The following is a 135,891-nucleotide window of genomic DNA, read 5'->3' on the forward strand; positions in this document are numbered from 1 at the left end:
TGTGACAAATATTTGGTTTCGAAATGTAGCTAACCTTCCATACACCGGCGAAAAACTGGAATCATGTGTTTAAGCCTACGACCGACTACGAATCCACAGCAACTCATGTTCTTCTTGGTATCTCTTACACCCTTTTACCATGCCACCACCATTCCTAAATGGCTTTAAAATCGCCCTCGTAGTTTCAGTTTACTACGATAGCGATATTCCTCTATGTTTAACGATTTATGATTAGCAATAAAACGAACGAAAGGCACGAGATGGCTGTGAAAATCACACAGGCTGGACCATTGAGGTCCAATATGTGTGATGTTCATTGCTGTCACGAGAAGCTTAGCTGCGAGCTATCGGGCGCGTCCACAGGTTGCGGATAGTGGAATGCTCCATACGGAGTAGCTGCAACGGCAGTCGCGGACAATCAACGGTATCGAGCGGAGAGTCTCAGTGAGAAGCCGAACGACACCGGCTCCTCCACAAATACTAAGTGCTTATGATGTTCAATATGACAAGGCAAGTTATTGGCGCCTTTAAATAACCAATGGCCAATCTGTTCCCGCGGCGATCGGTCCTAGGGCCGGAACGAGCTTGACGAGGATCGCCACCTCCACATGAAATTGTGGCACAACAGCAATAAAACCAAATTATAGTTTTTATGATTTTGAATCATTTTGTTGTTTTTCTATTTTTTTATTATTTTTCTGCATTATTCTGTTTTATTGGCTATGGAATCAAAATAAAAATAAAAAAAAAAATAAAATATGGATTTTTTTCAAACTTTTGTAAGAATTTAGCTTTCGCACTGATAAATATTATTCTAAATAATAATACGTTTATTTATAGTAGTTCCATATCCTGGTTATCTTATCTCGCCTTTTGGGGGAATTCCAAGTTTGCTATGTTCCTTGTTCTTTTGTTTTCACCTTCCTTTGTTGCTTACTTGCTTGGTATTTATGCTAATTGTCCTTTGTTATGCTTGAATAATTTTTAAGTAATTTAAATTTAGTGTGGGTTTTTTTTTTGTATAGCTTTTCTTGTAGTTATATATAAAAAATAAAACTAAAACTCTTTTTCCAACTGTCTTGTACACATTCACTTTAAGTAAAATTCAACTATTGCGAGTCTTTCATAATCGCCTTAATGTCCTCGGCATCTAAAGTCTCATATTTTAGTAAGGCCTCTGCCAATGCTATATGTTCTTTGGCATGTTTCCGCAATATGGCTTTAGCTCGCTCATAGCTTTCGTTGAGTATACGCTTGATTTCGGCATCGACCGATTCAACTGTGTTGGGCCCCAATGACTCATTGGGAAACATGCCCTTGGAGGTTTCAATGGTGCGCAGGCCCACCTTTTCGGACATGCCCCAGTCTTTAACCATGTGTGTGGCAATGGAAGTGGCTTGTTTCAAATCACTACTGGCCCCCGAAGTTATTTTATCAGTACCGAAAATTAGCTCCTCTGCTGCACGGCCTCCCATCATGGTATCCATCATGGCCAAGAGTTGAGCTTTGGTGACATGATAACGTTCCTTTTCGGGTATGTATGCAGTGTGACCCAGCGATGGCCCTCTGGGCATAATGGTAACTTTGTGTAGAGGATGAGATTCCTGCAAAAAAGTATTCATTATGAAATTTATAACTGTTAGTTTTTATTGGGTTGCCCAAAAAGTAATTGGGGATTTTTTAAAAGAAAGTAAATGCATTTTTAATAAAACTTAGAATGAACTTTAATCAAATATACTTTTTTTACACTTTTTTTCTAAAGCAAGCTAAAAGTAACAGCTGATAACTGACACATATGAAAAATCCGCAATTACTTTTTGGGCAACCCAATAATAAAAACTTTATTACCTTGGTGTAATAAGCAACTATGGCATGGCCACCCTCATGATAGGCTGTTATAAGATTGGCTTCTTCATCGGGCAGACGTGCTTTGCGCTCGGGTCCCATTAGAACTTTGTCTCGTGCTGTTTCCAAGTGTTTCATCGTTACTGTTTCAGCACCATCAATGGCCGCTCTGGGGGGAAAAAGAAGGTAAATGGGTGAAAAGATATACCAAAAAATCTTATAAATAAAAATGTATTTGGGTTTGTTTGTTTCTTCCGTATAGACTCAAAAACGATTACCTTGAAATTTTCAAAGTTTGTGTTGGTTGACCCGGAAGACTATTTAATTTTTTGATAGCCGAAGGGGGCGGACCCTCCCCCTTAACCCAAAAGTACTGCCAAAACATAAAAGTGTACCGATCGCGACAATGTGGGACTCAAATGAAAGGTTTTCAGGTGTAGAGCACGAATTTCATATTAAAAATTGGGTCCAAGTAACCCCAGCAGCAAAACCCCCTAAAATAGGTTTATTGGACGACCATGACAACATGGGACTCAAATGAAAGGTTTTCGGGAGTAGATTACGAATATGGTTGGGGCTCAAATGAAAGGTTTTCAGGAGTAGAGCACGAATTTCATATTAAAAATTGGGTCCAAGTAACTGGACGCCCCAACAGCAAAACCCCCTAAAATTGGTTTATTGGACGACCATAACAAAATGGACTCAAATAAAAGGTTTTCGGGAGTAGATTACGAATATGGTTAGGAAGGAGGAAAAGGCTTTATAATTTGTTGATATCGGAAGGGGATTTTACCCTCCCCCTAATCCCAAAAACATCACCCAAAATCAAAAGTATGGTTAGGAAGGAGGAATAGGCTTTATAATTTGTTGATATCGTAAGGGGAGTTGACCCTCCCCCTAATCCCAAAAACATCACCCAAAATCAAAAGTAGACCGATCGGGACAATATGTATATCAAATGAAATGTATTTAAGAGTAGAATACGAATATGGTATTAAAAATTGGTCCAAGTACCCAAGAAGTCGACTTAACCCTAAAACTCCTCCAAGCTGACAAATTGAAAGTTCATAAATATGGGGCTCAAATGAAAGGTATTTGGGAATAGACTACAAATCTGGCATACAAAATCAGATCGAAGTATAGAGGGTAGCTATATATGCCCCCTATAAACCGATTCTCAGATTTGACTTCTTGAAGCATAATATGCCTTTGATTTTTTTCCATTTGGTTGACATTTTACATGAGGCATTCTTTTAAAACTTCCAAGACCCGTGATATGATCCAAATCAGTCTATAACTTGATAAAGCTCCCGTATAAACCGATCTCCTAATTTGACATCTTCCGAGTTAGGTAAAATTTTACACATAGTGTTTTGTAATGGCCGAAGGCGACCGTAGCACAGAGGTTAGCATGACCGCATATGACACTGAACGCATGGAATAGAATCCTGGCGGGACCATCAGAAACATTTTCTGCGGTGGTTTTCCCCTCCTAGTGCGGGCAACATTTTGAGGTAATATGCCATGTTAAACTTCTCTCCAAAGAGGTGTCGCGGTGCGGCACGCCGTTCGGACTCGGCTATAAAGGGTCCCTTATCATTGAGCTTAAACTTGAATCGGACTGCACTCATTACTATGTGAGAAGTTTGCCCCTGTTCCTTAGTGGAATGTTCATGGACAACTTTTACATATTTGCGTGGTAATTATTGTCCAAAACAGACAATAACCTGATATAGCTCCCATGTCAACCGATCTACCGATTAGTCCTCTAGAAGTTTTAATTTTTTCCTGATTTGACAGTACGTAAAGTACAAAGATTTTTAGCAGAATTCTTCCTTGGAAAATTCCCAAGATTCGTTCCGGCCGAATTAGGCACGTTTTTATTTGTTAGTCATTCACCTTTGTAATCGTCTTACCTTAGGGCAGCTTGATTTATCATGTTCTCTAGATCTGCACCAGTAAAACCTGATGTACCTCTAGCCAACATATCTAAATCGATTTCATCGTGCAAAATCTTAGCAAGATATAAAGTGATAATCTCCTTACGTCCAGTGAAGTCGGGGGTATTAACGACAACCTTTACAAAAAAAATATCAATTAAAAAAAATAAAAAAAAATAAAAACCGTGCATAGATCTTACCTCCACATCAAAACGACCAGGTCTCAGCAAAGCTTGATCTAGGTCATCGCGTCGATTGGTGGCTCCCAGTACAATAACGCCTGCATTTTGATGGAAACCATCCATTTCGGAAAGCAATTGATTAATGGTTTGATTTGCATAAGGATGTAAAACGGAATTGGTACGCTTGGCTCCCACCGAATCAATTTCATCGATGAAGATGACACAGGGAGCACGTTGTTTGGCGGCCTCTGCAATTATAAAGAAAATCAAACATAATCGTAAAATATTTTCATTTTCATATTCTTCAAAAACTTACTAAACAAATCACGCACACGTCTGGCACCTTGACCCACCAAAACTTCATCAAACTCTGGACCAGCCGCATGGAAGAACGGTACATTTGCCTCACCAGCTACAGCGCGAGCCAATAAGGTTTTTCCTGTGCCTGGGGGTCCCACCAATAGAACACCTTTGGGTAGTTTACCACCCAAATTGGAAAACTTTTCAGGATTTTTAAGAAATTCCACCACTTCCTTCAGTTCTTGCTTAGCTTCGTCGCACCCCTTGACATCATCAAATGTGACGTGAATCTCTTCGGGGTCTACCTCAACTTGATTACCCAACTGTATGCTACTTAAAGGAAGAAAACAAACAATTACTCAAAATGTAGCACTGTTGCATAAAAAAATAATAATTGCTACTTACCGAAACATAGAACCATTCGAGGAAGAGAATAGACTTACAAATATTCCAATGAATACGACAATTACTAACAATTGCTGAAAGACCTAAAGGTTTTAATAAAGGTTTGGTTTTTTTGTCTTATTTCATGTAGGCAGAGGGTTGTAGTTATGCTACATACCTTTAAATACTTCATGGTTTTTCCAGACTTGGGATGATCTTCGGAGTTGGCGGCTGCTAGATAACCTTCAGCAAAAGCAATTTTAATGTTATTTTCCTGAAAAAAAAGAAATAGATTTAGATTAATGAAAAAGGAAAGCAAAAATATATGCGCGAAAAATTTTTTCGATTCCATTCAAATTGTAAAAAATTTATCAAAAATCTGGTTTCTACAGGCTTTTTATATTTTATTCAGCTGAATTAAAGTTTTCTTCTCTAGAAACCTTATTAGTCTTGGAAATATTATACAACCAAATGAAAAATACAAATCCGGCGTATGACTTGGAGTTGAGCTTAGTAGGGCGATATCCTTGAAACCGTGGTTGTTGTTGTTGTAGCAGTGTGTTATACACTGAGGCGGCAGCCCTTGCCGATGAAGATCTCCATTGGGTCAATCCGGTACGTACAACTGGCTGCCATGGGATTGGAACTGTGGTCGTTGGCTGACTGTTAACGTTTTTGCAAGTTGCCTATGTGAAAAACTTTCCTAACCGTTTGAAAAAATATGATACGGAGTCTAGCTTCGTATGGCTATATCCCTGAAACCGGGGCCTTTTGGTCTTGACATTCACTACTTTTTCACTACTTGGCTATATAAAGCTTTCCTAACCCAATCCGTGAGATAAAACTGACACCACTTTGTGGCATAAGGAATTGATAAAAGTTTGTAAAAAATTATGTTTTTAAATTACGTAAGATACCTATACTTTCATTGTATGGCCAAGTGGCCCTAAGGAATATTTTTGCCATGCAGTATTGTTGTTCGGGAGCATATCTACTTCAAAGCATCAATTACATATGTATATTCTATATACATTGCCACAGGCTACCTTAAGGCTGAATTATCTTGAAATATATACCTGACTCTTTTCAGGACCTCCCTCGGTAGACTTTTCCAATAATCTCTTTAGCGTCTCCGAACTGCTAGCTAGTTCACCATCCAGTTTTTGAGGATTTCCACTGAAGGCAGTGCGAAGACGTGATGTCATTGATGGATTGCGTCTTAGTTCAGCCGCTATGGAACGATCAGTTTTAAAATTACGTACAAACTTTCTGTAAGGGGAAATAATTAAAAAGAAATCATTAATAACAACTTTAGAAAATCCCCACTAGCCCTTTACTTACAACTGGTGTTGAGGTAATATGGATTGCAAGAGTTTGGAATAGGTTTTGGTCGGCAGACTTTGAGCCCATGCATTGTTCAATGAGAACTCAATCAAGTGGCGGGCACTCTTTCCTTTACCAGCCACATAATGTCTCAGGCCCACTCCTTCCACATCGACTTGCTGTGAGGTCAGCAATGTTTTGGCTGCTTTTTGTAACAATTGATTTAGCCTTGTCGTCTCAAAGAAATTTTGTATCGTGGCATTGTATTGACTGACCATGTGATGCAAGTTTGGTGGTATCCTCAATATATTTTTAGCTGTTGTTGACGTCGTGCTGACAACATCGCGACGTTTTCCAATATTTGTCAGATGATGCCATCGACTTGAGGAATTTCTTCCTGTCACCATTTGATGGCCATGGCCATAATATACTTTATTTTTATTTACCGTGTAATAATGAGGCTTGCGACTGAAGTTACCCTAAAAATGAAATGAAAAACTGTAGAAATCCAATTCATGGCTAATAAACCAACGACATGCCTACCAATGAATTTGTGTAGGCACAAAACATTTCGTATTCGTTCCGGAAATTTGTAAAAATTTGCAATTTTATTACTAAAACTAGGAAAATTAGTTGCGCCGAGCCGTATTGCCTTATTGCGACAGATGACAGCTATTATTATGGGGAGTTTACATGGTACATCATGAAACGTGGTCATTATAGTAATGGTGAGAATAGAAGCCTAAACAGAATGAGAGCGTTGAAAAATTCCACTCTGTGAGCAAATGTCAAAAGTTAAACAATTTCTAACTTTGACGACGAAAAACACAACTCTGAGTGTGGCAACACAGAATAACGCTTGATAAGACTAAAATAAAACACGGCAAAAATACCATACGTTTTTTAAATATCCTTATCGGCCTAGACCACTAACTTTTTTCTTTTTCTTGCTCGATTCGTTAGTAATCTCGGCCGTATAAAAAATATTTGTATACCAACAAAATTTTACTTTCATATTATACTAGGATTAAAACCAAGATATATTCATTTACAGTTAGCGGCAGTAGCCCAACATAAAAATATTGAGTGCACTGTCTGTCAAAATCAGTGATTAGTGCAAATCAGATTTTGTGTATGTTACTGGTTCGCGCCATTGTGTGTTTGTGTGTGTGTGTTTGGTTCTTAATGGTTCTCAAATGTAAAGTACTTACTCGATAGGCATGTGTCTACATGTTTGTTTGGATTCTCTTTGTTGTTATCTTCATTCTCGCATTTTCTCTGCTCAAGTACGCACATGTATGCACACAAGCACATAAATTTCTTTATGTGTGTTGGCAAAACAACGATCAGCTTAATGGCAATATGGCGATATAAATGAGACCACCTTTAAATGTTTCGCGATATGTTTCACACACGATATGTACAACTTTGAGTGCTGTCGCATTTGAAAAAACATATCGTGTAATACCACCTTAAACAAGGTTGTGGACAGCGATCAGCCGATATAAAATTTTTTGTACCTTTTAAAACCCGCCTGTAGAACTCACTAAACGGGAATCTTGTTTGTACCTCATACAAACAATAGCTATTTCGTCAAAGTAATATTTCCACATCTAAAGGACTCATAAAAAAATTGGTTTACACGTCCACGTCCTTTGTTTACGTTTCTATAACTTCGAACAGCTGACACGCCGTTTTGTTAGTATACGTTATCCAATTTCCACTGTATGGGCATTTTGTTTATATTGTTCCGGCAGAAAAAATAAAGATTTTTTCCGAAAACATAGTTCACAATGACAATTCTATACAAAGTTCAAAATTCATTGGGCACCAAGGATGGCTATCTTTTACCCAACTGTGTATTGTGCAAACTATCGGTCAAGAACATCGTAGCCTATTGTGTTCACCAGAATTTGCAGAGTACCCTTTCCGTATGCGATTTGGTTACACCTTGGAAAAGTTTCAAGTTGACGACATCAAAGAACTTGATAACTACTTTGGAATGGAATCAAACGGGAGAACTATTATTGGTTGGCTATAAGCAAGGTGTTTGTGAAATTTGGAAAACACGAAATCATGACATTAATAGCTGGAGACTTTTGTATAAGGCCAATTTGCCATATGAGGAGGTGATACAGGCCAAGTTTTTCCACAACGGCAGGCAAATGTATTTCAATACTCACAAAAAGGACCTGCAGGCATATGCGGATAAATTTGAACGTTCGGATTTTCGTCCATCCCTAACACACTTTGGCAATACCCCCGTTGAAGGATGTTTTGTTTTGTCCTCATCAGGACTAATGGGGGCTTTTGCTATACCAAAACTAATGCCTCCAATGGCAGATGCTGCGGGTAATGCTGCCATACAGCCTGTGGAACTAAATATGCATACCTACAGTTTGGAACTCTCACGTTCCTACATCACCCACAGCTGTGTGGGCTATTGTCCGTCGGGGAATTTGAGTGTGGTCGTCAGCTCATGGGATGAGCCCTTAATTAATTGCTACAAAGTGGCTGTAGAGAAAGAAAATGAAGATTCCCTGGGCCTAAAATGTGGATCTTTGACAAGCGTTTTCCTGCAAAAGGACGATATGGAAGGGAAAAAGGTTTCACACATTCAATGGCGAGCCATCAATGGAGATGAGGTACTATTTGTGGTTTATGATTATATGGAGGGCAGCTTTTTGGAACAATGGATATTAACGAAAAAACACCAGCCTGTACACAAGTTGTTACAAAAGAATAAAAGCGATTTTGTCCAATGGGAACAGTGGGAAATAGCAGCAAAATTATCGCTTACATCTCGAGTGTGTGACGTTTGCTTGACCAAGCTGCCTTCGGAGTCCATTTTGTTGTTTGCCACTCTGAGGGATAACTCTGTGCAAGTTCTTGAAATGGGCCTGAAGAAAGTTGCCTCCACAGTATTTGAAAGAATGGCGGACGACCCGCAAAGGTTTCCTTGCAAATTGATGACAGCCGATGTTACGTTTCTTAACCAGCTCTTGGTTTTGTTTGACAACTTGGGCCAGATGTATGCCATGCAGGTGCCACATTATGATAAGAATTTTAAAATGAATCCCTTATCACTGCCAGCGGCATTACTAGAATACAGTATTGTGACCGGCATTGATGCTAGCGATGTGTTGCTGCTTAACCTGCCCAATTTGGAAGTGCTGGCCGAAAAAATCACCGAAAATTTCACCAGGCAACACAATTTTACACGCCAATTCTACTACTCAAACTTTCTATCGCTGAAAAGCAACCTTTGCCGCATACAAACAAAGCAACAGGACTTTGATAATCTTATAACACTGCATTCCATTTCCATAGCCTTCAAGAGCTTGTTGAGACCCTCGGATTTGAGTTCACAAGATAAAGGGCCAGCTGAAAATCTCTCGATGATATTGTCGGATCCCAACCCACAGTATAATGATGTGGACAAAGTGTTGTGTGTCCTCGATGCCAAGGACTTTACTGTGGAGCCTACCACATTGCAGAGTTTGCAACAACTCATACAATGGGTGGCAGATTTAGCCTTGAGTATTTTAAACAAACTACCCGAGGAAATTATGAAGGCCAAGTTCAACAAGAAGCATGGATATGACATAAGCCGAGATATGATTGCCATAAGCAGCATTAGAGAACTGTTGGTAATGATACGTATTTGGGGCTTGCTTAATCCTCAATGTTTGCCTATTTACACAAAATCTGTGGAAAATTTCGATGTACTTCCTGTGCTCTTTCGTTTGCTCACTCGGCTCTATCAGAATCCCAATGAACCAGATGATGTTTTATTGGACGATTGCAGTGTCCTGTCCACTCAAGTTCTTATACCCAGCCGTCATTCCAATGCTCCAACCACTTTGTTAAATAGTCACGCAACGGCCAAACTATTTCCATTTGTTTTCCAAACGGCTGTAGAGCCTCTGGCTTTGCAAGATCTGCACATTGACGAAGTGGTTTTTGCCAACAGTTGCCGTGATGATGTAAGCAATTTACACTTGGGCTCAAAGGTGAAGAGTGTGCGAAAATGTATACGTTGTGGATTTATTAACAACATCAATAAAACAGCAAAGACAGCAGCTTTGAAGGCATGGTGCCAAAGGTGGCAATACTGTCATTGTGGAGGGTTTTGGCTTACTGTTTAAGAGCGAGTCGAGGGCAGAGCCCCTTTTTACATATGTAAGGCAATGTAATTTAAAAATTATTTTTACAAATATATACTTCTTTCAATTACTACACAAAAAGGGTTTGGTTTCAATTTGAAGGATCGGGAAGGGATTTCCCTTGTTGATGGCCAAGGGAGCTGTCAATTCCATTAGCGGCAAGTTTATCTTTGACATCAATATACTTATTTTGTTCATTCATATCTCACCAATAGTTTGTTGACCAAATTCATTAGGAATCGCAACCCAAAAACAAATAAGAAAGAGAATTTAAAAAAATTAAATAATAGTCCTTAGAAATACCTTTAATTTTATACCGGCATTGCTGGAAATGAAAATTTGCGCATGAACACTCCAATAAAAAACTGTGCCAAAATTCTTACAGATCAATAAAATTTATGGGTCTTATGGATTGCAACTCAACTCCAAGGGCATTGCCAACGGGCAAATTTGTAATCTTTTGAGGAGAAGTTTTTACATGACAAAGTACCTCACAAATGTGGCAGGCATAAGGAAGGTATAAAGCACCGCTTTATCGTCGTAGGCGGACATGCTAGCTTCTACGGTGGGATCTTACTTTAGCTGGCGGGAAGTGGAAATTTTTACATACGTATATGTGTTTGACCCTACGAAAACGTACCTTTTTAGGGAAGAGGACCGACCTTCTAAGGTTCAAAAGCCCCCATTCGAAGTACCATTTCCTTTAAAAAAGGGTAGTTTTAGTACCCTTTCCTTTAAGGATAATTTTTGTACTCTTTAAGGAATTGTAATTTTAGAAATTATGGTTTTAGTACCCTTTCTTTTAAGAAATTTTAGATTTAGTAAACTTTTCATTAAGAGATTTTAGTTTAGTACCCTTTTCCTTAAGAAATTATAGATTCCTTTAAGAAATTATATTTTTGGTAAACTTTCATTTAAGTTATTATAGTTTTAGTACACTATACTTTAAGAAACAAAGGGCATAGTTGTATACTTTTAGTACACTTTCCTTTACGAAGTTATAATTTTAGTACCCTTTCCTTTAAGAAGTTTTAGTTTTAGTACACTTTCCTTTATGAAGTTATATTTTTAGTACCCTTTCCTTTAAGAAATTTAAGTTTTAGTACACTTTCCTTTTCGTACACTTTTTACTTTATTCATCGTAGCGCAGAGTTTAGCATGTCCGCCTATGTTCGAAGAGTTCGAATCCTGGCAACGATCAGAAAAAAAATTAGGTGGTGGTTGTCCTCCCCTAATGTTGGCAACATTTGTGCGACACGATGCCATGTAAAAACTTGTGGTATCTTCCCGCGAGGGGAAGATTGCCAATTGCTTCCGCTCGAGGTGCCTTTTCCTTTAAGAAAGGGTAGTTTTAGTACCTTTTTCTTAAAGGATAGTTTTAATACTCTTTCCTTTACAGAATGTTATTGTACCCTTTTCTTTAAAGATAGTCTTAGTACTCTTTCCTTTAAGGATAGTTTTAATATTCTTTCCTTTATGGCTGCTTTAAATACCCTTTTCTTTATGGGTAATTTTAGTACCCTTTTCTTTATGGGTAGTTTTAGTACCCTTTCCTTTATCGATAGTTTTAGTACCCTTATCTTAGGGGTAGTTTTGGTCACAATAAAAGTAGTTTTGGTCATTTTCCTTTAAGGGTGATCCTAGTATCATTTCCATTAAGAATATATAATTTTGGAATCCTTTGCTTTAAGAGGTTGTAGTTTTAGTACCATTTCCTTTAAAAAATTATAGGTTTAGTACACTTTCCTTTATGAAATTATAGTTTTTGAGCACTTTCTGTTTAGAAATCATTGCTTTAGTAAACTTTTCTTTAAGAAATTATATTTTTAGTACATTTTCCTTTAAGTAATTATGGTTTTAGTACAATACTTTAATAAATTACAGTTTTAGTACACTTTCCTATACGAAATTGTTGGTTTTAGTCCCATGGCAGGGGGTTGTACGTGCTGTAAGGGTTGCCGCCTCGGTGTACAAAACAGTGTTACAACAACAAATTGCAGTTTTAGTAAAGTTTCTTCACGAAATTTTAGTTTTAGTGCACTTTCCTCTAAGAAATGTTATTTTTAGTACACTTTCCTTTAAGAAATTATAGTTTTAATTCAATTTTCTTTAAGAAGCTATAGTTTTAGTACAATTTCTTTAGGAAATTACAGTTTTAGTACACTTTCTTTTAAAACAATAAATATAACTAAATTTTTTTCTGTGTAGATTTTCCTGACATTCAGTCCGTTATACGTCTGTATTTAGGGACAACACTATTTGCTTTGACGTTTCTATTGGGTAAAGTCAGCTGTGCTTTGACAAACATTTATACCGGCCAGTTGTAAATATTTGGGCAATTGTATAATTTCACAATTTATCCAGCAATTTAAATAGATTTTCTTTCCAAAAATGAATCCACAAGAACCACAAAGACCCCAGCATCCATTGGTGAGTATGGGCTAATGTATTGTCTCAAAAAATTTTGGGAAATATTCACTTTATAGGGTGCATCTGAAATTGGTATGTAACTGTGGTTTGGTCCCAGGAACACAAAAATGCTTTTGGGACGAGTGCCCGTGGCAATATTACCTTAAGCAATATGGATATCATTCGAATGAGTAGATTATAAATATGTCAAAATATGCAAAAATTAGACCAGGGAAGGCCCAAGGAATTTTAAGATAGTGTGATAGATAGATCAAGATAAAAAATGTTTATTTTTTTTCATTAGTAATCTACTTACCATATATCTACTCGTCAATCGCTTTCATTTGATATCCATATTGACTAGGTAAAAGAATTCAAAATTGTCAATCTACTCCTTAATACCTTTCGTTTGATATCCATATTGTCCAGTTTGGAGTATTTTCTAACGCATATCCAACAGGTTAGGTAATTGGCCGACGGTTCGCGCTTTAACATGGCTACTATAACTATAATGGGTCATGTTGGAATCCTTAATAATTAAAAACTAAATAAAGGAACTTGCCCTAGTGCATTCGACCATCAAAAGGTGAAGCACTGATGAAATAAGCTTCGCTGCCTAGAAAAACAATTCTTTCTGACCCAAAAAAAAAAACTAGAGATTTGTAGCTTAAAAAATGTGCCAAAATCTTCATTTGTAGAAGGAAGTTCGTTGGTTTTTGGTTCTATGAAGCAGAACGACGTAGCCTACACATGGATCGCGTACTCCACACGCAAGCATCAATAACCACAGACTCGAATACTCAAGCAATCTATAAATAATACTGTTAGTGGAGTCCCCTATCGTCATAACTGATTTACACATATTTTACACTTCCACCTGATTATTTTTACTAAGTGTTGTGAGCTTTCTTAACAAATGTTTTAAAAGTTTTCTTTCTTAACAGGCCAATTATCAATTCACCGCCGATGAGTTGCGCGTTTTTAGAGAATGCAATACGGAATCATTCTTCCAACGATCACTTCCTCTGGGAACAACATTTGGTGTGGCAGCCTTTTTGGGTGTGAAACAGGGTATGCTCTCAGTAAGTTATCATTATTCTTATTTAAAAAGTCTGAGTACCAAAAGCCCCTTAACTCTATTTCAGCCTAATGTTAGATATGGAGCTGCGCCCAAAGTTGTTGTAGGTGTTATTGTGGGCTACTTTTTGGGCAAATTCAGTTATCAGCAAAAGTGTGCTGAAAAGATCATGGCTCTACCCAACTCAAGACTGGGAGAAATTTTGCGCCAAAGACAGCAACAACGAGGAGGTGGATTCTTAAATCCAGATCAAAGTATTGGTATGGGTATGACTTTGGGTCCGTTTACACCCAATGCCAACGATGTTTATAGTGATGAACATTTGCATCCGGATAGTAAGGGCAATGCTCTGAACCTGGACACAGAATCAAGGCCACAATTCGCCGGCCTAGATGATATTTACAGGCCCAACTTGGATAGTAATAATTTAATAAAAACTTATACTTATTTCAAATTTTTTAACGAAATTTTATTTTGTAGGTCCTGTCAACACTCATATTGATGCCGACATACCACTCGAACCTTTAAAGCCGGGTATGACCTATGAAGAATTGCGTAAACGCAATCGTGAGGATTATTTGAAGAAACAACAAAATCCCTATTCTCAGCCTTTACCACCAGAAGCCCCAGTGGTTATGAGGGCTTCACCCCAGCGTCCGCCACCAGCAATGCAAGATGATAGATCTACAAAGAATATGCAAACAAACAAATATGGTGATGCTTGGTCGGAATAAAGAGTTATATGACCTTTACTAAAGGTTGAAACATTATTTTTCGAAATTTTTTTAAAGTGATGTACTTCATTTGTTATATGCTTTTATTATTGTTAAATACAAAAGTATTAAAATTTAAAAAATGGAGTGAAGATATTCTTCTTGAATTGTGATGTTTTTTTTTATAAGGATAACAGTATTCGATGTATTTAAAATACATGTCTTTCTTCACAGCTTTTTACAATTTGCCAACCTCATACAAATAGGCACCCAAAAGTTTGGTCTGAAAATCAAATAAGAAAAAAATATTTTTTTTTTAATAAAAGTCATGTTATATACAAAGCTTAACACTTACGCCTTCAATGTAATTGTATATATCGATCTTTTCATTTTGCGAGTGAGCACCATCATCGCAAGCTCCCACCGGCACCAAGATGACATTTTTGCCAGTAGCTTCCTGCAGTGTCAAAGTCACAGGAATGGAACCTCCCTCGCGTGTCATATCAGGCTCTACCTTAAATACATGCTTGATAGCTGTTTTGGCAGCCTCATAATGGGGATGATTGGGGTCCTCAGTCCATGGTTTACCACCCGATACCAAAGCTACTTTCATCTTGTTGGGTGAACCACGTTCTGCCCACTTCTGATTCAAGTACTTAGTAACACATTCCGTAATATGATCGGGATCTTGATTTGGCACCAAACGAATAGAAAATTTACCAATGACTTTTGCAGGAATGACGGTTTTAGCACCAGGCTCATAGAATGCACCCTCAATGCCATGTATGGAGAGGGAAGGATAACGCCAACGGGCCATTAACAACTTGGTTTTATCCTCATTGTGTGGTAGTTGGGAAGCTCCAATGTCATTTCTGCAATGATAAAAAATATTTCATTAACGAAGAAAGGCAATGGGAGAAATGCACTCACTCTACAGAGCCCACCACCTAGAAAAATCCTACAAAGCATAATTAGAATCCTGTCTTCAAGAGGGACAAAAAAAAAGAGAATATGGCAGCAATATCCATCAAGTCATCAATCCATTTGGGTCATATTTTACATTAACAAAATGTAGATTTTATAGATATGGAAATCCAAAATATGTGTATTTTATACAAATAGGATAAGAATAGGTCTCCAAAGCAAAATTTTCGAAAAATGTTTCAAGTAAAAAAATAAAAGTCGTGGCACATTTAACCAGCACAACTAATAAATCAGTGAAGAGTGAACTGGATAATAAGTGCGGGTGAGGAGAGTGCAAGTAAAATAACCCAAAAAGGGAAAAGGTGCGTGACAAGATATCTTGAGGGACGCGACGTATTTGTCGCGAGTTTTAAGTTGTCCCGTGGCTCCGTGAGAGACGTAAACCGGCCTTCTTCGAACAGTCTGCCGCAGTGCCGAGCTCTGTAGAAGCGTCTTTAACCGGTTCCCCGTCTCAAACATGGGGACGAAACCCACTAATCGCGCAACTCCTGCGAACCGTGTTCGTGGCGCTTTACCTGGTAAGACTAGTCTACGATCGTGTCCTCGACTAAGTGGGGCAGCGTACTCTTTGCCGAACCACGAACCACTAACTGCCGTGTGTAACAGCCGACTCCATACACAAGGTGGCGAACAAATGAATTTCGTAACCAAAGGTTTGTAGCCGACGGGATCTGATCTGTGTGATGTTCATTGCTGTCACGAGAAGCTTAGCTGCGAGCTACCAGGCGCGTCCACAGGTTGCGGATAGTGGAATGATCAATACGGAGTAGCTGTTCCTGCAGTTGCGGACAATCAGAGGTATCAGGAGGAGGGGTGGGGTGGCACCGGCTCTTGCACAAATACTGAGTGCCTATAATGCTCGATATGACAAGGCAAGTTATTGGCGCTTTTAAATAACCAATGGCCAAAAATTTTTCAGCGGTGGTTTTCCCCTTCTAATACTTGTGACATTTGTGGGGTACTATGCCTTGCATAGAAGCCATGTTAAAACTTCTACCCAAAGAGGTGTCGGATGCGGCGCGCCGTTCGGACTTGGCTATAAAAAGTGGGACCCTTATCATTGAACTTGAAGCGGATACCACTCAGTGATATGTGAGAAACTTTGTCATGTATCTTAATGGAATGTTTATGGGCAAATTTGAAGTTGCAATAAAAAAAAATCTCTTATGAACCTTGTTGAGCTTATGCTAAAAATACATTGTCATTCAATGTATTAAACTGCCATTTTAATCTCTTCCTGATAAAGACGTACATCTAGTTTTTTTAGGCCCTCTTATCACTGTCATTTGCGTAGTTACTGCTAGTGTTTACATTAATCTAAAAAAAAAACAGTAATAAAATATTATCTTACTTGTAATCGTCAACCTCATAATCAATTTTCTGATAGATTTCATTTTCGTTATGTAGAAGTGGGGCAATCTAGAAAGAAATATGATGACCAAATAAATAATCATTAATCCCAGTAAATGTGTATTGGCACATAAATAACTGGCAAATCCATAGCAAAAAAAAACTTACGTCTCTTTCGATGCCGGGTACTAAAATTTTTGTATCTTTGTCAACCAAAGTGCTTAGCAACCAGCATAAATCAGGCATAGCTTCATGTACAGTGCCACCAAAGACACCGCTGTGCAAATCTTTGCGGGCACATTCAACTTCGACGGTAAAGTAAACAAGACCACGAAGACCATAAGTTAGGCAAGGACGTTTCTTGCCTAACCAATAGTTATCGGAAATGCAGACATAATCGGTGTTGGCAAGAAAACCATCTTTGCGTTCCATTAAGAGTTCATCCAAATTTTCACTGCCGCTCTCTTCCATGCCTTCCAAGACAAATTTCACATTTACGGGCAATTCAATATTGAGTTTTTGGAAAGCTTCAATGGCATGAATCCAGCAAAGCACAGGTCCCTTATCATCGGATGCACCGCGGCCATATAATTTACCATCTTTTTCGGTCAATACAAAAGGCTCGGTATCCCAGCCATCTTCTTTAAGGGCAGGTTGAACATCTAAATGGCCATAGACTAAAACAGTTTTCTTTTTAGGGTCCTAAGTGTTTAAAGAGATAAAAGAAATAAATTTAACTCTTATTTTTGGTAATTTTTTCCAAATCTTACCTTTCCCAAGTCACCCAGTATTACATTGGGCAAAGGTATTTTCTTGCCATCAGCCAATTGTTGCTCTCCAATATCGGCAAATTCGATTTCGGTGCCCAATGCTTTCAATTTCTCTGCGGTCCATTCAACCATATGTTGGATTTCAGCTCGCTTATCCGGCCATGCGGAAACCGATTGAATAGCTACAGCTGTCTTCAAGACATCAATGTATTTCGATTTGTTTTCATCGATAAAACTGCAAAAAGGGAAATAAATTTTAATCAAAATGAGGCATCTTTAATTTACTCGACCATACATCATTGAATATGTACACATGTACCTTCTGCTAATTTTTTACCTAAGCCAACCAATTAAAAAAAATCCGTTCCAAGAAATTCTTAATAATTGTGGCCTAAAGAGAACAAACATATACTATGGTTCACCAGGTGTGTAAATGCAAATTTGCCCACATACATTCCATGCAGGAATTTCAGTTTTTTTTAATTTATTAAAGGGGTGGATACTAAAAACAAAAAACATTTGGTTCAAGTGCTTTATAACGGTACTTTTTGTTGTTGTTGTTGTAGCCACATACGCACTAAGTATATATATACATTCTGTATACTTACAGTGATTGTTGCTACAACAATAACAACAAAATACCGTTATGCAGCACTTAGACCAAATGTTTGTCATTGATAGCAGTTAGTGTCATCCTTTTAATACATTGGCTGTGTTCGGGAACCAAAAAATTTGTGCAGATTTGCTCAAATTTTTATTGGAAGTCGTTCGCGTATTTATTTGTTAGAAAAAAGAGAACCTGCAAATTTCTACAGGGACTTTTTTGTCAGCAGAAATTTGCAACTTTAAACAGATGTTTTGTAAAGGTCAGCTGTTTTATGAAAATCAGCCGTTACATGAATATACAAAAGCTAACACCAAAATGGATCAAAAGGTAGAGGTAAGTAAAAAATAAAAATATTGTTTTAATGAAGATTCATGGCAGCAGCTAATGTTCGGGTAGAGAAAACTCGCCAAATGAAGTTGTAATTTTACTTCAAGTCGGTTGTTCTACATTAAAAGGTAAGTGCAAAATTTGCGGAATTATTTGGAAAATATTGAAAAATTAGAACATTGTATTCTTCTAGACACCAAGAAAAGAGCAATGATCAGGTTTTTAAGTGTTTTGATCATCATCCTTATCAGAGAGCTACGATAAAACCAACACCGTTCTTTTGAATTTATTAAGAAGGAAAGATGCTGCCATGGGATTGCGTGGGTCAGGCTGGGCAGTTAACCAGATGACACAAAGTGGGATTGGAAAAAATTAGTGCAAATTAGTCTGTCAATTGTTGGATACAGACATCTTCAATGATAACACAGTGCCAGTGTGGAAGAGCCATTGCCAGGAGCTTGACGAGAATCGCTACCTCCACATGCAATGTGGCTACAACAACAACAACAGCGAAATGTGCGTGAGCTGTGTTTCCAAAAAGATAATAGCTAAAAAATCACCCTTTATATACTTTATGGCGTCTTAGACGCATATATCGAGGTGTGTAACACGGGAATGACGAAATTAGTATACCTCCATCCTATGTTGGAGGGTAAAACAAAAACTGAATACTTGCAGTTAAGCCATCCAAATCGATTCATGTTGCTGTGGCTTGCTTTGATTGCTTTACCGATTTACTTATCAAGTCAAGCCAAGTTTTGGTGTTTCTTCTTTTTTGCTTTTACTGTTGCTGCTACTTGTTAATTTTTCCCAGTAAAGCAATCAATAGGAGGCCACCGTAGCGCAGAGGTAAACATGTCCGCCTATTACGCTGAACGCCTGGATTCGAATCCTGGCGAGACCATCAGAAAAAATTTTCAGCAGTGGTTTTCCCCTCCTAATGCTGGCAACATTTGTGAGGTACTATGCTATGTAAAATTTCTTTCCAAAGAGGTGTCGCACTGCGGCACGCCATTCGGACTCGGCTATAAAAAGGAAGCCCCTTATCATTGAGCTTAAACTTCAATTGGACTGCATAGAAAATTCAAACCCTGAGCATAAGCGTTTATGCAACCAACTACATGGTCCAATGGCAGTGACACCCAATATTTACGAAAAGTAATTTAAACGGCTATGTTCTTTCTATTCATATATATATTTAACATTTTGTGAAACGTCCACAGACCACATTTTGTTTTTCAATACTTTGTGCAAATGACCACCCTTTTCAAATTTCATTTGCCAAATGTATGATCTTTTTGTGTTTAAGAACTCCATCCATATAAAAGAAATTGGAGTAAGACATTTTTTTCTGTCAAAGATCAAATATAACATATCAAAAGCCACAAGTCTCGTGCTTAGCGGAATTTGGTTTCATATCGAGGCGCTTATATATACACAAGAGGCTTAATTCTCATATAGCATTTGGACATATTTATTCGCAATTGAGGAAATAAAAACAGGCCATATATTGCTGCTGCGACTTGATATGAACAAATGAATTCCATAGAAATATATGGTTAAATTATAAATCATTGATAAGTGCAATATGTTATTATACCCACCACCGTAAGATACGGGGTATATTCATTTAGTCATTCCATTTGCAACACATCGAAATATCAATTTCCGACCCCTACAAAGCATATATATTTCGGATCGTTGTAAAATTTTAAGACGATTTAACGATGTCCGTGTATCTGGCCGTCTGTCTGTTGGAATCACTCTACAGGCTTTAAAAATTGAGATATTGAGTTGAAATTTGGCACAGATACGTGCATCAAAAGCACGCTGGTCAAGTTCTTGAACGGGCTAAATCGGACCATATTTAGATATAGCTGCTATATAGACCGATTTTTCGATAAAGGGTCTAATGCCCATAAAAACTTAATTTTTTATCCGATTTTGCTGACATTTTAAACAGTGTGTAGTTATAGGCCTCCCGACGTCTTACCCAAATATGTTTCAGATCGGACTATATTTAAATATAGCCGCCATAGAGACCGATCTGCCGATAAAGGGTCTAAGGCCCATAAAAGCTTTATTTATTGCTCAATTTCACTGAAATTTGAAACAGTGGGTTATTTCAAGCCTCCCGACATCTGACCTAAGTATGGTTCAGACCGGACTATATTTATATATAGCTGCCATTAGACTTATTTTTCTGTATTTTTTTTACTTTATAAATATCAGTCTTTAACCTGATATGTAAACTTCTGTCAAACCGAACAAGGATGATACGAGACGATCATCCTTGTTCGGTTGGACAAAAGTTTGGTACGTAGAATAAATTTTTGACCTACAACAAAATTTATTTTGTATAAATTTTTAGCAAAATCCATGGTGGGCAGTCCCAAGATTCGGCCCGGCCGAACTTAGCACGCTTTTACTTGTTTTTTTTTTTATTGCTTGTTACTGTAATTTCATTTATAAAACATACATACGAGTAGTAATCTGATGCGAGTCTATGGCTATATTTAAGAATGGCTTGTTTGGATACAACAAAAGAATCAGGAAACAGAAAAATTGTTCTTCTTTTTTGGAAACTTAAATGGCAAAGTAAACACAAGTACGCCAGCGACATTTATCGACAAACCCTTGTTCTTTGATTTATCAATGCCAATAATGTTATTTACAGAAAATGACTAAGAAATATGGCACATGAAAGATAAAAAGATGTTTTTTCCCAAGAGAAAAAATTGTATTGATTTGGGGAGGCTAAACAATTCCAACTGCTTATCAGTTTTTGGTATGGTATTACGTTTATATCCAAAAAGTTGGGATGTAGTAGGAATAATAACAAGTTGTTTACATGAGCTAATTACTCTGGGCAATTATAACAAAAAACATGTGAAAGCTTGCTAAGCTCGGACGAGCCGAATCATGGACCGCATTTGCAAAGTTCTTTGTCCGGTAACTCTTTATAGGCAAACATAGGATAAAGGATATAAATTGTGCTACATCAGTTTTTAGAGTAATTGGACCATATTGGCCTTTGCGGAATTTAAATTGGTGGCTCGGAATTTAAATTTTATTGGAAATAATTGAATTTAATCTTTAACAAATTATTTTCTCAAATAATTTACCAATTAAGAGTAGTAATAATATAGGCATGTAAGAGCTGGCTTCATTAGGATCCTTATCAAGCTTTGGAATCATTATAACGTTAGCAATCTTCCATATTGTTGAACGGTATTGTAGCCGAATAGCAGAATTAAAATTTTTTTGTTAGCTTTCCCAAAGATTTTATGGGGTTATGAATTGTACCCATAGGGGCCCAAGAAATAAAATCGAAAGATCTGTTTATGTGGGAGCTGTATCAGGTTATGGACCGAGTCTGAACATATTAAGCAAATATGTTGAAGAATTCGTTGTAAAAAACTTCAGCCAATTCGATAAAAATTGCTCCCTCTAGAGGCTCAAATGTATAATTGGGAGAGCGGTTTATTTGAGAGCCTTATCGGGTTACGAACCGATTATCACGAGAAGCATAGCTGTGGAATGCTGCATACGGAGTAGCTACAATTGCAGTCGCGGACAATCAGCGGTATGAGCGGAGAGTCTCAATGAGAGGTCGGGTGGCACCGCCTCTTGCACAAATACTAAGTGCCTATGATGCTCATATGACATGGCGAGTTTTTGGCGCCTTTAAATAACCAATGGCCATGATGTTCCCGCGGCGATCTGTCCTTTGGACCCGAACGAGCTTCCTCACCTATAGAAGCTAGATGAGGATCGCCTCCTCCACATATAGACAACAACATGAACCGATTTATACCATACTTGGCATCGTTGTTGGAAGTCAAAAACATCGCATAAAAAATTTCAAACAAATCGGTTTATATTGCAGCTATATCAGACTATGGACTGATTTAGACAATACTTGGCATTGTTGTTGGAAGTCAAAATGAAACACCGCATACAAATTTTCAGCCAAATCGGATAAGAATTACGCCATCTAGAGGCTCAAGATGTCGAGATCCCAAATCGGTTTATATGGTAGCTACATCAGGGTTTGGGCCGATTTGAACCATAATTAGCATAGTTATTGGAAATTATAACAAAACACCTCACGCAATATTTCAGCCAAATCTGATAAGAATTGAGTCCTCTAGTGGCTCAAGAAGACAAGATCCACTATCGGTTTATATGGCAGCTATTTTAAAACATGGATTGATATGGGCCATTTATAATCCCTACCGACCTATGCTAATACAATCCCATGGCAGCCGGTTGTACGCACCGGATTGACCCGATGGAGATCTCCATCGGCAAGGACTGCCGCTTCAGTGTATAACACACTGTTACAACACCTATGCTAATAAAATGTCTTTGGTGCAAAATTTCAAGGAGTTTCAAGGAGCTTTACTACTTCGAAAGTTAGCGTGCGTTCGACAGATAGACGGACGGACAGACATGACTAAATCGATCTACAATAGAACATATATATACTTTATGGGGTCTTAGACGAATATTTCGAGGAGTTACAAACAGAATGACGAAATTAGTATACCCCCATCCCACGGTGCAGGGCATAAAAAGGATTAGGATAAGAAAACGTATCTGATATCCAATTGACGGACCAAATGTTAGGGGGGCCACCCCAACGCCCAAAACATCCCTAAATCGGGCATATTTACCGACCATGTCTATATGCGGCTCAAATTAGAGGTATGTACGAGAAGAATACGAATCTGATATCCACATACATATGGGACCAAGTTACTGGGGGTCCACCCCTTCTGATATATATTTTCATGGCTAAGCCACTGAACTAAGCCGCCCCATCCCCCAAACCGGTCATGTTTGCCGACTATGGAAATATGGGGTTCAAATGAAAGGTATTTGGGAGTAGACAACAAATCTGATATCAACATTCGGGACCAATCCCCAAATAGACATTACAATTTGGGTCTTAAAGAAGTGGAATTCGATATTGATAGTTTTTGGACATATTTGCTGACTATTGCAATAAGGGACACATTAGCTTTGCAATTGGATAATTTGGTATCCTATTTTGAGGCCAATGACAATATGGGCTTCAAATAAATGATATTCGAGAATAGAGCATAATGCTGATATATTTTCAGGGCTAAATGCTTGGGGGACCACACCACACACCAAAAATCCGTAAATCGAACATTTTTTCCGACCATGTCAATGTGGGGCTCAAATGAAATGTATTGGGGAGTAGAGCACGAAATTGATACCTAATTTCCGAACAAATTTTCGGGGGGTCTACCCCTTCCCCAAAACACCCCACAAACAGCAGTTATTTACTGGTCATCGCAATATGAGGTCAAATAAAGTTATTTGGGAGTAGAATACGAATCTGATATCCAAATGTGGAACCATGAATTTGGGGTACCGGTACTTTCCTAAAACACGGCCGCCTAATCACATAAATTCCCCTTACGCCTCATCCTATAAACTCCCCCTGAAACAATGTCAATATGGGGTTTAAATAAATGTATTTGAGAGAAAAGCACGATGGTGATATTTTTTTAGTGCCAAGTGTCTAGGATATCACCTCATCCCCCGAGAACACCCCTAAATCGGACATTATGGCGATATCGGGCTGAAATAAAGACTTTTAACAATGGAGTATATCTAACACCCAAACGTTAATGACCCTAAACCCTCCAAGCGAATTCATAGACCAACAAATATCTTATGGGATTCAAATAAAGGCATTTATATTGTAATACTGTGTGGTACTATTTTCGTAGCATGGTATTTCCCTAAAAGCTCTTTAATCGTCGAAAATAAATATTCAAAGGATAATTTTGTTCCATATAAAGTATTGGGTTGCCCAAAAAGTAATTGCGTATTTTTCACATGGTCGGCGTTGACAAATTTTTTCACAGCTTGTGGCTCTGTAATTGCATTCTTTTTTCTGTCAGTTATCAGCTGTTACTTTTAGCTTGCTTTAGAAAAAAGTGTAAAAAAAGTATATTTGATTAAAGTTCATTCTAAGTTTTATTAAAAATGCATTTACTTTCTTTTAAAAAATCCGCAATTACTTTTTGGGCAACCCAATAAAAGAAGGCACAGGGGAGTGTGCCCGGTTCAGCTAGTCTTAAATAAAAACTCATCAAAATATGATACAGGGAACTGGGTTGTATAAAAGTCATCACCCTAATATGTATCACAAGGATTCTTGGTTTACACTATATTTTTACCCCGGCAAGTCAATATAGGACATTGTTTAAGGAAATTATGAATTTTTGATATTTTTCTCAAAAGTTATTTCCTATTGCACAAACGAATGAACTTTTGCCTATTAAACACTAAAATTACACTTATTTCATTAAAATGTTAAAAAAGGTCAAACACAAATCACTTTGAAATTAATTTTTTTAATCATTTTTTACGCGAGGTTTTTTTTTATCGAATTAGCCTATATGTAAGATTTTATCTAATCTTAAATAAAAACTTATCAAGATATGACATAGGGAAAGACCGTAATCTATATACCAATGTTGATATACATTTTTTTAATTTTTTTCCATAGAAAATTGATATTGAATTACTTTTATTTAATTAATTGATTTTTAAATATTTTGTTACTCTTTGTAAAATATTGGTTGCCCAAAAAGTAATTGCGGATTTTTCATATAGTCGGCGTTGACAAATTTTTTCACAGCTTGTGACTCTGTAATTGCATTCTTTCTTCTGTCAGTTATCAGCTGTGACTTTTAGATTGCTTTAGAAAAAAAGTGTAAAAAAAGTATATTTGATTAAAGTCCATTCTAAGTTTTATTAAAATTGCATTTACTTTCTTTTAAAAAATTACTCAATTACTTTTTGGGCAACTATGACTTGCGACTATTTGTAATTCTTTCCCTAAAAAAATTTCGGTACGAGGTTAGTTTGCTGCACTATCCGTATCTTAAGTGACACAGAGTAGCTCTGTTTTTTTCTTGATGTATCTTACTCATCATCTACAATTGGTTGTGGGCGTCCAACAAAGCTACATTTATCTGGTATTAAGAAGTTGCATTGTCTACAGTATCCTGGTGAATAGTCCTTAGGCCCGTTCTATGGCGAAACAATTTAAGGTGGTCTCATTTGTACAACAACCACAAATCATAAGGTACAATACGCAATTTTGTCATCAAGCTGATCAAAGTTTTGCCAACACACACAATGAGATTTGTTTGCGTGTGTGTATACGTGTGCGTACATAAGCAGAGAATATGCGAGAAAGAAGATAACAACAAAGAGAATGCAAACAAAAACCTGACACCTGAATACCGTCAAATCTTGCCGGCTGTTAACAGCTGTTCGCGTGTGACCACCTTTTTAATTACGCCTTGGGCCCGTTCTGTTGAGGTTTGAAGAGACACTCCGCCTGTCTGAAATTCGGGTGATCCTCCTGTTGGCAGATTTAAGAATCATGGTCTCCTCGTGTAGATGATCAATGATTGTCATCTGCAGACAGCCCGTAACACTTCGAACCCCACTGTAGTCGGGTTTGCATTACGCAATCGATCCTGAATCATTCCTTGCCGAGTATTGCTCCCTTTTTGCAAATATGCGCCTACAACAACTAATAAGTGACAAATTGTGAGGCATATATTATTCTTGTTCCCACTGCAAACAAAATGTTATCGGACGTATTGGTTCAGAGATTGATATTCAAAGTCAATGAAATAATTACGTACTATCAGTGTGACCGCATGACTTTTCCAAAAAACTTTATTCTTTTGGGAGGTGTTTCGTACAAATTGCAAAACTTTTGTCCAAACGCAGATCCACGGGACTTTGCCCAAGAACGGGCTTCAGTTTCGTATTCAACTACGTCTACATACAAAATTTCTATAAAGTGCATTTTTGCTTAAAAGGCTCCGAATTATTTTCTTTTTTCTTATCCCACTGTGGTGTGCTGCTGCAATATTCAAACACACACCCACACATCCAGCACTAGTCAAACGAAAATATCCAAACGCATTTATATATGCGGATAATTTTGCAAATATATGGCTAGGCTAATGCAAGTCTTCATCATTTCTTATTTGTACAAGAAGCAGTGAATACATGAACTGAATATTGATAAGCAACAGCCACTTTTCCTAGACAGCAGTGCAGGCTAGAATAGTTTATCGCAAAACCATAAAGTAAGTACTACATTGGATGAAATATACCAAGCATATTGTGATAAATAAAACCACAAAAACATAATTAAACTTTAAAATAAAATCCTACAATATAAAGTAAGACAAGCAAGCAAAATGGTTTAAATAACTGTTTCTAGCTGAAGTTCTAACACTTACCTGAATAACTTGTTCAAAACACTGGGAAGATCCGACATTTTACTTTTATTTTTTTGTTGTATGAAAAATTCAATTATTTTCTGCAAGTCTTTCGCACTACTTGTATCACAATAACAACAACAGGACAACAACAACAAGTGGGGGAATGGGAGAATACCGGCCCGGCCTCTGCTATGATACACCACGAATTAAATGCTATTGGGTGTTCAAACTGTTGTGGCCTTTGGGGAAAGTATCCTCAGATATGATAATGCCTAAACAGTAAATCAGTGGCGCCCTTGTCACGTAACGTATTTTCATATAGCCCGAGGTATACTTAACAAGGTAGTGTTATGGGATCAGCTGATTGTAATTTTTAAGGTGGAGCGCAGTATTTATGCGTACATGTCAGAAAAACAAATACACGCACGCAAATGACGAAATAAGTTAACCAACTCTCAATTTTGAACGCGTTTCAGGACGTGAAACATATGATTTGAATACGTTTACTGTTCAAAAATTGTTTTGCAGTTCGTAAATTAAAGAAATTCTTTTATGATTTTAATATTAAACCACATTATTGCCAATTTCCATTGAAATTAACTTTGGAAATGACATAAATAAGCTGATTTTTCGAATTTCGTGCGCATCAAAAGGTGTATAGTATGTAACTAAGAACACACGAGTGCTGCGCGTGATATGCAACTTCAGCTTTCGAAATAAACAAAGAAAATTAAGAGAAGAGAGAGAATTTGAAGAGAACCGTTTATGAACATAGAATATGATTTAGCTTGTTTTCAATCGATTGCAGACATTTTTACTTTTAAACTTAAAAGTAGTTTTACAAAATACTTCTTTTTAGCTTTTCTTTGTTAGTCTACTTGTGCTTTTCTATTGTTTTTATATTCACCCAATTCCCTATTATCCTCTCTAATGAAACAAAAGAAAACGTTGGATTTCTAATTTCGTGGTGGCCATTTTTCATTGAAAATAATGGGCTATCTAGTATATGGAGAGTTTGTGTTGAACGCCAATATCCATTGCGAATGGCGAGATAGGTTTATTTGACGATCATGACAATATGAGATAAAATGTGCACATTAGCCAATCACGGTTATATGGGACTGGGTTTGTTTGTTCCGTATAGACTGAAAAACGGCAGAAATGATTTTCTCAAAATTTTCGCACATTGTGTAGGTTGGTCTGGAAACATAGGCTATATAATTTTTCGGTATCGGAAGGGGGACGAACCCTCCCCCTTATGCCAAAAACACAAACCAAAATCAAAAGTAGACCGATCGGGACAATATAGGTATTAAATACAAGGTATTGGAGAGTAGATTATGAATATGGTATAACAATTTGAGTCTATGTACCCATCGGGCCACACCAAATCCAAAGCTCCCACCAAAAAGACATATTGAACGTTCATTTCAATATGGGGCTCAAATGAAAGGTATTCGGGAGTAGATTTCGAATCTGACATACAAAATCAGATCGAAGTATAGGTGGTCACCCCACCCCTCAAAAGCGCCTTTAGACCCATTATAACTATATGATACTTGAACCGATTTTCTTAAAATTTTTATAGATTGTGTACGTTTGTCTGGAAGGAAACATAGGCTATATAATTTTTAGATATCGGGTGGAGCAGGACCCTCCCCTTACCCAAACAACGCCACTCATATCCGAAAGTGGTCCGATGGGCACAATAAGGGTATCAAATGAAAGGTATTGGAGACCAAAAAACAAATATGATATTAAAATTTGGTTCCAAGTACCCAGCGGGGCCCCCCAAATCCAAAACTCCTCTAAACAGATATATTCGAAATTCATGTCAATATGGGACTCAAATGAAAAGTATTAGGCAGTTGATTACAAATATGGCATAAAACATTAGGTCCAAGTAATGGGAGGTTGCCCACCTCCCCCTATATGGGACTCAAGTGAAATATGACATTAAAATTTGCTTTCAAGCCTAGGTGGCGCTTTTCCTCCTAAAAAATGCAAAATGCAAATTTTGCTCATGTAAATTCCACTAAGGAACTGGGGTAAACTTCTCATATATCAATGAGTGCAGTCCGATTCACGTTTTAAGCTCAATGATAAGGGGCTTCCTTTTTATAGCCGATTCCGAACGGCGTGCCGCAGTGCGACACCTCTTTGGAGAGAAATTTTACATAGCACAGTACCTCACAAATGTTGCAAGCATTAGGAGGGGAAAACCACCGCTGAAAATTTTTTCTGATCGTCTCGCCAGGATTCGAACCGAGGCGTTCAGCGTCATAGGCGGACATGCTAACCTCTGCGCTACGGTGGCCTCCTTTTCCTCCTAAAGATGCGTCAAATGGGTTATTTGACCCATTATGACAATATGGGACTGAAATATAAAGGTATTTGAGAGTAGAAAACGAATTTGATATTCAATTTTGGAGCCAAGTGTTTTGGAGTACGCCCTAAGGCACCCCCTAAACTGAATTTCATTTTCGTTGGGAATAAAGAACGAATTTGATATCTATTTTCAGTGCAAAATGCCGGTGGCCGCCCCAGCCCCAAAACACCCTCCAAGCGGTTCATATTTACCGGCCATGGCAATTTGGGGCTCAAATTAAAGGGATTTGAAAGTGCAGCACGTTTGATATCCATATTTGAGTCGAAATGGCTGAGGTGCCATCCCTCCACTAATGAGAACATTACCACCAGGAACCGAGAAGGGGCAAATTCTCACACATCAATGAGTGCTTTCCGATTCAAGTTTAAACTCAATGATAATAGACCTTTTTTTTATAGCCGAGTCCGAATGGCGTCCCGCAGTGCGACAACTCTTTGGGGAAAATTTTTTAAATTACAATGCATGGCATTTTGCCTCGCAAATGTCGCCAACATTAAGAGGGAATAAATAACACCGCTTTGTCCGATGTTCTCGCCAGGATTCGAACGCGTTCAGCTTCATAGGCTACAATGGCACGAATTCGACATCCGCATTCAAGGCAAAGTGTCTCCACTTTAAAAAGATATGAGAGAGTTAAAAAAGACGCAGTGGAGCGGGCCCGGTTCAGCTAGTCTGAAATAATATATGGAAATAAAATTTTGACAAAATATTCTATGCCAATAAAATAATGAAAGAGTTCGAAATAGGGCATCCTTGCACAATTGCGTTTCTGGTTGGACATAATGAAAACACACACACACACACACATTTTGTTTTGTTGATAATGAATAAAAAATAACTTTATTAATATTAGTTGGTTGTTGTCGTGGGTTTTGTTGTTGTTGTTTTTAATCTTCTTTTGTTGTTTTTTTTTCTTCTCTTTCTCAATAAAATATTATTTTCAACTTAAAGCTATATTTCGTTTTTTTCTGTTTCTTTGCAAATCAAGTTAAAAAATTTTAGTTTGGTGAAAATTTCAAAACAAAGTATAAACGTGAATTGATTTGTATAAATGCAACAAGGCATATTTTATGTATGTATGTTGGTATGATGCTATGTGTAGGGTATATAGAACAAATAGAGAGCAACTATAAGGACTGTCCTTAGGGGTTATCAATTGTATTAATAAAGACACAAGTGTGAAAACGGAAGGCAGAAAGAGGGCGACAAATTACAAACAACAAAAATTAATAAATCATAAAAAATTAAAAAACAAATGTTAGAGAAAGGGAATTCCAGGGAAGGCTTCTTAATTTAGCGTATGAAAAGGGCAATGATTATGATTATGACGATGTTGATGATAATTTTTTTTTATAATAAAACTATTAGACACATGTTAAATAAGTTTGTTTGATTATTATTTTTCTTCTCATTTTTTTGCTTTATCATTAATTAATAAAGGTATGTAAAAAATATATAGGTAGATTATGTGGTAGTAGTGGTATCAAAACAAATAACATTTCCTACATATATAAACGATTAGAAAAAAATGTCTTTTGTTGTCGCCATTAAAAAAAGAATACAAAATCAAAATATTCCCAAATAGACTCTTCAATAAATTACAAAATTTTGTACAATATGCGGGGAGAAAATTAGTTACAACTGGATTGTTTAAGACAACATATTTTTTTTTTCTTATAAAACAAGAACAAAACCGAATCGAGCTGGGATTTCTGCACATTTTGAATTGAATTGGAGAGTGTTTAGGTTTGGGGGCAGAGTTGGAGGAGTTGGCCAAATGAGTCATCTTCTATATATTGTATTTTGTATGGGGATGGGCAAAGCAATACTATCGTTAATACTTGTACTAGAGAATGATTATTACATAAATCGTTTGTTGTTGTTGTTGTTGTTAAATTCTAAATAAACATTTTTTTTAAAAGGCATTTCAATATAAGTTCGTTTTATGTTCTATCTTTATCGTTAGGTGTTTTGTTTCTTTGTTTTTGTCATCATACAACACAATTTTATGGTGATTTGTTTTTTTTTTATTTTTTTGTATATTTTATATTAATTAACAATTGTAACAATTGTTTTGATTTTCCTTTTGCGTTAATTTTTTTGCGAAATATTTTTGTAACAATTAATTTAGCTTCTTAAAAAATTTGATCTTGTTCTCATTACTGGGGTTTAGGGGGGTTTTAGGTTCTACAGCATGCTTGGAAAATGTGTTTATTATGGGTGGGGGACATAAGAGGTTAGCTTTCTAAGCACGACTCTGTTTTGAACCTGCACATAATGTTCTCTTCTTGCGTTTCCTTCGCTTTTAAGACATATAAGGGATTTTTTATTTTCTTAAATTTACTCACAATTATAATATTTTTTTTTTCTTTATCATTTCTCATTAAATAATTTAGATGTTTTTGCATTATTTTCTTAGCGCTTTCCTAGACTAGTTGTATTGGTAGTAGTAGTGGTAGTAGTGGTACAGTATGATATAATTAGCAAGATAGAGTATATTATTAGAGACAAGACAGTTAGTTAGTTCCGTATTAGATTAGTATGTATGGTAAGAGTATTCAACTATTAGTTCCCGTTTATTTTCATGACCCCTATAAAAAGGCCTTGCCAAAGCAGATAATTAGCTTTCCTGCTCCTTAGTATCCACTGCAAGAATTTCAACTCCATCTATTAATGTATCGTTTGTGTGGCCTGCAGCAGCAGCCATAGCTTCCCGATTGCGCCGTTTCATTTCTTGCAATTTTTTACGTTGGGCCTCACGTTTGAGCGCCGCTGCGGAAGGCGTTGATGCTGCACTACTGGAACCACCACCATTTGCCAGTGGGGTGTTTGCACGCGATTTGTTTGTCTTAATGGTTTTGGGTGTTTTTAAGGAATTACTGCTGTTGTTGGCCATAGTGGGCATTAGCATGTCTGCGGGTTTCTAAAAGAAAAATCATAATTTATTAACTATTTGTTTCTTCTCCTTTCTTTTTCTCCACTTACTTTCCATTCATTTGCCTTCAATTGTTCGATTCCTTTAAATATTGAATCTATGTGATCTACTTGTAAATACACCATATCCCAGAATCCTTGCAAATCATCGACTGTGGTTGGAAACTGGTCCTCCGGTGAACTGTTAAGATTATTGTGACACAAACCTATGAAAGAGGCATAAAGAAGGAACATAAATTTCGTATTACATTTTCCCCAATTTTTTCTCCATTATACCTTCAAATTGTTTCATCTTTTGTGAGACTAATAGACGGGCCTTTCCGGCAGCCGAACGTAAAAGACCCAAAGTATCCTCGGTAATATCAGGATTACTCTGAAAATATAAAAAAACAATAAAATTTTAAACAAGTAAAAGTATGCCAAGTTCGGCCGGGCCGAATCTTATACACCCTCCACCATCGATCGCATTTGTCGAGTTCTTTTCCCAATATCTCTTTTTAGGCAAACAAAGGATAAAATAAAAGAATTGATTTAATATTGGAGATATATCAAGTTATGGTCCCCTTCGGACCATAATTGAATTGAATGTTGACGACGTTCAATTTCAGCCAAATCGAGTAAGAACTGCGGGGGCTCAAGAAGTAAAATAGAGAGATCGGTTTACATGAGAGCTGTGTGTAGACCGATTACAATATATGTTGAAGGTCATGACAGAAGCCGTTGAACAAAATTTCAGCCAAATCGGATAATAATTACGCCCTCTGGAGGCTCAAGAAGTCAAGATCCCAGATCGGTTTAAATGGCAGCTATATCAGATTATGGATCGATTTGAATCATATTTGACACAGCTGTTAGAAGTCATAACAAAACACCTTATGCAAAATTTTAGCCAAATGGGATAAAAATTACGCCCTCTGGAGGCTCAAGAAGTCAAGATCCCAGATCAGTTTAAATGGCAGCTATACCAGGTTATAGATCGATTTAAACCATATGTGACAAAACTGGTGGAAATCATAACGCAACACGTCGTGCAAAATTTCAGCCAAATCGGATAGGAATTGCATCCTCTAGACGCTCAAGACCCCAGATAGGTTTATATGACAGCTATATCAGGTTATGGACCGATAACAACCATACTCATCTCAGTTGTTGGAAGTCACAATAAAACACCTCATGCTAAATTTCAGACAAATCGGATAAGAATTGTGCCCTCTAGTGGCTCAAGAAGTCAATATCAAGGAACGGTTTATATGGCAGATCTATCAAAGCATGGACCGATGGGAGAATGGATAGAGGATAGGAGTAGCTCATACCATCGCTGCATAATCGAAGCGATGATAGGAAATATGGAAAAATTGGAAGAGATTTCCAATCGGATACCCGAGACGACAATTGCTGGCGTGTGCGAGGCACTGCTGCCAGCGGCGCAGTCTTGGATTGATGGAACTCTGGTATTGTCATCTGGAAGTTCATGCTACACAGATGGATCAAGGCTTGGGGACAGAGTGAGTCTATATTGAGAACCTAGGGACTGAGATCCGCTTTTGACTAACTCACCATAATACGCTCCTGTGGGCATAGATCCGAGCGATCACGGCAAGTGTGAGGTGGTGTGGTGTTAACGCGAGGACGTCAAGTGTGAACATATTTTAGGGGGCGAAGGTGGAATGAAAGAGGAAACGATTTGGCAGTGAAAGCCAGAGGTCTGCGTTAATAAACTTGGTTACCCCAAGCCGTTCCGGGTCGACCCAGTCCGAGTTAAGGGCGTGGGCGGCGAACGCGTATGTAATACTGTAGAACAGCGAAACTGTCGATAGAACGACGAAAATCCTACGGGGATTTGGTTATTTAAAGGCACCAATAACTCCCCTTGTCATATTGAGCATCATAGGCACTCAGTATTTGTGGAAGAGCCAATGCCGCCCGGTATCTCACAGAGACTCTCCGCTTGATACCGCTGATTGTCCGCGACTGCCCTTCTAGCTACACCGTATGAAGCATTCTTCCACTATTCGCAACCTATGGAAGCGCCCGGTAGATAGCAGCTAAGCTTCTGACAGCGTGACACCAATGTACATAAAACAGATCGACTTCAAAGCTTCAGCCTGTGTGGTGCTTAAAGTGCCGGAAGGTAGTGATACTCATCAAGCTCTATAAGTGAGCAAGCTCGTTCCGGTCCACAAGACCGATCGCAGTGGGAAAGTTATGACCATTGGTTATTGAGTCTTTAGATCTAGCTTCAGACATTTGTCGACTTCAATTGGAGTAGTTCCAAGTGACTCTGCAGTTGGATTAGCTGGTTTTTCCGAGCATTTAACTAGGTGATTTGTGGTCCTGAATTGCTTGCAGGGCAGACATTAGTCTTTTTCGTCATTTGTAACTGGTGGTGAGCGTCTATCAGTGACTTTTTGGATACTGGGATAAAGTCGATTTGGTTACAGAATACTGGAGAATATCCTGCAAGTTCGTTCTAAGTATGACGAGGTTGCGATCGGTGGATTTGTAGAATCACATTTCTAAAAATACAGATAGTCTTTTCGAAATTCGGGTGACTCTCCTGGTTGCTCGGATGATGCTCTTTAGAGAGAAACTGGCTATGACCTTTAACTAGTTGTTGTTGTTGTTGCAATCATATATGCATGTGGAGGTGGCGATCCTTGTCAAGCTCTTATAGGTGAGCAAGCTCGTTCCGGTCCATACAACCCATCGCCACGGGAAAGTGGCCGCCTTTAACTTGCATTGACATGCCGAGCATCATAGGTACTCAGCATTTAAACAAGAGCCAGTGCCTCCCGGCCTCCCACTTAGACTCTCCACTCGATACCGCTGATTGTCCGCGGCTGCACTTTCAGCTACCTCGTATGGAGCATTCCAATATCCGCAACCTAGGACGCGCCTGGTAGCTTCCCATGATAACGAGGAAAACCACACAGATCGGAATTTAAAGTTCCAACCCGTATGATGCTCAGTTATCCCGTGCCGGGTTTTTGGTTGTTGAGTGATGTAACTGAGGACTATAGTGTATTAGCACCAGGGCCTATGTTGTAACTTTGGAGATCCTGTATTCCGCTCATGATCACCGACCAACTTGACAATTTTCCGGTTAAGTTCACTTATCTGCGGGGTACAAGGCTTTGTTTGGCGAAGGTTATCCCGTTCATCTGCTAATTGAACTGCGGAAAATTTGGTCTTCTGACAGTTGCCGTTATGGTTTAGCTGAAAACCTTCCATACGCTGTGAACATCAGAAGCGGGTGGTTGCCGTCGGAATACTGTCTCTATGTGGTCTCTGAAGCATGGCTATTCTGTCTTCTTCTGGTTGACTTACGTTCGGCTGAGACTATTAAGTGGGTGCTGGGTTGTTTCGGTACAAAGAACCGATCGCTGCGGGAACCGATACTATTTTTATACCCACCACCGAAGGATGGGGGTATATTCATTTTGTCATTCCGTTTGCAACACATCGAAATATCCATTTCCGACCCTATAAAGTATATATATTCTTGATCTAAGACAATCTAGACATGTCCGTCTGTCTGTTGAAATCACGCTACAGCCTTTAAAAATAGCGATATTGAGCTGAAACTTTGCACAGATTCTTTTTTTGTCCATAAGCAGGTTAAATTCGAAGATGGGTTATATCGGACTATATCTTGATATAGCCCCCATATAGACCGATCGGCCGATTTAGGGTCTTAGGCTCATAAAAGCCACATTTATTATCCGATTTTGGTGAAATTTTGGACAGTGAATTGTGTTGTTGTGCCCTTCGACATCCTCCGTCAATTTGGCTCAGATCGGTCTAGATTTGGATATAGCTGCCATATAGACCGATCCTCCAATGTAGGGTTTTAAGCCCATAAAAGCCACATTTATTATCCGATTTTGCTGAAATTTGAGACGTGGAGTTGTGTTAAGCCCTTCGATATCCTTCGTCAATTTGGCTCAGATCGGTTCACATTTGGATATAGCTGCCATATAGACCGATCCTCCGATTTAGGGTCATAGGCCCATAAAAGCTATATTTATTATCCGATTTTGCTGAAATTTAGGACAGTGAGTTGTCTTAGGCCCTTCGACATCCTCCGTCAATATGACTCAGATCGGTTCAGATTTGGATATAGCTGCCATATAGACCGATCGGCCGATTTAGGGTCATAGGCCCATAAAAGCTATATTTATTATGCGATTTTGCTGAAATTTGGGACATTGCGTTGTCCTAGGCCCTCCGACGTCCTCCGTGAATTTGGCTCAGATCGGTCCAGATTTGGATATAGCTACCATATAGACCGATCCTCCGATTTGGGGTCTTAGCCCCATAAAGCACGCATTTATGGTCCGGTGTCGCCGAAATTTGGGACAGTGAGTTAAGTTAAGCCCCTTAACATACTTCTGCATTATCGCACTGATCGGTCTAGATTTGGATATAGCTGCCATATAGACCGATCTCTCGGTTTTAGGTTTTGGGGCCATAAAAAGCGAATTTATTGTCCGATGTTGCCGAAATTTGGGACAAAGAGTTAAGTTAAGCCCCTCCACATATTTCTGCTATGGGACATAAGGTATGAGTTTTGCATCGGATTTTGACGGAAGGTGGTTTACATATATACCCGAGGTGGTGGGTATCTAAAGTTCGGCCCGGCCGAACTTAACGCCTTTTTACTTGTTTGATATAGGTTGGTCGATTTGGATATAGTTTCTATGTTTTGTTGTTATTTAGTTTAAGCTCGAGGTCGAGTCGATTCGATTTAAATAAATCTCCTTTATGCACTAGAAGATTCAATTTTTATTTGATTTGGTGGAAATTGGTAACGTAACAGTTTTATATATATAGACTCAAATAGACATGGGCCCCATTTAACCCAATGCCCCGACGTGACTTCTGAAGCCCATGGAAGCCTAAATTTTTATATGAAACGGTACGTAAAGTATACTTATGCCCAACAAATGACTCATAGAATCCGATCCACCGATTTGACTTCTAGTAACCCTATAACCTCAACTATAAGTCGATTTGATTTTCTCAAAACAATCCATATATACCCAAATATTAGACCGGACAAACAAAGAGCGTTGTTTCCTTGCTTGATTTGAATTGAATAACAATAAATTTGTGACACGGAAATGAGTATTAGGTTTTTGTATGTCTACTTACCGCTAGAGCATCTAAATATTTCTCTGCTACCGCTGCCATCTCTAGTAAACGATTTTGTTCACTCTTCAATTGCTGCAGGAAGAAATGGGCATCCTTAATGGGGGCCACAGCACCATTACTGGAAGTAGTGTTTGGTGTTTCAGTGGCGTCGCTAAAAGCAGTCTCTTTAGAAATTTGGGAATTTGGTGTTACAACTACTTCGGCGGCTAATGGTTGGAGGACATGGACTGTCGAGGACGTTGATGACGCTGATGCTGGTAGTGGTGTATGAACTAACTCTGTACTCGTCTCTAAAGGTATCTGGCGATCCACTTCATCGATGGTTTGATCACCTATACCAGATGAGTTGATGATATTTTGTGACTTGGATTCATTATTGTGTGGATGGTGGTAATGATTATTAATTGTTGTAGTTGTCGTTTTGGTGATCGAATTGCTTGTAGTGGTGGTGCCATTACTTGTGCTGTAATTTTGTGTTTCATTTGTTTTTGTTGTGGTGGTGTGGGTGTTTGACACCGTCGTGGTATTGCTGTGGTTCGTTAGTTCCCTGCCAGGGGAACTTCTGGAGAAGTTTCTTTTGGGTGACACAATGGGCAATTGAGCTCTAAATTCTTGTGATAAATGTCTCAAACATGGTAAGTCAATGTTATTATTCTCGGTATTTAAATTGTCCGCTGCCGAGGAGGACAAACTGGCCGGTATGGAGGGTCTACCATTGGTGGTGAGCTTCTCGCGGAACTTATTATAGTCTTTACTGGGCGATAACTCTTGGAATTTTCGAGCCAGCTCCGAGGTGGCACTGCCGCCTCCATTTTCGCAAGTCTGTGAACGGTTGAGACGTTGTGGAGAGGCCTTGGTCTTTTTGGGACTATAAAAGCCTTGGGCTAATGCTCCGGGGCCATATAATCTCTCTACTCGTTGTTGTATAAAGCTACGCGCGGTAGACGAAGACCCTCCGCCACCAACACCACCACCACCACCTCCACCTACCTCATCACCACCCACACTAAGATTGTGCAGACTATCGCTGCCATTCTGTGCATGATTATTATTCTCGATGATGGTGTATTTGGTCCCTATGGTTGTCATAATTCCGCTGCCGCCTCCACCACCATTCGAAGTCATGTGCAGATGATGGTGATGGGGCGAGGTTACATTGACATTAGGCATGGCCAGCAGTACGGGTGGTGCCAAAGAGTTGTTCTTCTTGCAATACTGCAGACTACTCGACGAGGGTCGAATGGGTGAGACTTCGCGTGATTTGTTGATATCTTGTCGTATTTTCGAATCGTATGTAGTTATGTTCGAATAGCCGTTGACACAACAGGCCAAATTTAAATAACTCGGTTTCTTGTCGTACGTATCGACGTCGGGCGTTTGTGGTGATAAGAGATTCACGGTGGCCGCTGTCGTTTTACAGTGAGGCTCCCCAATAGCTATGTTATTGTTCACCGTTCCCACTGTTGCTGATGTCGTGTTGGGCGGTTGTGTTGTCAGTGCTATGCACACTTGTCCTGTGACAGGATCTACATAAGCTGTGGTATTATTTTTTACGGTCTGCAGCGAACAACGTTCTCGGATGTTGGCTGTAAACTCACGTGTAATGTCCTTGATGGAGATGGGTGTGGGAAAATTTAAACTGCCACTGGTATCTAAATATGGAAGAAGTGCAAGAGTAGTGGGTGTGGAAATCAATTACACATTACAAAATACCATCATACAAAAACAATAATCATTGATACTATGTCAAGGATACAAGGAGAGAGAGGCGGCGTGGTAATACTGAAAGCTATTTAAATCTAAAAGAGAAAACCTTGAACCACATTTGTGTATGCATAGAAATAGATTTACCAGAACCTTAGGCTTGCATAGAAATAGTTTAGGCAGAGTTGAAGGTAAATGACAGTTAAAGGGCATATAAAATCTGCTTATATTTATTTTTTTTTAGAAAATTTAAATCAATAACATTTGGTCTCAAAGTAAAAAACCTTAATTTCTATATCCTATCCATTACTAATAATTTTTGTTGCTTTTCATGTTTAATTTGTTGTGGGTGCTTCTGTTTCAATCTGCCGAAGACAAGTGTGACTGGGTCGTCATCTTTTTCGGCATCCACAAATGGATTAGACAAATTATCCTCGAAAGACTTATAGCAATTCTAGCAATGAGACTATTTACAGCTACACCGTGATTGATAGCTCGGACGCAACTGGTGGGTCGATATTACCAGATAGTACCGATGTTGCTCTGACACCACACGGCGCCGGGTCACTTGGTTGATAACGGAGGGGAAGATATTCTGGGCGGTGAATTCATTTGAACTCTACAAGTCAGCGGGACCAGATGGCGAGCTGCCTGCTATGTTGCAAACGGTATGCCATACGACTCTTGATTTGTAAGAGTTGCGATATGCTGGACTATGTTCCGACGGGGGAGCGGTAGGTTAAAGTGATTTTGATCGCAAAAGCCGAAAACTGAGCCACTCTCTATTCCAGGACTTCAGGCCAATTAATCTTTCGTCCTTCATTCTGAACATTCTGAACTAACTGTCCTTGTATTAGGGACCGTCGCGAAATTTCACTGGTATGCTATCAGTAAGATTCAGTCGGTTGACAGTGCATGATTTGCTCGGTTGGATACATTTTGGGTGTGAGCGAATTAACTCTCGAGGTCTTCTTGAACACAGAAGGGACGTTTAACAATCTGAAGTGGAACTTCATACATGGCGCTCTACTGGACATATAGGTCCTCTCTCTTTTGGTGTTCATACGATGAAGATTTTGGCCAGAGGAAGTCCGTCTTTTTTGTGGCTACTGATTGTCCACGACTGCCGTTGCAGCTACTCCTTATGGAGCATTCCACTATCCGCAACCTGTGGATGAGCCCTGTTGCTCGCAGCTAAGCTTATTGTGACAGCAAAGAACACAATACAGATCGGACCTCAAAGATCCAGCTTGTGTGGTGCATACAGCAATCCCACGCCGGGGGGAATCTGAGGTCTTTTCCTACTCTTAGGGTCCTCGAGGTATCTGTTCGGATGGGCTAGGGCTAACTGACTTGTCATAAAACCCTGAAAGACTGAGCACTCATTGATACGGGAGAAGTTTGCCCCTTTTCCTGAGTGGAATGTTCATGGGCAAAATTTGTTGTTGTTGTATTTAGGTTGTTGTTATGGGTTGCATGTTGGCAATAGTCTTGCAAAGTTAGGTCTTTGTTTTGCATCTTAAGATGGTAAAAACGAAGAAAATTTGATAATTTTTTTTCCTTTTTACCTTTCTCTTGGGTGAATATCTTAGGTTGTAGGTAACGGAAGTTGCCCGCCAACCTAACCTTATTTGCTTATGTTTCTATCCGCACATTGGCGATCCGATGGTGAGCAGGGCCTGCTACAAAATCAGCTATAGGTACGTTTAAAGATACATCGAGCTAACGAGAGGCTGCAGCAGAAAAAACTCAACAGATGAGGTCAGTTGATACTTCTTCAGCAACGACAGACCATTTGAAGGAAATTTTGTCAAAAAAGTTCGAAAATAGGTTTTCCAACATCTGCCATAAGCTCACGCCAACACAAATGAATGGCCCAAAGTTTCGACAAAGCGAAGGACATAAAAAATTCAGCTGTTCAAAGTGAATGATTAGAAGTGGCATCCACAAAACTGGTCGTTAATAAAAAATTGTTCCTGCAATTTGACGAACTTGACGAGTTGCCTTAATTTCATTAAATCTGCCGACCGCTAGATGAACTAGAATTGCTTCCTGTTGGAAGTTTTTATTCACTTGCCCAATTGGGAAAAATGGCCGGAAAATATTATTTGGCTGTAGACTTTTTTCTTTAAATAAAATTAAAGTTTATTTTTCTTTTAAGAACAAGAAAACACTTTTTGCTCACAAACACTGCTCAATTGGACTATCCGCTTTGAAATGAAAGAAAAAGGTTCTTAATATCAAGAATGGAACTACAAAACAAAACTTAAAAAATAGCCAATTGCAATTGATAATCTATGTATGTCTACGTATGCATGTGTGCGGGCAATATATATTGGTCTATGTGCTGTATGTGTATAAATATAACATAAAGGACACTTTACTGGGTCAGCGACATGGAAAAAAGTTATCCTTCAAATATTTAATTTCCAACCATTTGTCTGGTGGTGGTGCACACTGCTGGGTGGTACACCTCTATTGTAGACCTAAAAGCAAACTGAAAAATTGAAATATCAGTGCCCTCTAACCACTACAAGTGGCAATGTTGTTCTACTAGGCAATATTTGTTGGCGTTGAACTAAAAAGAAATCTAAAGCATATACAAATATTCTTAAAAGGTAACTTAATCCATTGCCCATAGGGGCCGATGGCAAGAGTAGGACATTGTCCGTCCGTACACCTTTGTACCATTGCTACACAATACCCCACCAATGGGGAGCTAAGGAAGAGAGTAGTGAATGGGATTGGAGCATTACATACAAATAACCCACCCAAACTAATCGGTCATAAAATGTGGGTTGGTGTCTTGAGTGATTGAACGGACACACGCATAATACCGCCGCCTTAATGACCGCAGCAATATTGTCAGTGAGTAGGCACTTTTTTCCTACAATTGTGTTTTGTTGTTGCTGCTGCCTACACAGAAATATGATGTTAAACTTTAAAACCAACAAATAAACATAAAATATGAAACAAGAAATATTTATGCATGTATGTATTTAGGTAACCCCATCATCGTGTGTTAGTAGTAGTGTTACAAATAAAACGGTACACAAATTAAACAAAGAAAAAAAGTTAGACGTGGTGGACGCAAAAACCCCAATGGAATTGCAAAAAAATAGAGGTTGGTCTAGGAAGTTGGATATTGTTGGGAAAAGGGAATAGGAGAAAACACGGCTTGGGAAACCGTAGTAAAGGTGTAAAATGTTTCCTTTTTTAACTTAAAACTACGTCATTATTGGGTGTGCTAACTGCTTCCAATGCAGCAGAGTAAGTTCAATTCCAAGGGAGCAAAGGGGTGTAGGTGAGGTCTTGTAATATTTGCAGTGACACTTCAAACACCATAGAAGAATAAACAAAAAACAACAACAACAAAAAAGAGAATATTGAACATAATTATCCATTAGCAAATATTGTTATTAGTTGGGTAATGGTGTTGTTCTTGTTGTTTTTAGGTGGAAAAAAAATAAAGCTGTGTTGCCGTATACACAAGTAGATATGGCTCTGTACACATTTAGGTGATTTCCGCTGATTATACACACACACACATACATTGGGGTTGGATAGTAGAGTTGCTGGCGACAATAGGTCTAATATTTTATTTTTCTTTCTTTTTAAGTTTTATGACCATTTTGAAATGGCTTCTTCGCTGCAATTCAGTAATTACTAAAGCAGATTAAGTTAAAAATTATAAAAAAAATAACTATTTCGGTAGATTTATCTCCCATAGCAGATCTTAAACTCTAGCCTCGGGCCTGATAGTGACCAAATCATCTAGTATGTTAATATTGCAAATTTGCTTACTAACACCCATATCCATGGAATCGAGGGAGAACTCATGTCCATAAATGTATTTATTAATTTATTAACTAAATATGTAATATAAAGCTAATAAGGCCCATAAGTACTCTCGAGTTAATTTGGATCTTGTTCTCGAGCTAAATATATATGAATCAGCTGATTTTGTAGTGAGAAAACAGATGTTTTTATACAGCAAGCGAATTAAACGGAGCCCGCCGTGGCACAGAGGTTAGCATGCCCGCCTATGACGCCGAATGCCTGGGTTCAAATTCCGGCGTGAACATCAATAACATCTCCAGGTATACTGCCTTGTTAAAACTTCTCTACCAAGTGGTGTCGTTATGCCGCACGCCGTTCGGACCCGACATAAAAAAGGAGACTCCTTATCATTGAGCTTAAACTTTAATCGGACTGCACTTGTAGATATGAAGGAAGTATTCCCCGTTTCTTAATGGAATGTTCATGGGAAATTTAGTATTTAGTAAGCGAATAAAACTCACTCTTTGGGTTTGGCTATGCGTAAAAGGCTTTGTTGTTTTCGTTCCCCTAGCGATGGGGTCCAAACAGCGGAACGGGAACATGCCAAATATCGCTACCCCCGCACACAAGTATGTAGCTAATCCCATAGCAGCCGGTTGTACGTACCGGATTGACCCGATGGAGTTTTTCAACGGCAAGGGCTGTCACCTCAGTGTATAACACACTGCTACAACGACGACGACAAGTATGTAGCTATTACAACAACAAGAATGTTGATATGATGTTTTTATTTTACTTTCAATGTGATTAGAAGATAGGACCAAGTCATATTATCACTTGACAATCGAGGCGACGATAGGAAAGCGAAGAAAGAGGTTCCTGAGACGGCACCCAATATTAGTTCAAGATCTCCTAAGACTGCCAATTTGATTTCTTGAGCAACTGAACATCCCAATTCTTATCTGATTAGGCTTGAATTTTACATTTTTAATTTCCCCTTATATATCGAACACCCACGTGAAGTATGGAAACTTCATGTAGCTGCCACATAAACCTCATAGCCTTATGTAGTTCTCATATCTACTGATCTCGGAGTGTCCATGGTGTTGGTTCATCTAATCACTGGCGCGATAGATAACCCAGAGGATGCCGCTCTCCGCTCGATACCTCCGATAACCTGGGGACGCGTCCGGTAGCACGCAGCTAAGCTTCTCGAGACAGCAATGAACACCACACAGAAAGAGGCGGTCACAATTGGCCACCGAGATCTTGTGATTTAACACCTTGCAATTTCTTCCCTTGGGGACAAGTGAAAGATAAGGTGTACGCCAACAAATCAGCGTCGATTCACGAACTTAAAAGTAGAATTTGTGAGGCTATCGAGTACCTAGAGCTGCTACTTTGCGATTTGGTTATGGGAAATTTTATGCAAAGACCAAGTGGTGGGAGACAACTCGAAACTTATCAGAGATTATAAAACGAGCGCAGAAGATCGAGGCGCTTTGAACGCTAATCTAAGTTCGGCGAGTGGAACAAATGTTTTGTCATAACCAATTACAGTAAAAGTGTTCAGGAGATCTCTCCCAGATGGGGTGAAGCTACCGCACATATAACACATATTGCACGTCGCGCCGGACACATGACGGGCTTACATTTGATTTGTGGGGATGAGGATGAGCTATAGAAGGTTGAGCACCTATTGGGGCATTGCCCAGAAATTGCGGGAGTAGGTGCAGGATCGAACAAAGTTTATATGTCTAAATTATCTTCAGACACATACTCCTTTAGCCATTCTCGGCAACTATAGCTTTAAATGGCAGTGCAGAGGGAACTCTCCAGCCAGCCTGGGCACCGTTTTGTCACGCATGTTGGCTTCTTCATTCTAATGTTTGACATTGTACTGACGTACATTCTATCTGGGTTCTTCTGCGCTTTTTCTATCATATTTGGGGCGACGCAATGGACCTTAGTTTCCTGTGTGAAGCTTACAGAGATTAAGGTTGTTAGACGTGCCATCATATATTCTAAGTTTAAGAATCATAGGAGCAGTAAACAAAACAATCTATTTGAAAAAATATTTATTCTGACGGTTTTTGTTTTTGTAAGACGAATTCAAAAATGAATTGACATATCAAATTCTATCCTTTGTATGTATTATCGAATTAAGAGGAGACATAAAGAATAAAGTTCCCAAATTTTGTTTTGTATTATCTGTTAGTTTGGCAGCTAACCTTTGGTACTTGTGTCTATATGGTTATATTTTTCCTGCATGATAAAATTACGCTCTCATAACATGTAAGAGATAAAGAAAATGTCATGTCTTCTAATATCAATTTGTAGTAATTATCTCTCCATTGTGAGACAAAACCACCTGTTATCCCAATATATATTTATATGTGTGTGTGTGTATGTATGCATTTGTACTTTAGAGCGGCAATAAAGGTTCCATATTTTGTTTTCTTTGTAAACAATTCACACTCTGTACAATATTATTGATGGATGGTTGCTGGTTGTTGGATGGTTGATTGTTTGCAAGGTTGATTGGTTTGGTATTTGATTGTTTAAATTGTTGTTGTTTTGTTGTTGTGGTTGTTATACCTGATATATCAGATGATTCAGCATCGACATCTAAAGAACAGCTGCCTATAGAATCCATACTGCGGTCCATCACGTTCTATTCTTCTCTATGTGGAGCAAACAAAAGTTGGTAACGGAGTGAAACGGTGTTTTTTTTTTGGGGGGGGGTTCTTCTTTTTTGAGTCACTCTCGTAGAAGAAAACAATACATGCGTTGTGTGCTAGATTTTGAAGCTGTGTTTTCTCACTTTCTAGTCGCTCTTCTGCGGCTGCTGCGGTTACTAATGCGGGCTTCACCAAAGTGCTTATCTCACAGTATGTGCTAATAAACGGGGGTCTAGGGGGAGGATGATGGTTGGAGAGAGAGTAAGAGGATTCCTCTATAATGTTAAAACATACGACGAACAATTGGAGAACAGTTTCAGGGTTGTGGTGATGAAGATGATGGTCGTCGTCGTTTGGTCCGTCATTGGAGGAGAATCAAAAACACAAATAAAAACAAAGAAGCTATTATAAAGACTCACATGAACACACAGACGACACAAACGAACAAACAAAACAAATCGAAACGAAAGAAAGAAAAAAAAAAGAGAATTTGAAGTTTCTTTATCTCATTCCGATTGTTTGCTGTTGTTGTTGATATATTGGAGTTTTCTTTTGGTTTTAATTACTAATTAATTAGCAGCAGCCAACTCTATATGTAACTAAGTATACAAAAGCAAGAGAAACTCCCAGCAAAATATCAAAAAGGCAATTAAAATAATTACGAAAACAAAAAGAGATCAAACGATAAGGATAACAAGATGCTTAAAACAAACAAAGAAAAAAACTATTTACAAAAGTGAAAAATTAAAAAAAGAAATATTTTGACAACTTTGTAGTAATAAATAAACAAACTTTCGATTAGTAAGCAACAACAATAAAAAAGGGGCGTGCATTATTTTGCTCCTCTTATCAAACGCACTCTATCAAAACAGCAGGCAGAGAATCGAGCGCGGTAGGGTAGCGAGAGAGAAGCATATTAAACTAAACTTTCAACAATCATCACAACTAAATTGGCTAAAATGAAGGCTTAATTGCCTAAAATCACGATACTAAAATAAACTTTATTTACAGAACGCAGGCAAAATGCCTATACATGTGAAACTATAATGGTTTTATAACTTCCATTATTAATTAAATAAACATAATATAGAAATTTATATCACAAAGAAACCATGTTCCATATAAAATGACAACATAATTTCTAAAGAGCAAGCCAGGATTCACTGAATAAGGTTAAGCCAAGCGATCAGCCGATATACTTTTTTTTTAATATTTGGCAGTACTTGGTATTGAGGATGTCAACTTGTTCTCTTTTTACATTCATTCTTTGTTTACGTTTTCTCCTATATGATGACATTTTCAATCGTAAGATTTGACATCCTTAATGATGTTTATGGGGCCTATCCACTTTGTGTTTTGCATGTGACCTAACCTTCTATTAGTGAATCCTGAGAGCAAGCATATTGGACTTGACTAAATTAACTACATATGTATGTGTGAGTAAAACTATTTATATGAATATAAGCTATGCATGAACATGAAAACCGTTAAAAATCAAAGTACAGTACTCAGATCCAACAACAAGCAACAACAAATCGATTATATTCCTTTATACGCACACACCCTCCAAACATTTTCTATCGCGCGAGTTACTAAATCTGCACTCAAGGAAGTTGAAAACAATCTCAGGCGATATCATTTTTTACACTAATTAGTGTCTCGGTACGGGAGAAAACGTGCCACTTGGCGATATATACCCATGAGTGACTAAATAGGGACTAAAAAAAGTTTAAAATTCGATTATCAACGTCATTAATAAAAATAAATATATTTTTTTTTTTGGCCTGATGTTTTTTTTACCAGTTAGAGTCAGGATTCACTAATAGAAGGTTAGGTCACATGCAAAACACAAAGTGGATAGGCCCCATAAACATCATTAAGGATGTCAAATCTTACGATTGAAAATGTCATCATATAGGAGAAAACGTAAACAAAGAATGAATGTAAAAAGAGAACAAGTTGACATCCTCAATACCAAGTACTGCCAAATATTAAAAAAAAAGTATATCGGCTGATCGCTTGGCTTAACCTTATTCAGTGAATCCTGAGTTAGAGTGAGCCTTATTTTTATTTCTCTTTCTAATTTATGTCTTTTTCAAATCGAGTTTAAAGTCGAAGATTTTATTTGCAATGATTTTCCCTGACTGGGATTTGAACAGCCAACCTTACGATTGTGAGGCGTATGTTATCCCTCTGTGCTACCGGCCTTTTTTCATTACAGAAGCCTAAGTAAACATACATTCTCTTGTGTGAGGTTTTTTAAGGTAGTATCCAAAACAACAACAAAGAATCTATTTTTAAATTTGTACCAATAACAGTTGATTTTGAGAAACTAATTAGCGAAACATGAATGATAGAATTCCGATAGTAATGTATTTTGTTGTTGTAAATTTTGAAATCTCTACAAACTATCATACAAAAGGACCTAAAAAGTGACTATTCTGGGAGGGAGTGAGAAAGTCACTTCCAAATGTTTGAAGGGCAGTGACCTCTTCTTACAGCTTGTATGTGGTATTAGCTTCTTCCCAACTAATCTTACATTTTGGAATGGTTGAAGAAAGCAAATTTGAACCTATACACCTGCAAGTAGGCTTTTCATGGCAATCGATGGTGCTGTTGTTATTTATTTATTTAAAAAAAAGGCTTAAGTTCGACCGGGCCGATCTTTGGATACCCACGAGTAAACCATCTTTCGTCATAATCCGGCGAAAAATGCATAATTTAGCAGCTATATAGAAATATGGTCCGATTTGGACCAAATTCGGCGCGGACATTGACTGGTCTAATAAGTATAAATCATTGTTCAATTTTGTATAACAAAATATTGGTATTTTTGGCAGCTATATCCAAATATACAGCAATTTTAACCATATAGGACACGGACGTCGAAAAGCCTAACATAAGTCACTGTGTCAAATTTCAGCGAAGTCGGACAAAAATGCGCCTTTTATGAGGCCAAGACCTTAAATCGAGAGATCGGTCTATATGGCAGCTATATCCATATATATTGGGCCAAATTAAGAAAGAATATGAAGGGCTTAACACAACGCACTGTCCCAAATTTCAGCGAAATCGGACAATAAAAGCGCCTTTTATGGACCCAACTCCTTATATCGGCAGATCGGTATATATCGCAGCTATATCAAAATGAGGACCGATCTGAATCAAATTGAAAAAAGATGTGGTGCCCAACACAACTCACTGTCCTAAATTTCGACGAAATCGCTCAAAAAATGCGCCTTTTATGGGCCCAAGACTTTAAACGAGAGATCGATGTTTATGGCAGCTATATCCAAATCTGGACCGATTTGGGCCAAATTAAAAAAAGGATGTCGAAGGGCTTAACACAACGTACTGTCCCAAATTTCGGACGATAAATGCGGCTTTTATGGGCCCAATACCTTAAATTGGCAGATCGGTTTATGTCGCAGTTATATCCAAATCTGGACTGATCTGGGCCAAATTGAAGAAGGATGTCGAATAGCCTAACACAACTCAATGTCCCAAATTTCTGGAAAATAAATAGTAGATGTGGCTTTTATGGGTCTAAGACCTTAAATCGGCAGATCGGTCTATAAGGGGGCTATATCAATATATAGTCCGATATAGCCCATCTTCGAACTTTACCTGCTTATGGACAAAAAAGGATCTGTGCAAAGTTTCAGCTCAATATCTTTTTTTAAAGGCTGTAGCGTGATTTGAACAGACAGACGGACGGACATGGCTAGATCATCTTAGATTTTTACGGCGATCAAGATATATATACTTTATATGGTCGGAAATGGATATTTCGATGTGTTGCAAACGCAAAGAAACGTAAAGAAAAACAAGTAAAAGTGTTCTAAGTTCATTCGAGTCGAATCCTATATACCCTCCACTATGGATTGATTTTTCCAAGTTTCTTGCCCGACACCTCTTTATAAGCAAACAAAGGAGAATAGCTAAGAATTGCTATGCTATTGAAGCTATATTAGGTTATGGACCGATTCAAGCCATACTTGGTTTGGAGGATGGAGACCATTGTAGAAATCATTGTGCAAAATTTCAAGGTAGCCTTATTGGGACTCAAGAAGTAAAATCATGAGGTCGGTCTATATGGGAGCTATATAAGGTTATGGTTATGACAGAAAAAGTTGTTGTGCAAAATTTCAGTCAAATCAGAAAAAACTGCGTCCTCTAAGGACCCAAGAATTATAATCGGTTTATATTGAAGCTATATCAGGTTTCTTTCCAATTCAGGCCATTGTGCAAAATTTCAGCCATTCGGATAAAAATTGCGCCCTCTATAGGCTTAAGAAATCAAATCGTGATATCGGTTTATATGGAAACTATATCAGGTTTAGATTGGAATCATACTTGGCGCATCTGTTGAATGTCATAGAAAACGTCATAGCATAAAATGTCAGCGAAATCCGATAATAATTGCGCCCTCTAGAGGCTCAAGCAGTCAAGTCGGGAGATCGGTTCATATGGGAGCTATATCAGGTTCTAGAATGATTCAGACCATACTTAGCACCCGTGTTGGAGATCATAAAAAAGTCATTGTTGAAAATCTTAGCAAAATTGCGCCCTCTAGAGGATCAAGAGGTATGATCGAGAGATCGGTTTATACGGGAACTATATCGGGTTTTGGACCGATTAGGACCATACTTGGCACATCTGTTGTATGCCATAGAAAATGTCCAAGTACAAAATTTCAGACAAATCGGATAATATTGTACTCCCCAGTGGCTCAAGAAGTCAAATCGGGAGATCGGTTTATATGGCACCTTTGTCAAAACATTGACCGATATAGCCCATTTGCAATCTCAACCGACCTGCACCAATAAGAATTATTTGGGAAACATTTCAAGCTTTCTCCTTCGAAAGTTAGGGTGTTTGCGATATACAGACAGAAGGACGGACGGACATGGCTAAATAGACTTTGAATGTCAAGGCGGTCAAGAATACATGTATATACTTTGTTGGATCTCAGACCATTATTTCTATGAGTTATGGCTAAATAGACTTAGAATGTCAAGGCGGTCAAAAGTATATATGTATATACTTTGTTGGATCCCAAACCATTATTTCTATGAGTAACAAATTGAATGACGATGTTAGTTAGAGGGTGCGCCTATAACAGATGGGCGCAAAGACAGCGTTTGACAAGACTAAAGCGGTTTGCACTGTGCCATGCTAACTTCTGGTCGGTCATTCACTTCATAGGTGATTACCAAGGTTTCTTTGTTGTTGTTGGTGGTGTAGCCAAATGTCTATGTTTGGCTCCTATAGATGGGAACATCATGGCCATATTTGGATATAGCTACCAAAAAGGCCAATATTTTGGTCCACAAAATAGAACTATGACTTGTACTTATTAGACGAATCAATGTCCTTGCCATATTTGGTCCATAAATTTCGCATTTTTCACCGGATTATGATGAGAGGTAGTTTACATATATATTGGGTTGCCCAAAAAGTAATTGCGAATTTTTCAAAAGAAAGTAAATGCATTTTTAATAAAACTTAGAATGAACTTTAATCAAATATACTTTTTTTACACTTTTTTCCTAAAGCAAGCTAAAAGTAACAGCTGATAACTGACAGAAGAAAGAATGCAATTACAGAGTCGCAAGCTGTGAAAAAATTTGTCAACGCCGACTATATGAAAAATCCGCAATTACTTTTTTGGCAACGCAATATATACTCGAGGTGGTAGGCATCCAAAGTTCGGCCCGGCCGAACTTGTTTGAATGCTTAAAGAAAATATATTCAAATGTTCATGCCAAAGGTTATTGAAGTAAAAAAAAGTGTCGATAGCAATTTATTGATTGTGACCTTGAAAAAACACAATGCTATTGCTTTCCAATCTATTTTCTTCCAATCTAAAATATTTCTCATATCAAATTTGCTCTTCTGTTTTTCAAATTTATAATTTTCCGCATCAATAACAGAATTTCCAATATGTATTTAATTTACTACCTCCTGTCAGTTCCAGTTATTAGAGAATACATTATAAATTATTAAAACAGTTTCTGCAATCAATAAAGGAACATTGTCACATTGATAATGAATGATTTCAAATTGTTTTGGAAATAAAAATTGTATGGGCAAGAGTTTCCATGTTTCCATAATCTAGAATGGCAATCCACTACAATTGCTAACAGACATTCATGTATTCATATGGATTTAAGACACACAAAAACCCACAACAAATCTTCCACAATGCACAGCAATTATAAGTAATTGCAAAATCATAGCTGGATTTGTTACGTAATGAAACGACCGACCCCCTCTGGCCTCTGGAAAAGAGAAACAAATACCGTCTTACTGTGTGGCCAATTAAAAAGTAGAAATTTGTTTTTAATTTTTATCATTTGTTGCTGACTTTTTATGTTCCTCGCGCTGTTGGCGAAGATCATGGCTTTAGCAGATTTTTCAATGTGTTTTTGTTTATAAATTTTATTAGCACAGTTCACGCACTTTGTGTAATCATCATTAATGCAGCTTTCGTGTTTGAAAAGTGTTAACTTTTCAGAAGCCGCAAGATGGCAGTGACATAATAAAGAAAGAGTTATAAACATAAAAACCACCAAATACATTTAGGTTGCAATTTTAATAAATTTTATTTTAATTATTTCTTAATTTTCGATTGAAAAATCTACGAAATTCTCCTAAAAATAAATCTCGCAAATCTTTGATTATCGAATTACCTGTAAACATTTAATTAAATTTCCCAGCTAAGGTCACCGTAGTGCAGAGGTTAGCATGTCCGCCTATGACGCTGAAAGCCTGGCGAGACGACCATCAGAAAAAATTTTCAGCGGTGGCTTTCCCCTCCTAATGTTGGGTACTATGTCATGTAAAACTTCTCTCTATGTGAGGTACTATGCCATTTAAATTTCTCTCCAAAGAGGTGTAGCACTGCGACACACCGTTCGGACTCGGCTATAAAAGGGAGGCCCTTGTCATTGAGCTTAAACTTGAATCGGACTGCACTCATTGATAGGTGAGAAGTTTGCCCCTGTTCCTTAGTGGAATATTCATAGGCAAAATTTGCATTTGCAAGGTTAGGTTGTAAAACCATTCTTTGGATTCGACTGAGCATGTATTGTAAAGTTTTAATACATTGTCAAATTTATTGGGTTGCCCAAAAAGTAATTGCGGATTTTTCATATAGTCGGCGTTGACAATTTTTTTCACAGCTTGTGACTCTGTAATTCCATTCTTTCTTCTGTCAGTTATCAGCTGTTACTTTTAGCTTGCTTTAGCTTGCTTTTTTTTTTGCTTTATATTATGGAAACCACTTTTTTTTTAGCAACGAAGAAAAACGTTGACGGCATCTGCCAATGATTTGAAGTGTCTGTGTCCGATTGTATGTCTATTGAATTGGAAATTTCTTTTCAGAAACTCATGAATATACAATCTCTCCTATCTAAATCACCTTCTCATGATCGCTTAGCTCGTTGAACCCCTTTGGGGGTAATTAATTTGAAAATAAATATATGCACCTACTCATGTTCGTTTCCTTTTACTTTTCCCCAACTCGTTGTTAAGATTTATTTTCACTTTCATTAAAGATTAATTACAAAATAATATAGCTTCCGAAATTTTGGCATTGCTTTTCATTTCAATGGGAATTTTTTTTTGAATGCTTGAATTTAAAAAATTCTTTAAGCCCAGTATCAATGACTTTGTTTGATGCCTGATGTTTGCCTACCTTAACTTGATTCCAATGAAATTTTTAATATTTTCCTTTACCGATGCCAAGACCGTTCTTCGCCCAGCCCTTGTAATATCTGACAACTTAATGAACGCTTTAACGATTTTAACGCTTTTGCGATAATTACAACCTATGAATAATTGTATCAGCATCTTTAATGCACTGAGTGATCAACGATGATGCAGACGACAATGTGGTATTTACGCTACATACTAAACCACAAAACTATGTGTGAATGATCTGTATAATTTATTAATATCTACCTTGAAGTTTTTAAAAATAAATGACTTTATGTCGCATTAACTTTATTATTTATTATTATAATTAAATATGCAAGTACTTAGGTGATGGTGCCGAAGGCGGAAACGCTTCTTTGTATTCAGTGCATAGAGCGGGCGTACAATGACATCGGGGAATATTTTGGTATTTCCTGTCCTGATATTGAATAGCATTCCAATAAAACAGACAATTGTCCATATATATATTTCGAAAGCAGACGATAAGCGACACAAATATAATGGGTCATACTCCTGAGGAGGAGGTTATTGCGATTATTATGTATCATCACACAATTCGATTGTATTTTTACAGGTTTTGGAATCCCTAGAGATGATTGTACTATAGGTTAGGTTATGTGGAGTTTAAGAAATGTTGTTGTTGTTGTAGTCACATTTTCATGTGGAGGTGGCGATCGTCATCAAGCTCCTGTAGGTGAGCAAGCTCGTTCCGGTCCAAAGGACCGATCACCGCAGGAACAGGGTGGCCATTGGGTATTTAAAGGCGCCAATAACTCGCCTTGTCATATCGAGCATCACAGGCACTCAGTATTTGTGCAAGAGCCAGTGCCGCCCGGCCTCTTACTGAGACTCTCCACTCGATACCGCTGATTGACCGTGACTACAGTTACAGCTGCTCTGTATAAGGAGCATTTTACTATCCGCAACCTGTGGACGCGCCCGGCCGCTATCAGATGAGCTTCTCGTAATGACGATGAACACAAATCCGAACTGAGAGCTGAAAACTGTGTGATGCTCATATTCATCTCGTGCCGGTTGCTCCTCTTAGACAAAACAAGTAAAAGCTTGCTAACTTCGGCTAGGGAACCCACCACCATGGATTCTGCTAAGAATTTATACAAATTTAGTTGAAAGGCATAAATTTATTCTACATGCCAAACTTCTGTCAAACCATCAAAAATAAAAGGTTCTACTAACCGATCAAAGATGAGCGAGAGACCGGTTTATATGGGAGCTATATCAGGTTATAAACCGATTTGGACCGTACTAGGCACAGTTGTTGGAAGTCATAACAGAACACCACATGCAAGATTTCGGCTAAATCGGACAAAAGATGCGGCTTGTATGGGCTCAAGAAGTCAAATCGGCAGTTCGGTATATATGGTAGCCATATCATAGTATAGACCGATTTGGACCGTACTAAGCACAGTTGTTTATAGTCATAACAGAACACCACATGCAAGATTTCGGCCAAATCGGACAAAAATTGCGGCTTGTAAGGGCTCAAGAAGTCAAATCGGGAGATCAGTTTATATGGGAGCTATTGGGTTGCCCAAAAAGTAATTGCGGATTTTTTTAAAAGAAAGTAAATGAATTTTTAATAAAACTTAGAATGAACTTGATGAACTAATCAAATACACTTTTTTTACACTTTTTTTCTAAAGCAAGCTAAAAGTAACAGCTGATAACTGACAGAAGAAAGAATGCAATTACAGAGTCACAAGCTGTGAAAAAATTTGTCAAAGCCGACTATATGAAAAATCCGCAATTACTTTTTGGGCAACCCAATATATTAGGTTATATAACGATTTAAACCGTACTTGGCAGAGTTTAGCAGAGTTGTTAGAAGTCATAACAGAAAACTACATGCAAAATTTCAGCCAAATTGGACAAAAAATGTGGCTTACAGGGGCTCAACAAGTCAAATCGGGAGATCGGTTTATATGGGAGCTATATCTAAATCTGAACCGATATGGCCCATTTACAATCCCCAACGATCTACGTCAATATTAAGTATCGGTGCAAAATTTCAAGCGGCTAGCTCTACGCGTTCGACCACTTTCGTGATTTCGACATATGGTCGGACGGACAAACATGGCTAGATCGACTCAGATGATGATCAAGAATATATATACTTTATGGGATGTTTGACGAATATTTCGAGGTGTTACAAGCGGGTTGATCAAATTAAGATAACCCCATGCCATGGTGGTGGTTATAAAAATTAGAGAATCAGACGGCACGGGAAGAAACTCTTAACGGCGAGAGTGTGGTCCAGTCAGAACTCCAGAATTACGAGAGGAATAAAAGCTTGGAGGGAAGCCAGCAACGCAATTAGATGTTCATCTATTGTCCCCTTGCTATGCTCAACCGTCTGCAAATCCTTCTCGTACACTAGAGCTTGCAAATTTTCGATAATCGCAACATTTGATATTTTCCATATCGATAAATTCCTATCACTTATATTTCAAATGAAAATATCAGGAAATCGATATATACAGAAGCAATAACAATGCATAGGCCGAAAACATCCAATTATCGATAGGAAGAATATAAATAATAAAAAAAACATGTAAAAAGGCATTAAGTTCGGCCGGGCCGCACTTTGTTTACCCACCACCTCGGGTATCTATGTAAACCAACTTTCGTCAAAATTCGGTGAAAAATGCATACTTTATGCCCCATAACAGCTATATCGAAATATGTTATAGCAAAATATTGGTCTTTTTAGTAGATATATCAAAAGATAATCCGATCTAACCCGTATACGACACGAATGTCGAAAAACCTAAGCCTAACATAAGTCACTGTGTCAAATTTTAGTGAAATCGGATTATAAATGCGCATTTTATGGGGCCAAAACTTTAAAACAAGATATCGGTCTATATGGCAGCTATATCTAAATCTGGACCGATATGGAACAAGTTGCAGAGATGTGTAGAAGAGCTTAACACAATTCATTGTCCCAAATTTCGGCTAAATCGGACAATAAATGCGCCTTTTATGGCCCCAAAACTTTAAATCGAGTGATCGGTCTATATGGCAGCTATATTCAAGTCTGGACCGATCTAGACCAAATTGAAGAAGGATGTCGAAGGGCCTAACACAATTCACTGTCCCAAATTTCGGCGACATCGGACATTAAATGCGCCTTTTATGGGTCCAAAATCTTTAATCAAGAAATCGGTCTATATGACAGCTATATCCAAATCTGGACCGATCTGTGCCATATTGCAGAAGTATGTCGAGGGGCTTAACCTAACTCGCTGCCCCAAATTTTGGCGACATCGGACAATAAATGCGCCTTTTATAGGCCCAAAACCTTAAATCGAGAGATCGGCCTAAATGACAGCTATATCCAAAACAGGAATGATCACTTTCCCAATTTTTGGCAAAATCGGACAATAAATGCGTCTTTTATGGGCGCAAGACCTTAAATCGAGAGATCGGTCTATATGGCAGTTATCTCCAAATCTGGACCTATCTGGGCCAAATTGAAGAAAGATATCGAAGAGTCTAACACAACTCACTGTCCCAAATTTCAGCAAAATCGGATAATAAATGTGGCCTATATGGACCTAAGACCCTTAATCGGCGGATCGGTCTATATAGGGGCTATATCAAGATATAGTCCGATAAAGCCCATCTTCGAACTTATCCTGCTTATGGACAAAAAAAGAATGTGTGCAAAGTTTCAGCTCAATGTCTCTATTTTTAAAGACTGTAGCAGACAGACGGACGGACATTGCTAGATCGTCTTAGATTTTTATGCTGATCCAGAATATATATACTCTATAGGGTCGGAAGTGAATATTTCGAAGTGTTGCAAACGGAATGACAAAATGAATATACCCCCATCCTTCGGTGGTGGGTATAAAAATTCACCAAGGTGATGATTAAAGTATATAGATTGGGAACTCAGGAGACGGGTCAGCAGTGTGAAAAGCTATCTTCCACAAGGCTAAGAACAGGATTATCGGTGGAACCGGGAAACCCCCATAAACATTCCGGGGAAAACTTCTCACATATTAATGAGTGCTGTCCGGTTCATGTTTAATCTCAATGATGCGGGGCCTCCTCTTTATAGCCGCATTGCGACCCCTCTTTGGGGAGAAGTTTTTACATGACTGCCATACCATTTTTTCAATTCCATGACAGCTGGTACGCATTGGATTGACACGATTGATTCGGCAAGGGCTGCCGCCTCAGTGTACAACACACTGCTACAGCAACAACGGTAAAATATGTGTCCGTGGACTCAAAAATGTGTGCAAATTTGCACAAATCGTTACTGGAAGCCGTACTTTATTTGCAAGCAAAAGAGAGCGGGAGAGTGAGTGAGAGCGAACAACATTTTGAGAGTTTGATAAATGAGAGCTTGCAAATTTCTACTGGAGGTTTTTTTCCAGCAAAAATTTGCAGGATTCAACAGCTGTTTTAGAAAACCCGTTGTTTAATTTAAATAAATAACACAAGAGCATAAAGACTGTTCTTACTCTCCTGCATATATTTACAGGTCAATTTTTATTCGAAAAGTACAAAAATAAACCTATAGTAAGAAGTTCCGAATAATATGCCATAATATTCTTCGCAAAACTTTCTTGTCTCTTGAATACGAGAAGCAATATTTCACCCTTTTACAATGATGGTTTTGACTAATAAACGATCCAATGAACGTATGATTTGTTTACTGAAGAAAAAAATCATGCCATTGCGTTTAATACGAACTCCTCCTGACATCACAAATCACATGTCAAGCTACCTTTGCTGAGTGCTCTTTGATCTAGATACTAATTAATAAATCCATATCATTATAAAAGTCTGGCCACTAAAATAACAACAATCAGTGGCTGTAAGTCGCTCTCTCCCTCTCTCATATTTTTTTAGCTCATCTTCATACAAAATTTGTTTGTATTGTAATTTATTAATGACTAAACATAATCAAATATTGTAGTTTATTCGTTTGGCTTGACTAGTTTTATTACATTTTATATACAATACCATATTGTAAAACCATATGACATTCATTGTGAGTAGGTTTAAATTATTAACTAAAACTATAAAATTATGCAAATGTTCATTATCAATGATGGCAAGCTGTCTGTTATAATATAGCCTAATTTATCTCTTTACAGTTTTGATGAACGACCGTGGTCAATATACAATATGTTTTGTAATCTAAGCTTTGTTTACCAATTAAGAAGAAGATCTATTATAGTAAAGACTATTACAGTTCGTTTAAATTGTATATTTGTGCCATTTTCCATTCATACAACAAATTGAATGATTAAATAATCATCTTTAGCACAACAAAAATGCAATCTAGCGCCATCAAACCAGTTCAAATTTAAATATGGGTGCTTCCATGAGAAATGCTATTTTTGTCTACAAAGAACATTTCTTTAGAACTTAACCAAAAAGCTGTTGAAAGCCATTATGATGGTCCGCAGAAATTGTTAATAATACCACGTGGAAAACTTGTTAATAATACCACGAAAATATCACAGGGCAGGGAAAATTTCAAGGGCGGGTATCTCGTAGAAAAAATAAAGTTCGTGTTAGCTAACCGGAACAATAATTTATCGTGGAGATAAACCTCTTGTTAAAAAATTTGGTTTTCTCGTACACTTTTAAGGTCACTTAGAAGATATGGCAAGGTCATTTAGAAGATATGGCAGCAATCAGCAATTAGAGTGTAGAAAATTTGCAAAAACTTCTGCGGAAAGTCGTTCGTTTTTTAGTAGAAGAGAGTGTGAGAGCGAAAAACATTTGGAGAGTTTTGTAACTGAAAGGTTGCAAATTTCTTGGCTTATTGTTACTGGATAAATACGCGAACACATCGTTTTATTACGCAGCAATCGGTAAACAGAACACTGTACTGTATTTATCAGGACGATAAGTCAGTAATCGGCACCCATCGCCGGTTAAGGTTTATCGTCAGGATAAGCAATAGGCATATATTCCGAAAACCAAATTCTTTTAACCAGGAGAATTTCGATACGATAAATTCTAAGCGGAGAATGAGAAACCCGAGAATGAGAATTTATTGTAGAGATAAATCTTTGGTTAAAAAATTTGCTTTTCTCATACACTTTTAAGGTCATTTAGAAGATATGGCAACATTACGGAGCAATCAGCAATTAGAGTGTTGCGGTACTTAAAAATTTGCAGAAACTTTTACGGAAAGTCGTTCGTTTTTTAGTAGAAGAGAGTGTGAGAGCGAAAAACATTTTGAGAGTTTTGTAACTGAAAGGTTGCAAATTTCTTCTGGTTGTTTTTTCCCACCACATAAGTTTCTTACTCTTTTGCAAATTTTTATTGGCAAATTGTTACTGGATAAATACGCGAACACTTCGTTTTATTGCGCAGCAATCGGTAAACAGAACACATCTGTATTTTTCGGGACGATAAGTCGGTGACCGGCACCCATCGCCGTTTAAGGTTTATCGTCAGGATAAGCAATAGGCACATATCTTCAGAAAACCACATCTTTTAACCAGGAGAATTTCGATACGATAAATTCTAAGCGGAGAATGAGAAACCCGGCCTAAGGATAAGGTAAACGATATATATCGTTTGAAGATATACATTATATGAAAATGACAAATATTTTGTACTGCCATGATCTAAATAGATATCCATATGTAGTGAATCATCTTTTAGCAATGTTCAGGTAGGTGAGGTTGTAAAGATGGTGCAGATATTAATCCGACCATGCCACTATAGACATACTCCTAAGGGTTGGTACTCTATTCTGCTTTCCGAATAGTCGCCGGAATTTTTAATTGTTCCGCAGGCGAAATTTGACAGCAATCTAAAGTTTTTGTTTCCATAACAAAACACGTTTTTTATCTGCACTTATTGTTTCTTCTACTTAATTTATTTTTTTCGCAAATAAATAAAGAAAAACCAACTAATGAAAGCAATAAAACATACAAAAATGATGCCGGCATTGGTTTCAAATGTTGCCACTTTGATTTTTTGCCATTTTCCTCACTATAAGCAGAGTACTACTTTTCGGCCTATTTTTAGCCGACGGTTTTTAATATGGAGTTTGATAGAATTCCGCTTGAAAATGTGAACAGAATACTCAGCTCAAGCCAGTAATCACTTTGTTGTGCGCTCCAATATCCAGGTAAGTTTTCACAAATTACTGTGACCAATTGCAATTATTATTTTTTGTTCCAGCATTATTTCGACAGTTTGGTAAACGAGTTTGTTTTTAGATCAAAGTTTTGAAATCGAAATTTCAACGAAGTTTTGCCATTAGATAACATTTCATACATACTTGATAATTTCAACTAGAAGTGGAATGCCCCATACATTATTATATTAAACACGTTTATTTAAATTTATTTATATTTTAAATTAGCCAAAGAGCTTATACACCAAGCTTAAGCTTATTATATGCCATATACACACATACATATGTATGTAAATATACTCAAACATTTCTACAAACCGTGATTCATGATGATGATGCTGATCTTGTTTTGTTGATTATTATAATTTTCAATTTTCTTTGGAAGTTTTAATAATTAAAAAGCGAACAAAAATATTTGCAAATTAATGTTATTGATTTTTATAATTAATGGTTTTAATATTTCTTCACTTCTCTACAATCAAACTATTGTTTATCAAAGAAATTATTAAACATTTTATGATTGGATAAAAAAAATTGAAATAACGAAACCGGAAACACTTTGCACTACTAGCCAATCAAGACAAAACAAAAGTCGGCACTGAACTAAACTTGGAATTGTTTTCGTACCTCGATTTGCTAATTTTTTTCAGATTTTGTTCTGTTATGGAAGACAACTTTAAGTTGACAGAGTCAAGTCTTTCTTTATCTACGGTATGGTAATGACATTAGAAGGTGGCTCGGCAGTCTCTTTTCAAGTTGAAAGCAGGAAACTTGTTTCCATTTATATCGGGTTTTATATAACAAAAAAACGTGTGAACACATACAATGAGTTTGATATTTATTATTAGCCCCTGCAAAATGTTCGAGTTCAAATGTTTTGGTTTTCTGCCCAATAAAGTTGATGATTTAGAGAGATCGAAAGAATCAATAAAGACTGGCGTTCAATTGCTTTGGGATTAAGCCACCCAGTTAAAACCCCCTACAATGCAAGATTTTTTTTTGCAAACTAAACACATACCGGTTTATAAATTTTTAAAAGTCATTGGCTATTGGCCAATGGTCTTGGTGTCGTCTACCATCATTCATGTTTAACATTTGGCCATATTAGGTAATAAACAAATATAGAAGATACATTTTTTGGAGAACCTGCAAATATATTATATGGGCCATCCGTGTGACTTTAAATTACATGTATTCAATACAAATCCAAAAAGGCAAGAAAAATCTAGGCCAACTGTGTCTGACATTTTTCTTTTTTATTTTTTCCGTTTTAGCGATATTCATTCTCATGGTCATACTAGATTGACACTCTCCTCTTTGGGAAACATATAATATACAAAAATAAAATTAAGATAGTTTGGATGTTTTGTAAGAAATTCATAGTTCAATTATACAAAATTTTGTCAATTTAATATTTGGTAATAAAAATTTTCGACTAAGTTTTCCTTGTCAATGAGCGCCTGGGAATAACATTACAATTCATAGAAGCTGATGAAACCGCAAAGGACCTAATTCGGCACGGTTGTTGTTGCTGTTGTAGCAGTGTGTTATACATTGAGGCGGCAACCCTTGCCGATGAAGGACTTCATCGGGTCAACCCGGTACGTACAACTGGCTGCCATGGGATTGAATTCGGCACGGGATAATTAAGAGCACCCTTTTGGTTGGAGCTTTAAGCTCCGATCTGTGATACTCAATATGAAGGCACGAGTTATTGGCGTCTTTAAATAACCAATGGCCATCACGTTTCCGCGACGACCGGGCCTAAAGACTTGAACCACCTTACTATGTTGTATCTCTATCTGTTTTTCTTCGTGTTCTTTTTAAGGTAACCGACTGAAACAGCGAGTAAGCGAGTTGGCTAGTCGCATCACCTCTAAGCTAACTTAACATGGAATGTCAAAACAATCGTTACCAGAATTCTCTGTCTAAGAGAAATGTTTTGATTAACAAGTGGTCCAAGAAGTTTATCGAAAGCTAGCGATACAACAATAATGTTGAGATAAAGTAAGAAAAAACAAATATTGGATAGTTTCGAACACTACTTTGACATTGACCACCGTAAAGCAGGGTATTCTATGCAGCTTTTCACGCGGAATGTTGTCAAACTCCATATTAAAAAACGTCGGCTAAACGCTGGCGCTGGAGGGGTTTTTCCAGTAAAAATTTGCAGCATCGAACAGCTGTTTTATGAAAACCAGTTGTTTAATTTTCCGCAAATTTTTTTTTACTGGAAAATTACGCTAACAGATCTATTTTCATCACAAATAAATAAAATAATAAAGAGTAAAAACGAACCACTGAAATCAAAAAACTATAAAAAATTATACCGGCAATGGTAGCCTTAATGGTTTCAAGCGTTATCTATATAATTTTTTGCCATGTTACTCACAATAAGCAGATTACTACTTTTTCACCTATTTTTCTTCAACGTTTTTTCTATGGAGTTTGACAGCATTTCGCGTGAAAAGTTGCAAAGAATACCCAGCTTAAAGGAACATTTAAAGATGGCAACACAATCTGTCTTTTAAATAAAATTATCGATTATATTCAAAATATAATTTATACAAAAGTTGCTGCTGTGTAGGATGCTTATCTGGCTGGCCTTTATAATATCAACTCCCCCAGTTTAAACTTGAGTCAGCTGTTCAGCTTTTGTAATGAGAGTGCTTTTTGTAATATTACTGACATACAAAGATGCCCATTCCTAAGGGATTACAAGAAAATGTCCATTTAATCAACTTGAAAATTCGCAAAAACCAATGAGAAAGCGTCTAATGTTTTATGTAAAAATATGTAAGACGCACAATAGGGTTATGACTTCAGCATTTGTTTCCCGGGAGTGCCAGTTGTTGTTCCCTTCTGACATCACTGCGTTGTTTTACTTTTTTTTTTTGCAAATTAGACGACTTCGACGAGTATGTATTTTATAAAATTAGAACATGCAATGTTTTTCCTCTATCCGCTTTTGTTCATTACATTTTCTGGTTGGGGCTGGGTTTTGGGATTTGCACACAACAGAACGCACGCAAGCATGCAGACAAAACAGAAAAGATGACGGACTGACTGACTACAACAAAGTACAAACGTACATATATGATGCGTATGCCGATTAGCTCGTAGCCGGGCAGGCAGGCGAGCAGTGTATTAAAATTATGCATGGCTGTGTGTGTTTTTTGTTTTTTTGTTTTTGTTTTAAAGTTCCCGCCGATGGCAATGCATGCGTTGGGGACAATGACAACAACAAAAACCAATGATAAAATACTAAGTAATTGTCACTAAACGCAACACGCACAAACACACACATACCTATGTATATGGGAGTGAAATTTACACACAATTACAAACATATACCATCTCCGTTCAGAAAAACAATAAAAAAAAACAGCACAAAAAAACTTAAAAAAGGAACTAAAACAAAAGACATGCATCGCATTAACATAATAATGACGATGATGGAAAAATGGGAAAAGAAATTTTAGTTTTATTTCTTTATACTGTAATTTGTACAAATATAGAACGCCACACACATACATATGTACAAACACTCACATGAGAACATGCACTAGTATATTTAGCTAGGTTTTGGGGGACCAAGTGCCACAAATACTCCGAAGGCGAGGCCAAGGAAGTAAAACAAAGTAAAATATGCCATGCTTTACGGATACGCCAAGAATTGTACAACCATTTGGGTATTGTCGCTCTTTCTTTTTCCCAACTACCAAGCAGCAGCAGACTAAAAATATGCCCATAAGTATAAAAAAACAAACATATATGTGAAAATAGCACGGACGAATGGATGGATGAACGACCAGCAGCAGCAGCTATCAACAGTGGTGGGGCATCATGCTTTGGCCTGATGAGTAATCATCATTCAAAACATGTGTGAAAATTTTTTTTCTTATTTGAACTTCAAACTTAATCGATAAAAAGAAAATAGAAAAATTACGACATTTTCATGGAGTTTTTGTGTGATGGGGCGAAAAATAGGGCCAGGAGGAGCAATATCGATGGCACAACATTATTAACATTTTGGGAATTTCCATTGATGCGGATAAAAACAATTGAGCCGGCAACCTTGAATGTTGGTTTTTGTTTATTTGCTTCGCTCTATTGAGTATTATTTTGGGAAAATGTGACTACCACAAAAAGCAACCAACAATAAAAACCATCGCAATAGCGATGACGCTTCCTCAAAATTTGAAAAAAAAAAAAACGATGCAGAAAAAAAAAATGGTTTCAACTACCTTATTACTGGAAGATTTTCGAACCACTTATGGACTAGGCTATTAAAAATGTTTGAATTATGTCAAGAATTTCGCCAAAATTTCGTATTTTCCATTCATAGGTTGGCCTGCTTTTGATAAACAGAGAGACAACATTGCAAAATTCTATGGCTTTACTCATTTTGCCAACATTTAGGATCTTACGATCACGAGAGCTGTCCGATTCAAGTTAAAGCTCAATGTTAAGTTTATCCCTGTTCCTTAAGAGAATATTCATGGACAAATATGGAATTTGGGAAAAAGTTCTGGCAGGTTTGGTGAAACTAGATCAATGACTCCAGGAGAGTTTTTAGTTGAGGACACGTGCTAGAGATACCAGGGTTGACTTTTATATTTCGTGATTGGACAACCCTGGTGTTGCAATCAAACAATTGGCAGCTCTATCATAAAGCTTGACATTTTAAAGGTTATACATACTCAGAACGTTTTGACATATGAGCGCTATTTGTGTTGTTTACAGTAACTTAAGATTCATCTCGCCCAAAAAATGGAATTAAATCTTGAATCAATTCTGATTGGTACACAACCATTTGGTTGTCTGTTGTCTTTCAAGGAATCAGGAAAACCAACCGACAAAGACGGATCACTCTTCACTACGACAAAGCGAGCTCTCACACATCGGCTCAAACAAGTGCATTTTTGAGCCGTATAGACCTGACTTGAAACCGAATGACTTGTTTTTAATCCCGAACGTAAAAAATAAAATGAGAGTGCAACGTTTTTCGACACCTGAAGAAGCGGTTGCATGTTTTGGAGATACCTTAATCAGAGTGGCCAAAGTGATTCGACAATTGGTTCAAATGCATGCAAAAGTGTATAGGGCATATTTTGAAAAACAATAAAGCGATTTTCGATGATTAATATTTGTTTTTGTTCTCTAATCCCGAAATATAGAAGGCAACCCTCATATGATAACGCTCAGTTTTGCACTGCGGGAATTAGATTTCTTATTCCTAAATTCCAAAAAAAAAAATCGCGCTCCGTTGTTTGCTTGCACTGACTGAGTTCCTTCGATAGAATAAAGTCACCAAAGCAAGGTTTGAATTGGTGCTAACAGTTGTTGTGACTTGCAATTTCCGAAATCATGATGCTGGCTAATTTCACCTACAAGGTTCGAGTATATTTTCCAAATGTTTATTTCACAAAAATAGAAACATTTTATTAACAGCTGATCTCCCATCCACTCATATTTTCAATCTTTTTAGTTAAAAATCACCTATAATATATCATGTATCTGATATGAATATATTAAACGATTATGTTGTAACATCAGGTCAACGCCTCTTGCATGTTTTTTATTCGTTACTCAGTTTAGTTCATCAACGCGCCGATGGTTTTGGCTGCGGCCCCATTTGCTGCCTCCCAATTGATAAATGCAGCGCAGTGCGATTATGACAATTATGTAGGCAGCGCTGCTGAGAGTGCAGTGACAGCCCAACGACAGCTGTGATGTCGTCAATTGACAAATAACAAATTAAGTTTCTTATTTTTCATCATTCGCCTTTAATAGTAATATAAAGAAAAAAATAAGTTGGGCTCAACCTGTGCAGCAGCAGGAAATACTTATAACCAGGTAAGGTAATCTCTTTTGTTTTCGTTTTTTATGGTGGTCTGTAAGATTCTTTTAATGGGACCGACCGGTAGACTGGCTGCGCTTTTTGTAATACAATAACGAAATACAGCGATGTGGTGCTACGTTCGCCGTTACTTGTTGTTGTGTTGTTTGCTGTGTTAGGGAACTTCAGAAATAACTGTACAGAAGTTTTTTTTGCATTTGTTTTATTATATTTAACTAGAACATGAAAACGTAAAGCAGAGAACCAAAAAGAACATCAAACAATCGAAAAAACAAAACAGAAAAAATAACAATAAAAAAATTACAACAAATATGACGAGTAGGTACATATATAAAGTAAATAAAAAAAAAATAGCGACAACAATAAGAACATGACAAAAATAGCAACAACAACCTATTTTAGCATTACCATACTCAATTTCGCTACATACCTTTGGGTGAGAGAATGGGGAATGAGAGTGGGGGCTAGGTAGGCAAGAGCAGACTAATGATTTGATGGCTGGTTGGTTTGTTTGAGGGGAGACCGCGTCACAAATGCCGAGTTTTTTTTCTCCCGTACGTAAGACTTGACTATATTACACGACGATTTGGCAACGACACAACAACAAATGGACAACGTTTTGATTTCTTGGTTGCTGGTGCTGCTGCTGTTGTTGGTACTTTGGCTCTGCCTTCAAAGTTGCTATGTTGCTTACGCCAAAGAAGCATGAGCCACACAACACAATCTCATCTCACAACTTCACTTTGCCATGAAATAAGACAGAAGAAGAAAAATATGACGTTTAAATTAAGTTATGCTTCAATGATTATATTTTTTTAGTAACAAACTTGTAGAAATTTCGACTTTTAGTTGTCTTATGCATATTTTTTGTTATTTGTTTGTTCTTTAAGACTTGCACACAGATTACACACATGATTTTCACAGCCCCACCATTATGTCTCTCTTTTTTTTGCTCATTTGTTTAACAATTTAGCTTTCTTTGAGTGTCTTGCTGTGCCACACCAGCAATAAAAAAACAACATTATAAACAAATTTCCAAATCCGTTCGATGAGTTCATAAATTATTCATACATACACCTTTTGCATTTTTTGCAGTAAATTCTCTGATTTCTGTTTATTTTTTAAGAGGCGTTGATCGGATTGTGGATTTATATTTGCTTTTTTGTGTTGGTGTCCGATCAAGGTTTTTTCTTGTTCGAGACTTTATGGGGGTTTTATAAATATGCACTTTTCTTGGTTGTTTCTTTATGGTTTCTATTACTTGCGACTCTTTATCAGGCACTTTTTAACCTTTTTCATTGCTCTCACATTCACTCTAAGATGCTTTTATTTTTATAATATTATTGGGAATTTCATTCACGTCTTTGTTACATTACCTAATTCGCACAAGATTTTCTAACACTCGTGTTGTCTGTTCCCTGTTTTAATAAAATGCTGAACGAATTAATGTATTTTTTTGGAAGACATCTAATCGTCTCTCCACTAATCGATTAATCGACTTTTTGTGTAAAACAGTCAAAGTCGACTTTTACTGGATAAAAAAATCGAATAATCGACTTTAAAGTCAAAATAATCGAAAAATCAAAAAGGTTGAAAATCAAAATATGTCGTCATGTTACTATAAAGAGGTATTGTCTTTAGCACAATAACAAAAATTTAATTAGCACAACAACAACATTTCAATCAATGTATTATGTAATCATTGAGATATTTGTAGTGTTTCACAACGGTAATCGCGAAAACCATGTGTTTTCAATTGTGATAAATGGACGTAGTACCGGCCATTACAATAAAATAATGATCGATCTCATCTTCAGCCAGCAGCATGGTACAGTTAAGAGGTTGGGTCATTAGCACAACAAAAAAACTATACTCCAACTAAACTAAGCTATCTGCAAAATCAAAACAAAAATAAAAAAATTGTACTCATAAGTGCATCCTGAGCCAGCAGTTTCACATTCCTTAATTCCATCATTACTTAATTTTTTGTGAAATATAAAATAATAATTAATGAATTGATTTTGTGTGGGTGGAATGGAGAGGGAAGTATTGTCTATTAATATTATACAGGCTTGTTCCGATATCAGCAGTTTTGAGAATTAAATTGTTTATAAATTAATACCTATGTTCACAAAACTAAAAGTAGCGTTAAAACAGGCTTGTTTGACTGATTTTCTTTATTGAACTTGCAAATAAACCTACTATAAAACTTTTTTAAGTTTTGTGATTACCGGTGTAAATTTACAACTTTGTAGTGATATTTTATCCAAAACATTGATCTGCACTGGATAGGACTAAATTAAAATACAACTGATGTTTGGGTTGTTTTATATACCAGTCCAGCGGATTTGCTCGCATATGGATAAATAAAACACTCTTCCTGTATACTAATGTGTCTTTAACATTGGTAGAACTGACACATCCAAAATAGTCATAAGTGTGATTTTATTAAAATCTTAAGCAATAATGTATTTACAGAACATGTAATCATTGAATAATCTTTAAATTTTGTCATTCATATTAAATGATGGCATCATATGTTTTATTAAACGGCAATAATATTAAACTCCGTTTGCGCTGCTCTTTAAATTCGGGTTAAGTGGCTCGATCATCTGATTTCCCTTTATAAAATCAGCTGACGAGAGCCTTAACTCCGGATTTAATGAGCAGTGTAAACGGGGATACACCCGCTTAGTTTTTTTCTCCATACAAACTTCATTCGAAGCGAAAATGCCTATTAAATTATTGCAAAATCGGACGGGCTCAATTCTTCGTCAAATGTCAAACAACAACAAACAACATAGACAACATCATTAAAGCAGAGTTGATTGTGTGACAACCTCTTTAATTTGGTTGAGCGGGAACGGTACGACGGTCTTGGCTGCGGCTTAGCTCGCCGGATGGGGAGGTTCTTTTTCCGCTGAGGCTTCACATTTAAATTTAGTTCGTACCAAGATATATTTATAAACCGGAAGATATTATGTTACTAGGAAATGGCAAGTTTGAACAAAAAGGAAACGGAAATCAAAGTTATCAGCTCTTTCGTTTCTCTATGTGTACCCTTGTCACCCATTATTCGAATTCGTTTCCAAATTTCTCGTATCATAAAAGACTTTGGTGTTGTGTCTTCAAAGGCGACCCACCCCTTATGACTTTTCAGTCATCCATGGTATTTTCTATGCTTTTCATTGTAATGAAAATACCCCTTATCGAGCTTTAACCCACTTTTACATTTCCACTACATTCTCAGCCTTTCCGTATATTATCAACACATATTGTTATAATTGATTACATTACAAATTTTTAATTTTTATTATAAAACAAATTAATATATTTATATAGATCTAATTGAAATTCATTATTGCTTAATTTTTAAATTATAAAAAAAATCAGTTGGTTTCTGTCTTATAATAGCTTTGTTCGATGACATATATTAACATATTTTTAATTTGATTTTCTTTCTTTCCTATTCTAATATATATATGCATATATGTATTATTAAATATTCTGCTTTGTATTTTTGTATGTTTTTTTTTTTTTGTCTAACCACTTAAAAGAAAATATAATATAATATAATATATATAATATATAATTTTCATATATTTCCTTTAGAAAGAAGTGGAGTAGGAAACAAATAAAAAAAAAACATCTTTCTAAAGAAGATATATGTGATTTTTTTTTTTTTTTATAGATTATAGATTTTATAGGTATATGTACATAAGTTTATGTGTTTCTGTTTTTAGTTGTTTTACTTTCTCATGATATTTTTTTTTAATAGTTCCTAAAAATAAATCTGTCTTTTTATAACTTTCGTTATCGTTATATTTCTGTATGTTCTTTCATTTCTTTGAATATTAATAATTATTATTATCTTTTTCCTTTTTTTTTTTTTTGTTTAGAATCCAAATTTGGTCGAAGAATGGTAATTTTTTTGGATTTTTTTTTTTTTTTAGTTTTTCTTGATAATGATATAATCGACAAGCCAAAGACAAACACAATTAGGTGTATGAATACTACGTGAATCTTACTGTGCTGTTGCCAACTCTGTCTTATGAATTTATGGGGGCTTCAATGTGGAACTTTTGTGACTTGGGGTGCACCCTCAGGTCAGAAGTACTGTACAAGCGTGAGCACGTTTGTGGCCAGAAATGAAGATGGTGCAGGTATGGGATTCCTTCTAATTCCATAAAAAAAATCAAGAAAAAAAAAGAAATTTATTGCCACCACTAAATAAAAACTATTTCACTGCCGGAGCCAATTTTTTTAATGATGTAGTCAGCACACAAGTTCAAAAGGAAAAAGGATGAACTCAATCAATCATTCTCTCAAATCAGTTGTCAATCTAAGAAAAAAATGGAAATTTTTCATTGGAAAACACGCGTTAACTCTGGCTCTCTCGTCCTATTAATGACATCCCCTCTCTGAAAAGTGATAGTTTGCCAGACCCTGGCCGTTGAGATCCAACTCTGTCTTAGCATCATGTGTTCCCATCTCTGTTCATCTGTCAAATGCGAAATTGGCAGGCCAAACATTAAAATAAAAAAAATAAGTAAAAACCGAAGCAGCTAAAAAATGTCCCTAATAAAATATAAAAAATATTGGGATATTGGCAACAAGATGCAGCCGTCACAAAGCCAGCTCTTTTCATGAAGCCTGCGTCTGAAAAGAGTTGGGAAAAACAATAATACAGTACACCAAAAAGAAATAAATCAACAAATCTATGGCCGAGTTTCTTTTTCCATGGAGGTGTGTGTGTGTGCCGCCTTTATTGCTTGTTGACAAACAAACGAAAACACATCAGGTATTGAAAACAATTAAAAAACATTTCAAGAAAATGATTTGTCCTAAATTCTTTCAGGATGCAATTTGTATGAGTATGGAAAAATTGAAAGCGGTCATCATAAAACAATCGCCTGCTGTGTGTCATTAAAACTGAATAAAGTACGCGAAGCATTTTTCCACACACGAAGTGGGCATGTTAAGCAAAATGTAAAACAGGTAAAACTTTATAATTTCTATGAAAAGATGCTCAAATTTTTATAATCTCCTTCAGTGATGCTCCTGTATGCAAATTCTGCCTCATTATAATTGTCCGGACAGACACAAACAAATACCTGGAATCGACAACAAAAGGGACCAATGACATTTGTGTCCGCAAGAAGCAAAAGGAAATAATGTGTGGCACCAAACAAACCGTGTCCATTATGAGCGGTGGCAAATGTCTCACACAACTGGTATAAGAATTAAGGTGGCACAAATGCAATTTTGACAACATAAGCCGGCAAAACGAATCATCACCCAAGTCGTATTCACGTTATTGGTACCAATTGTGTTCAACATTGATGGCAAGGGAATACAAAAATCATAAAGGAGGAAACTCTAACCAATTGGAAAAATATCTACATGTGTCCATCAACGCGTACAAACAGCACCATAAAATCAGCAAAAAAATTGTTTATGACCGGTAGCCTGCTGTCCAAAATAATGCTCTGTGGAAAAAGGATTCAAATATGTCATATACTTATTTAGCCCAAAGTGGCAACGACAACAACTGATATGGATGGGTTGTGTGAGTCCTGGAAGTCAAGTAGGATGCTAACTAATGAAATGGATATGAACAATAAGGTCAGGAGGATCTACATGGAAATTTAAGATAAGTCTCATGAAATATCATTATAAAATTAATATACTAATGTCTTTTTTCTCTTTACAGGTAAATTATTTAAACTTCATACTAAAGTCCCTTTTCCTCTTTCTAGGTCCTTCAATCGCAACGGTTACTGGCAAAAAAAAATCTCTACAACAATGGAATAATCACAATGAATGACAACTCTAACTCCTCGTACGTCCTGTGGTGAAAATACTAAAATCTTGGTGAGACCTTATTAAAATAAGTCCGATTAGAATTACGTACATAGACCCTAGTGGACAGGTAGTCTTGCACTCTACTGTCGTAAATGTTGCGCGTGCATAACACCAATGCGATTTCCTTTTAAGTCCTCAATTTCATATTGGCTGTTACCAACCCTCGCCCTAATGCGACATTTAAGCCATTGTCTGCATAATTTCGCGTTTATACCTTTGGTAAAGTTGCTTTGCCTAAAACTTTTTCGGAACACCTCTTGTCCTGGTTTAAATACTATCTCTCGACTTCTCCTATTATACGACTTTACATTCCTTTCATAAGCGTCATGCATCTTTTCCTTTAGCCTCTTGTGTAGGATTTGCATCTGGTTAGTCTTAGGTAGAATGAACATATCGCCATCTTCCAATGAGTTCAGTTTTCTAAGAATTTCGTATGCATCCGCATGTGTTACCATGTTGTAGCCAGTTAGAGCAAAGTACGGGGATATTCCCAAAGACGCATGTATGGTTGACCTCAACGTACATTCAATTTTGGAAAGTTTCTCATCCCATTTGGATTGGTCGTCATCCAGGTAGCTCCGTATGCTGCTCAGTATTGTCTGGTTGACCCTTTCGCTAGCGTTGGCCTGTGGTGCATGTATGGCTGTGCGCACGTGTCTTATGCCAAACATTTGCAAAAGGTCTTTGAATGACTCAGAGGTAAACTGCTTACCATTATCGGAGTGAATCACCTCAGGTACTCCGAACTTATGGAAAACCTCATCAATGAGAAACGCATTCACCAGTTTCGTTGTCGCCTTTTGCATGGCCTTTAATAAAACAAATTTGGTCTTGTGGTCTAAAACGATAAAAATATAAGTTTTGCCAGATTTTGTCCTCGGATACGGGCCTAGAAAATCGATATATATGCGTTGAAAGGGCCTTTGTGTTATAAATTCATTCCCCATGGGTGGTCTGAGAATTTGTTTAGGCGGTTTTGTTTCTTTGCATACATCGCAATTTCGGACAAAATCTCTAATTTGTGTTGTCATAGAGGGCCAATAGAAAAACTCTCGTATATTGTGCAAAGTCTTTGCAATGCCGCCGTGGAATGTATTATGTTCATGGGCTTTTCTAATAATCTCTGCAGTCAATCCCTCAGGTAGCCATATCTTCCAGCAATCATCTTCATTTTCTACATCGTTGCGGTTAAATTTCACCCTTTTATACACAATGCCCTCTTTGACCTTCAAATCTGGTAGTCTGTCGCCGTTTTGTTCAATTGTGTCGATAAGAGCTAAATACTGTTGATTCTTAAATTCCTCTGAATCAAAATTGAGAATGCCAGTCTGATCATGTGCTATTTCTTCCATATCCAACCTGGACAACATATCAGGGACTATATTCATAGAACCTTTACGATGTTCAATCGTAAATCGGTACCCCTGGAGTTTCAAACTCCACCTGGCGAGTCGACCATTTAAGTCATGTTGTCTCATCAGCCATTGCAAGCTGGAATGGTCAGTGATCACTGTGAATTCCATTAGCTCTATGTATTGCCTGAATCGTTCAATGGCTAGTATTACGGCAAGACATTCTTTTTCCGTTGTCGAGTAATTCTTTTGTGCGGTGTTAAGCTTCTTCGAGAAGTACTCGATCGGGTGCTCACCTTCTTCATTATCTTTCTGGAAGAGCACGGCACCAATACCAACATCTGAAGCATCACATTGCACATAAAATGGCCTTTCGAAATCTGGACTAGTTAGAACAGGGCTAGAGACTAGACGTAATTTTAGTTCTTCGAAAGATTTCAAAGCATTCGGAGTCAAAACAAATTTAGATGATTTCTTTAGTGTATCAGTAATCGGTGCTGTCAGAGTCGAAAAGTCAGGGATGAACCTGCGGTACCATCCAACTGTTCCAAGGAACTTTCTCACGTCCTTTTGGGTTCTTGGTGGCTTAATGCCCATTATTGCCTCTATCTTGCCAGGATCAGGTTTCAATTTTCCAGCTCCCACGATGTATCCTAGGTATCTTAGTTCCCTGTAACAGAACTTGGACTTTTCCATATTGATAGTCAGGCCAGCAGCCGTCAGTCTGTTTCCCACAATAGCCAGCATCTCTAGGTGAACGTCAAAATTTGGTGATACCACTAAAAGATCATCAAGGTACACAAACACTCGGTCTTTCAACTCTGAAGGAATCACCTTGTCCATCAATCGACACATTCGTTGAGCTGCATTGCACAGTCCGAAAGGCATTACCTTGAATTGATAATGTGGCCTTCCCTGGACTGTGAATGCAGTCAACGGTCGACTTGATTCCTCCAGAGGAATTTGCCAAAATGCGTCCTTGAGATCAATAGCCGAAATATAGTGTGTATCACCCAATCTCGACAATAACCCATCAATGTTGGGCAAGGGATACGCATCTTTTCGTGTGACCTTGTTCAATTCCCTAGCGTCTAGGCATAGCCGGTTCTTGCCAGGCTTCATAACCAATGTCACGCGATTATTCCACTCGGAATTCTGTGCCTCCTCTATCACATCGAGTTCTATCATCCTGTCAAGCTCCTCATACATCAGCCTTTGTACGGCTGGACTAACTGGAAAGTAGCGCATCTTCTTCGGTGCAGCATTGCCCACATCAATTCTGTGTGTCTCTAGCCGCGTCTTTCCTAAACCGAATGTAGTATAACACCTAAATGATAATTTTGCGTTCTCCAAACGCATGGTTTGTCCAATATCCAATTGATGTGTCTTAGTCTCTGTAGGATAGTCAATTTCATTGATGAATTTATTCTCTCTCTGAATCCGAATTCCTAATTTACCCCAAATATCATAACCTAGAATCAGGGATTGTTTCAAATTAGGTACCAAATAGAACAAAACCTCTTGGCGAATATCTCCACACTCAACAGTGAGTTTAACCTTCCCAATAATCTGCTCATCTTGTCCATTTGCTGTCTGTATAAATGATTTGAAATTGAGTATTGAAACATTCATCTTCTTTAGACTCTCCAAACAGTTCTTGCCCAGACAACTTATTGAAGCACCACTATCCATTAGGCCTCTAAACTCAACACCATTCAATTTAACATCCAGGTATGGTCTCACGTCTCCTTCTGTGCCTATGCATGTAGATGCTATCTCCCTTCTTTCCTTTTTTCGTCTAGCATGAGCTGTCCTTGCCTTCGAAACTCTCTTGCTAACAGGTAAAAAATCTTTGAAAATTTGGTCTCGTTTCTGATTGTAAATGTGCAAACGCTGTTCATATGGAATGAGTACTTTCAATCCTCTTGCTGCCGTATCTTGTGTCGTCTTAATTATGTTGTTGGATGAATTCGCAGGTAGATTTGTTGGCTGAAATGGCACAACTACTGGGTCTGGCTTTGTTTCGAACATGTCAGCCCAGTCCTTTGCATGTTCCTTGTGGAGTTTCCCAAGCATTTAGGGCATTTGGGCGATGTAACACCATCGAACCCACATTTGAAACAAAAAATATTCCTCTGTTCGGTAGGGCAATCTATAAACGAATGGCCTAGCATTTTGCAATTCCAACAAGTCAATTGCTTAGTAGTAGTTGGTGTTTGTTGTAGTGCCTCCACCTCCTGGTGATAATGTTCCTGTTCCGTTTCGTAGTAGTCCAGTTCGTGTACACGTCTAAAGTTCTGTTGCTGTTGCCGGAATGGTGCACGTTTCGCTATATTTCTCTCTGCCCTTTTGCACTCTTCTAAAAGTTCCTCAATGGTCTCGATATCCTTAGGATAAACTAACTGCATCAAACCGTCTTTAAGATTGTCCTTAATTATCCTAACTATCTCATACTCGTGGATCTGCACACGCATCTGATTCCTCAACTTAACCACTTCAGTAATAAATGAGTCAGCCGTTTCTGATGGCAATTGCCTTCGCTCCATCATCCTGCGTTGAATTTCGAAGTCGCTCTCGAAATTCCTAAACTTCTTGATTAAATGGTATTTCAGATGATCCCACTGACAATAAGGGTTCTGCTGACGAAACTCCCATATCCAGTCATAAGCACGTCCTGTCAAAAAGTGGTGAAATCCCTTAACAAAAATGTCCCACGGACAATTATAATCTATCCTAAGCGATTCCGCTCTAAATACAAAATCCTCCACACTGACATTCTTCGATGTGCCGTCGAATCTCAACCCCCACTTCTGTAACTGTAAAGGGGTCATAGGTTTATAACCCAATGACAAATTCTGATTCACATATTGTGTGTGCCCACCACGGTAAAAATCAGGGTTAGGTTGTTGCTGGTTAGGTAGTCCTGCATCCTGCTGTTGTCTTGATCGTTGTCCATGAAAACTCGCGTCTTGTTGGTATGACTGTGCATTGAATCGCGGTTGTGAATGGTATTGTCCCTCGTGACCGTTCCTATTGTGGTCATTGTTCAATGTGCTATTAACATGAGAGTCTAATGAATTCCGAATAGCCTGTGGAATCATTACGGCTAAGTTCTGTTCTATCGATCTCATCATGCTAGCCTGAGCGGCCCCTACAGACGCATCTACGTAATCCCGTAAACTCATACCACCTATGTTAGCTCTAACATCAGGGTTTACGTTCTCCTCTACTGTCGGTAATCTTTGATCTTGTCTCGACATCCTCGCAAACTCCCTCCTTATCTCCTGTGCAGTGATACTACTATATTCAGGAGTAGGTATGGTACTCGGTGTCCCTGGTGACGATGTAGTTCGTGGGCCAAGCTCCCAAGGAAACGACAATGACATTAATGGAACTATACGGTTCTGTGACACCACTGTCCTGTCCAGGCCAGATCTAGATGAGCTAGAATTTGGGGTGTAGCCTGTCAAATTATGGTCTGTCGGAACGTCCTGTGTGCCGTTACTATCTACCTGACCAAAAAGATTGTTCCTAGCTGCAATCCGACTCGAGACTCTAGAAGGTGCCTTACTGTTAGGCATGTCCTCTAAATCAAACCTGGCAGCAATCTACTTAAAAGGACGGTGAAGTGCCAAACGTCTCAACATATAGGAAAATTAATTAGCTAACGCCCTTCCCTCTTTGAACGGTTCTTCCTGTATGAGGGGTAGAAACACTAAGCCAAAAACTTTGTATTCCGATGTATGTATCGAACGTTTGATTGTTCGATAAACAAATATGTCTATTATTAGCTTGTAAAACTATATCACGAGTGTTTTTTTTTTTTTTTTTTAAATGGATATCAATTTGCAATATGTATTATTGTTTGTTTTTCTCTTAAATTCGGATTATGATACAACACATATTCTGTTAGTAGGTATAGGTTAGTTATATTGGCATGTATTAGTATATGCAATTTTACAAATATTTTTAGAATTTTAATAGCACAATTGTACTTATTAAATGCTGTCTTATTTGTCTTTTCAGGTTATTATGTGGCTGATATTAGTAGTGGGCTGTCAAAGATGGGTACAGAGAAATTTGGAGCAAATTTATACTAATTCATAAAAATTAAGTTTTTCTAAACAATAATTTAGGAATTTAATATATATGACCATAAAATTGTAATGGAATTTTAACTTTTGCTGTTTTAAACAATAAAACAAGACGAAAATTCCTTCGAATTATTGAGTGTTTTTATTTATGTGATTTTGTGATGGGTTTATATAAAAAAAATATAAAAGCTGATATCTTCGAGTTTATACAAAAATGGACTATTTCTCTTTTTCTTGGATTATCTTTACCAAATTCAAATTGTATTTAAAAATCGACACAAAAACTAATAAATATACTGCTATATAGCGTTATCAATTTATGATTTTTGATACGACAACAAAACAATCAATTTTGATAAATGGCCCAATATTCGATAAGATCTTGAATCGTTGCTACACAGCATGGTACTAAATGATACCTTCTGGGACACCGATCCAAGTCGAATTCTCCTATTAAGGCTTTGGCTATGGGATATAGAATTTTAAAGGCTCGAATGTTGGGCGCCAAAATGTGACAACCTCTTTAATTTGGTTGAGCGGGAACGGTACGACGGTCTTGGCTGCGGCTTAGCTCGCCGGATGGGGAGGTTCTTTTTCCGCTGAGGCTTCACATTTAAATTTAGTTCGTACCAAGATATATTTATAAACCGGAAGATATTATGTTACTAGGAAATGGCAAGTTTGAACAAAAAGGAAACGGAAATCAAAGTTATCAGCTCTTTCGTTTCTCTATGTGTACCCTTGTCACCCATTATTCGAATTCGTTTCCAAATTTCTCGTATCATAAAAGACTTTGGTGTTGTGTCTTCAAAGGCGACCCACCCCTTATGACTTTTCAGTCATCCATGGTATTTTCTATGCTTTTCATTGTAATGAAAATACCCCTTATCGAGCTTTAACCCACTTTTACATTTCCACTACATTCTCAGCCTTTCCGTATATTATCAACACATATTGTTATAATTGATTACATTACAAATTTTTAATTTTTATTATAAAACAAATTAATATATTTATATAGATCTAATTGAAATTCATTATTGCTTAATTTTTAAATTATAAAAAAAATCAGTTGGTTTCTGTCTTATAATAGCTTTGTTCGATGACATATATTAACATATTTTTAATTTAATTTTCTTTCTTTCCTATTCTAATATATATATGCATATATGTATTATTAAATATTCTGCTTTGTATTTTTGTATGTTTTTTTTTTTTTGTCTAACCACTTAAAAGAAAATATAATATAATATAATATATATAATATATAATTTTCATATATTTCCTTTAGAAAGAAGTGGAGTAGGAAACAAATAAAAAAAAAACATCTTTCTAAAGAAGATATATGTGATTTTTTTTTTTTTTTATAGATTATAGATTTTATAGGTATATGTACATAAGTTTATGTGTTTCTGTTTTTAGTTGTTTTACTTTCTCATGATATTTTTTTTTAATAGTTCCTAAAAATAAATCTGTCTTTTTATAACTTTCGTTATCGTTATATTTCTGTATGTTCTTTCATTTCTTTGAATATTAATAATTATTATTATCTTTTTCCTTTTTTTTTTTTTTGTTTAGAATCCAAATTTGGTCGAAGAATGGTAATTTTTTTGGATTTTTTTTTTTTTTTAGTTTTTCTTGATAATGATATAATCGACAAGCCAAAGACAAACACAATTAGGTGTATGAATACTACGTGAATCTTACTGTGCTGTTGCCAACTCTGTCTTATGAATTTATGGGGGCTTCAATGTGGAACTTTTGTGACTTGGGGTGCACCCTCAGGTCAGAAGTACTGTACAAGCGTGAGCACGTTTGTGGCCAGAAATGAAGATGGTGCAGGTATGGGATTCCTTCTAATTCCATAAAAAAAATCAAGAAAAAAAAAGAAATTTATTGCCACCACTAAATAAAAACTATTTCACTGCCGGAGCCAATTTTTTTAATGATGTAGTCAGCACACAAGTTCAAAAGGAAAAAGGATGAACTCAATCAATCATTCTCTCAAATCAGTTGTCAATCTAAGAAAAAAATGGAAATTTTTCATTGGAAAACACGCGTTAACTCTGGCTCTCTCGTCCTATTAATGACATCCCCTCTCTGAAAAGTGATAGTTTGCCAGACCCTGGCCGTTGAGATCCAACTCTGTCTTAGCATCATGTGTTCCCATCTCTGTTCATCTGTCAAATGCGAAATTGGCAGGCCAAACATTAAAATAAAAAAAATAAGTAAAAACCGAAGCAGCTAAAAAATGTCCCTAATAAAATATAAAAAATATTGGGATATTGGCAACAAGATGCAGCCGTCACAATTGGTGTCCATTTTGTAATCATTTAATTACATTCGCAATTAATTAAAGCTAAATTTATACATACGCAGCGACATGTCGCTACACTTTTCCCCATAGAACTTAGTATTACTTCTACGGAATGGGAGAAAATCCGCTAAACATCCCTATTAACATTTTTCATTTTTCCAACAAAACTGAACGATATATCATTAAATATGTCAATTTATACAGCTGCCGTTTTGAATCGACCCCGCCGACAAGACTCCACCGCGAATGATGAAAAGCAACGGCTTCGTTCACTGATCTATAAGTCGACTTGCAACCAATCGATTAATTAACGTTGTATGCAAAAAGTCGAGGCCGACTTTTAGTGGCTAAAATAATCGAATAGTCGACTTTTTCGTTATATCGATATATCGAATAGGCAATATGTGTGTAAGAGAACCAGTTTGACATATATATTTCCTCATATTAAAATTTATTAAACTTAGCCATTTATTTATAAGCCAACTAATCTAATGATTACCAGATGTTTTTTGATGGTGTCACGAATTATGGCACATTTCCCTCTAGGACGCATAGTTTAGGAGATACAGCCAATTTAAAATGATCTTGGCGAAATTTCGATTTTTGATGGATTTTCGATGAAATTTTGCAATTTTTGATGGGTTTACGTATTAAGGCCCATTTCCCTCTAGGACGCATAGTTTAGGAGATACAGCCAACTTAAAATTTTCTTGGCGAAATTTCGATTTTTGATGAAATTTTTCATTTTTTGATGGGTTTACGTATTAAGGCCCAATTTTAAGTTTTCTTGGGAAAATTTAGATTTTTGATGGATTTTCGATGAAAATTTATTATTTTTGATGGGGTTACCATTTCCCTCTAGGACGCATAGTTTAGGAGATACCAATTTCATTTTTTTTTTGCAAAATTTAGATTTTGGATGAAATTTGAATTTTTTGATGGGTTTACGTAATTTGTTTCCATCTAGGCCGCTTGGTTTAGGAGATACAGTCAATTTAAACTTTGTTTTTGGCGAAATTTCGATTTTTGATGGATTTTCGATGAAGTTTCGGATTTTTTCATAGGGTCACGAATTAAGGCCCATTTCTCTCTAGTTTAGAAGATACAGACAATTTAAAGTTTTCTAGGCGGAATTTCGATTTTTGATGGATTTTCGATGAAATTTTGAATTTTTTGATAGGTAAAAAATTAAGCCCCATTTCCCTCTAGGACGCATAGTTTATAAGATACAGCCGAAATTTTGATTTTTGGTTGATTTATGAAAAACCCCTTAAAGAATGAAAAAGCGTATATAAATTTAAATTAATATATTTTTAGGCTTTATTTTTTCCGTTTTCTCATATATATTCTTGCTTGTTATTTTGTATTTTTTCCGATTTATTTTATGGTTTTTTTTATTAGTTTGTTATAAACCAGTTTCTTTGTTTTTTTATACTTTTAATAATTTCTATAAATAATTTAATAATATTAAGTACAAATATTTTAATGTATTCTTGTCTCTTGCGCATTTTTTAGTTGAGTTTTTAATTTTTTTTGTTTTGTAAATTATAAACTACTGTTTGTGCTGCTTAAATTAATATCTGCATTTTAGGATTGTTTTTAGAATTTTTTTTGCAATTTAACAAAAAAACACCCTTTTTCTTTTCAACTAACTATGAATTAAATGTGTTTTTAAATTGAGATGATGTTTTTTACATATTCTTTTGAATTTTCCTTTTTTTTAGTTTAGGGCCTTGCTAATGTTATTAATTATATGCTATTATGTTAATTTATTACTTTTTACATTTATTTATTTTTTTTTTTTAAATTAATGATATATTTTTTACATTTTTTTTAAACAATAAATTTTAATATCATTTGTTTTTAATGAAGATACCTTAAATAATGACATTTATGTTGTTCTTGGGCTTCCATAAAATACTTATGAAATAAATTAATAATTATTTTCGTTTTATCAATAATAATAATAATCAGGGTTGTTATATGATGAGTCAATTCAGTAACAATGCAAGACTTACATTTTATTTTTAAGTAATAAATAACTCTAATATACTAAGTTTTATTTAATTCTGTATGTATAGCTATTTATAAAAAAATTTATTTACAAAATTATATTGTATATATGTATATTGATTAGAGAAGCAAATTTTTTGTTTTTGTGTGTTTGAAGCCTTCGGGTTTATTTTCCCTATTTTTTTTTTTTAGGAAAAACAGCTTTTCTTGCCTTCCTTACTGGGTTTGTGTGTTTGTTTTGTTAATTTTTTTCCTATGTTTTTAAAATTTAGTCTTGAAACTAAACTAAAAATCACTGGTGTTGTTTACGTCTTATATTTTTATTATTATTTTTTTATTTTTCATTTTTGTATGGAACTTTTTTGTGGAGGTTTTGTATAGCCCCCTCTGAATTTTTATAATATTTTTCTTACATTAAACAAAAATAAAAACATTTTAAATTAGATTCAATTTTGACTAGAACAAAGAACAAAAACACACTGCGCTTCTAGTTGTCTTTCAATCCTAATGATGTTTCTTTATGTTATAATTGGTTGTATTTATAGATCTAGCTTTGCTTTCTTGGTAGAATATTTATATCAATGGAGAGAAGGAGAGAAAAGGTAAAGCTTTGTGTAAAGTCAAATAGTTACACATTGGAATTATACATTTTTATAACCACTGCCACAGAATGGGAGTTATACTAACTTTGTCATCCCGTTTCTAAGAGCTTGAAATATAGATCTGCGTCTCCATAGAGTATATTCTTGTCCGTCCGTCCCTGTCCGTCCATCCCCTGTCAATATCCATCCATCCCTGTCCGTCCGTCCCTGTCCTTCCGTCTCTGTTCTTCCGTCCCTGTTCTTCCGTCCCTGTCCTTCCGTCTCTGTCCTTCCGTCCCTGTCCTTCCGTCCCTGTCCTTCCGTCCCTGTCCTTCCGTCCCTGTCCTTCCGTCCCTGTCCTTCCGTCCCTGTCCTTCCGTCCCTGTCCTTCCGTCCCTGTCCTTCCGCCCCTGTCCTTCCGTCCCTGTCCTTCCGTCCCTGTCCTTCCGCCCCTGTCCTTCCGTCCCTGTCCTTCCGTCCCTGTCCTTCCGTCCCTGTCCTTCCGTCCCTGTCCTTCCGTCCCTGTCCTTCCGTCCCTGTCCTTCCGTCCCTGTCCTTCCGTCCCTGTCCTTCCGTCCCTGTCCTTCCGTCCCTGTCCTTCCGTCCCTGTCCTTCCGTCCCTGTCCTTCCGTCCCTGTCCTTCCGTCCCTGTCCTTCCGTCCCTGTCCTTCCGTCCCTGTCCTTCCGTCCCTGTCCTTCCGTCCCTGTCCTTCCGTCCCTGTCCTTTCGTCCCTGTCCTTCCGTCCCTGTCCTTCCGTCCCTGTCCTTCCGTCCCTGTCCTTCCGTCCCTGCCCTTCCGTCCCTGTCCTTCCGTCCCTGCCCTTCCGTCCTTGTCCTTCCGTCCCTGTCCTTTCGTCCCTGTCCTTCCGTCCCTGTCCTTTCGTCCCTGTCCTTCCGTCCCTGTCCGTCCGTCCCTGTCCTTCCCTCCCTGTCCTTCCCTCCCTGTCCGTCCCTCCCTGTCCGTCCCTCCCTGTCCGTCCCTCCCTGTCCGTCCCTCCCTGTCCATCCGTCCCTGTCCGTCCGTCTTTAGTCTATCGAAGTCACAAAAGCGGTCGAACGAATAAATTTATTTGATTCAAATTTTCTACAGACGCTTCTTATTAATGTAGGTCGATGGAGTTGCAAATGGGCTAAATCTGTTCAGATTTGGATATATCCCCCATCAAAATCGATCCCCGGTTTTGACTTCTAGACCCCCTAGAGGCCTGAATTTTTATCCGATTTGGCTGAAATTTGAGGCAAAGACTTCTGTTATGACTTTCAAAATACGCGCCACGTAACTTCTGAATCAGTCTATAAACTGATATAGACCCCATATAACTCTACCCCCGGATATGACTTCTTGAACCCCTAGAAGCCTTAATTTTTGTCCAATTTGGCTGAAATTTTGTACGCGAAGTTCGTTTACCTGCCTCTAACATCTACACCAAATCCCGCCTAGATAGGTCTATAAACGGATATAGCCCCCTTATAAATCGATCTTCGGATTTAACATCTTGTATCTCCTAAACTATGCGTCCTAGAGTGGGATGGGCCTCAATTTGTGACCCAAGCAAAAAATTTTAAATTTCATCGAAAATCCTTCAAAAATAGAAATTTCGCCTAGAAAACTTTAAATTGGCTGTATCTCCTAAACTATGTGTCCCTGAGAAAAATGGGTCTTTAATTTGTGACCCCACCAAAAAATTCAAAATTTCATTGAAAATCTATAAAAAATTTGCATTTTAATAAGAAAACTTCAACTATGCGTCCCAGCGGGAAATGGGCCTTAATCCGTGACCCTTTGAAAAGAAGTCAAAATTTCATCGAAAATCCATCAAAAATCGGATTTTCACCAAGAAAACTTTAAATTGGCTGTATCTTGTAAACTATGCGTCCTAGAGGGAAATAAGCCTTTATGTGGGACTTCATCACAAATTTCATTGAAAATCATTAAATATCGAAATTTCGCCTAGACAACTTTAAACTGGCTGTATATCCATGCGTCCTAGAGGAAAATGGTCCTTAATTCGTTATTCAATCAACAATTTCAAAATTTTATCAAATATCGAAATTTCAGCAACAAAACTTTAAATTGACTATATCTCCTAAACTGTGCATCCTAGAGAAAGATGAGTCTTAATTCGTGACCCCAACAAAAAATTTAAAAATTTAATGAAAATCCTTTAAAACCCGAAATTTCACCAAGAAAACTTTAAATTGACTATATCTCCTAAACTATGCATCCTAGAGAAAAATGAGTCTTAATTCGTGACCCCAACAAAAAATTTAAAAATTTAATGAAAATCCATTAAAATCCGAAATTTCACCAAGAAAACTTTAAATTGACTGTAACTCCTAAATTATGCATCCTAGAGGAAAATGGGCCTTAATTCGTGACTCCATCAAAAAATTTAAAATTTTAATGAAAATCCATCAAAACCTGAAATTTCATCAAGAAATTTTTAAATTGACTGTATCTGCTCAACTATGCGTCCTAGCGCGAAATGTGCCTTAATTCGTGGTTTAATCAAAAAAAAAAAAATCAAAATTTCATCGAAAACCTATCAATAATTTGAATTTCAAAAAGAAAACTTTAAATTGTCTGTATCTCCTAAACTATGCGTCCGTTCTAGAGGGAAGCGGGCCTTCATTCGTGATTCAATTAAAAATTCAAAATTTCATCGAAAACTCATCGAATATCGAAATTCCACCAAGAAACTTTTAATTGGCTGTACCACCCAAACAATACGTCCTAGAGGCATATGGGCCTTAGTTCGTGATATCATCAAAAAATTCGAAAAAATTCGAATTATCATCGAAAATTCATCAAACATCGAAATTTCATCAAGAAAAGAGGGAAACAAGAAGGAAATTTTATCAAGAAAACTTTAAATTGGCTGACATTTTGCATGATTTCTGCTATGATCTCCAATATTTGAACCAAAATTTGTTGAAATCGGTATATAGCCCTATATGCAGAGCTAATTTGCTTATTAATATTCCATTAAAGAAAAGCGACAAACAATTCAAGTTTAAGCTCAATGTTAAGCGACCTGCTTTTATAACTGAGTTCGAATAGCATGCCGCAGTGCGACATACCAAAAGGTACAGTAACTCACTAATGTTGCCAGCATTAAGAGGGGTTAACCACCGTGGAAAATTGTCTCCTGATGTTCTTCCCAGGATTCGAAGCCAGGCGTTCAGCGTAATAGGTGAACATGCCAACCTCGGCGCTACGGTGGCCTACAGCCTGACATAGCTCCCATATAAACCAATAGCTGAACTGAGGTTTTAGTCGCCTTAAGTTATCCCAAATCCCCCTTTAAACCCACGTTTGGCAGTTACTTTGTCATTACACGATAATTGATATCTGTTGTGACCTCCAACAACTTAATCAGGAATGGTTTGAATCGGTCCATAACTTGATATAGCTCCCATATAACCGATTTGCTCGTTTTTCTCTTGAGTCTCTAGAGGGCGCAATTCTTATCCGAGTTGGAGGATAATTTTCACTATGATTTCGCTATTATTTCCAAAATTTTGACCTAGAATGCTCTAAGTCGGTGTACAGATTACTAAGCTCCCATATAAACCGATTTTACTTCCTGAGCCTCTAGAGGGCGCCATTCTTTTCCGATTTGACTGAAATTTGGCACGATGATTTTTTCTATGACCTCAAACAATTAAGCAAGGAATGGTTCAGATCGGTCTATAACTTGATATAGCTCCCAAATAGACCAATTTCTTGTTTTTAATTTTTGGGCCTCTATGGGGGCGCAATTCTTATTCGATTTGGTCGAAATTTTGCACGATGACATCTTCTATAACCTTCAAAAGCTACATCAAGTATAATTCCAATGGGTTCATAACCTGATATAGATCCGATATAGACCGATTTCCATATTTTACTTTTTGAACCTCTAGAGGGCGCTACTATCATCCGATTTGGATGAGATTTGTCATTACGATTTCTGCTATAATTTCCAACATTTAAACAAAGAATGGTTCAGATCGATCTATGTACATCATGTTTTAGCTCCCATATAGACCGATCTCCCGGTTTTACTTCTTGAGCTGCTAGAGGGCGCGATTCTTACCCGATTTGACTGAAATGACGATGATTTTTGCAATTTCTCGATTTTAATTCTTGAGCTTCTAGGGGGCGCCAGTCTTATTCGATTTGGTTGAAATTTTGCACGATGACATCTTCTATAACCTTCAAAAGCTACATCAAGTATGGTGCCAATGAGTTCGTAAGCTGATATAGATCCGATATAGACCTATCTCCTCATTTTATTTTTTTAACCTCTAGAGGGCGCAAATATCATTCGATTTGGATGAGATTTGTCATTACGAGTTCTCCTATAACTTCCAGCATTTAAACAAAGAATGGTTCAAATCGACCAACAGCTGATATAGCTCCCATATAAACCGATCTCCCATATAAACCGATGGCGCGAATCTTACCCGATTTGGTTGAAATTTTGCACGATGATTTTTGCTATGACCTCCAATAACTAAACCAGGAATGATTCGCATCGGTCCATAACTGGATATAGCTCCCAAATAAACCAATTTCTTGATTTTAATTCTTGAGCCTCTAGGGGGCACTATTCTTATTCGATTTGGTCGAAATTTCGCACGATAACATCTTCTATAAGGTTAGGTAAGATTGACAATCCTTTACAGACGCACTTAGACAATTTTAGGTTCATTGTGATACCAAAGTAGCGACAGACCAAGGCTTCTGGCGCAAATCGAACCCACGACCCCTGCACGGATAATCCAACCACGCTACCAACCCGGCTACTGGGGCGCCCCAAACATCTTCTATAATCTCAAGTATGATTCCAATGGTTTCATGACCCGCTATAGCTCTCATATAAATCGATCTCCCGCTTTTACTTCTTGAGCCGCTAGAGGGCGCGATTCTTATATGATTTGGTAGAAATTTTGCATGTGATTTTTGCTATGACCTACAACAACTAAGCCAGGAATGGTTAGAATCGGTCCATAATTTGATATATGTAGCTCCCATATAAACAAAACTGTCGATAAAAATTGGACTTTAGAGAAACAAAAAACAATTTTTGAGCCTCTAAATGGCGCTTTTCTTATCCGATTTGGCTGAAATATAGCACGATTTCTTCTATGACCCTCAATAGTACCAAATATAAGTCCAATCGGTTTTACACCGGCACGGGATAGCTATGAGCACCATATAAGCTGAAATATTGAAGTTCGATCTGTGTGGTGTTCGTTGCTGTTACGAGCAGCTTAGCTGCGAGCTACCGGGCGCGTTCACAGGTTTCCGGATAGTGGAACGCTCCATACGGAGTAGCTGCAACGGCAGTCGCGGACAATCAGCGGTATCGAGCGGAGAGTCTATGGCCAACATGTTCCTGCGGTGATCGAGTCTTGGATAGGAACGAACTTGCTCACCTGGAGGAGCTTGACAAGGATCACAATGTGCCTTCAACACCAACAACCAATCGGTTTTACTCTTCTTTACCCTATAGAGGGCGCTACTCATTTCAGATTTGGATGAAATTTTGTACGATTTTTGCAATGAAAAGCCAACATCTTAATAACGTTTGGGTCGAATAGGCTTCAAGACCAACAACCAATCAGTTTTGCTCTTCTTTACCCTATAGAGGGCGCTATTCATTTCAGATTTGGCTGAAATTTTGTACGATTTTTGCTATGAAATCCAACATCTTCATCAAGTTTGGGTCGAATAGGCTTCAACACCAACAACCAATCAGTTTTGCTCTTCTTGAGCCTAAAGAGGGCGCTACTCATTTCAGATTTGGCTGAAATTTTGTAAGATTTTTGCAATAAAAACCAAACATCTTAATAAAGTTTGGGTCGAATAGGCTTCAACACCAACAACCAATCAGTTTTACTCTTCTTGCGCCTATAGAGGGCGCTACTCATTTCAGATTTAGCTGAAATTTTGTACGATTTTTGCAATAAAATCCAACACCTTAAAAAAGTTTAGGTCGAATAGGCTTCAACACCAACAACCAATCAGTTTTGCTCTTCTTTACCCTATAGAGGGCGCTACTCATTTCAGATTTGGTTGAAATTTTGTACGATTTTTGCAATGAAATCCAACATCTTAATAAAGTTTGGGTCGAATAGGCTTCAACACCAACAACCAATCAGTTTTACTCTTCTTGACCCTATAGAGGGCGCTATTCATTTCAGATTTGGCTGAAATTTTGTACGATTTTTGCTGTGAAATCCAACATCTTCATCAAGTTTGGGTCGAATCGGTCCATAACCTCATACAGCTGCCTTGATATGACTTCTTGAGCAGCTAAAGGAAGCAATTCTTAGCCTATAAATAAAAATATTGTTTCACCGATTTGTTGCTCTCTCCGACTCTCCACCCTCTTTTTGATTAAGGTCAATAAGAAGAACCCGTGCGTTTCATGGAAGACGGTCTGTAAGATTCGAATTTCATATTAGTTTTTCCCCTTTTTTCACCTCAATACACATGGCTTTACATTTTTCCCCTTCTCTGCCTTAATAAATGAAAGAAATAACTCTAAAATAAATACCATAATTATTCATAACCTATGCAAAGCATTTGTTTGTGTGTGTTTTTCTACATTCAATACTTATTTCGAGCATTTTTTCTTTGCAAAACTTTGAGTATATCTGTTATCTGTTATCGATTGTTTTCATAAGTCCATGGCTGTTATTCCTCTGCGATTGGTGACTTATGCATTCTTTGATTGAGCTATCGAATGATCGACATTGGTAATCAGTTCATTAGAGAAATGAGAGTGGTGTGTAGAGTAGATTTATGAGTCCCTGCCGTTGATTGATGGTTCACCCTATCTAGGCAAACTATTATAATTCGTTATTGTTGTTGTTGTTGTTGCTGTTGATCTTGTTGGTGTTGCTGAAGCAGAGGTTGCCGTTGATTGATGGTTCACCCTATCTAGGCAAACTATTATAATTCGTTATTGTTATTGTTGTTGTTGTTGTTGCTGTTGATCTTGTTGGTGTTGCTGAAGCAGAGGTTGATATTAGGTGAACTGTGATAGAATCCTTGTAACAGTAAGGACTACTACGTATACTAATCCATGCCATGCGGTGGTGGACTCTGACCACCGCCCATCATAAATGAGGTGGGACTATGGACTGATATGCTATCCAAATCTAAGGTACCATCGCCTTTCTCCAGCATGCCAGAGCCATCTTGTTTCATCATCATGCGACGCCATTTGGCGCGGGCATTTTGGAACCACACCTGGAATTTATGAATATTTTTTTTTTTTTCATTAAAATGGGTTTTTAAGCCTTTCCATTGGTAGTAGCCCACTCACCTGTAATACTCTCTTTGGTAAACCTGTTTTTTGTGACAATTGTTTTAGATCTTTTGCATCGGGATTATGATTTATGGCAAAATATGATTTCATAGTTCGCAATTGATGATGCTTAAATGAGGTGCGCATGCGTTTTGTTCGCGATGAGGCACTCATATGCGAACCTCGGCCAAAATCTAGATATTCAGTGTTTAAATCTGTTTGGGCAAAAGAGTGTTGGAGAAAAGTCAATCAAAGCTATTCATTTGTGGAGCTAGAGAACAGTACTTGCATTGCATACCTATGTTGGCAGTAAGGGCTTCGAGATCTTTGGGCTTACGTTTACGTGGTCGACCCTTTTGCCTTGGTGGTTGTGGAAGACCGGTCATAACATGAGAGGCAGATGCAAATATACTACTAGGAACAATACGTGTGGGATCCGAGTGGGGACTCGACGAATCATTCGGTGGTGAACCAAATTGACTTGTATATGGATATGAACTGGCACCGCCAACACCCGGCACCACAGCAGAGCCCAAACTGGTTGAGGCGGTATCACCTTCGCGGGCCATAGTATAGTGAGTTCTGGAAAAATTACAAAAAAAAAAACCAAAATAATGAATTGAAGCTTTGTTAAATTAGGAATATTGGTAAAAAAAGAAAAGAATAAAAAACAAGTTAAAGCATGCTAAGTTCGGCCGGCCCGAATTGTGGGTACCCACCACCAGGGATTCCGCTAAAACTGTAGCCATATTAACTGAGTTTGTATTTGAACTATTTTGGACTCGAGAAGTCATATTGGGACAGGGGGGCCTACATCACCTTTCGGATAAAACTTGGCACTGATATTGTAAGTCGTAAGATAGGTTTTTTGGCCAAATTTCAGCAAAATCAGGTGAAAATTTAGGCTTCTAAGGGCTGAAGTTGTCAAATCCGGGGATCGGTTTATAGGGGGGCTATATCTTTATATAGACCGATTCGGATCATACATGGCATGGATGTTGGAAGTCATAACTCAAGTCTTTGTACCAAATTTCAGTCATATCGGATGAAAATTGAGACTTCTAAGGGCTCAAGAAGTCAAATTCGGGGATCGGTTTATATAGGGACTATATTTGTTTATAGCCCGATTCGGATCATACTTGGCATGGATATCAGAAGTCGTTACTCACGTCTTTGTTTCAAATTTCAGCCAAATCGGATGCAAATTGGGGCTTCTAAGGGCTCAAGAATTCAAATTGGGGAATCGGTTTATATGGGGGCTATATCTGTATATAGACCGATTCGGATCTTACTTGGCATGGATGTTGGAAATCATAAGTCTAGTTTTTGTTCAAAATTTCAGCCAAATAGGATGAAAATTGAGGCTTCTCAGGGCTCAAGAAATCAAATCTGGGGATCGGTTTATATGGGGGCTATATCTGTATATTGACCGATTCGGATCTTACTTGGCATGGATGTTGGAAGTCTTAACTCTAGTCTTTGTTCAATATTTAAGCCAAATAGTATGAAAATTGAGGCTTCTAAGGGCTCAAGAAGTCAAATCCGGGGATCGGTTTATATGGAGGCTATATTCAAATCTGAACCGATATGAACCATATGCAATCCCCAATGAGCTACATCAATAGGAAGTATCTGTGCAAAATTTTGCACAAATACTTCTTATTGATGTAGGTCGATTATGTTTGTAAATGAGCCAATTCAGTCCATATTTACATATAGCTCCCATATAAGCCTATCTCCCGAGTTGAATTCTTGAGCGTCTGAGGTCAAATTCTTATCCGATTTGGTCGAAATTCGGATCAATATTTCCTCCTTTGCCCATCATATGTAGCTCTAATCTAAGCCGATCTCCCGATGATAGTTCTTGAGCCCTTTGAACTCGCAATTCTCATTCGATTTTGGTGAAAGTTGGCATGATGACATTAGCTATGATCCTCGACATATATATAGAGTATGGTTCGAATCGGTTTATAAGCTGATATACCGATCTTTCTATTATACTTCTTGAAGCTCTAGATTTTGGCTAATATTTGGTACGATGCCTTGTGCTTTGACCCAAATATTTCTATGTCGAGTATGGTCCAAATCGAATTATAGCTCTCATATAGACCGAACTCCCGATTATACTTTTTTAGCTTCTAGAGGGCGCTCTTTTCATCTGGCTGAATTTGGTACGATGCCTTGTGCTTTGACACCCAACATCTATGTGGAGTATGGTCCAAATCGAATTATAGCTCTCATATAGACCGAACTCGCGATTATACTTCTTTAGCTTCTAGAGGGCGCTCTTTTCATCTGGCTGAAATAACCACTAATATCTATGTTGAGTATGGTCTAAATCGGGGTTTAAGCTGGTATAGTTCTAATATAAACCGATCTCTCGACTATACTTAATGAGCCGCTAGAGGGAGCAGTTGTTTTTTTTAATCAGATTTGGCTTGAAATTTGGCACGATGTTTCTCCTATGTCGCCCAGCATCTATGGTCCGAATCGGTTCATAATCTGACACAGCTTTCATATAAACCGATCTCCTGGTTGTACTTCTTTTCAACTAATTTGACTGCAATTTGGTAGGATGCCTTGTGCTTTGACACCAAAAATCTATGGCGAGTATGGCCCCAATCGGGTTTTAAACTGACATAGCTCTCATATAGACCAAACTCCCGCTAATACTTCTTTACACTCTAGAGGGCGCTATGTTCATTTGACTTGGTTGAAATTTGGAACAATGACTTCCCCTATGACCTCCAACATTTATGTTGAGTATGGTACAAATCGGGGCTTAAGCTGATGTAGATCTTATATAAACCGATTTCCCGATTATAATTATTTAGCCGCTAGAGGGCGCAGTTTTTTTTAATCCGATTTACCTAAAATTTGCCCTGATGTTTCCTCCTATGATCGTATCCGTTCATAATCTGATACAGCTTTCATATAAACCGATCTCCCGATTATACTTCTTGAGCCAATAAGGGAGCAATTGTTAACCGATAAGGGTGAAATTTTAGCCAATGATATTTCTTATGACCCCCTACATCTGTGTTGAGTATGGTCCAAATTGCTTATATCAACTGATAATGTTTCCATATAAACCCATCTCCCTATAACACTTCTTGAGCCGCTAGAGGGCGCAGTTCTTATCCGTTTTGTGTACAATTTTGCACAATGTTTTCTCCTACGACCTCTAACGTCTATGTGTGATATGGTGAAAATGGTCCGATAACCTATTAATGTTCCCATATAAACCAATGTCCCGATTTGACTTCTTGGGCCTCTAGAGAGTGCTTTTCTTATCCGATCTGGCTAAAATCTTGCCCGATAACTTCTGCTATGATCTTCAACTTCTGTGTAGAATATGGTTCGAGGCGAGTTATTTTCTGATAAAACTTCCATAGAAACCCATTTCCGGAAATTGCTTTTTGAGCCTGTAGAGGGCGCCATCTACGGATTTGATTTCTTGGGCCCCTAAAAACGCAATTCGCAGCCAACTTGATTGAAACTTCATACAATGACTTCTGTTATGATTTTCAACAACTCTGCCAAATTTGGTTCAAACCGGGTTATCAGCAGATATATCTCCCAAAAAAAACTCATCTCCCGATTATACATCTTGAGCCTCTAGAGGGTGCAATTCTTATCCGATTTCTTCTATGGCCTTGAAGATCTATGTTGAGTATGGTCCCAATTACTTTATAAGCTGACATAGCTGCCATATAAACTGTTCTCTCGATAATACTTCTTGAGTATCTAGAGAGCGTTTTGGATGAAATTTTGCATGATGACTACCCTGCACGGTGACTTCCCTTATGACCTCCTTATAACCACTTATGTCGAGTAGGGTCCAAATCAATTTGCTTCCTTACCCGTTATGGCTAAAATTTTGCACGATGTCTTCTTCTTTGCAAATGTAAATTTGCCCTTGAATATTCCATTTAGGAACAGGGGCAAACTTCTCACATATCAACGAGTGCTGTCCGATTCAAATTTTAAGCTCAATAATAAGGGACCTTCTTTTTTATAGGTGAGTTCGAACGGCGTACTGCAGTGCGACACCTCTTTGAAGAGAAATTTTTACATGGAATAGTACCTCACAAATGTCGTCCGCAATAGGAGGGGACTACCACCGAAAACAATTTTTTTTTTGTGATGTTCTCGCCAGGATTTGAACCCGGGCGTTCAGCGTCATAGGCGGACCTGCTACTCTCTGCATTACGATGGCCTCCATGGCCTTCTTTTTTTGGTATTGGTAAATAAAGTGATATAGCTCCCATCAGAAACCGAACTTTCGATTTCACTTCTTAAGCCCCTAGAGTGGGCAATTATTAACCGATTAGTCTGATTATTAACCGATTAGCCCGATAACTTCTGCTATGATCTTCAACTTCTGTGTAGAATATGGTTCGAGGCGAGTTATTTTCTGATAAAACTTCCATAGAAACCCATTTCCGGAAATTACTTTTTAAGCCTGTAGAGGGCGCCATCTACGGATTTGATTTCTTGGACCCCTAAAAACGCAATTCGCAGCCAACTTGATTGAAACTTCGTACAATGACTTCTGTTATGATTTTCAACAACTCTGCCAAATTTGGTTCAAACCGGGTTATCAGCAGATATATCTCCCAAAAAAAACTGATCTCCCGATTATACATCTTGAGCCTCTAGAGGGTGCAATTCTTATCCGATTTCTTCTATGGCCTTGAAGATCTATGTTGAGTATGGTCCCAATTGCTTCATAAGCTGACATAACTGCCACATAAACTATTCTCTCGATAATATTTCTTGAGTATCTAGAGAGCGTTTTGGATGAAATTTTGCATGATGACTACCCTGCACGGTGACTTCCCTTATGACCTCCGTATAACCACTTATGTCGAGTAGGGTCCAAATTAGTTTGCTTCCTTACCCGTTATGGCTAAAATTTTGCACGATGTCTTCTTCTTTGCAAATGTAAATTTGCCCTTGAATATTCCATTTAGGAACAGGGGCAAACTTCTCACACATCAACGAGTGCTGTCCGATTCAAATTTTAAGCTCAATAGTAAGGGGCCCTCTTTTTTTATAGGTGAGTTCGAACGGCGTACCGCAGTGCGACACCTCTTTGAAGAGAAGTTTTTACATGGAATAGTACCTCACAAATGTCGTCCGAAATAGGAGGAGACTACCACCGAAAACCCGGCGAGATGTTCTCGCCAAGATTTGAATCCGGGCGTTCAGCGTCATAGGCGGACCTTCTAACCTCTGCGCTATGATGGCCTCCATGGCCTTCTTTTTTTGTTAGTGATAAATAAAGTGATATAGCTCCCACATAAACCGAACTTCAGATTTCACTTCTTAAGCCCCTAGAGTGGGCAATTATTAAACGTTTAGGCCGAACTTTTGCAAGATTATATCTCTTATGACCTCCTAAATCTGTGAGGAGTATGGTTCAAATCTGTCCATCATCTGATATAACTCTCATACAAATCAATCTATAAGTTCTTTACTCTCTAGAGGGCGCTATTCTTATTCAATTTGGTTCAAATTTTGTCTGATTACTTCAGCTATAACCTCCAACAACAGTGTAGAGTATCGTTCGAATCGGTATGTTATCTGATATACATAGCTCCCATTGAACCGATCTTCCGATATAAAATTTTAGGGCCCTAGAGGGCGCCCTAACACAATTCGATTCTCTTCGATTATTTGTTTCTCCATGAAAAATAAAAATTTTGGCAACTTACCTACAATAGATGAGGGCATCTATTATTCCATATTGATCACCTTTTGTCAGAGGACTCTGGCAGACGACACAGCAAAAACAGGTCACATGAAATACTAAATTTCGCGCCCTCATCACCAATTCTGCAGCACCGATAGAGGCCAGACAACGTGAGCAGCGCCTAGTTCCAAATACACTGGAAAACAAGAAAAAAATATTCGTTAAATTTTATTATCATAGTGAAATTTACTTAACATAAGTGATGAGAGTTTATACATAAGTGGTGTTACATAGCCCAGCAAACATTTTCCTAATCGATCCTAATTGCATTTGTTTGGCACGTGTTTGAAATGTCTTTCCTTTCCAACGTTCTTCACTGTCACCGTCACCTTCAGCTTATAATGGGACTATTTACATTAAGTAAAATTATTAACCAACTTGTGAAAACATGCTTCATTCTATCCTGAGCTTACTCATCGGATGTCCAGGGTTGTAATAAACCATGTTTTTATGAAATTTAAGAGAGAGAGACACTGTGTGTTTTTTTTTTTAAATCTTATTTTCTACTAGCTGAACCGTGTCAGTTTAGCTCCATATTGCCATGGTCTGCAAATAAGTCCTGTTTGGGAGTGGGACGGCACCTCAAATTCATCCTGTTTTTCCAAATACCTTTATTTTGAGCCCAATATTACTATGGCCGGCAAATATCTCCGTTTTAGGGGGTATTTGGGAGTAGGATGGACATCCAGACACTTGGTCCCTCAATTGGATATCATATTCGTTTTCTTCTCCCAAATTCCTTTTATTTGAGCCCTATATTCAGTATAGACACTCAGACGATCCGTCCCGAAAATGAATACAAGATTTGTATTCTACTTTCAAATATCTTTAATTTGAGCCGCATATTGTCATGGTCGGTAACTATGTCGTATTTGGGGGTGGGGTTGGCCCCCATACACTTGACCCTACAATTGGATATCTGATTTGTTTTCTCTTTTCAAATACTCGTACCTTTCATTTGTGTCCCATATTGTCATGATATAACCATTTGGTGGATTTAAGGGGTGGGGAGGTCCCCTTGTCACCCACCCCAAATTTGAATACAAAATTTGGGTTACTAAAGGGTGATTTTTTTGAGGTTAGGATTTTCATGCATTAGTATTTGACAGATCACGTGGGATTTCAGACATGGTGTCAAAGAGAAAGATGCTCAGTATGCTTTGACATTTCATCATGAATAGACTTACTAACGAGCAACGCTTGCAAATCATTGAATTTTATTACCAAAATCAGTGTTCGGTTCGAAATGTGTTCATTCACCGTAACGTTGCGTCCAACAGCATCTTTGAAAAAATACGGTCCAATGATTCCACCAGCGTACAAACCACACCAAACAGTGCATTTTTCGGGATGCATGGACAGTTCTTGAACGGCTTCTGGTTGCTCTTCACTCCAAATGCGGCAATTTTGCTTATTTACGTAGCCATTCAACCAGAAATGAGCCTCATCGCTGAACAAAATTTGTCAAAATTTGAACACATTTCGAACCGAACACTGATTTTGGTAATAAAATTCAATGATTTGCAAGCGTTGCTCGTTAGTAAGTCTATTCATGATGAAATGTCAAAGCATACTGAGCATCTTTCTCTTTGACACCATGTCTGAAATCCCACGTGATCTGTCAAATACTAATGCATGAAAATCCTAACCTCAAAAAAATCACCCTTTATAAGAGCGCAAAAAAAATTTCGCTTCAATCGCCACACCGAAATTCGAGATCTGGTATTGTTGAAAATAAGGATAAGGGGGAGTGTTCCATTCCCCCTACCTTCTGGTATCAATTTTCACCAAAGGTCCCTTCTACAAAATATATACGGAACAAACCAGCATACAAACACAAATTGATTTTTATATATTTTCTATAATTTTTCATTAAATTACAACATTTATTCAACTATAGGGTCTTCCAGTAAGGAACTACAATAATTGACAACTTTTTTTTTTATAGAACACAAACCATTTGAGATATTTCAAAAACTTTATTTTTGGCTTAAAGTACAATCAACACATTTATGAATGAAATTCGACTTTGTTCATATGCCCTCGGAGGGCACGTTTGTCAATACGTTGGTCATAAATTTCGATGACTCGGCCATACATTTCAGCCGAAGCGGTCGCTATTTCCCGTTCAATGTTGGCTCTGAGCTCTTACAACGTCGTCGGCTTGTTTCCATAGACCAATGACTTAACGTAACTATGATAAATCGATATAGCTAAGTGCAGTTACCCAATAACAAAAAACAGAGTGCGCTATGTGTCAAAATCAGCGATTAGTGCAACTCAGCGATTAGTGGGCTCGTGTCGATAAAAAATACGAAACAACTGCATTTTTGAGCACTCAAAACATCGATTTGATGAGTCATTCGCCATATGGTCCTGACTAGACACCAAATGACTTCTTTTTATTCCCGTACGTAAAAAATAAAATGAGAGGTCAACGTTTTTCGACACCTGAAGAAGCGATTGATGGGTTCAGAATGCATGTTTTGGAGATATCTTAATCAGAGTGGCACAAGTGCTTCGGCAATTGATTCAAACGCATGCAAAAGTGTATAGGGGAATATTTAGTGTGGAATATTTTGAAAAACAATAAAGCAAATTTTGATGATTAATATTTGTTTTTGTTCTCTTATCCTGAAATATAAAAGGCAACCCTCGTATGTCTTTGGTACAAGTAGGTCACATAAACAGCTATAGCCTGTTGGCATGTTTGTATACAATTTCTTTTGTAGTGTAGTACAAGTCCACTCCAGGGTCCGAATTACCGCATACTTAATCGAGAGCACTTTCGTATCGAATGGAATTTTATCTGGTATTGATTGTATGTTATACCACTTTTATACACATTCTAATGTAACATTTTTAATAAATCATGATGGATTTAAAAATATGAAAAAATTCTCTTTCTATAAAGAAATACATAATTCACAATAGAGAGATTTCTAACGGTTTTACTTGTTGACGTATGCGACAATTCGGCCCAAGGGCGCTTACCGTTGGCGAACTCTTTCTTTTGTTTGCGGGCTATGCCTATGCACACTCATATACTTCGCTTCTATTGGCATTCACAATTGTGGCCTCCTTCGCCTTTCGCAACTATTACCCGCTAGGTGCCGCCACGCTATTGTCCGTTAAATTCAAAACATGGCTTGATTTATTAAATATTTTCGATTAGCTTAAAGAAACTATTATATTGGGTTGCCCAAAAAGTAACTGCGGTTTTTCTAAAAGAAAGTAAATGCATTTTTAATAAAGCTTAGAATGAACTTTAATCAAATATACTTTTTTTTCTAAAGCAAGCTAAAAATAACAGCTGATAACTGACAGAAGAAAGAATGCAATTACAGAGTCACAAGCTGTGGAAAAATTTGTCAACGCCGACTATATGAAAAATCCGCAATTACTTTTTGGGCAACCCAATATTTATAGGATGTAGAAAAGAAAAAGGCTAAAACGCACCATCCGAATCAAATTGAATAACAATTCATAGCCGGTATTGTATAAATACCAGTCGACCTTTGACTTTACAATTTTTTTCTAAAATTTAACTACATTGATGAGGCCCCTCATGACTGAAAAGTGTAGTCTGGGCTGCAATGGTTAACAACTTTTGCTTTTCTCATTGAAAAACCACCTCTTCTTCATAATCTTGCAATGCCAACAGTAGCAATTGCATTCCTACAAATAACCACGCACGAATTATAACCCAGCAAATTCCTGTGATTAAATCTAAAATACACATATTTTCTCTTGAGTATATTTTGGTCCATAATCATAGGGTACCAGCTTAGGGTTATGTACACATTTCAGTGATTTTGCACAATATAATTTTCAGTTTCAATAATCGTAATGACACCAACAGTAGCCAACAAACGTATTTCATTTTATTCTTAAACCTGATACCAAAAAAAACCAAAAAAAAAAAATATTGTATCAAATTTGCTTTTCAAGCCAGAGGAAGTCGTAATAAAATTGCAACAGCAAATCTATAATTTTCCATTTCAAACTCATAATTTGTGAGACGATGACGATTCGAAAAAATCACGGCCATACAAGACTAAGCAAATGAAAATCAGCATCTTTCTTGGCTTCTTCGAAGGGTCTTAACAATTGTCTGCTATCTTGCCATGGCCCGTGGTCGGTATGGCTGTGGCCAATGCCAAAGAGATGAAAAGATAATTGCCCTTAAATACATGTGGCAGATCAGGTTGATAATAATCATCATGATGATGTTGAGACTTATACCAAAGTCTGCCTACGCATGCGTAATAGGGGATTTCCTTCAATCCTACCTTAAAAGAGCGGCATAATCCAAAGAAATATCTTCGTTATCACCACAAATGTTATAATTTGCTCTGATTTAGACCTAATCATCTTAGATAATTATAGGCCACCGGAGGAAGGGAATGACGGACGAGAGTAAAAGGGCAAGTGTAAAAGGTGTTATTTCCGTTAAACGTATGTAGATGTGGGTTCATTTAAATGTTTACCAAATGGCATTGAAGATTTTGCACAGGTAGGACTGGGAGTAAGGGAGATACAAGCATTTTAAGTAATGAGTCTTGACATTGAATTAAGGAGATACAATCATTTTAAGTTATGAATCTGGAAACTCAGTTTAATCTGAGTTTGAAGAGTTGAACCGAGATGAAGCAAGTAAAAATCCAATATTCGGGTCCAATTCCATTTCAATTGAATTTATTTACATCAATTGATATATGTGGTGAAAGTAAACATTTTAAGAATTGCACTTCCAGTTGTCTAAGAAGTCAATTCAATAGTTAAGGGGTCTATCAGTTCTTGCTAAGTTTAATTTTAATAAACCATAGCAAAAGTACAAAATTTCCACAAAATCTTAGAATTTTCCTAGAAAATTTCCTTCAAACTGGATTTTTTTGGAAACTTTAGTTACAAAATGTATTACTTCAGCTTCAACCTGACAATTCCCTCCATTAACACCTTCAGCTGTCAAATGACCCTGAATAGGTGAGTTTTATTTTCAATATTCTCTGCCCCCCCCCCCCCCCCCCCATATTTAATGGCGGTGGTGTAAATCTTGATATGAGTGAGCTCGCAAAAAACATGCTTGATGAATGGCTCAAACCATGGGCCATACATTTCAGTTTTTCTCCCACTTTTCCCCCTTGCTAAGATTACATATAAATGATAAAAACAAACAAAAAAAGTTAAAAGATTTTATCTGTTCAGGTTTTGGTGAGCCTCGATTTACTGGTCATATGATTTTCATTGTTAATATTTGCACAAGGCTGATGATGGTGCTGCAGCTCACGATGATGATGGCAACGATAAGTGGTGTGTTGCATGGTGGCTAACTGCAATCATATCTTGGGCCAACATACAACAAAGTAAAATCTGTAAAGTGTTGCCCTACCACTAACTACTTCTACCTGTAATACAAGAAAGCTAGCGTTACAAGGCAACATAAGAATGTTGAATGTTGAACGGTGATGTGGCTGTGGTTGTTACATGCCATATTGTTCTTGTAATATTGCATGTGAATGCCGGAGAACTGACGATGATGATGACGACTACAATTTATGTCACCTCCCAATGTGTTCATGTACAACCAAACCAACAGCAGATATTACGAATGGGAAATCTAGATTTGCACATACATACATGCATATTACTATGCGAGTATACAAACATAGTTTAAGACATGAATATGTTTATATCCATTCAAGATCCATTTCGATTTTGGCTTGCCACACTTGTATGTTTATCCTATATATGCAGTGGCAAGTGTACGTGCACCATGCCTGCTATGGTAAGCAACGATGATGGTAGGTTATGAAAATCTGAATATGAATCTGATTCGATGCCAGTTTGTATGCATTATGTCTTGTTGGTGTGGTTATGTGTAACCAGATGTGTGGTTTGGTGATGCTGGTCTCGTGGAGCTCAGCAAAGTCGAACCAAACCAAGAACCGGCAGCCATAACAGCAACGTAAAGTGCATAAACCAAAAACAAACAATCGACTATTCATCATATGGCCAAATGATGCTGATGAAGATGACATCGTCATCATCATCGTCATTGTCGACGACGTGTACGATGTTGATGATATGGCTAAAGAACATGCAACGGCATTGCACAATGGGATGAAAATTAGGAAAACTTCACTAAAAATAATCTAGGGGTGCGAATCTAAGGAGCAAAGGAGTATTAACCAGTCGGATTAAAAAAAAACACATACACAGACATTTTGCAGCCGCCTAAAAGCGCCACTTTTCCGGATTTCCATAACACAATCTTGTCTTATCACTTGCAAGATACCCTAATTAAGTCATTTAAAAGAAATTCTACCCAGCCTTCAGAAAAGCCCCCTCCCCACATAAAAAATTCCTTCCCAGAGTATATCCCATGCTACTTCCCAGTTATCTTCAAAATACTCGTTTCTAGTCGTCTACAAGAGACTCCTTTCGATCGGTATGCAAGAGACTCCATTCCAATTGCCTATAAAAGACTTTTTCTCTGCCGAGATACCTTCTACAAGGCTTCTGTTAGTCGGCTACGAGATTTTCTTTCCCAGTCGTCTACCGAAGACATTTTTTCAGTTGTTTGCAAGAGACTCCTTCCCAGCTGTCTACAATAAACTCTTTCTTTCCCAAAGACTCTTTCCCAGCCATCTACCTTAAACTCAAGTACTTCTAACAGGGATTCCTTCCCAATGGTTTACCAAAATCTCCTTACCAGTTGCCTACCAGAAACTCCTTCCAAGTCGTTTGACCGGGACTCCTTCCCAACGGCCTACCAAAGGATCTCAGTCGTCTACCAAAGACAACTTCCGAATTGTCTACCAGAGACTCCTTTTCATTCGTCCACCAGAGATACCTTCCCAGTCGTCCACCAGGTATTTCTTCCCCATCATCTACCAGAGACTTCTTCCCAGTCGTCTATAAAGAAACTCCCTTCCAATCGTATACCAGAGACTCCTACTCACACACCTTCTAAAAACTCCTTCCCAGCCGTCTACCACAGACTGTTTCCCAGACGTCTACCATAGACTTCTTCCCAGCCGGCTACCATAGACTCCTTTCCAGTCGTCTACCATAGACTCTTATCCCGTCGTCTACCAGAGACTCCTTCAAGTCGTCTACTACGAACTCCTTCCAGTCATCAACCAGAGATTCCTTCAAGTCGTCTACCAGACCCTCCTTCCAAATTGTCTACCAGAGACTAATTCCGAGTCGTCTACCAGAGACTCTTTCCCAGTCGTCAACCAGTGATTCCTACCGAGAATCCTATGAAAGATTCTTTCTTAGTTGTCTACCAGAGATTTTTTGCCAATTATCTACCTAAGACTACTATCCAGTTGTCAACCAGAGATTCCTTCTCTCTCGCATACCAGAAACTCCTCAGTCGTCTGCAGAGACCTTTCCCCAATCAATTACTAAAGACTCCTTCTCAGTCCCCTACCCGAGAATCCTTCCCAGACGTCTACCAGAGACTCCTTCCCAGTCGTCTACCAGAGACTCCTTCCCAGTCGTCTACCAGAGACTCCTTCCCAGTCGTCTACCAGAGACTCCTTCCCAGTCGTCTACCAGAGACTCCTTCCCAGTCGTCTACCAGAGACTCCTTCCCAGTCGTCTACCAGAGACTCCTTCCCAGTCGTCTACCAGAGACTCCTTCCCAGTCGTCTACCAGAGACTCCTTCCCAGTCGTCTACCAGAGACTCCTTTCCAGTCGTCTACCAGAGACTCCTTCCCAGTCGTCTACCAGAGACTCCTTCCCAGTCGTCTACCAGAGACTCCTTCCCAGTCGTCTACCAGAGACTCCTTCCCAGTCGTCTACCAGAGACTCCTTCCCAGTCGTCTACCAGAGACTCCTTCCCAGTCGTCTACCAGAGACTCCTTCCCAGTCGTCTACCAGAGACTCCTTCCCAGTCGTCTACCAGAGACTCCTTCCCAGTCGTCTACCAGAGACTCCTTCCCAGTCGTCTACCAGAGAATCCTTCCCAGTTCTCAACAAGAGACTTCTTCCCGTCTTCTACCAGAGACTCCTTCCCAGTCGTCTACCAGAGACTCCTTCCCAGTCGTCTACCAGAGACTCCTTCCCAGTCGTCTACCAGAGACTCCTTCCCAGTCGTCTACCAGAGACTCCTTCCCAGTCGTCTACCAGAGACTCCTTCCCAGTCGTCTACCAGAGACTCCTTCCCAGTCGTCTACCAGAGACTCCTTCCCAGTCGTCTACCAGAGACTCCTTTCCAGTCGTCTACCAGAGACTCCTTCCCAGTCGTCTACCAGAGACTCCTTCCCAGTCGTCTACCAGAGACTCCTTCCCAGTCGTCTACCAGAGACTCCTTCCCAGTCGTCTACCAGAGACTCCTTCCCAGTCGTCTACCAGAGAATCCTTCCCAGTTCTCAACAAGAGACTTCTTCCCGTCTTCTACCAGAGATCTCTTCCCAGTCGTCTACCAGAGACTCCTTCCCAATCGTCTATCAGAGACTCCTTCCCAGTCGTTTACCAGAGATTTCTTCCCAATCGTCTATCAGAGACTCCTTTCCAGTCGTCTACCAGAGACTCCTTCCCAGTCATCTACCAAAGACTCCTTCCCAGTCGTCTACCAGAGAATCCTTTCCAGTTGTCAACAAGAGACTTCTTCCAGTCTTCTACCAGAGATCTCTTCCCAGTCGTCTACAAGAGACTCTTCCCAGTCGTCTACGAGAGACTCCTTCCCAGTCGTCTACCAGAGACTCCTTCCCAATCGTCTACCAGAGAATCCTTCCCAGTCGTCTACCAGAGACTCCTTCCCAGTCGTCTACCAGAGACTCCTTCCCAGTCGTCTATCAGAGACTCCTTCCCAGTCGTTTACCAGAGATTTCTTCCCAATCGTCTATCAGAGACTCCTTTCCAGTCGTCTACCAGAGACTCCTTCCCAGTCGTCTACCACAGACTCCTTCCCAGTCGTCTACCAGAGACTCCTTACCAGTCGTCTATCGGAGACTCCTTCTCATCGTCTACCAGAGACTCCTTCCCAGTCGTTTACCAGAGATTCCTTCCCAATCGTCTATCAGAGACTCCTTTCCAGTCGTCTACCAGAGACTCCTTTCCAGTCGTCTACAAGAGACTCCTTCCCAGTCGTCTACCACAGACTCCTTCCCAGTCGTCTATCGGAGACTCCTTCTCAGTCGTCTACCAGAGACTCCTTACCAGTCGTCTATCGGAGACTCCTTACCAGTCGTCTATCAGAGACTCCTTCCCAGTCATCTACCAGAGATTCCTTCCCAGTCGTCTACTAGAGACTCCTTTCCAGTCGACTACCAGAGACTCCTTTCCAGTCGTCTACCAGAGACTCCTTCCCAGTCGTCTACCAGAGACTCCTTCCCAGTCGTCTACCAGAGACTCCTCCCAGTCGTCTACAAGAGACTCCTTCCAGTCGTCTACCAGAGACTTCTTCCAGTCGTCTGTCAGAGACTATTTCCCAATCATCTGCAGAGACTCCTTCACAGTTGTCATCAAGAGACTCCTTTGCAGTCGTCTATCAGACTTCCCAATCGTCTACCAAACACTCCTTCCTAGTCGTTTATCAGAGACCCCTTCCCTGTCGTCTACCAGAGACTTGTTTCCAGACCTCAACCAGAGACTCTTAGGCAATGGTCTACTTCGCATCCCCCACGAGACACTTCCCAATTTTTACCAAAGACTCCTTCCCAGTCGTTTACCAGAGACTTCTTCCCAGTCGTCTACCAGGAAACTCTACAAAATTCTTCTCTTCTTTTTCAATGTTCCTTTTACCCCATTGTCCTTTCTTATGAAAAATTTGACCCCACTGTCCTTCCTTATGAAAAATTATGATGATAATTCGTGACACTTTAAAGCATTTCTTTACATTTCTCAAAACAGTTTATGTGCATACGGCCGGCCAACTGTATTCGCATTCACATTCGCCACCACGACATAACACCATGCCACACTACAGGCACTGACGTCGTTGTTTGCTCCCGATAAAAGTGATTGTATTTTTAGAGCAACCGAGTGTGTGGTAGCTGCGTCGAACGCATGACATGTGTTTGCTATGTTACGTCCTCCATTCCGAGTTCCAGTTGCCTGCCCACAATTGCCACCATGATGTAGTAGTAGTGCTTAAAACGGTCCACTACTTGCAACATGCCTTACTGGTGATACGTTTGCTGTGGTTTTTGGGGGTTTGTGTGTGTGAGCAAATGTCTGTTTGAGTTTCCTTTACTGGTTTCACTTACTTTAGTCGGCCGCAATAGTTCGTGTTGCTGCTGTTAATGTTTTTGTTGCTGTTGTTGTTCTTTTACCAGGAACAGCAAAAATTATAGTTCTTGACTTTACTCGTGTCACACGCTCGTATTTCAGCAGCAGCCAACACCAGCTCCAGCATATGTACATACATCCATCCATCCAACATTTTATACGCATGCATCATCATGCTTGGTTGCATATTTGGGAATTGAGATGACAAAAAGAATCTCTTTGGGTGTCGTGGTTCTGAGCTCCACCTCTTTTTTGAGGTTTGTTGTTAACACTGTTGATATCCTGATACCATTGGGGTGTTTTTTTTTTTTTGGGTTGTTTGGCTTCTCCATCTGGTTTTTCGGAGCACACAAGGAACAAACTGGGTTTGGAATTTAATATTCCCTAAGAATTCACGCTGCAACATTTCTTTCAAACCTTGTTGAAGTTAAGGAAAACTTCAGTAGCTTTGTTGACTTTTATCTTTGTATGTTTTAAGATTTGACAAGATTTTTTTATAAATTTTAGACAGTTTTTGCAAATTTTAGATATATTTTGTTGTTGTTGCATTAGCAGGAGACAAACAGACGGACATAGTGAAGATGTTGCTGGTTTGACTGTTATCTTCATCAGCAGCATTATCGTTTCCATCATGATTTTGCTTCGTTCACATCAAGAACAAGAATTTTTGCCACAGCCAACGCCAATGTAAAATGCGATTTTATTTACATGCGAAAAGGAACAGTGGTGTTAAGCGGTTTTACAAAATTGTCTTATTGGGGCTAAATAGAAGGAAGGATGATTCTATCTCATGTTAGTTGTAAACGAAGAGGAATGGCAATTGACGTAGACCAAAGTTGGCCCCAAATCGCATTCTAAACTTCGTCCTTGAGTTCATGAGTACTGCCATACTGATCGTAGAAAATCCTAATCCCTCCGCAATACTTAGCTTGCTGTAGCAATGCGGTATAATCTAAGCTATTGTGAATTGTCAACACAGAATTGTGAATTGTCACACTGTTCATGGTGTTGAGAAGAGCGTTACTGTACATAGAAAATCTTGAGTTTCAAAAGTGGAAAATTTTATTTACAGTATTTCATTTGTGAATCGACAAAACAGAATACTTCCCTTCCACAACATTGTCCTTAAATCCGTGGTCTTGACTACAGCCTTTGTGTTTTCGAAAATCCAAGGGGCCGAATTACCGCATACGTGAACGAGTGAAACTTACCGAAAATATTGTGAATGATGTATCCCTTTATTGAAAGGGAATTTTTGAAATTTAAGAACGCGAAATTTTAAATCGGGATTTCTTTTTAAAACTCGGACATACCAATTTATATACAAGTGAGATAAGACCCATTATATACAAGATGAAATTTCATTCGATACGAAAGCGCACTCGATCACGTATGCGGTAATTCGGCCCCTGAGTTTTAAGAGTAGAATTTCGTTTGCTGTGGTAATGCATCTGAATTACCAACATATAATAATTCAATTTAACCTCATCGTCCTCGAATTTTTGGTCTTGAGAACTGCCATAAAGTTCGCACGAGTAAAATCGTTCGGAATCTCTTTATTGTGAATTATCTATCTTATTATTGAATGGGAAATTTTGAAATTAAGAACGCGCATGTTTAAATCGATCATATTTTCTAAAAACATTGATAGAGAAATGTATATACAAGAGGTATAACTTCTATTGAAAACGAGTTGAAATTTTATTCGATACGAAAGCGGAAGATTACTCTACAGTGCTTGATTTGGATTAATGACGTTAGAAATATATGATATTGTGAATTTTTAAAACAATATTGCCCTTCTACGTCATCGTCCTTTAGTTCATTGTCTTGAGATTGCATACAGTTCGTCGAAAAGCCTGATTCCAAGAGTGGAAGAAACCTCCCCAAGATTTCTTTTGCTATAGTAAATTTGTATAATCAAAGCCATTGTGAATTATCCAGGCAAAATTATCTCACTTCGATCCCATTGTGTTTGCATTCATGATTTGTTATACGGATCTGATTTAGAGTTTCAGGAGAGGATGATTCCTCTGGAGGATTTCATTTGATGTAGAAACGCAGTATATTCTATGCTATTGTGAATTGTCCCCAAAAATATCTCACTTTGACCTCATCGTGCTTGAACCTTTGGTCTTTATTCCTGAGTTTTAAGAGTGGAAAGTTCCTCTCCATGGTTTCATTTGCTGTAATAATGCAAATAGCAAATTTTGCCCAAGGATCAGGGGCAATGTTCTCACATATCAATGAGTGCAGTCCGATTCCAGTTTAAGCTCAATGATAAGAGGCCTCCTTTTTATAGCCGAGTCCGAACGGCGTGCCGCAGTGCAACACATCTTTGAAGAGAAGTTTTTCCATGGCATAGTCCCTCACAAATGTTGCCAGCATTAGGAGGGCAAAATCACCGCTGAAAAGTCTGATGGTCTCGCCAGGTTTCGAACCCAGGCGTTCAGCGTCATAGGCGGACATGCTAACCTCTGCGCTACGGTGGCCTCTAATCTAAGCTATTGTGAATTGTCAATACAAAACATCTCACTTCAACCATATTTTCCTTGAATTCGTGGTCCGTTTGTAGAAAATCCCGAGTTTTAAGGATTTCGTTTGCGGTAATCGTTATGGCACTGACCTTATTGTATATCAATCACACTGGATTTGACTTTAAATCACGTTTCCAACTCCATCATTTAGCCAAATTGAAAACTTTCTGTATTGGAGCTATTTGTAAAGTTCGGGATCTCATCGTTCTTAAACATTGAATCTACCGCCAAATATTTTCGGGGTACTTAAATAATATAATATAATCTTTTGTTAATTGTCAACACTGTATATTTCACTTCAACCTCATTGTTCTTGAATTCATCGGCTTGAGTCTTATCAGTATGAAATGTTGTCAAAGAGTACAATACGTAAAGATACGGCATTTCAAAAAGTCGATTAGGGATAATTTTGAAGCATAGATGGCATTGTAGTCATTGGGATGGGACCGCTATAGCATTTTACATAAAAAGTACATATATCCTACCAAAGTGCATGTGAGGTTTAATGTAATCGATAAATATAATTATTTAAGGGCACTCTGATGCAAAATTACACTTTAATTATGCAATTTTAGGAAAATCGGAAAAAAAGATTTGGTCTCTTTTGACTAACGGCATCTATTGATCACTATATGTAACTATAATGAAACTGAGAGATGGGGCCAATTTTTACTATCGACATGTGGTATCCAAAAAGCGCAAATGATAAAACATACAATACAATAAGATACAGCATTTGAAAAAGTCGATTAGGGACAACGCATAGATGACATTGTTTTTATTGGAATGGAACCACTACCACATATTCTAAATACAAAAAGTAAATATATACTAGTCCAGTACATGTGCGGATTAATCGATAAATATATTTAATAATAAATAAATTTATTTAGGGATTCAAATGCAAATTTTGCTCATGAACATTCCATTAAGGAACAGGGCCATATGTCTCCTTGTCAATGAGTGCAGTCCGATTCAAGTTTAAGCTCAATGATAAGGGGCCCCCTTTTTATAGTCGAGTCCGAACGGCGTACCGCAGTGCGAAATCTCTTTGAAGAGAAGTTTTATATGGCATAGTACCTTACAAATGTTGCCAGCATTAGGAGGGAAAACCACCGCTGAACATTTTTTCTGATGGTCTCGCCAGGATTCGAACCCAGGCGTTCAGCGTCATAGGCGGCCATGCTAACAAGTTTACATTTGGAATATCTCTAAGAAAGATTAGGTCCATTTTGACCAACAACACCTGTTGACCACTACTTGCAACTAAAATATAATTGATGGGCCCATTCTTACTAATGACATCTGGCATCCAAAAGGCGCAATTGAAATACTGTATCTTTATATATTGTAGGTCTTTGATGTTGTGTTTCGAGAGTGGAATATTTCTTCCCAGGTTTTCGGTTGCGGTTATCATTATGATAATGACATCTGCTTGAATTCTGCATCGGATTCGACACCGAATTGCATTATCGTTTTTCAATGTTCGTAGGTATCCATGAAAACCGAGATTCACTAGTCCTTACGATTCTCACTTTTGCCCATCTTAAAGTCGTTTCCCTGTATCCCATTGTTACCAACATAAAATATAATCGCTGCTATTGTGAATTGTCACCACCCTCTGATCTACTTAAACCACTGTGTTGTATTGTTATGTGTTTGCATGTAGCGGCGCTGGCGTAACTGACTCTGTGGTTACTGAGTGTGGCCTTGTGTGGGAATTTTGTGAGGCTGAAAACGGTTGTTTCAATGCTTTTGTGTTGTTCTCCCCGAGAGATGGCTTGTAAGAACCGTAGTGGCTGAGAGTAGACGACCGTAGCCAAAGACCACATATCAGATTTCGAGTGCTTGAAAACATAGTCATATATTAAAAGATGTCACTTTGACATTTCGCCTGCTCTTTTGCATGGCAATTATCATAATTCATTTTTTCCACTTCCATCTTTGTTGCTGTCGCTGCTGTCGTTGTGCTGCTGGTTCATCCCTGTGACCGATGCCTGCTTTGCGGCTCTGTTTTGCTGGAGTTTTATGGAGATGTTTTAGGAACAACCGTAAAACTGATATCCCACCAAACACTTGTACAACAAGAACACACAGCAGCTATCGTGTCGTGTTGTTGCTGGGGACAACAGCGACACATGACAAGAAAAAGGTGAGAACGTTTCGCCGTCGTTCATTCACTCATTGAGAATAAAAGTCACAAGCAAAGAAAAAGAACCGCTTTCAAAGGGGCGATGACGGCAAGGCAAGTGCTGGGCTTCTATCGCCTGCAATCACCAAAAGCGATAGTAAATGGGAAGCAAAGCCAAAAGAAGATAATCTTTTTTCGAAGATTCGACGACACAAAACTAAGGGGAGTTCCATGAGTATGTTAAAAGTTATGACCGCTTGAAATTGCGTGTCACGGGCGTAAGTAAGATTTGGCATGCAGCACTTGCTGGTCTGGGTAATGGTGATAGGTACAAACATTCATCCATCCATCTACCGATGGTTTTATTTCAGTCTGCTTGAGTTGTTTAGTTAGTGTTTGTTCGGCTGGTCGTGTCTTTTTGCCACCTTATACCTTTTCTTACCTCGTTCCTTCCTTCTTCCGACTACCAGTCTATCTGATGGTCTGTTAGCTTAGTTTAGCAACCCCTTATGGGGAGCTAGTATCTGATATCAGCCATGTCTCGCCTTATTTATGATGAGTCGTCTTCGTTTTTTTTTTTTTTGCACAATATGAGCGATACAAGTGTTCTACGTTGCTTGTTTCCTTTTTTTTTTCTCTCTTGACTCTGTTTTGAATTTTATGTCCAACTACTATATGACGACACCACATCGCATCGGATCGCATCACATCACATTGCCGCATCACACAATAATTTTATGAATTTATTTTATCATAAAAACATAAGACAGAGATTTAATACGACAACATGAAAAGCCCCCAATGAATAGAGATAATTTATATGATGGTGGTCGTAGTTCTTGTATTCGCTTTCGTACGGGAATTGCTTGAACAAACAGCTCGAATTTACAATTTATGGTGTATTTTTAAACTCGAAAAAAAATATTGGAAATCTTCTATTATAGAAAAATGAAATTGTTGCGCTTTGTTTGTTTGTCTGTTCCGTATAGATTCAAAAACGGCTGAACCGATTTTTGAAATTTTCACAGATAGTAGAGTTTGGGCCCCTGCTGAAAAGGGGGAACTTCTTTTTTTGATATCTGAGGGGAGGGCGGACCCTCCCCCTTACCCCAATTTTCAAAAACGCCAGATCTCGGAGATGTGTGCACCGATTTAAGCGTTAAGATTAAGATCATGGTCCCACAAAAACACGAAATTGGTACAAAATTTTTGGGTCAACTAACCCTGGGGGGAAGCCCTATCTCAAAACCCACCCGCACGGACATGTTTACCGACTGGGACAATATGGGTATCAAATGAAAGGTATTTAAGAGTAGAGTACGAACTTGGTATGAAAATGTCACCTTTAGTGTCGAGGAGTCCCCCACCCCAAAAAACACCACCCAACAGGACACTTTTACTGCTTTGGGCGATATGGGTATCAAATAAAAGGTATTGAAATGTAGAATACAAATCTGACATAAAAATGTTTCCTTGGTGTCTGAGGGGCCTCCCCACCTCCAAAACCTTCCAGCAGGACACTTTTACTGCTTTGGGCAATATGGGTATCAAATGAAAGGTATTTAAAAGTAGAATACAAACAGACATAAAAATGTATTCCTTGGTGCCTGAGGGGCCTTTCCAACCCCCAGCAGGATATACGTACCGATTGGGACAATATGGGTATCAATTGAAAGTTATTAAAAGAAGAGTACAAATTTGACATAAAAATGTATTCCATGGTGTTTGAGGGGTTTTCCCATCCACTCAAACCTCCCAGCGGGATATATATACCGATCGGGATAATATGGACAACAAATTAAAGGTAGTTAAATGTATAGTAAAAAGCTGATACAAAAACCCCTCAACAGGACATATTTACCGATTGGGACAATATGGGTATGAAACGAAAGGTGTTTGGTTCTGTCCAGTTAGTTTTTAAAAAATTTTCATTTCTAACCAAAATTTTTTATTAATAGAAAATTTTGTTAAATTTTAGTAATTTTTTTTTTGGAAATTTAAATTTTTTTAAAAAAAAAAAAATTGTTAAATATTTTTTTCTGGAAAATTTTGTTAAATTTTTTTTCTATGGAAAATTTAGTAAATTTTTTTTGGAAATTTTAATATTTTTTTTTAATAGACAATTTTGTTAAAATTTTTGTTTATAGAAAATTTGTTAATTTTTAATTTTTAATATGGAAAATTTTAATTTTAATTTTTGTTATGGAAAATTTTGCTAATTATTTCTTTTATGGAAAATTTGGTAAAATTTTTTTTATGGAAAATTTTGTAATTTTTTTTTGGAAATTTTTAAAAAAAGTTTTGACTTAGCCAAAATTTTTTATTAAAAGAAATTTTTATTTGTAAAAAATTTTGCTACATTTTTTTCACTCTTTTAAGCGAATTCCGTAACTTTTTGTATACTGTTTTTTTCCGAGAAAATTTAATCTAAGTTTATTTCCAAGAATTATTTTTATTATTTTTATTTTTTTTAATAATTATGTTTTTTTTTAGAAAATTTTGTTGATTTTTTTTTTTTTGAAAAAATTTTTTGCGATTTTTTTAATATAGAAAGTTTACTAAAATTTCGTTATCTATTGAAATTTTATTCAAATATTTTTTCGAGTGTTTGTTTTTGAACAGCATCATCTCATTGCTGCCATGAATACTCACTCTGTCATGACAAACAATCTCCAATCCAAGTCAACGAATGAAGGCAACCGAGTGAATGAATGGTGGCGATGTGAGTGAGTGCATCATTGGTAGCCACTAACATGCAAAATACGCGGTAGACGATATATGCATGTATGGACGAGTTACTGGTTACATATGCATGTAGGTATTCCAGCATCCGTATATACTCCCAATACCATGTATATGCATCGCAGTTGCATGTTCATGTAACCCCCAGTAACATTGGCCCAGGCACAATCCCAACTTATTCCGAATGCATTCCAGGCATGCACAAGTGCTGGAAAGGGTGTGTGTGTGTGTGCTATGGTAAGGTATTATGAGGTAGTAAGGTTGTGCCTACCTCTCCCTCTCTTCATGTGGCATGGCACATGATGCTACGCTATGGCAATGCTATGGTACACGGTACATTGCATCTTTTGAATGGGGGATTGGAAGATGAATGTTTGTTTATTTGTAAGAGTTGAGTACTGCTAGTACATGGAGGCTGTTGGTTGGATGACTGAGTGAATGGATGGTTGGATGGATGGATGGCTGCTGCTGTTGAATGCTTGAACCTGTCAACCCATCCCGTTTTGCTTTGTTTTGTGGTCTTTTGCTACTGCTTATGCGATTTCTACACTCAAAATATGTGGAAAATTCAAAATAATGATAATATTGTAAATTTTTGTTTTACAGAAAATTCTATAGAAGTTTTAGTTTTAAAAATTTTATTGAATTTTTATGTTAAAAAATGTTATCGAAATTGTGTTCATAAAAATTTATCGAATTTTTATTTTTAAAAATTTTATCGAATTTTTATGTTAAAAAATGTTATGGAAATTTAATTTTTAAAAAATTTTACGGATTTTTATTATTAAAAATTTTATCGAATTTTTATTTTTAAAAATTTAATCGAATTTTTATTTTTTAAAATTTTATCGAATTTTTATTTTTTTTAAATTTTATAGATTTTTTTTATAAATTTAAATTTATTTTAAATTTAAAAATGTTGTCGAATTAAGTTGAAAAATTAATACAAAATTTTATAAAATTTTTGTTTCATTTAAATTTTATGGATTATTATTTTTAAAAATTTTATTGAATTTTCATTTTTTAATTAAATTAAATTTTTATTCATAAATTTTCAAAAATTTATCGAATTTTTATTCATAAAAATTTATCGAATTTTTATTTTTAAAAATTTAATCGAAATATTTTTAAAATTGTAGTCGGAGTTAATTAATAAAAACTTTATCGAATTTCTATTTATACAAATTTTTTTCAAGAACGTTATAGAATTTTTGTTTTCAAAATTTTATTGAAATTTCATTTCTTAAAATGTTATCGAATATTTATGTTTAAAAATGTAATGGAATTTTTAAGTTTAAAAATGTTATTGATTTTTTTCAAATTTTTATAAAATTTTGATTTTAATAATTTTATTGAATTCTTATTTTTAAAATATTATGGAATATGCATTTTTAAATATTTCATCGAATTTTTATATTTAAAAATTTTAGAGAATTCGTGTTGCTAAAAATTGTTATCGATTTTTAAAATTTCAAAATTTGATCGAATTTTTTTTATGAAAGTTTTTTCGCATTTTGTTAAATGTTGTCAAATTTAATTAAAATTTTATCATTTTTTTTCAAATTTTTATAAAATTGTTCTAATAATTTTCAAATAAATTCAATTAGAATTAAAAATTTTATCAAATCTTTATTTCATTTACATTTTACCGATTTTTATTTTTAAAACCTTTATTAAATTTTCATTTTTAAATTAAATAAAATTTTTATTCAAAAAAAGTTTATCGAATATTTATTTTTGAAAAATTTCATTGAAAAATTGCTTCTAAAAATGTTGTCGAATTTTATTTATAAAAATTTTATCGAATTTCTATTTATAAAAATTTTACTTCTAAGAACGTCGAGTTTTTATTTATAAAAATTTTATTGAATTTCTATTTCTAAAAATATTTTCGAATTTTTAATTTTATAAATGTTATCGAATTTTTATGTTCAAAAATGTCATCGAATTTTTATATTTAAAAATGCCATCGAATTTTTATATTTAAAAATGTTATCGATTTTTTTCTTTTAAAATTTGATCGAATTTTTACTTTTAAAAATGTTATCGAATTTTTATTTTTAAAAATGTTATCGAATTAATATTTTTAAAAATGTTATCAAATTTTTATGTTTAAAAATATAATCGAATTTTTACTTTTTAAAATATATTAAATTTTTTATCGAATTTTTATTTTGAAAAATGCTATCGAATTTTTATGTTTAAAAATTTTATCGATTTTTTTTAAATTTAATCGAATTTTTATTTTTAAAAATGTTTTCGAATTTTTTTTTAAATTTTGTCGAATCTTTACTTTTTAAAATGTTATCGATTTTTTATTTTTAAAAATGTTATCGAATTTTTATTTTTAAAAATGTTATCGAATTTTTATTTATAAAAATTTTCTACAATTTTGATTTTAATAATTTTATCGAATTTTTATTTTTTAAGGTTATGGAAATTTTATTTTTAAAAATTTTATGGAATTTTTATTGTTAAAAATTTAATCAATTTTTAAGTTCTAAAATTTTCTCGAATTGTTGTCAAATTAAATTGAAAAATAAATTAGAAAATTTTACCAAATTTTTATTTTTTTAAAATTTTTATTTTTAAAAATTTTATAAAATTTTTATTACATTTAAATTTTATCGATTTTTATTTTTAAAATTTATATTGAATTTTCATTTTTAAATTAAATAAATTTTTATTATCAAAATTTTATCAAATTTTTATTTTTACAAACTTCATCGACAAATTAAAAATGTTGTAGAATTTAATTATAAAAATTTTGTGGAATTTTTATAAATTAAAATTTTATCTAATTATTTTTTTTAAGAAAGCTATCGAATTTTTGTTTTTAAACATTTTATTGAATTTTTATTTCTACAAATGTTATCGATTTATATGTTTAAAAATGTTATCGAATTTTTATGTTTAAAAATATTATCGAATTTTTATTTTTAAAAATTTTATCGAATTTTTATTAATTTTAGTTTTGTTTTATAAATTGTATCAAGTTTTTATTTAGACCCCTTTTTTATTTTTACCAATTTTATCGAATTTTTATATTTTATGATCATAATACGGTTCTACAGGCGGAGATCGGGGCGATCACGCAATGTGTGAGGTGGTGTGGTGTTAACGCGAGGACGCCGAGTGTGAACATTGTTACTGACAGTAAACTGGTCATCAGGCCATCAATAACAACCTAAACGGTAAGGTCACAAACAGTCTTGGAGTGTGAGAAGGAGATTAACGCCTTCTCTGAGAATGGCGCGATCCGCATCGTTTGGGTGCTAAGTAAGGGGGAATGAAAAAGCAGACGAATTGGCAGGGGACTGCCAGAGGACTGCCTTCAACAAACTTGGTTAACTCGAATCCTTTCGGGTCGACGCAGTCCGAGTTAGAGTGTGGGTTACGAAAGCTCTTGTAACCCTGTGGAACAGTGAAATGGTCGGTAGGACGATGAAAATCCAATGGGGAGATCCAATTTTTTTGAAAATGTTAACCAATTTTAATAGCTAGAAATTTTATCGATTTTTTATATTAAAAATTTGTATTGTTTTTTTTTAAGTTTTCAAAATTTTTATTTTTTTAAATTTTATTGAATTTAAGTTTTCAAAATTTTTATAGAATTTAAATTTTTAAGTATTTTATTAAAATAATATTTCATCAAATCTCTATTTTTTAAAATTTTATAGAATTTTTATTTTGAGAATGTTATCACATTTGAATTTTTAAAAATGGCATGGAGTTTTTATTTTAAAAACAGTATCGAATTTTTATATATAAAAAATATACCGAATTTTTATTTTTAAAATTTTTATCAAATTTTTTATTTTTGAAATTTTGTCTATATATTGATTTTAAAAAATTTATAAATTTTTGTCTTAAATTTGATTCAAGTTAGTTATTTATAAAAGTTTTATGGAATTTTTATTTCTAAAATTTTTATGGAATTTTTATTTCTAAATATTTTATTGACTTTTTATTTTTTAAAATTTGATCAACTTTTTTTTTAGAAAATAGTTACCTTTTTTTATAAAATTTTCTCTAAGTGTAGTTCATATACAAATATTCCATATCGCCATGGTGACTAAATGACAGACTGACTCTCATGCATTTTGGCACAGGCATAACGTTGTTGTTACATCCCAAATCATTTCTCAACTCTGTGAAATTTCCCTTTAGTTGAATTAAAAATTAAATCGCAAAAAATATGTGGAATATAGCACCAATTTTCAACAACAACAAATGGAGCGCCCCGGAAAAGAGAGACAAAAAAAAAAATACGGCCAATGAGAAATGAAATTCCCCTTCTCAAATAATAAATAAAATAAAAAATAGGAAGACAAAATATGCCATACATCGCTGGAAGTGATAAATTCAAATGGAATTGCTTCTTTAGTTTGTTCCCCAATACAGCATTATGTCGTTCATCGTTCATGTATCTCCATGTCGCATTATGCCAAAGAAGGAGGAGAAAAATAAAAAAATCGAGGAGGAAGACAAATCACTTCAAGGCGAAATGAATGATCCCCATGACATCAAAAAATCAACCAAACCTAGAGGGAAGCGCTAAAGTCATAGCCATCAAGCAGTTTTCTTCTACAATCATGTTCTTCATGTATTTCCTTAAAATATTTTTTTTTGGATATGTTGAAGGGTATGTGGAAAACTTTAAGAGGTTAATACGGAAGGAAATGGTATGGAATGAATTTTAGGGGTTTAAGGGAGTTCACCTAAAAAGGTAATGCTACTCTTTCATTTAATAGAGTATAGTAACGGGGGAAGTTTCCGACTGCCATGAGTGACATCGAAGGCCATCGAAGCGCAGAGGTAAGCATGTCCGCCTATGACGCTGAACGCCTGGGTTTGAATCCTGGCGAGACCATCAGAAAAAATTTTCAGCGGTGGTTTTCCCCTCCTAATGCTGACAAGATTTGTGAGGTACTATGTCATGTTAAAACTTCTCTAAGAATATTGCCCATGTTCCTTAGTGGAATATTCATAGGCAAAATTTCCATTTTTTTGAGTGAAATTAAAGGTGCTTAACAAAATTTTGCAAACTTTTTATTCACAATAAGACTCATCTGTGAGATGTGTTTTGTATGCATATGGAATGGCAACATTTGTTTAACTCGCTTAAACATACTCTTCTGCCTTGCACTAATCCAACTAGATTTCTCAGTTTTTTGTTGTTGTACTGTAGAAGTCGTTTGATGTGTTGTTAGTGATAAAAGTAGATAGTGGTAATAAAAGAGATGTTAGATGGCCCATGTATTTTTTTGTAGATTATTTACAGCAATTCACAATTATCTTTCAGAAAAGAATTGTTGGTAGAACCGATTGTCGGATCCGTATAATATTGCTAATTCAAATGCTTTCTTGAAGTATGCCTTCGTGTAGCATCGTACCGTATGGTACATAATGGATGGTACATAACATAGCTCAGTTAACTTATATAGAAATCCGGTTGAAAAGACCATGAGTAACCTTGAAACAACTTTGTGATGTATTGCACTTTTTATTTCTATCATTCAAGCTATAAAATATTAAAATATCGTTTGCTGTAAAGGGCAGCGAAAAAAAAACACTTTTTGTTGAAGAGAAAAGAGATACCAACAAGCAAAAGAAAAAAAAACAAGTAAAAGCGTGCTAAGTTCGGCCGGGCCGAATCTTATATACCCTCCACCATGGATCGCATATGTCGAGTTCTTTTACCGGAATTGCGCCCTTTGTGGGCTCAAGAAGTAAAATAGAGAGATCGATTTATATGGGAGCTATATCAGGCTATAAACCGATTCAGTCATCCGTCGTACAAAATTTCAGGCAAATCGGATAATAATTGCGACCTCTAGAGGCTCAAGAAGTCAAGATCCCAGATCGGTTTATATGGCAGCTATATCAGGTTATGAACCGATTTGAACCATATTTTGCACAGTTGTTGGATATCATAACAAAATACTACGTGCCAAAATTCATTCAAATTGGATAAGAATTGCGCCCTCTAGAGGCTCAAGAAGTCAAGACCCAAGATCGGTTTATATGACAGCTATATCAGGTTATGGACCGATTTGAACCATACTTGACACAGTTGTTGGATGTCATAACAAAACACGTCGTGCAAAATTTCATTCCAATCGGATAAGAATTGCGCACTCTAGAGGCTCAAGAAGTCAAGACCCAAGATCGGTTTATATGGCAGCTATATCAGGTTATGGACCGATTTGAACCATACTTGGCACAGTTGTTGGATGTCATAACAACACACGTCGTGCAAAATTTCATTCCAATCGGATAAGAATTGCGCACTCTAGAGGCTCAAGAAGTCAAGACCCAAGATCGGTTTATATGGCAGCTATATCAGGTTATGGACCGATTTGAACCATACTTGGCACAGTTGTTGGATGTCATAACAAAACACGTCGTGCAAAATTTCATCCCAATCGGATAAGAATTGCGCACTCTAGAGGCTCAAGAAGTCAAGAAGTCAAGACCCAAGATCGGTTTATATGGCAGCTATATCGAAACATGGACCGATATGGCCCATTTACAATACCAACCGACCTACACTAATAAAAAGTATTTGTGCAAAATTTCAAGCGCCTAGCTTTACTCCTTCGGAAGTTAGCGTGCTTTCGACAGACAGACGGACGGACGGACGGACGGACGGACGGACGGACGGACGGACGGACGGACAGACGGACGGACATGGCTAGATCGACATAAAATTTCACGACGATCAAGAATATATATACTTTATGGGGTCTCAGACGAATATTTCGAGTAGTTACAAACAGAATGACGAAATTAGTATACCCCCCATCTTATGGTGGAGGGTATAAAAAGAAGTATTTGATGACATATGTTGTTTAGTCCAGCTATTCATTCACAATAGAACATGTGCAGCAAAGTGATTGATATATGTGAGCTGTGTTTTGTATACATATGCATAGCAAAAGTAGTTTAAAGGTACGTTCGGATTAGTCAAATATTTGACAGAGCTTGTTTTATAATTATCCCCCAAAATATGTAAAATTCGTACATTCCTGATTTTGTAATCACATTAGACACATTTTACGAATTGTCATGAGTTCTATACATTTTTGGCAATTGAGGAGAGGGATAGAAAAATCACAGTATGCAAAAATACAGTGTGGCTGACATGAAGTGTTAATAATTCAAACGACCATATCTTTTTTGAAGCCCACCGTGGCGCAAAGGTTAAGTTAGGTTAGGTAAGAGTCCTTTATAGACCCACTTAGGCACTTTTAGGTCCATTGTGATAACACAGCAACCAAAGCACGCTACCAACTCGGCTACCGGGGCTTCCTTGGCGCAGGGTTCAAATCCAGGCGTGAACATCAACAAAATTTTCAGCGGTGGTTATCCCCTTACTAATGCTGGCTACATTTGTAAGGTATCCTGCCATGTTAAAACTTCTCTATCAAGTGATTTCGCTATGAGGCACGCCTTTCGGACTCGGCATAAAAAAGAAGGTCAATTATCATTGAGCTTAAACTTTAATCGGACTGCACTCATTGCTATGAGAGAAGTATCCCCAGTTTCTTAATGGAATATTTATGGGAAATTTAGTAGTATATCTTTTTTATGTATAAATATTTTTTTTATAGATTCAAAAGAAAAAAATGTGTGGAAGTAATCTAAATTACATAATCCTTTCATTTTTGCTCAATATGACCACCTTTTGCCATGACTACTGCTCTGAGTTGGTACAATACATGCAAGTTGCACGAAGTTTTGAATTTTCGAAAACCGTGTTCTCTCACATGAAAAAATTCCCAATTGAGCAGGTGTTATACAAAATGACCGAGCGCACGTACAAGAATTTGGGTCTGCAAAGTGCCAGTAATTTTCAATCTCAAATAATGGATGAGCAGCTGCGATCTTCGATGTCAGCTCTCCAATCGTTTTCATCAAGCCTGTCGCCAAAGAAAATACGACTTCTTTCAACGAGATGGCTGAACAGTTCAAAACTCACCTGTTCTGGGTACAGGGCCACAGAGATATCCCAGAAAATTGTAAAGCGGACGAGCTTGCGAGATTAGCAACGACCTTACACATTCCAGGGAAACTGGGATCTGTGGGTGTGCCTCTAGCGACATGTAAGCTAAGGACAGCGAATGATAGATGGTCACAAAGAGCGGGCTGTGAGCATTCCAAAACTATGTGGCCTAATCTAGACTTGAAGAGGTCTCCCGTTTTGCTGTCACTGGCAACAGACGTCTCAGTTATTTTGTCCGTCATGACAGGCCACTGTCTAAGGAAAACATGTTGACTTTTGCAGAAGCTGTGAGGACATCGAAGAAGAAGACACAATAGAACACCTTCTGTGGATGTGTCGCGCTCTAGCTGTCAGAAGGAGTTCCACTTTAGGTTCTCATTTCTTTGAGAAACTGTCTGATTTAGGAGATGTGAACATTCGCAAGTTGTTGGGCTTTTTAAAACGATCTGAATGCATTAACGGTAGGAACTGAAAGGCATCTTCTTTCTTCTGTTCCTGTAGTATCACAATGGACGAAAATGGTAGACTGCCACTTAAATCTAACCTGACCTAACCTACCCGTTACATAAAGCACGTTCAAACCAAGAATGCATAAAAAAATAAAAAAACTGAATGTCGATTAAAATTTTGTTTATTTTTTCAAGAATCCCGACTAATCCCGAGCGTAAGTGTTGTGTTTCCCGACTTGGAGCTTTGGGGACCTGGCAAGCCTAGTTGTATTGCGCTTTACAATGCAATAAAAATAAACGGAGTATATAATGCCATGTTTACCTCCTAGTCAGAATGAGGCCCAAGTGGCAGTGAACCGACTGAAGAACAACAAGGTAGCAGAAGCCGTGGGTTGCCCGCTGAACTATTTAAGACTGAAGGCGACACGCTCAAAAGGCGTATGCATCAGCTTATCTGCACAATCTGGCTAGAAGAACGCATACCCGATGATTGGAACCTCAGCATACTATGCCCCGTACAAAAGAAAGGAGACAAGACAGAATGAGCCAACTACGTAGTGATAAGTCTCCTCCCCTATCATATACAAGATGTGTGAAAGATTAAAACCAAAAGTTAATAAAATAATTGGACCCTATCAATGCGGCTTAAGACCTGGTAAATACCCCTTTATGTTCAAAGGTATTTCAAGCCATGCCTGAGTTTAATATCCCTGCAAAATAAATAAGACTCTGCAGGATGACACTTGCTGTAAGAAGGCCACCTCTTGAAGAAGATTACACTATACAAGACACTGAAACTACCCGTGTTATTATATGGTTCTGAGGCATGGGTACTTGTGAAAGCAGATGAGGCAGTGCTTGAAGTATTTGGGAGAAAGAATTTTCGTAAAATATATGGACCAGTTTGCGTAAATGGGGAATATACGAGCTGTATGACGACGATAGCATAGTTAGACGTATCAAAATACAACGTCTGCGTTGGCTAGGTTATGTTGTCAGAATGGATGAAGAAGCTCCAGCAAAGAAGTCTTTTGAAGAAAAATACGTTGGTACACGCAAACCGGGAAGACCAAAAGCCCTATGGAAAGATCAAGTGGTGGGAGACACCTAGAAACTTGTTGTCAGAGTTTTGTCATAGCCAATTAAAGTAACAAAGCTTGTGAAGCTTCTAAGCACGTGAATACCGTGGCTGAATACCTTTTTCCAGGTCGAGATTATATTCATTGCTTTCTATTTAAAGAATAGCATAACTGGGAAAACCTGACAAGTGTGTGTTATCATTTAAAACACTTTGATTGGAATGGTGGATCGCATCTTTATCAACACCATTGTCAAATTGATTAAGGTGCCCCACATACATGAAGATTATTGAGTACTCGAAATCTCCCTAACGCAGAAAGAGGAAAGCAAGCCTTACTTTCCACAATTCTATTACAAACTAATCATCAATGCTAAGAACAACAAAACACATCAACATTGCCAACCTCTTTTTGTTGTGCAATTGTACATTCTGAATTCCTACTAAATGACGCAAGCATTATTATACATTTATATGACAACAGATATGAACATGATCATTGAACTTGTCTCTCGGTTTTCTACTTTTGTCAAGACAATCTTTATTAATCATGAATAATCATGGAACATCTTTCTAGTCGACTGCATTGTTATTTGTATCGTCCAGGTAATATTAAAACATCACTCCATGTAAAGGACACCGATCCTTTTGGTCCTATTGCTTTACAATGCTGGCTGAAGATAACAACAATTAATAAAAATAAGGAGAGTATGTAATACCATTTGTATTACGGCGATTGATATCGGCGAGCTGTGTTTTGTATTCATATGAGTAGCTGTGTTCTGTATGCATAGATCAAATACGCTTAAAGAACATTTTTAGTAAACACATTTACCATCTCTGAAGCCAATCGGCAAAATTGCAATCTCAGAAGATGCAATGCAAATGCAGAACAATTTAATATAATTTTTATTTTTCAGCCAAAACCAATTGTAAGCTGATCTAAGAAGTAATTTATGTAGCGGTCTAGAATTTTGATAACGGCAATATTCCAGGAAAATAGCTTAGTAAAAAGAAATAAAAAGAAAAAATGTTAAATTACTCCAAACACCAACAAATTATTTTGGAGCAAAAACTAAGCCAACCAAAGGTTTAGCAAGCTTACCTTTCTTTCCACGTTAACTACCAAATAGCTTGAAAATTGTAAAATTTTCTTTCCTATCACAAAAATAAAAAAGGCAAAAACTTATCCCCCGCTGCCATTGCAACTATCATTGCTGGCATTTTATCAAGGCAAAGTTTGATTATTATTTCTTTTAAACTACCATGAACAATCATAACTCTTATTTATATCTTTATATCCGCAAACTTGGCTTGGGAGTGAGGTGTAGCGAGCGATAAGTTTATTAATACCTTACCAAGTTATCCTCCTCAACAGTTTATGAGGCTTTGTTTGGTGCTTGGTAAAAATCCGAATATTATTATGAGTAATAAAAAACCTTAAAATATAAGAGCATGAGGGAAAAAACTGCCCGGAACAATGCATTTTGTAATAAAAACATTATTATTATTATTGTTATTGAGTTTTACGTTAATTTAATGGGTTTCTGCTTTCGGACAAATTCTTAGTAAGAAAAAACTTAGCCAAGTTAAAGTACCTACTTTGGGCCAAATGTTAGTTTGGAAGGTCCATCTTCACAAAATTCAAAACGTTTTTATGAGAGGCTAACGAACAAAAAGACGGATTGATGGCTGGCTGCTGTTTGGCACAGCAGTGTCTGATTGAGTTACAACTCCCTACCAATTTTTGTTTTTGTTGTTTCAAAGAAACTACTGCTGCTTTAGTTGGTATTTTTAATGAGAAGAAAGGTACTAAGTTGGGTACTTGGTTGGTTGGGTTGCATGAATGACTCTTATGGCTGCAATTATTATTATTTTCGTTTTTCTTAAAAGCTTCCAGCAGTGGCAGTGGCAGCATCTTATGAGTTAAACAAATAAAATCCAATAGAACTATAACCCACTGGGGTCTGCCCATATCCATATATATAGAAAAAACTATATACTTAACTTTTCTTTACGTCTTTGGCCAGTCGTCTTCCCTCTCTCTCGCTGTTTGAGTTCAAAAAAGGTAAATTTCTTGACTTCTGAGAATTATTATGTTGGCTCTGTTTGCCATACTCTAAGCATGGCAAACAATTACCCATGGTATAATTAAACAAAAAGCGAAATACAGCCAAAACTTATGGCCCATTTGTGTGCAAACAAACAAAAGCAACATGGCTTTCCCGCTGTTCCCATCAAATCAATCAAAAGTTAAGGCGGAGTCAAGATCTTTATTTTTGCTCTTTCCCTTTGGTTTTGGTAGATTCTTTTTGTTTGTTTTGTTGCTCGGCAACCAAGGACATCACAGGATATCGCCTTTGTTGCACTGACTGACTGACTGGTTGACTTTTTTCCATTGTTTAGTGTGGGAATGTTTGGCTTTTCAAAAGCCCCCAGGAAAATTGACTTTTTGGCAAAAGACGTATAAAGACAGTGCTAGAAAAGTTTTGTATTGCAGTCAGACCTTTTCAAGTGAATTATTGGAAATGTTGTGAAAATGTAATAGCTGGAATGAAATACCCTAAATATTACATTTCCACAACATTTTGATAGAAATTTTAAATGTGTGGAAAAGTATTTAAAAAATCTTTCTGTAATAAAATTTTTTAAAACTGCAACGCAGAACTCTGGAAAGGCTACCGGGTCACGGTTATAGCTTAAAGCATTAAAGATACATCGAAATGGAAATACTAACAACCATCTGCTACATATTACCGGAGATGTGAGGAATATTCCAAAGATAGCTCTTTGGAATATTCCTTTTGTTGTACAAAAACCTAAATTGTTTTTAGCATGAACAAATTTTGCCGGGTTGAATTGAATCTTTAACACCCTTCCCCAAGGAGATACAGTCATTTTAAGTTATTTTTTGATATGAACAAGAGTCAAGTCAAGATATTTTGTAGTAGGACCGAGTTTATGAATCAACGGAACAATTTCTTTCTTAATGAAAATATTCAGAGCATACTTAACGCAGACTTCAGAGCTTTATGGATAAGAATCGTACCCTTCTGATTATCAAAAAGTCTATTGTAGGATATGTTTATAAAAGAGTCGTATCAGATTCATATTTGACACGGATGTTGAAAGTATACTAAGTACACTTAAATACATGGGCTTAAAAATTCAAATCGGATTTAACGTCCAACAGAACCAATAACAGAACTTAAACCTCAACATTAAATAAAAATTTTAAAACATAATTACTAAATATTACAAAATTTCCCATGAATATGCCATAAAGGAATAGGGGATTACCCAGAATTGTGCCCTGTTTATCCTCAAAATAAGGTAATGGGCTGAATTGATCCATAATACTAGGGATATGTGTTACAGAACTTAAAAGAACAACACACACTCAAAACTTCAGTCATATGGGAGAACAAGTGGAAGCTCAGGTTATATACGAGCTTCCTGGATCGTCATAGGATTTTTATCTTAAATCTCAAAGGATAAAAAACGGTATGACGATATTAGTTTATCGCCTTAAAGTAGTGAAGGTTATAAGAAGTTCCGCCATACTAGAAAAAAAAAAACAATATAGACAACAAGAACCAATTCCATGGCAGTACCAAATTGACCCGATGGATTCCTTCATTGGCAAGGGCTGCCGCCTCAGTGTACAAAATACTGCTACAACAACAACAATATAGATAAATTTTTACCGATTTATGGCGCCTATGTTAAGTTTTTTTTCTTTCGCTTTTTATACCCACCACCATAGATAGGTGGGGCATACTAACTTGGTCATTCCGTTTGTAACACCTCGAAATATCTGCGACCCCATAGAGTATATATATTCTGGATCGTCTCTACATTGTGAGTCGATACCGACATGTCCGTCCGTCTGCTAGCCGCTTGAAATTTTTGCACAGATACTTCTTATTGATGTAGGTCGTTGGGGATTGCAAATGGGCCATATCAGTTCAGATTTGGATAAAGCTCCCATATAAACCGATCTCCCGATTTGACTTCTTGAGTCCCTGGAAGCCGATTTGGCTTACATTCTGCACATAGTTTTCTGTTATGACTTCCAATATCTTTGATAAGTACGGTCCAAATCGATCTTTAAACCGGATATAGCTACCATATAAACCGATCTCCCGATTTGATTTCTTATGCCCCTGGAAGCCACAATTTTTGTACGATTTGGCTGAAATTTTTCATGCGGGGTTTTGTTATGACTTCCAACAACTATGCCAAGTACGGTCTAAATTGGTCAATAACCGGATATATCTCCCATTTAAACCGATCTCCCGATTTGACTTCTTGTGCCCCTGGAAACCGCAATTTTTTCTGATTTAGCTACAATTTTGCACATTGTGTTTGTTCTGTTATGACTTCGAACAACTGTGCCAAGAACGGTTCAAATCGGTCCAAAACCTGATATAGCTACCATATAAACCAGTCTCCCGATTTTGCTTCTTGAGCCCTTACAAGCCGAAATTTTTGTCCGATTTGGCTGAAATTTTGCATGCGATGTTCTATTTCGACAACTGTGCCAAGTACGGTCCAAATCAGTCTAACTATCGATAGTATCGAACAATTTTTGATCTTTCTTATATATAACCCGTAAAGAAAAGCAAAAGTCGGGCCCAAACGGCAAAAGCTAGAATTATGAAATTTTGCACGAATGTTGGTCTTACGTCATAGGCAAGGGATAAAGCTAGATTTTGTGATATTCGTACGTTTAGATACTAGAAAGTACGAAATGGTACATATTTGCCCAGCGCGAATGGAAACGGCTAAAATTATGTTATTGGGCTCAAATTAAAGAGCGTTTAAAAAATAAGGTTTGGCAAAAAATGGAAAATCATACCGAAAGTGGGAGCTATTTGGTACTTTCTTTGTAAATTGAACTAGAGCTAAGAATTTTTGGAACTAATGACAACTATCGCAATCTTAAAATGGTGACTATAAGAGTTTTTGAAATTTGTACATTGAGGTACTAAAAAAAGTACCAAAAAGGTACGAAATAAGTGAACTTTGTTCAGGGAGGACGGATAGAGGTAGAATTTTGATTTAAAAGACATCTGGTGCAAAAAGATGAGGTGAAAAAAATGAGAAAATGGTACTGGCAACGGGAGAAATCGTACGTTTAATACCGTAATTTCTACATTCTTTAGAGATGGATAGTTGAAATTTGGCATGTAAGTACAACTAGGAAATATATGCTGGTAAAAAAATGATCTTATCAAAATTCGTATATTTTGATACCACAATTGGTACCATTTGGTACTTTCTTTATAGTTGGCGCTAGAGGTCCGAACTTTGGCATGTAGGTCAGAAATAAAAAATCTATTCAAATTTCGCAAATTATGGTACCAAAAATCGTACCACTTGGTACTTTCTGTTCAAATGGAGCTTAAGGTCTGAAAGTTGACATGTAGGTACAACTAAGAAATATATGATGGTTGACCAAATGTTCTATTTAAAAATTTCTGTTCAGATTCTTTCTGTTCAGATGGAGCTAGATTTCTGAAATTTGGCATGTAGGATTAACTTATAATTATATGATGGGTGGCTAAATGATGTATTCACCATTCGCATATTTTGGTGCCAAAATTGGTACCATTTATTACTTTCTTCATAAAGGGTGATTTTTTTGAGGTTAGGATTTTCATGCATTAGTATTTGACAGATCACGTGGGATTTCAGACATGGTGTCAAAGAGAAAGATGCTCAGTATGCTTTGACATTTCATCATGAATAGACTTACTAACGAGCAACGCTTGCAAATCATTGAATTTTATTACCAAAATCAGTGTTCGGTTCGAAATGTGTTCATTCACCGTAACGTTGCGTCCAACAGCATCTTTGAAAAAATACGGTCCAATGATTCCACCAGCGTACAAACCACACCAAACAGTGAATTTTTCAGGATGCATGGGCAGTTCTTGAACGGCTTCTGGTTGCTCTTCACTCCAAATGCGGCAATTTTGCTTATTTACGTAGCCATTCAACCAGAAATGAGCCTCATCGCTGAACAAAATTTGTCAAAATTTGAACACATTTCGAACCGAACACTGATTTTGGTAATAAAATTCAATGATTTGCAAGCGTTGCTCGTTAGTAAGTCTATTCATGATGAAATGTCAAAGCATACTGAGCATCTTTCTCTTTGACACCATGTCTGAAATCCCACGTGATCTGTCAAATACTAATGCATGAAAATCCTAACCTCAAAAAAATCTCCCTTTAGTTGGAGTAGATGGAGCTAGAGGTCTGAAATTTGGCATGTAGGTAAAACTAAGAAATATGTGATGGGTGAGCTAATGTTCTTTTGAAAATTGGTACCACTTGTCACTTTCAATCGGTACCATTTCGTACTTTCTATTGGTACAATTTGGTACTTTCTATTGGTACCATTTGGTACTTTGGAATTTCTATTCAAAATATATGAAAACCCCTAGATATCCCTGCCAAATATCATCTTCAGCAGACCATATTTGGGTATAACTGTCAAAGAAATCGATCTTCCGATTGCAGGTCTTTGGTCCATAAAAGCCGCATTTATTATTAAATTTTGCTGGATTTTAGACCTCTCCATGCATCCTTCCTGAATGTAGCGCAGATCATAACGTAATTTGGATATAGCTTTCATATAAACCGATCTCCCGATTCAAGATCATTACGTTTTTATAGAAATTTGGCTTTAAATATCTTAGAATATTTTATCTTCTTCAAACATAGCTTAATTTAACAAAAAAAAATTGTTTATTCAATTTTTTATGCCAACTTTAAAGGTATCCTCAGAAAAAGAACAAAAATAAGTTGCTTGAGAAAAAAAAAACACCTCACCCCATGATGCCTTTTCTTCCATGTGAATCAAAGCAACTAATATCGTTATTATCGCCACAAATCTGACCCTGCTGACAAGGCGGCGGCAAATCAACTCATAACATCCATCGTACCTTTTGGTTTCTTGACGAAATGAATCCACAAAAGCACACCACCACTTCATTAGTTTGCAATTTTGCAGTACAAGTTTCAAAACAAAAAACAAAAACTATTACAACTCAGCCAGGTGACCAACAGCAACAGCAGAAAATGGTTATGAAAATCCTTTAGGTTTGCTGCATTCCCAAAAGAATGGGAGGGGGTATGGTAGCCAGTTTCAGTTTTGCATTTCTTTAACCACTTCTGGCCCAGCAGGCGGGCGGACTTATGCTTCTAGGATTTGGGTGGAGTAGTAGTCATTCCCAAACTAGTGTTTAAGCACTCAAAAAAAAAAACGATTTTCCTTCATTTTTACAATGGCAATTGTTGCAGTTCACTTTGGTTTTTTTTTGGACGTTCCCCTGGTCTTGTTTGCTTGTTTGTTACGGAAGTAACCAATACATGACATTAGTGTACCCACAAGCCATTTGTTTGTTAGGTTTTTTGTTTTGCTGGTTCGGTTCTGCTTGCTAGCATTGCAAGGATTCTTAGTTAGCGAAGGCTCGTTGAGAGGGTTTAACACCACATGATGTTTGAGGAAAGGGCAGACGGACAAATATAAAGGGCATTAGTGGTTGTTAGTACAGTGGTAAGGAGTGAAAATGATGAGAAGGAAAAATAGCTAAATTTCCTGGCCAAATACAGCAGGGAAGTCAAGCAATCCAAAATTCAAGCAAACGGATAATAAATGAGCTATTGGCCATAAGTTTGGAGATCGGTGTATATGACAGCTATATCCAAATGGGGTCCGATCTGAATCATACTCCACACGGACGACGAAGGGACTAACACAGCTAAAAGTGTCAAACTTCAGAGAAATCTGGTAATAAATAAGGCTTCTATGGACCTTAGACCTTAAATCGGGAGATTAGTTCATATGGGGGCAATATCAAGACATTGTACGATCTAGACCATATTCAATAGGGACGTTGAGGGTTCTAAGTAAAATTACTGAGCCAAATATCAGCGAAATTGGGTAATAAATGCGGCTTCTTTGAGCATTTGACATTAAATCGGGAGATCGGTCTATATGGGCTATATCAAAATGCAGTCCCATATAGCCTATCTTCGAACATAACCTGCCTATGGGCAAAAGAAGAATCTGTCTATAAATTAGGGGGCCCCAAATATTGAGCTAAAGCTTAAATAGGGCAGAATTTTTTGATATGAATATATTGGGTTGCCCAAAAAGTAATTGCGGATTTTTTAAAAGAAAGTAAATGCATTTTTAATAAAACTTAGAATGAACTTTAATAAAATATACTTTTTTACACTTTTTTTCTAAAGCAAGCTAAAAGTAACAGCTGATAACTGACAGAAGAAAGAATGCAATTACAGAGTCACAAGCTGTAAAAAAAATTGTCAACGCCGACTATATGAAAAATCCGCAATTACTTTTTGGGCAACCCAATAGTATTCCCTCATTTTGTTAATATCTATCATTTTTATACCCACCGCTTGTAACACCTCTAAATATTGATCTGCGACCCCATAAAGTATATATATTCTGGATCGTCTTGACATTCTGATTCGGTCTAGCCATGTTCGTCTGTCCATCCGTCTGTCGAAATCACGATAGCGGTGGAACACAAAGAGCTAGCCGTTTGAAATGTTGCCCAGATACTTCTACTTAATGTAGGTCGTTGGGAATTGCAAATGGGCCATATCGGTTCAGATTTGGATATAGCCTCCATATAAATCGATCTCCCGATTTGACTTCTTGAGACCCTGGAAGCCACAATTTTTGTCCGATTTGGCTGAAATTTTGCACGTAGTGCAATAACAACCGTGACAAGTAGGGTCCAAATCGGCGCATAACCTGATATAGCTTTCATATAAACCGATCTCCCGATTTGACTTCTTGAGCTCAAGCCGCAATTGTTGTCCGATTTGGCTGAAATTTTGCAAGCGGTGTTCGGTTACGATTTCCAACAACTGTTTCAGGTACGGTCCAAATCGGTCTATAAGCTGATATAGTCCCCATATAAACCGATCTCCCGAATGGACTTCTAGATACCCTGCATGCCGCAATTTTTGGCTAAATTTTGCACAAAGTGTTTTGTTATGACTTTCAATAACTGTGCAAATTACGTTTCACATCGGTCAAGAACCTGATATAGCTCCCATATAAACCGATCTCCCGATTTGACTTCTTGAGCCCTTACTAGCCGCAATTTTTGTCCCATTTACCTGAGGTTTTGCATGCGGTGTTCTGTTATGTCTTCCAACAACTGTGACAAGTACGGTCCATATCGTTCAAGAACCTGGTATAGCTCCCATAGAAACCGATCTACCGATTTGACTTCTTGAGCCCCTGAAAGGCGCAATTTTTGTCCGATTTGTCTGAAATTTTTTATAAGGTGTTCTGTTAAGACTTCCAATAATTGTGCCAAGTACGCTCCAAATCGGTTTACAACCTGATATTGCTCCCACATAAACCTATCTCCCGATTTGACTTCTTGAGCCCTTACAAGCCGCATTTGTTATCCGATTTGGCTGAAATTTTGCAAGCGGTGTTCAGTTACGATTTCCAACAACTGTTTCAAGTACGGTCCATATCGTTCAAGAACCTGGTATAGCTCCCATATAAACCGATCTCCCAATTTGACTTCTTGAGCCCCTGAAAGCCTAAATTTTTACCCGATTTGGCTGAAATTTTGTATGTAGTGTTCTGTTAGGACTTCCAAAAACTGTGCCAAGTACTCTCTAAATCGGTTTATAACCTGACATAGCGCCCATATAAACCGATCTCCCGATTTGACTTCTTGGATCCTTGCAAGCCGCAATGTTTATCCGATTTGGCTGAAATTTAGTATGTTGTGTTTTGTTACTACAAAAGTTTGCATGCGGTGTTCTGTTATGTCTTCCAACAACTGTGCCAAGTACGGTCTAAATCGGTCTATAACCTGATATAGCTCCTTTATAAACCGATCTCTCGGTTTGAATTCTTGAGTCCTTATAAGCCGCAATTTTTGTCCGATTTGGCTGAAATTTTCCATGCGCTGTTCTATTACCACCTTCAACAACTGTGCAATATACGGCCCAAATCAGTCTATAACCTTATATAGCTGCCATATAAACTGATCTTCCGATTTGACATCATTTTTTTTAACTTCGACCACTGTGCAGTCACTCTGCCGTGCGTAAGGACTCGTGTAGCCGGCACAAAAAAAATTCTCATAAGCCATTAGCATTGTTTGTTTGTTTTTAACATAAACAATATGTTTTCCCATGTTGTTGGGATTTTTTTTACAACATTCTTGTTGTTATTGTTGTTGTAGTGGTAGACAATGTGATTGTTATTCATCACGTTACACGCGTTTTCATCATGATGATGATTGCAATGACGATGATGAGAGTTCTTTGTCGTTTTGCTTGCCAATGTTTGTTTGATTGGTATAAACCAACCCAATCACACCCCAAAAGTGAACAAATAGCCAACAACAAAAGTTAAACAAATACAACAAAAAAAAAGTACCCAGAAAGAGTACAACAACAGAAGATGAATGCATGCTAGCTAGCATTTCATATTCTCACACATATCCGCATGCACATTCAGCATCTCTTGCCGAGTGAGTGAGCAAGAGAGAAAAGAGAGAGAGTTTTCAAATCGGATTTCCGATTTTTGGGATTTAAACATTTGCTTGTAACGGTAAACGGCGGTCAAAAACCTCTTGCGAAACATTGGCAGCCGACCAGCGGGATGCCATCTACTTTTTCTTGCTATTGTTGTTGCCCTCAATGCTGTTAATGCTCTTAATACTCTCTGATATCCTTTTGTTGTTGTTGCATACAAAACGCTAGCCGTTTGACTGAGTTTTTTTTCACTTTTTGTTGTTTTAAGATTTCATTGCTGCAGCAATCGTTGGTAATGTTATGAGAATATGAAACATATGCCTCATGCTAGAAAACTTAGGCACATGCACACATACGCACACACTCTTGTCATTTCAATTTAGTGGAAAAAATACACGGGCAAGGTTTTGCATTCGAATTAAGAGGATTTTGCGATATACTCTTGACATTATGATACGCTCTTAAGCACGTTTGTATACCCCATTATAGGATGGGGATGGATAATAACTTCCTTTCGCCCAAGTTTGACATTGTGTTTTTTCTTTAAGAAAGTTAGAAAATTACTACCATATTTATTTATTTAGTATTTTATTTGGAAACACTGTGCTGCAGTGGTCGGTAACATTGATAGCCTTAAGTTAGTTTCATTTCTACAATTTATCTGCCCAATTTCGTAAGCCGCACGGCCCATTTATAAATTAGGTTAGGTTTAAGTGGCAGTCTACCATCCGACTCACTTAGACGTTTTCGCCCATTGTGATACCATAGGAACAGAAGAAGGAAGATGCCTTCTAGTTCCTACCGTTAAACCATCCAGATCGCTTTAAAAGGCCCAATAACTTGTAAATGTTCACATCCTCTAAATCAGACAGTTTCTCAAAGAAATGAAAACCTAAAGTGGAACTCCTTCTAACTGCTAGTGAGGGACACGCACACAGAAGGTGTTCTATAGTCTCTTCATCTTTGATGTCCTCACAGCTTCTGCAAAAGTCGTTGCTGGCAATCTTCAGTCTGTCAGCATGTTTTCCGATTAGACAGTGACCTGCCATGACGGACACAATGACTGACTGCCAATGACAGCAAAGTCAAGTCTAGATGAGGCCACATAGTTTTGGAATGCTCACAGCCCCCTCTTTGTGACCATCTATCATTCGTTGTCCTTCGGGACTGGTCCTGAAAACTTGGCTTACATGTCGCTAGAGGCATACCCACAGATTCCAGTATTCCCGGAATGTGTAGGGTAGTTCCTAGTCTCGCAAGCTCGTCTGCTTTACAATTCCCTGGGATATCCCTGTGACCCGGCACTCAGAACAGGTGAATTTTGAACTGTTCAGCCATCTCGTAGAGAGATCTGTGACAGTCGAGGGTTTTGTGTTCGGAAATATGTTCTTCAGGGATTTAATAGCTGTCTGTTTGAGAAGATATTTATGCCAATCGTCGTTATGACATTATATTGGGTTGCCCAAAAAGATTTTTCATATAGTCGGCGTTGACAAATTTTTTCACAGCTTGTGACTCTGTAATTGCATTCTTTCTTCCGTCAGTTATCAGCTGTTACTTTTAGCTTGCTTAGAAAAAAGTGTAAAAAAGTATATTTGATTAAAGTTCATTCTAAGTTTTATTAAAAATGCATTTACTTTCTTTTAAAAAATCCGCAATTACTTTTTGGGCAACCCAATATCTTAGCCATTCCACCACTTCCTTAATTGTAAGGATCTCTGCAGGATACACACTGCAGTGGTCTGGTAACCTCTTTGATATGACCAGTTCTAGATCTTAAGAGTACACCCTAAAGCCCACCTGGTCGTTTAGTTTGGAACCATCCGTATAGAAGTCTATGTTACTTCTGTTACCAGGGATATCGTAGTTCTAATCGGTTCTATCAGGAATAGTGGTACAGTAATTTTTATCAAAAAGCATCCTTGGTAGGGTGTAATCCACACTGCCTTGAACATTGGATATTGTAGCAAGGATTACACTGTGTCCATAGCCGCCACTTGACCAATGAGAAAGCTCCCTTAACCTCACGGTAGTGGTCGCTGCAATTTGGGTAGCCACAATGTCTAGAGGCATAAAATGTAGCATTAAATTATGTGCATCAGATGGTGTCGTCCTCAGTGCGGCTGTGATGCACAAATAAGCCATCATTTGGATCCGGTTAAGTATTGACCAGTAGCTGGATTATTGAAGCGCCGTCCACCAGACCACAACACCATATAGCATTATAAGTCTGAAAACTGCAATATATACCCAATGCATGACACGCGGTCTAAATCCCCAACTTTTGCCAATGGCTCTCTTGCAGGTGTAAAGGGCAAGAGTGGCCTTTTTGCCCTTTCCAAAATGTTGGATTTGGATGTTTCAATTTCCTGTCCAGCAAAACAACCAGGTATTTTGAGCTTTCTGTAAATGGAACATTCTCTCCACCCAACGAGACAGGTTCCACTGTAGGTAACTTGTATCTCCTGCTGAAAAGAACTATTATACCCAGACCACTTTCGGTTAATAAATTACAATAGCACTAACAGGTAAGAGCGTGCTAAGTTCGGCCGGGCCGAATCTTTTATGCCCTCCACCAAGGTTCGCATCTGTCGAGTTCTTATATACCCGTATATATCTTATATACCCCCACCAAGGTTCGTATCTTTCGAGTTCTTTTACACCAAGGTTCACATCTGTCGAGTTCTTTGCACAGTATCTCTTTTTAGGCAAACAAAAAATAATTAATAAGGACGGAGGAGGAGCTAAATCAAGTTATAGTCCGATTCGGGGCACAAGAAGCAAAATCGGGAGATCGGTTTATATGGGAGCTG

At 37.3% G+C, this 135,891-nt stretch overlaps 6 protein-coding genes across 12 annotated transcripts in view; 2 read left to right on the forward strand and 4 right to left on the reverse strand.

Annotated features, from left to right (window-relative positions):
* Nucleotides 1-786: 786 nt before the first annotated feature.
* On the reverse strand, nt 787-6,650 carry LOC106088773 (ATP-dependent zinc metalloprotease YME1L). Of its 4 annotated transcripts, none has more exons than XM_059370159.1 (10): nt 6,518-6,650; nt 5,993-6,453; nt 5,728-5,920; nt 4,830-4,925; nt 4,673-4,746; nt 4,284-4,597; nt 3,986-4,215; nt 3,762-3,922; nt 1,849-2,014; nt 787-1,604 (listed from the first exon to the last, which is right to left on the reverse strand). In XM_059370159.1, exons 1-10 carry the CDS (start codon nt 6,542-6,544, stop codon nt 1,110-1,112), a joined length of 2,217 nt encoding a protein of 738 aa, XP_059226142.1. In that variant the 5' UTR covers nt 6,545-6,650; the 3' UTR covers nt 787-1,109. The 4 variants fall into 4 exon arrangements, with proteins under 4 accessions (XP_059226142.1, XP_013109900.2, XP_059226141.1 ...); XM_013254446.2 differs by having other exon boundaries at nt 4,284-4,600; XM_059370158.1 differs by having other exon boundaries at nt 4,673-4,755.
* A 1,050-nt stretch (nt 6,651-7,700) lies between these two features.
* LOC106088763 (mediator of RNA polymerase II transcription subunit 16) lies at nt 7,701-10,215 on the forward strand. The gene has a single exon (XM_013254432.2). It carries the CDS (start codon nt 7,768-7,770, stop codon nt 10,120-10,122), a length of 2,355 nt encoding a protein of 784 aa, XP_013109886.1. The 5' UTR covers nt 7,701-7,767; the 3' UTR covers nt 10,123-10,215.
* Nucleotides 10,216-12,421: 2,206 nt separating this feature from the next.
* On the forward strand, nt 12,422-14,507 carry LOC106088769 (OCIA domain-containing protein 1). Its single transcript, XM_013254438.2, has 4 exons — nt 12,422-12,570; nt 13,494-13,631; nt 13,695-14,046; nt 14,108-14,507. The coding sequence occupies exons 1-4, from the start codon at nt 12,532-12,534 to the stop codon at nt 14,359-14,361; spliced, it is 783 nt and encodes a 260-aa protein (XP_013109892.1). The 5' UTR covers nt 12,422-12,531; the 3' UTR covers nt 14,362-14,507.
* LOC106088768 (cytosolic non-specific dipeptidase) lies at nt 14,427-26,911 on the reverse strand. The gene is made up of 6 exons (XM_013254437.2): nt 26,694-26,911; nt 17,445-17,679; nt 16,843-17,376; nt 16,676-16,743; nt 14,696-15,212; nt 14,427-14,623 (listed from the first exon to the last, which is right to left on the reverse strand). The coding sequence occupies exons 1-6, from the start codon at nt 26,729-26,731 to the stop codon at nt 14,579-14,581; spliced, it is 1,437 nt and encodes a 478-aa protein (XP_013109891.2). The 5' UTR covers nt 26,732-26,911; the 3' UTR covers nt 14,427-14,578.
* A 2,960-nt stretch (nt 26,912-29,871) lies between these two features.
* LOC106088766 (YEATS domain-containing protein 2) lies at nt 29,872-67,537 on the reverse strand. 4 transcript variants are annotated; one of them, XM_059368859.1, is made up of 7 exons: nt 67,423-67,537; nt 66,477-66,782; nt 45,235-45,592; nt 37,153-38,804; nt 32,275-32,371; nt 32,050-32,204; nt 29,872-31,987 (listed from the first exon to the last, which is right to left on the reverse strand). In XM_059368859.1, the coding sequence occupies exons 3-7, from the start codon at nt 45,302-45,304 to the stop codon at nt 31,685-31,687; spliced, it is 2,277 nt and encodes a 758-aa protein (XP_059224842.1). In that variant the 5' UTR covers nt 45,305-45,592; nt 66,477-66,782; nt 67,423-67,537; the 3' UTR covers nt 29,872-31,684. The 4 variants fall into 4 exon arrangements, with proteins under 4 accessions (XP_059224842.1, XP_013109890.2, XP_059224843.1 ...); XM_013254436.2 differs by having other exon boundaries at nt 66,477-66,787; XM_059368860.1 differs by lacking the exons at nt 66,477-66,782; nt 67,423-67,537 and adding an exon at nt 45,737-45,894 and having other exon boundaries at nt 45,235-45,549.
* Nucleotides 67,538-89,239: 21,702 nt separating this feature from the next.
* LOC106088771 (protein apterous) overlaps nt 89,240-135,891 on the reverse strand; it is a 126,506-nt gene continuing 79,854 nt past the window's right edge. Inside the window, exons 6-9 of the mRNA XM_013254444.2 lie at nt 95,293-95,466; nt 89,871-90,154; nt 89,591-89,787; nt 89,240-89,514 (exon numbers count right to left, since the gene is read on the reverse strand). Coding sequence (XP_013109898.1) covers nt 89,341-89,514; nt 89,591-89,787; nt 89,871-90,154; nt 95,293-95,466 — 829 coding nt within the window. The 3' untranslated portion in view covers nt 89,240-89,340. The remainder of the gene's footprint in view (nt 89,515-89,590; nt 89,788-89,870; nt 90,155-95,292; nt 95,467-135,891) is intronic.

This window comes from Stomoxys calcitrans, chromosome 5 (genome assembly GCF_963082655.1).
Source record: "Stomoxys calcitrans chromosome 5, idStoCalc2.1, whole genome shotgun sequence".
Classification (NCBI taxonomy): domain Eukaryota; kingdom Metazoa; phylum Arthropoda; class Insecta; order Diptera; family Muscidae; genus Stomoxys; species Stomoxys calcitrans.

What these genes read in the sequence shown, in the direction of transcription:
- LOC106088773 (XM_013254445.2), bottom strand. Translation starts at nt 6,544, where the DNA reads ATGTTTTGTGCCTACACAAATTCATTG. An exon ending in TCGAATGGTTCTATGTTTCG is followed by an intron (nt 4,601 to 4,672) that starts GTAAGTAGCAAT and finishes TCTTCCTTTAAG; the next exon opens with TAGCATACAGTTGGGTAATC. An exon ending in ATAAATCAAGCTGCCCTAAG is followed by an intron (nt 2,015 to 3,761) that starts GTAAGACGATTA and finishes TTTTCCCCCCAG; the next exon opens with AGCGGCCATTGATGGTGCTG.
- LOC106088769 (XM_013254438.2), top strand. Translation starts at nt 12,532, where the DNA reads ATGAATCCACAAGAACCACAAAGACCCCAGCATCCATTG. An exon ending in AAAGACCCCAGCATCCATTG is followed by an intron (nt 12,571 to 13,493) that starts GTGAGTATGGGC and finishes CTTTCTTAACAG; the next exon opens with GCCAATTATCAATTCACCGC. An exon ending in TTACAGGCCCAACTTGGATA is followed by an intron (nt 14,047 to 14,107) that starts GTAATAATTTAA and finishes TTTATTTTGTAG; the next exon opens with GTCCTGTCAACACTCATATT.
- LOC106088766 (XM_059368859.1), bottom strand. Translation starts at nt 45,304, where the DNA reads ATGGACCGCAGTATGGATTCTATAGGCAGCTGTTCTTTAGATGTCGAT. An exon ending in TGAATCATCTGATATATCAG is followed by an intron (nt 38,805 to 45,234) that starts GTATAACAACCA and finishes TTCCATATTTAG; the next exon opens with ATACCAGTGGCAGTTTAAAT. An exon ending in TGAAGGCAAATGAATGGAAA is followed by an intron (nt 31,988 to 32,049) that starts GTAAGTGGAGAA and finishes TTTTTCTTTTAG; the next exon opens with AAACCCGCAGACATGCTAAT.
- LOC106088763 (XM_013254432.2), top strand. Translation starts at nt 7,768, where the DNA reads ATGACAATTCTATACAAAGTTCAAAATTCATTGGGCACCAAGGATGGC.
- LOC106088768 (XM_013254437.2), bottom strand. Translation starts at nt 26,731, where the DNA reads ATGTCGGATCTTCCCAGTGTTTTGAACAAGTTATTCAG. An exon ending in TACCCGGCATCGAAAGAGAC is followed by an intron (nt 16,744 to 16,842) that starts GTAAGTTTTTTT and finishes ATTTCTTTCTAG; the next exon opens with ATTGCCCCACTTCTACATAA. An exon ending in TATGAGGTTGACGATTACAA is followed by an intron (nt 15,213 to 16,675) that starts GTAAGATAATAT and finishes TTATCATTGCAG; the next exon opens with AAATGACATTGGAGCTTCCC.